The sequence below is a fragment of the Grampus griseus genome (assembly GCF_964374135.1).
Source record: "Grampus griseus genome assembly, chromosome: 8".
NCBI lineage: Eukaryota > Metazoa > Chordata > Mammalia > Artiodactyla > Delphinidae > Grampus > Grampus griseus.
Window position 1 is genome coordinate 5,599,730 of NC_139002.1, and position 137,500 is coordinate 5,737,229.

Below are 137,500 nucleotides of genomic sequence, written 5' to 3' on the forward strand. Positions count from 1 at the left end.
CCACCGAAATTAAATGAATTGGGAAAAATACCCTTTCCCACCACTGATTCACTATACTGTTTTCCATTCTTAGTTTTCACAAAAAAAAAAAACCTCCAGTTTTTGTCACCAAAATTTCTAGTTACTAAGCCAAAATTGACTTTCTTCTTTCTTACAATCAGAATTTTGACATTACTCAGGATGGCATGAATCTCCTGTAAAAGTACATTTCTCAATCTGTTCGGCAGCTGAAGCTTTATGTGACGGTTATTGTCTTTAAAATGAAAGCCAAAGTTACTGCGTAAGACTTTCCGTGATGTTCCTTAAAGAGAAATAACTCAGGGGCACTCACCATTGCCCCTCGTCCTTTCTTATTCCTCTCAGACTGTGGTCATGATGCCTGGGGAAGAGGGTAGAGTAGGTGCCACTTGGGTGCATGAAGATGGAGACAACATACGCTAAGGATGGCTTAAAGGAAAGATAAAAGGAAGCTGGGTCTCTGATGACGTTGTGGAGCTACCATAGCCACCCTGGACTCTGTTCCTCTAGGTGCTTTGTAACGTAAGAAAAAAATAAAACTTCTAATTTGTTCAACCACTGTTTTTTTCGGTGTTATCTATTACACGCTGTCAAACGCAAATCCTGATTGCCATTTGTCTTTGACAAACCGCTTCTCTGGAAGAATCTTGTCCTGGTTCAAAGGCAGCTTGGTAGGAAGAAAATCTGGTGTTTTTGGAGAGCCCAAAGTCTCTCCAGGTCAGACCCCTCGTGTCCACATATCATGCTGTGTACTCTGCCTCTTTCTTCCATCTCATGAACCTTCTGTAGGTGATATGGGATATCACCCAGTGGTTTAGACGTTTTCGGCATTCTCTTCCTTGCTGGTGGAGAATTCCTGCAAGGATAAAGCACTTTAGTTTCTTGCAGTGGTGGGGGGTGAGCATATGGCCTGCTTCTGTCCAAGGAGATCCAGAAGGGAAGGCAACTGGGAAGCTTCTCTCACAGAAAGGGACCCGTGAAAACAAATGTCCCTTCCCCTTCACTGGATATGTTGCTTAGGAATGCGGAATCATCTTGTGATTAGTGACTCCGTGAGGGGAGTGAAGACCTGGGTGGGAAACACTCAGGCCCTCGACCTATCTCCAGGTCACACCACCAATCCTGGACACGAACTGCCTTTGAACATCTGGTTAATTTTTTTTTCCACTTTCGGGTATATTCTGTTACTGGCACTTGAAAGAACTCTAAATGATACAGGGTTGTCAGAATAGGGCTGGCTGCCATCTTCACAATTTCTAGATCTGTTTCTTTGAATTAAGCTCCTCTGTTCCCTTGCCATGTAGATCCCTGAACTGCCTGGGTTGCTGGTCATCAGACAAACCCAGACAGGCCTGAATCTGCAAGGAGTGTAGTTCAGGCTTCATGCTGGGACTCTGCGTTACAAGCGCAATGTAATTCCTATTCTAATTCTTGACTTTTTTAGTATTGTAAATTTTAATACAACCACCACTGTGTGGTATGTTATTTTTTAAAATAGTAAAACAATTTGGATGCTTGATAAAAAGTCTTTACAAGGGAAACAGGATTGTGATAAAATATCAGAATTATATTTAAAAAAATCCACAAACAGGAATTAAAATATGTGGAGTCAAACTTTCATTACCTAATTGAAATGTTTGAAAATATTTTGCAGGTTTTTAGGAATAATTAATAGCCTTCAAACAAGATACCAAAGATAAATATTTTATTTGCTACAAATAAGTGTTGTCTTATTTCCGTGGGTACATCCTGATATATCTCCAGATGAGATATTTGCTGCTAGTTAACCCGGTGGTATTAATTTATGCTTTAAATCGAGTAGGGACTTGCAAGGTAGATAGGCTGAATATGTAACATTTCCGTTCGAATCGTCAAGATACATATAAATCTTACATCGTTCTTCAGTCTCTTTTCCCACAGTGGCAGGAGTGCTGTCTAGATGGTCAGTTCTAAACCGAGTCAGTCCAGCTCTGTCTACCTGCCCAGAACACTTGAGTGAAACGTGAAAATTTCAGTCAGTCATCTGATTAGTTTCAGACTCACAGGCAAAGCGTTGGAATGATTAAACCTCTCACTTTCCACAGAGATTTGGGCAAGTTAGTGATACAGTCTTTGTTTTTTTCCTGAAGAAGATACCACATGACCAAGAGGAAAGCTCTGACCTGTTATAATTAAGGAAAATAATCCTGTATCTCTGTGTATGACAACCACACATTGTTACCAAGAATGTTCAGCTTCCTGAATGTCGAAGTGGTATTCTGAGAGGAAAGACTGCTAGATAGAGATTTGGGAATTATCTTTTAGACGAGATTAACTAAATTAGTAAGGAAATAGGGGGTTAGCCTAGGATTCTGGGTCAGTCAGAAACCAACCCTGGTCTAAATAAAAATTAGATAAGTTCTTTGTGTAGCTATTACTAGAGGGCTTTGAGCCCTATTCAGACAACCCTTTGATTTTTATTCTACTGGCAAGAACCCCAGGGAGGGAGTGGGCGACTGGTGTCTCTAACCTAAACCCCAATAACCCTAAACTGCCAATATTAAGCTAGTTCAAGAGGTCCAGGAGAAAGGAGAGCTTTTGAGACTTGAGTGTGGTGTGCCTCCCTTGGGAATACTCAGCCCATGGGAGAGCATGTGACTGAAGCACTGTAGCCATGGAACCAGAGCAGCAAGTACTCTGAAGAGTCCAATCATCTTCATTTTCACAAATGAGAAAACGCATCCAGGCAGATTCTGGATGAAATCTCAGATCTCTTGCTTCATTTACTTCCACGTTCTTCCAGTACATCATTGGACCAAAAGACTATTAAGAGAGTAATGAAGGAAAAAAAAAAAAGGAGATGCTCCAGCTTTGGATATCAACGATGTATATGAATTACTCCGAAGAACACTGGGCAATAGAAAGGAATTTGCTATGGGTCTCAAAATCTACGAAAGGACTTCACCAAAAACGCCAAAATAGTGTCCCAAAGAACAGTCTCACTTGGGTGTGAACGACTACTACAAACGTCGTGATCACTGTAATAAAGTCGTTCACACCTCTCCACCTTCAGGGTCTGGCCAATAGTGTATAAAAACAAAGGACTGGGCTACACGGGAGTTGAAGCATAACATTATTAGGACTTTGGTGATGGCTAGATTGGAAATGGTGGGGCTGGGTGTAGAGGGAGCGGCAGGGGGGAGTCAGCTTGCTTGATGGAAGCAGGTCTGAGAGAGACAGAGAGATAAAGACAGAGACACAGGTGGGAGCAAGCAAGTATTTATTGCCCAAATTTCAAAGCAGGGACGGTTGGTGAAAATGGATGTCATACTCTCTCTAATCCCACCAAGGTAAGGCACTCTCCTCCTATTTATTATAGGTATTATTACCTATGATTATTTTTTTTAGAAGTCGTTTTATTATTTTAGTAGGTACGGAAAATTGCCCTTCCCTTGTTTTTGTTTTGTTTATTATTTTTCAAAATTTACCTAGTTACTGTTAAGATTATTCTTTCCATGACCTTTAGAATTTTCAGAAAAATCATCCAAATACTGGAAATAAGACAAAGGTGAGCAGCACATCTTTTGAACAGCGTATCACTTTAGAGCTGTAGAGAAATGTACTTAGTTCATTGTTTACTGTTGATTAAGGCCCCAGACTTAGTGAAATTACTTGCTAAATCCTAGATTTTTGTCTGGTGGAGATGCAAATAATTTCTGTCTTGTGAAACAGATCATCTCTAAGATTTACAGCCTGTTGGGAATTAATCAGTTTAAAAAAAAAAATCAGACTTGGCAACCTTGGGACTTCCCTGGTGGCACAGTGGATAAGACTCCGTGCTCCCAATGCAGGGGGCCCGAACCAGCGTTCGATCCCTGGTCAGGGAACTAGATCCCACATGCATGCCACAACTAAGGAGCCTGCCTGCCGCAACTAAGACCTGGTGCAACCAAATAAATAAACATATTTTTTTAAATCTCATTAAAAAAACCCAAAAGGGCTTCCCTGGTGGCGCAGTGGTTGGGAGTCCGCCTGCCGATGCGGGGGACGCGGGTTCGTGCCCCGGTCTGGGAGGATCCCACGTGCCGCGGAGCGGCTGGGCCCGTGGGCCGTGGCTGCTGAGCCTGCGCGTCCGGAGCCTGTGCTCCGTAACGGGAGAGGCCGCAGCGGTGAGAGGCCCGCGTACCGCAAAAAAAATTTAAAAAAAAATAAAAATAAAAATAAAAAATCTAAAAAACCCAAAAAACTTGGCAACCTTATCCTAACATTTCTTTGTTAAATTGATTATATATACTGAAGTTTTCAGATACTCTCTGAATCAATCATAACATCTTACTGGTTACCTCATTAATGAACTTTGACGTGTTCATTTTGTATTTGCTGGATGATTATGCTGTTACCTTTTGGAAAATTATCCTTTAACAGAATATTTTTTTCCTAGTATCCCTCCAAAAATATCTTGTTGAGCTTTTGAATGGAATTCATTTCATTTATAGATTCTTTTGGGGAGAATTGACATCCTTACGGTACTGAGATTTACTATCCAAGAACTAGCCTTTTTTTTACTTTGCTTAGTTTTCTTCATTTAGGTACTATACATTTTGTGTTCAGTTTATTCTTGGGTAATTTATGTTTTTGTTGTTAATGGGAGTTGTTTCCATTTTTATTTTCTAACTGGTTAATTTTTGGAATAAAAGAAAGTGTATGTGCAGGGTATGTTCTATAATTATGCCTTACTTTACTGAAAGTGAGCTATACTTTACAATAAAAAAGTTTTGTTTTTGTTTTTTTGCGGTACGCGGGCCTCTCACTGCTGTGGCCTCTCCCGTTGCGGAGCACAGGCTCCGGACGCGCAGGCTCAGCGGCCATGGCTCACGGGCCCAGCCGCTCCGCGGCATGTGGGATCCTCCCGGACCAGGGCACGAACCCATGTCCCCCGCATCCGCAAGTGGACTCTCAACTACTGCGCCACCAGGGAAGCCCCAATTAAAAGGTTTTTTAAGCCACCTGATCATGTAAATAGTCTAAATATGACAATTAAAAGACAAAAACTTTCTCATCACACACCAAAAAAAAAAAATTGCAACTATGTATGGTGATGGGTGTTAACTAGACTTATTGTGGTCAACATTTCACAATATATATAAATATCAGATCATTATTTTGTACATCTGAAACTAATGTTTTATGTCAATTATATCTCAATAAAATAATATCCATAATAAAAATGTGTATTTATTGGATAACCTCCCATCTTACTGAATTCTTATATTATTTCTAAAAGTTTTTTTTAGTTTTTTTAGATATACTATATTATAATCAAATCATGATAATTTTGCTGCTCCCTTGCCAATATTTGTAATTCTTATTTTCATAAAGCACATTTAGAACACTGTTGAATAATAAATGGAATAGTGGGCACCCTTGTTTTGTATAACATTATCATACTTAGTTTGAGGTGCCGTTTTTGAAGGCACTAGAGAGAAAGCGTGTTTTTAGGAAAGGTCTCCTTAAATAGCTCAATCTCTATTTTCACTTAGTTCTCTTCTCCTATTAATCATACCTCAAACATTGACTCCTCTGTGTGTTGAAGACAGGTCGGGAGCTCTGCTGATACTCACATGCTAACATACCAGCTTTATTATTGTTATATTAATCAACTCCATATAAGCAACTGTAACGCCCTCTAAATTTACCTGGCATCTCAAAAAAAAAAAAAAAATTGCTGCTTTTGGAGGTAAAAGAAGGTTTTTTTTCCTTTTTTTTTAAGGTTGGACGTGCACTTAGAGAAAGTGGTAGGAACAGGATGTACCATTCCTGCTGCTCTTTCTACCAGGGTACCCCATCCAGGTGAAGGGAAGGGGCCAAACAAACAGCTTTCCCATGTCTGCCAAATGGTCCTTGTCACCGCTGTGGCCTTGCCAAGGGCAGGGCCCCTGCTATAGACTCTGTGGAGCTAAAAGCTGAATGCAGAATACTTTCCCGTGCTTTTGGCCTGTGGAGCAGGCTTGTCTGGCCCAGATCACACTTGAATAGATGAAAAGAATCTGTTTTTGCCTTGGCCCTCGGCCTGCAGTGGAGGCCACAAAGGCTAGTTCAGACACACAGGAGTGGAAGGGCAGCTAAGAAAGGAGAGAGAATACTTAGGAGATTTTGAGACGAAATAAACAAACCCTCAAGGACATTTCCAGCTGATGTAGATTACGAGTCATTCAAATGGCCCCTTTCCTCTTATTTGGAGAAGAGATGAAAATTGCAAAGAAACTAGTTATAGCCTCCTGTGGTTTCACTGGAATCCAGTCTCCCAACCTCTTTAAGGAAACCTAGGTAAAAATAAAGTTACAGGCCTAAAGGTGGGACCCTGGGAGATGAGAAACATCATGAACAAGATGGATTTCTCGCCCCTCCCCGCCCCAGCTTGATTCAGGAGTGCAAGAGTTTAACCAAAGTAAGAGAAATGCCGGTTTCGTGCATGATAATGATGTTGGGAAAACTAGCAGTGGTTTTTATCAACGTGCTTTGTTTGGTGGGTAATTGTGAGAAGCAGTCCTTTTGTTTAAAAGCTGTCTTTGGAGTAGCTGAGAGCTTTCTACTCTGGTTAGAACCAATGATATGGGATTTTTCACATCTGAGCAGTGACTGTGCCTAATGTTGCCGCCTGCAGGGCTTTGAACACAGTCCCAGGGATGCACAGGGGGATCTGTCTGCAGCCCAAACCCAGGATGCAGCAAGGAAGTAGGGTCTGTGGGACATGAGGAAGCTCCATCCTTCTACTTACCAGGTTGGTTACTCTTGGTTATTTCCACATGATGGGAAACACGTGTTTTGGGAAAAAATAAGCAGACGATCAGGACTCGCAGAGACTATGAGGTGAAACCTCTTTACATTTTTTCCACCAATGTAGTTCCGCCCTTGTTGTCCGCATGCTTGTTCCTGGTCTTTGCTGCTGCGCGGGGTAGTATTTTGGTATGTCAGGCGTGGGGACTGGAGTCCCCATGTCAACACCCCCCGGGATGCACGGTAAAATGCAGACTCCCAGGCCCCACCCCGGAACTGTTGAGTCAGAATATCTGGGAGGGAGGAGGAACGTGCATTTTTAGTTATCTCAGGTTTGAGAAGAACTGGGGCTCTGATGACACGGGGATACGCCTTTAAACCATGGTGTTGCCGGGTATTATGTGGTCTTAGGCAAATTATTTAACCTCTGTCTCAGTTCTCTGGGCTGCAAAGCAGGGATCATGATACCTACTTGATATTGTCGTTGCAAATATTAATCACATTTTTAATGAATGTACACAGGATAGCGTGGAGCAGAGTAAGTGCTGATTCTACACCAGCGATTGTATTTGCTATCATCTCGATAAACATTGAAGGTCAGAGCCTCCTGAGGGGCTGCAGGTCAACTGGTTTACACCTTGCGTGTCTGTCCCCCTTCACCCTTTGGTACCCAGTCGTCCCCCCCCCCCCCGCCCCCACCACCTTCATGAGCCAAGAAAAGCCAGCTGATAGAAGCCTTGGTCCTGACCTCGGGTGGCCCCGGCCTGCAGCAGCTTGAAGCAGGGTTTCGGTTCCTGGCCAGAGACTGAGGTCGGGTCGTGGCAGTGAGAGCACCGAATCCTAGCCACTAGACCAGTGACCAGTGACAAGGCCCTGGCCCTTCAGCTTTGCAGAAAAGAATTCCCACAAAGATGGAAAGTAGTGAAACAAGTAAAGCGTTTATTAGGAGAAAACAAGAGTACAGCACGTGTGGTTAGACACACTGGCTGGCTCAGAGAGGGAGTCACGCCCTCATGGTAGTTTAAATCACCTATATGGGGCATTTCTTCCGGGTTTCCTTTGGCCAGTCATCTTGCTTTGCCTGGTTCAGAGTCCATATTTGGTATATCTCAGGGTCCTCCCCTGTGTGCGTGCACATCTCTCAGCCAAGATGGATTCCACTGAAGAGGCCTGTGGGTAGTTGACATCACTCCGCTTTTGACCTCCAAGGAGCTTTCTAGTTGGGAAGGTCTCCTTGACTTCGAGAATGAGAAATATGTGGTCTCTTATCTTCTATCTGGGCAGGGCCCAGTCCCCTCCCTCTATTGTCCTGCTATTCTCTTGGAGTATTGGTCCACAGGGAATAAATCTCCAACTGCTTACCCTGGGGGCGGGGGGGGGGGGGGCGCCCATCTACCTCCTGCCTCAGTCCCAAGGTCAGAACAGACTCTCTTTTAGCTGTCGACCCCACTGCTCCCTGTCTTGGTCCTCTTGTCTCTCTGCCCCTTGCTCTGGTCTCTGGCTTCCTCTTCAGGCTCCCTTGGCTGGCTTGTGATCCTTGCCTCTCTGTATCTGCATGCTGTCTCTGTTTGGCATTACTCACAATTCTCTGGGGAAGACTCCTTCATCCGTTCTCCTTCCTGTGGATCTACCAGTGGTGTGACTACATCCTCAATCCCTCGTCAGAGGAAGGGAATCCAGACCAACCACACTTTAAGCCCCAACTCTCTGTGAATTGACACAGACAGAACAGTAAAAAACAACTGGAGTATTTGCTTAAAAATACTGACCTTCTAGAGCTAGAGCCTTTGGTCCTTACTCCATATTATGAAAGCCTTTGTATTTCCTTTCAAACTCCATTCCACTCTTTTGCTTTTCAAAGCTGAAAAGTGGGTCTGTGCTGAGCCTTTTCAGGAAGGAGGGTAGGCTTGGTAGAGTGTGTGAGAACATTTAAAACAGCATTGTAAGCAAGACAGCTTCCAACCTAAGGAGGTGGTTATTAACTGCTCAAAGCTTGAAATGCCAACTATGTGTAGGTGGGTGGTGATGATCTCTTTCTCTTTTTCTTCTTATAATTGTGAAGCTTCAGCGACTGGGTACCCTTCCCAAGACAGCAGTATAGAAAAGAAACATCTCCAGCAAAGTTGTCCTTCCTCAATGGTTGAGTGAAAATCCAAACGATATAAAAGGAGCCTGAAATACTAACATCTTCATTGAATCTCAAAACCCCAACTGTAAATGAATTCATTCTTATGCCTTTGTGATGGAAGGAGTCAGAAAATATTACTGTCCTTGGTGTCCAGGTGTGAGATGGAAGGAATGGAAGCATTCAGTCATTTCCCCAAGGTTGCCCTGTGAGTCTCTGGTGGAAAGAGAACTTTAGTAACAGCAGCAATTAGCACTTAAGTACCTGGCAGGCCTTGACATTGCTGACCCTCAGTCTCTGGAGATGGACGCCACTTCTCATGAGAAATAGCTCTTTCTCTTTCTCACACACACACACACACACACACACACACACACACACACACTCGCTGACACACAAATACACACAGTTGCACAGAAACAGGAAACTTCACTTCTCCTTAGGCTCTGCCTTTTACAGAGTAACCAGTATATTCTGATCACACACCTCAGAGACACACTGATTGGGACATGTGAATAAGAAGAACTATACCATCTCCGTGGGGATCAGAATGCACCAGACCGGAATTCTGGAGATCACTGATCATAGTTATGCTGCTTGGAAGTGAAATAAAAAGCGAGGTCTCGGGTTAATTCACTGACTTTGCAGTAATGAAGACAGACTATAAGGTAAATAGATTTACATTTGCAGAAAACCAAAAAATGTACGATATAAGAAATATGAGAATAAAATTAATGAGTATCTGGATCAGGTATTAAGGGAATAAGCCAAGACTGAGTGCATTTCCTATACTAAACTACATTTAGGTAGCAATTAGTACCAGACGGTATTAACTGTGTTACCAACCGCTCAAGGATTTTAGTCAATTAAAAAGTACAACCTGAGTGGACTTTGGAACTTTTCTGGTTTGATCAGTCAAAACTTGGGGCTAAGGCCTGAGCCTGGAACCCAGCTTTGAGGTCCTTCTCAGGAATTCCCAAAGAGAGGTTTAAGTTGGAAAGTGTTTAAGAAGCACCTCTCCTGGCACTCTCACTTTTTTTTTTAATTGTATCTAAATTCTTTTTTTTTTAATTTATTTTTTAAATTTATTTTTTTGGCTGTGTTGGGTCTTCATTGCTGTGCATGGGCTTTCTCTAATTGCGGAGAGCGGGGGCTACTCTTCGTTGTGGTGCGAGGGCTTCTCATTGCAGTGGCTTCTCTTGTGGAGCACGGGCTGTAGGTGTGTGGGTTTCAGCAGTTGTGGCGTGAGGGCTCAGTAGTCATGACTCACAGGCTCTAGAGCACAGGCTCAGTAGTTGTGGCGTGTGGACGTAGTTGCTCCGTGGCATGTGGGATCTTCCCGGATCAGGGCTCGAACCTATGTCCCTAGCATTGCCAGGCAGATTCTTAACCACTGCGCCACCAGGGAAGCCCCAGTCTCACTTTTTAACTAGACAAAATCCTTAAGCCAATGGCAGAGGCACTGAGCATGGGATTCTAGGCATCAGCTAGTAGGTGAGGGAAGACTTCAGACTCTCATGGGTCCATGATGTGCACACACTTTTAACATCAAAGATGACCCATCAGCCACTGCCAGTTTAGAGCAAAGAATCACAACCCTAGAAATATCCAACAACAAGAGAATCTTCAGTAGTTGTGGCTCATGGGCTCAGTAGTTGTGTCTTGCGGGCTCTAGAGCTCAGGCTAAATAGTTGTGGCGCACAGGCTTAGTTGCTCCGCGGTGTGTGGGATCTTCCCAGACCAGGGCTTGAACCCGTGTCCCCTGCATTGGCAGGCAGATTCTTAACCACTGCACCACCAGGAGAGTCCCCTGTGTTTTTTTCTGCCATTCTAATTTTTAAACAATGAGTTTGTATTGTTTTATCTTTTTAAAAAATCTTTGTTTTTTCAAATATAGGACACTCCCCAGAATGTTCCTGAATAACAATACCATTTTAATTTAAAATAAGCACCAAGGCCCATACTTCCTTTCGCCTCCTCAAGTAAGGAGAGATTCATGGGCAGCTTGGTAATTTATCAATCATTCATGTCTCCATTCATGATCCAGGTGTCGAGTATAGGAATTCAGGCTAAATAAAGCTGTGCTGCATCCCGAGTTCCTGCCTAGAGAAGGCAGGAAATTTCCACGGTGTGGGCTAGCAGGCAGAGTCTCCAATGGCAGTAGGCTACGGTAGCTTCTTTAATTTCACCCCAGACACATCTAGAAGAGCAAGATATTCTTTGAGGTAGGACAGTTCAGGTCACCTCCTTGGGTTCCTGTTATTGCCCCACGAGGGTGGTCTCTGACTCTTTAAAGTGATTCCCTGACATAAACTCCTAGAAGCATAGTCTGCTATATAAAAGTAATTTCTGAGAAACAAAGTCACTTCAGTCTGAAGACCCGGTTTAGAGGCTGTGCATCAGCGGACGACAGTTACATAACAGTTTGTCTTTGTTCCTCCGGCCATCTGTGACCTCTCCACTCCTTCCTGCTGACACGATCCCCAACAGAAAAATAAAATCTGTGTAGCCTAATGTACCTCCTTCCCTCCTGAGCCTTCGCGGAGAATAATAACAGCAGCTGCATGACTTTTACTTAATGTAAATACTTTATTTACTTTTGTATTTAATTTATGCATCGGTCCAGTGTTTGCACAGCTGTTTGATGTCTGTGTGCCCATAGATTAGCCTTTGCTGATTTGATCCAGCTTAAACTCTAAGCATTGAGAAACGGAGAGGGCTCCCTGTTCACTTTTCTTTACCCAGCCTCCAGCATGATACCGTACAGATGAAAACTTAATTAAGAATTCCAAGATTTAGACATCTCCCTGAAGATATCTTTCTCCCTTGATAAAAAGAAAGACCAAAATTTCCTGATCTGCTCAGGGAGAACATGAAGGTTGACTTTGTTTTCCTTGTAAAAGGACACCATTGTCGTATCAAGGTGACATTGTGGAGGTCTTTTCTCTCCCCAAAAGTGTACCGAATGATTTGGGGAGGCGTGGGATGTGAGAGTCAGCCTGGATGCAGGGCTAGTAATTAAGGGATGGGTTGGGATGGAAAGATTGCTCCTACTGAGGTTTACTTGCCCATCAAAAAACCAAGAAAGGACTGGGTAGTGAAATGGCAATGGTTTGGTTAACCTATATATTGGAACTTAGTTTGCACCCCAGCACCTGATGGTGGATTTGTTTTTGATGCTGTCTTCTGGGAAGAGTGATGGTCAGCTGCACCAGGTATGGTTACCAGAGGCAGTGGTGGGAATGCAAGGGCAAGGACCCCCCAGTCTTCTCCCCTCTGGTAGGAGAGAGGAGGATAAAGGGTGGACAGGGGTTTTTCTGTTTGGCTGGGCTCTCTCTTGTAACGTACAGATAACATTATCCTTCAATAACATTTTTGTCAGTTTTATGTGACCTGGCCATCATCAACTGTTTATTTTAAAAAGAGGAATAATAAAGATCAAGTACAGGGACTTCCCTGGCGGTCCAGTGGTTAAGACTGCACGCTTCCACTTCCACTGCAGAGGGCACAGGTTCGATCCCTGGTCAGGGAATTAAGATCCTGCATGCTGCACGGCGTGGCCAAAAATAAGAGATCAAGTACAGGTTGAATTTTAGGCAGGGTTTGAATCTTTCTGTGCCTCAGTTTCTCTCAATGTTAATAGTGCCTCATACCTGTTGATAATACCTTAGATCTTTTACTAAAAGGTGAATCACAAAGCACAGAAAACTCTGAATTACCTAAAGTATAACTTTCTCAGCTGCTTGACCTTCTCTATCACTGTTGCAGTATTCTTTTTTTTTTTTTTTGGCTGCGTTGGGTCTCCATTGCTGTGGGCAGGCTTTCTCTCTAGTTGTGTTGATCGGGGGCTACTCTTCATTGCGCTGTGCGGGCTTCTCATTGCGGTGGCTTCTCTTGTCGTGGAGCACAGGCTCTAGGCGCGTGGGCTTCAGTGGTTGCAGCACGTGGGCTCAGTAGTTGTGGCTCGCAGGCTCTAGAGCGCAGGCTCAGAAGTTGCGGTGCACGGGCTTAGTTGCTCCGTGGCACGTGGGGTCTTCCCGGACCAGGGCTCGAACCCGTGTCCCCTGCATTGGCAGGCGGATCCTTAACCAGTGCATCACCAGGGAAGTCCCTGTAGTACTCCTTAACAAAGTATTTTTTTTTTTTTTTTTTGCCATGAGTAAGATGGTTGTCATTGCTTTTTTGTTAAAACTCATCAAGAACTAAAGAGAAATACTTTTAAAATTAGATCATGACTCAGGAAAGAAGGAGTGAACTGGTAAGTTTGAGTCTGTTATCAGCTTTGCTTGAGACTGGCCTTTTTTATCACTCTGAGGAGTAACGCTGTTTGTTTTCAGCATGAAATCCGTAAGAGAAAAAATTGAGATGGGAACAGGGAAATAATATTTTGATAGGGTAGTTTTATTGTTTTGTCTGATGTATTATGATCCCTAACCCCCAATGTATTTAGGGATGATTCATATTTAAATACAAAATACCTTCCAAAGCCAAGTGCAAGTGGTTTTAAAACAGTAAAATGGCATATTGGATTATTCCTCTCAAGTTGCCCAGGAAACTTAGCATTGACTGCATTAAGGTTCAGAAACATAGGTACATTCTCAGCCAACATGTATTTTGAATATAGCAGGGAAACACAGATGGTTTAGACCTTCTGAGATGCATTAAGTTCTGGAAACTGGAAGCCATAAAAGACAAAATCGTGGGAGGGGAATTGCAGGGAGCACCCTGGGGAAGAAGCAGCCCTGGAGTTGAATGACCTCCCTTTGAACTCTAGCTTTCCCAAGTCACTTTCCCATGCACTTCCTCAACACTGGCTTCAGTTCTTTAGATCTCACAAAAGCCTGTGGGCCTGGGAGCATCACCACACAGCTGAGAAGAGTGCTGATTCAGCCAGAGCTGGGAGGGAGGGCTGGAGCACGCGGTGTGTTTACAGTGAAATATTGTGTGAGCTTGAGTGACATGTGTGAGTGTGTGTGACTGTGTGTGCGTGCATGTGTGTGTGTGTTTTCTCATGAGGAGTAGCGACATCTCACCACTGTCACAGCCGCCAATGGGAGATTTAATTTCCTTCAAGTCACCTCAATTAAACATACATTTTAAATAAAGCAGCATGTTTGCTTGAGAGATGCAGCTTCAAAAGCTCCCCGAGACCTGATTCCCCTTCCAAACATTTCGCTGCCCCTTAAGGATCTCATATATAGAAATGTTTGAGTTGCTTCTTTGTTCATTCTTTCATGAGCCGCCACATAATTTTGCTTGATAAGAAGTGGAATTAATACTTCTACAAAAGCTTACATTTCAATGCAATTCCTTTCACTTCCTGGTCTAAGTTCACATCTGACTATAAAATGGATTCTGTAGAGCTCAGACAGTGGGTGATATACTCAGGTGACTGTATCTTGCTTTGCTACCTCAGAATGCTTTTTTTCTGATCAATTTAGAAATGTTGAGTGATTTTCATGAGTCTTTAGTTGTATTTTAAAAATACATTCATTTCTTCCTCATTTCAAAATATTAGACAAAGAAGTTTGGGAAACATAATAATCATGGATAATTTCCAAATTTCCTTTCTTCCAAAACTTTTCCATGATAATTAAATTATTCTACTTTTATGATACCCAACTAAAGAAGAAATCGAGTAGGCCCATTTTGCAGATGGAAAAAGAGATGTTAATTGACTTGTTCAAGGTTACATAGTGGGACAAGGTAAAAAATGAAAGGGACAACTAGCCTCTCCTTAAATTTACCACATTCCTTTTCAACATGGTGATTATTTCAGTTGGAAGTGAAAAGGCACTTCATTTAATTTGCCTTTGATTTTCTGTGCCTCTTGATATGTAACTTCTACATTTCACAACCTAATTGCAAGGTTAGACTATGATTTTGCCTTTTAGAAATTAGATTATGCATTAATGCCCCCTCCATTGAATCTTTATATAATCTTAGATTTCCAGTATAATTTGTTTTGATTTGATTTGCAGTGAATTGCAAATGATATAATTTTATAATTTGCGCTTGTTCCCACTTGTAATAAAGATACATCCATAGCAATAAAGAATGGCAGAAAATAAGTGAGGATACAGATCCTGTATTCTGACAGTACCATTTATTCATGTATTAGGCAACATGGATACAATGGTGAATAAACAAAGTCCTGCCCTGTGGGATGTTCATTTTAGTGAGAGAGGCAAATAATAAATAATCAATTTCAAAACACAATCATGGGGAATCTCCTGGTGGTGCAGTGGTTAAGAATCCGCCTGCCAATGCAGGGGACACGGGTTCGAGCCCTGGTCCGGGAAGTTCCCACATGCCACGGAGCAACAAAGCCCGTCCTCCACAACTACCGAGCCTGCACTCTAGAGCCTGTGCTCCACAACAAAGAGTAGCCCCCACTTGCTACAACTAGGGAAAGCCTGCACAAAGGAATGAAGACCCAACGCAGCCAAAAATAAATAAATAAATTTAAAAAAACAAACACAATCATTGATAAGTGCTGTTAAAAAAAAAATAGCAGAGGAAGGGGACAGAGAAGGCAGAACTATTTTAGAAAGTAGTTGAGAAGGTTAATTTAAAAGCCAGGAAGAGGGACTTCCCTGGTGGTCCAGTGGTTAAGACTCCATCGTTCCAATGCAGGTGGCCCGGGTTCGATCCCTGGTGGGGGAATAAGATCCTACGTGCTGCCGAGCTCAGCCAAAAGATTAAAAAAAAAAAAAAAAAAGGCCAGGAAGAGGTGGTTCTCCCTGGTTTAAAGACCACGTAGCTGGAACAGAGTGAATGGAGAGGTGAGTGTTGGCTGAAGGGATTTGCAAGGCTGGGGAAAGGACTTTGGATTTTATTGTAGTGTTATTAGAAGCACAGGGCACTGAAGAGTTTTGAGCGAAGAGAATGACTTCTTACTCATATTTTAAAAGAAATTCTCTGGTTGCTGAGTTGAGACTGGACCATGGATGGGTAAGAATAGAGGTAGGAGACCACTTAGTCACCCAGAGGAGAGATTGTAGGGGGCAGACGTGGGTGTTAGCAGTTAGGAGGGAGGGAAGAGATTGGATTCAGAATATGTTTTGAAGGTAGAAGTGGAAGGATTTCCTGCTAAAATGAATGTGGTGTTTGAGAGAAAGGGTTGTTTTTGTCCTGAGATGGGGAAGACTTGAAGGAAGCAATTTTGGGTGCTGGTTTTAATACAGAAAGTCCAGTGTTCTGCTTTGGACACATGAAGTTTGAGATATTCAAATAGAGAGGTCATGGAGGCAGCATGGAGCCCAGAGCGCTGGCGAGAGGTCAGGGTTAAAGATATACATCAGTGAATGGAGGCTATTTAAGGGCAAGGGCTGGGAGAGACTGCCTTGGGAGGGCGGTGGAAAGAGAAGAGGAAAGGCCCAAGGTCAGAGCCTTGGGGGTAGTGGACATTTAGAATTCTGGAAGTGGAGAAGGACTCAGTGGAGGAGAGAGCAGTAGAGCTAGTATCTGGCTAAACATTCAAAAGCAGATATTAGATAGGTACAGCTGGTGTTAAGGTTTAGCATCTGGAAGAAAAAAAAAACCTTTGTGGGAGAACAGCCAAAAGTTCTAAATTATTGTGATAGAGGTTAATGAACCAAAATGTGACCGGGAGAGGACAGAAGAGGGAAGTTTATCATTTTAATGACTGCCCTGGGGATTCAGCACTACTGACCACTTCCTAAGATGTTGCCCAATAGTAGTTTCTTGTGGTAAAGGGTTCAATGTTTAGAGAGGCTACTCCGTGTGCATCCAGCTTAGCTAGGAGGATGCTATACACAGACAACACACCTTTTTCAAAAATCTATTTTGTTGTCCTGTTTAATGGGGACACAACATGGAGCTGGCCCTTTGGCCAGGAAGAAAATAAATAAACAAGGCAATGTCAAATGTCACTTTGGGAAAATTCTCTCTTAAGCCTGGATGGCTTTCAGCAACTCATTTTTCTCAAGTCAGCTGTTGAGCCTTCAGTCTGGGGATGAGAATAAGCTTTCTCTCTCTCCCTTGCTCAAATTTCCAGGTTCTCTCTAAAACTCAAGGTTGGGCAAGCAATGCAGTTGTCTCTGTGGCAGCCCTCTCTGTGGCAGCCCTCTGTGCTGGCTCGACTTGTCTGAACCATGACGCGGCTTCAGTGCCTGGAGGGGACTGCAGTGCAACAGACCTGAGATGCCAGGAGGGAGCCCAGATGCTACTGTCAGGAAGACGACGGTGTCAAGGCCGAGAAAGGAGGCCAGGAGGAGGCCTCTGACGGCTTCAGAGACAGAGGGAATTTGCTTTCTCCCCGGCTCCCCCCGACCACTCACCTAGAGAATACTGAATCAAACTATAACAAATGCAGTTATTTACCGTTTTACATCCAGACAGGCTTTTTCTGTTTTTAGGGAATGTTGCAATTATTGGAATACATGTATTGAATCACTAAAGGTGTTATTAGGACAGAGGCAATTGGATACAGGCTCTGCAGCACCAAGTTCAGATGGCTGCAGAGTTGTCCAGAAATCACAGCCTTCTGTTTATCTGCAGGTATAGCAAGAATAACTACTTATCTGTAGGCTACCTGGATGCTTCTTTCCAAGGAGGGGAAGTGCTGGCTGAGAACGAGAGTAAGGAGCATAGCACCCTTGAGCTCGCTCCAACACCCTTGACATCTGGAATACACAGAAGGAATCCATTTCTTCTTTCTCTGAACTAGACAATACCAAAGGGGGGAAGTTATCAAGATGTTTTGAGACCCTGGAATAGAGTATTTGTGTCATTCAATGTATGTAGAGATTCCAGTTCCTGTAGGTATTATTCACCTTCTCCACCAGTTGAGCATAAACCATTTAAAATTCGGTCAGTACAGCTGAATTTGGCGGTGTGATGGCCAAACTCTGGGATGTGAAGTCTTTCTGAAAGAATACAGAATGTCATTATCTTAGCTGAGAGTAGCCAAGGGATGAAAGCCTTGGGCAAAACTCCATTCTCACGGTGACTTGGTTAAATGTCCCATCCTGACCTCCTTTGACATCACAGGAGATTTTATGTTTCATGCTCACCAATCCCTGGGAACAACACAAGTTATTAAATCCCTCTCTGCATACTCTTCTCTCTCTGGCAGAGATGGCTCTCTGTGGCCAAAAGGTGAACCCATGGAACCGCTGCAGTTTGGAGAAAGAGTAATTTTTAAACTATGTGTTTGTGTGAAGCTGCAGGTCTCTAGTTTTCTTCATTCACCTGGCTGTTTTTCCAGCACTTAGGAAGTACCCATTAAGACCATTACAGATCCTAAGCGTACCAGTTTCAAGTAGATGGCTACCATACCAGGATACATTTCTTTAAAGTACACGTCTTTAAATTTTCCCGTCCAACCCTGTGCTTCTATGGGAACCTCATTCAATCCCTTCCCTCCTTCTCTGCTAGAAAACATCTAGAATTTTGGTCTTTAGAAAAAGACCAAAATTATACTGGTTATACTGAAGTTGGCAAGAGTGAGATTATTATGCATGTTCACTCCCTAATTTCTCTCCAGGATGTGGTGAAATCCTGCTTCACGTCCATGCCCTTGAAATTCTGCTGTGGTCAAGGCCACGTTTTATATTCAGTGACGCCCACTGAAATGACTAAACGCTGAGTGGACCCGAGTCTCTGCAGTGACATTAGATGATGCAGTATTTGGCAAGGGTGGGTTTGGGTACTGGGTTAAATTATGTAGGTTAACCCCGTCCCCAACATTTAGATTCCAAAGGCGTCAGAAGGAGGGTAAGGTACAAATATAAAAGAAAAAGATCGAAACAGAAAAGGGAGAATGTCAAGATGTGTTCTGTTACACAGACGCTTGTTGCAGGTCGAAGTGCTGCGCAGCCTTCAGAGGCTGAACAAAAGGAGCAGGGGGAGAAGCAAGGGCAGTGCCATCTACGGGCAGGGGTTCACTTGTCTCCTGGCCATGCACCTTCGGGGGTTGCTGCTCTTTCACCCTTTCTTGTCCTTCCTCTCCCCCGCCAGGTCACTTCCAATCTTCTGGTCCATAACTCTGAATGAAGAAGACAACCAAAGGAACTTTTAGGCCCAGATTCCAAATAATAACCGATGCGAGTTGATTTTACACCAAAATGCTTAAGAGATGGAGAGACGAGGAGCTTCCCGACTTGCGGCAACGCCCCCTCTCCTCCGCCGCGCGGTGATAGTACCCAGGGGTCAGCTGGCAGTGGAGAGGAGTCACTGCCATAGTCTCGGAGGAAGTCTCTTCCTGCTGCTGCTGCTGCTGCTGCTGCTGCTGCTGCGGCAGGTTCTGTTTTTGCACCGCAGCACAGTGCAGAAGCCGAAGCTGCAGACCTCGCCCAAACCCCCGAACCGGCGTCCGGGCCGCGTTCCCGCGCCCCGCCGGCCCCAGAGCCTCGGGGTGGGGGGGTGGGCCGAGCCGCGCGCCTCTCGCAGCACCCCCGCCGCGCACGTGCGCTCCCGGGACAACGGCAGGCGAGGCCCGGGCGCGCCCCCGCCGGCCTCGGCCGCGCGCGCGCTCCGCCCGCCCTCCTCGCGCGTGCTCGTGCCCGCGACCGCGGCGGCGCGCCTCTTCTCCCCGCTGCGGGCGTCGCGGGCGCTGGAGGAGGCGGAGCGCGGGAGGCGGAGGCCGGGCCAGCATCGGGCCTCCGGCGGGCACGCGCGCCGCGAGCGGGGCGGGGGCGCTGCGGGGGCGGCCCGAAGGCGGCGGGCGAGGGGCCTGGAGCCGGAGGTCCGCGTCCCCGGGGCCGACTCGGCCGGGTGAGGGCGAGCGCGGTGCGTGTCGGAGGTGGGGACTCCGAGGCCGCGGCCCGGAGCCCGGCGTCCCCGCCCCCGAGCCTGACGGGGCGACGCGGCGGGATGAGGCGCTGGCGCGGGGGGCGCCCGGCCGAGCCCCCGCGGCTGCCCTGGGCGGCCAGGCGCTAGGCTCGGCGCGCGGGCGGTGCTCGGCAGCGGCGAGGACCGGGACGAGGAAGAGGACGAGGACGAGGAGGAGGAGGAGGAGGGCGTCGGGCCCGGCGCCCCGCAGGACAGACACGGAGCGGCGAGCGGGGCGCAGCGACGCCGCGGCAGCGCGGCGGGGCCGCGGGGCTCGGTAAGGCGGGGGCCGCGGGAGGGCCGGGGGCGCCGGTGACGTGGGCAGGCGCCGCAGGGGAAGGCTGCGGGGGCCTGAGTTTCCTTGTCGGGAGAAATTCTTTTTAAAGTAAAGGTTCGGGATCGAATGTTCTTAGAAGGCCATCTCGGGTTTCCCCGGTCCCCGCCGACTCCGTCTCTGGCCTCCCGAGGCGGACCGCGCTCGGGCCGCTGCCTCCCGCGCCTGCCGCTTCCCCGCGGCCTCGTCGGACCGGCCGGGCGGTTCCTGGCCTGCTGCGGCGCTCCGGACCCGAGGCGCGGGCAGCGGGCCTGGGGGGCTCCGGGGGCGTCCTCGCCGTGCCCGCCCCCTGCCGTGCTCGCCGGCTCACCCGTGGAGTTTTCCCTCTCATCTTTCTAATTGGCTGAAGTTGCCGCTGCACATTGGTCGGTGCTGGTGACTTAGTGCCCTTTTCCCCCGCCATCACCCCCCACGCCCCCTTCTTGCCTTTCTCGATTTGTTGACTTGAGTAAATATTCATATTAAAAAATTACCCAAACAGATGACGAGAAACGGTAGAGGGAGAAAGTCAAAGCTGATTTCTTAGCTGTAGTCTACTTTTGGACCCTTTATAACTCCACCTTCTGTTGCTGAAGCTTAAGGAAGGTGGGGGGGGGGAGGAGGAGACCCCCAGCAGGATGCTTGGGATGCAGTTTGATAGTTATCTTTTAGGAAATAGAATTTGGATCATTATAATTTTGATCCGCATGCAGAATTGCAGTCTGCTTTTAAACTGCTTGGGGCACTGCATGATGCTACATGGATAGCTGGCAGCTGGGCCACATTGCATTGTTGTCAGCATCTCTTTTATTTTCCATTCTTTCAGAGTTTTGTTTGGCACAGATTTAGACCTTTTAAGTCAGTCTGAATGGGAATAACTTCTGATACATTGGTTGCTTTTGTAAACGTTGTCTGTATTTGTATTTCTGTTGGAAGAAAAAAAGCATATGGTGCTAGAGTGCCGTGGCTCTTAGGGTCCAGAAAATGTGCTAGTTTGAATCAGTAATTGAATTTGTTGTAATATTTTTGGGTAGTGACGGTTGTGATTCATTAATATATTTTTCCTTATTGGGTAAATTGAAATCTAACTCGAAATCTTGACATTTGGTCCTTGAACTTGAGAGTGAAGGAAATAGAAGCTTTAATTGCTGCTACAACACAACCTCAAAGTTTTTCAAGCCCTCATTGGTGTGAATTATTTTTTAATAGGGCTGTGTGTGAAGATGGAATATTATGATGTTGTGATTACCATTTTCAGGAATATCTGGAGTCTACTTCATTCCTAAAATTGGATGTGTGACGCTTTATAGAATAAGTATTCTAGAACGGTGTGAGGTTGGAACTGTGCTCAAGCTGGTTATCTTCATACCATCGTCCCTATAGCCGTCCGTGGAATAAAGCAGCACTTTGGACAGAGACTTGTCCAGACCTAGCTGGGGTGGAAGCCCAGTTTTTTACTGTATGGTGATGCACACTGAGGTGGGTGATAGGGTGTAAGTGGGCCACAGAGGAAATGTTAGTTGGAAGAACCTTCGTTGGTTATATAACTTTTTGTTTTCTAGGGCGAGACCAAGAAGCAGACAGGCAGGCTCAACTGTCATTGGAGTCTTTGATGTTGGTTTGAATTCCAGTAGTTTCGTTCCTCTTATTTTCTTTTCCTAACCTCCACATTATTTTCTAATCACCAGAAGCTATTCCACAGTTGGGCCAAGATTTTAATGGCAGTTCATTCATCTCCATTTCTCTTTCTCTTATTCTCTGTTTAGATGACTTGTTCAGCAGTGTTTCCCCTTTCTAAGCTGGTCTGGGTGTATTGTCTGCACAGTACACATAGGTTCACTATTGACTGTAAATGCATTTAACAAATGTCGAGAATTAACAGCTGTTTTCTTCAGAAGACTGTGATAGCAGAATAAAAATCGAATGAAATGAGCTAAACGTTTTCATTGCATTTAAAGATTTTGACTAATATTCTTGAAAATCTTTAAGGTTTAACCCATTAATGTGAAATTTGATGTCCATGGAAGTAGTTAAGAGGCAGCAAGGACTTGAAATCAGGTCATAGTTGCAGTTATGCTGCTTAGTAGCTGTGTGGCCTTGTCCCTGCTTTGGGCAAGTTATTTACATTTCTGAGCCTGTTTTCCTTAGGTGTAAAATGGGGATGAGAAGGCTTGCACTATCTTCCTTACAGAGGAGGGGTCAGATGAGAGAAAGGTTGTGAAAATGCTTTGTAATACTTCTTATACGCGTAAGGTATTACTGTCATTACCTATAAACTTAGTATTGAGCTGTTTTAAATGTCTTACTATCAGTTTTAAAAAATGCACATAAGGAATTAGAATGTGTTAGATCTCTTTGAGTTCCAGAATCGTGTGATTCTATCTCATTCTTAGGAGATCCATATGTGGTGTCTGCAGTTTTGGACTCCAGAGTTTTGATTATTTTGGGACAGATGTCAAGTTTATTGAGACTTTGAGCTTCTTTAAAGTATCAGTTCAGAATATTAAAGGAGATTACAAGTTAGGAGTTATGAAAAGAGCTGTTTAGCAAAAAATATTTTATATTTGTCTGCATTATTTAGGACAGACATTGGCAAAATTCAGCATGTAGGCCAGATCTGGCCTGCAGCTTGTATTTTGTATGGCCTATGAACTAAGAATGAAAATTTTTTAAATGGTTGAAAAAAATAAAAAGAATATTTCATGATGTTCAAGTTACATGAAGTTCAGATGTCAGTGCTCATAAATAAAGTTTTATTGGGATACGGTCATACTTGTTTGTGTATTGTCTGTGGCTGCGTTGGCAGTACAGCAGCAGAGTTGATTTCTTGCAACAGAGACAGTATGGCCTGCATAGCCCCCAAATTTTATTAGCTGGCCCTTTCCAGAAAAAGTTTGCCAATCTTTGATGTAGGACTTAAAATTTTTGCTTTACTTAGCACAGAGTTATTTCCTATCATAACATCATAGGGGTTAAGACCCCTGGAAAGGTACTAATTTTTGCTTTGGAGTCAGATAGACTTGTATTTGAGTACCAGCTGTGATATAAACTTTGATCCTGGATAAACGAATTAACATCTTGGTGTTCAGGTACCTCCTTTGTAATCAGAGAATATAGAATCTGTCTTAGAAGGTTGTGGTGATGATTAAATGAAATGTTACATGTCAAAGCTTAATACGATTTAGGCATACAGTAAGTACTTACTGAGTTATACATGCCAGTGATCATAAATTCTAGTGTAAACAATAAGCCTAAAATATTGCACATCACCTTGCCCCAGTATTAGAGGATTGTTCTCCTGAGTGGTATGCTACTTGGTATGGAATTTTCTCCTTTACTGAAACAGTTTAGTTAACAACTGATAATTGGAATAGCTTGAGAAGTTTCCCATATGTTGTACTGTATTCTTATTAATCACTTGCTTATTTAGATGATTAAGAATGGGTGAAAAGGTAATTCTCTTTTTTTCAGAGATCCTGGTTCTTGATAATTTCTTGGTATTAATATATGTTTGAAAGCTGAATTTAAATACCAGTTCTATGTTGGTTTTGGTGTTTCCTGTTTTTTATTTATTAATTTTATTTATTAATTTTTTTTTTTGCTGTACGTGGGCCTCTCACTGCTGTGGCCTCGCCCGCTGCGGAGCACAGGCTCCGGATGCACAGGCCCAGCGGCCATGGCTCACGGGCCCAGCCGCTCCGCGGCATGTGGGATCCTCCCGGACCGGGTCACAAACCTGCGTCTCCTAGCATCAGCAGGCGGACTCCCAACCACTGCGCCACCAGGGAAGCCCTGTTTTTTATTTTTTTGAGACAGATATTTGAGAAACAACATTAAATAAGGCCAACGTTAGATAACTTTTTAAATGTATTTGACACTCTAAGTCTTCCTTATGATTTGCATTAGCATCTAATATCCTCTTCAGAATTGGAATAATAAAACTTAATTTTTTTCCCTAAAGATAAGACCTAGTGTACTATCTGGAAGCTTCAATGTTAAGCTGCTTTCTGAAGTATGTGGTTTAAATTATCTTACAATTGACAAATTGGATGTGCTTCCCAACTTCAAGTGCTGGTTTATTTAACATTAATCCTAAACTAAGAGTGAGCAAATAAACAGAGGCCATTGTTCTGACTGAGTCAAACAGAACAGAATTGGGGCCAGTGTGACTCTTGCCATCCTACAAATTGCGCAGTTTTACACCTCGGGTGTTGCTTACATGCAGTGGGATGATACAGGGGAGACATGGGAGGGCATTCATGCTGTCCTCATTCTGTCCTTGGTGGGGCAGGGGGCCTTTCATCAAACTGTAGAGCTGCAGCCCCTGGAAAACTACACTGCAGGGTTCTGATTGTAGCACCTCAAAAACAGTAGAGGCCTAAAGAAGACCCACCATCATGAGGAGACAGTATTCTCTTTTGAGGTTAAAACATATAAACAACAAAACCAACCAGAGACTTCCTCTTTGAAGAGATGCAGGTTGAGAGGGAATATTCCTCATGGCAGCAAAATGTAAAGATTTGGTAAAACAGATGTTCATAGTTTCATAGTATCCCTGGACAAGGGGACTTCCTTGTTATTTAAAGGAGATTGTTTTAGGAAGGTAAAAGGAGGTGAGAAACAAGGTGTTTGGTTTAATTTCTCATAAGAAATTTATGAATCAGAATGTTCAGAGTGGAAGTAGAATTCTGATTTTCGGGGAGATCCTTTTATTTGGCTTTTGATCATATATTCATTTACTACTTTATTTTATGCCATGGATCATAGTATACATTAGTATTGGAGGCTGTGGAGATGGAAAGCACTGAGAGGAAAAGCATACGTGACCCATGTGGTATATGATATGTTTACGTTGTCTCTGTTAGGAAAGATAGGCACCACATTCTGGGGAAGAATTCTAAAATAAATATTCCATTCATTTTCCCTTAAAATAGTAAAATTTTTATTATCTGGGGTTCAGCCTTGTGGTCTTGGGCAGGCCATTTGATTGCGTTGTTTTTGTTCCCTTGTGTGTAGGATGGAAACAGTAATTCCTTTTCCTCTTTTTATTGGAGAGGTATGTGGTAAAAGGACTCTTAAGATGAGTAGTATTTTCAACAGTTTTGAAGAACATATTATGTGTACTTTATAAATTACCTAGTATATTAAGGACAGACAAAGGAGATCTTTGTTTAACAGAGAAAGGAGATTTGAACTTGAAGTCAGGACCTGGGTTCTTGTCTTGGCTCTGCTGTAAATAATCTGTGACTTTGGATGAGTAATTCATTTCTCTAAACCTCATTTACCTTATATGTAAATTGAGGGGTCAGACTACAGGTTTCTAAGATCCTTTCTTGCTCCAAAATTCATGATTCTTTGATTTTTTTTTTTTTTTTTAAAGTAGGGACCATCCTCTTGCACTTGCCCAGTTTCCATTGACCTTCTACCTGAGGAGAACCTGAAATCCAGTGGTCTTCCGGATTCGGTAACAATCCTGGCTCCGGTAGGATGCAGGAAACCAAATCTCTTTTATCAGTGAGTTGAGAAGTATCTATTCAGTACAAGTGAGTATTTTGTACCATGCTAAATGCAGTGGAAGACAGATATGAAAGAAGGTGGCATTGAGTCTCTGCCCTTAGGAAGTGTTCATTCCACTGGGGAGATAAACTATATTATGAAAAAGAATATTTATAAAAGAGTAGACAAGGGGACAGTGGGATGATCCCTGATCTGGCGGTTCGAGGACTTGGGTGTACTATTGGAGAGGATACTTTGTGGCTTTGTGGCCATGTGGCCCTGAACATTTGTAACATGAGCTTTGTAGACTGTCTCCAGCTCTGAAATTTAGTCATATTCTCTTTGACAGAGAGGCAGCATCTTTGAATCAGCCTGTTAGGAGACAGCTCAAGTGAGAACTGGTCAATCCAGGCCAGATTTTTATGCTCATTTTGCATAATTGCTTGATTTACTGGATAGAAGGAAAGGGTTACTTTAATTTGCTGGAAATGCATTCAAGGGACAACTTTTCTTCTGGAAAAGTCAAGCATGTGAGAAGTGACAGGAGACCAAAGTGTCCCTGCTTCTGGGTCAGTAACTCTGAGCCCTGGATCTCATTCATTATTCCCTTCTTAAGGCTTTCACTCCTGCCATTATTTTTTTCCTTAAATTATTACTCTCTCCTTACTGGATCATCTCTGTTAATATGCAGACATGCCCTATATTACTCGCAGCAGTGATTAATTGTTCACCAAATGCCATTCTCTGCAACTTCATTTCAGTAATATGGCCCCAGGTTTTCTGTGGCACATGGATGCCCAACTAGACTACATTTCCTAGCCTCCCTCTTGCAGCTCGATGTGACCACATGATGAAGTTTGGGTAAATGGATATGACCAGAAGTGATGCGAGTGATTCCTGTGTCATGGCCTTAGAAAGGAAAGCAGGTTGCTTTCTGCTTCCTTTCTGCCAGGAGAATGTAGTGCTGGTACATGTTATTCAACCTCGCAGGTGAGAGCAGCACTTTAGGGGGAGATGGATCAGTAAGATGGATCCTTGGATGGTCTCGTGGAGCAGAGCCACCCTACTACTGCTCATTTATCTCTGGGTGGTTAAGTGAGAAAGGAATACAGTTTTGTCTTGTTGGAGCCCCTAATACCTTAACTGAATAAATCACCTCTGTCAAGCCACCCTCTCCTCCACCTTAATGTTTCCCTTCAACTATTGCCCAATTTCTTTGTTTCCTTTTGCAACAGGAGAGGTTTATGTTTGCTGTGTCTACTTCCTTACCACTGGCTCTCTCTTTAGCCTGATCCGTTTGAGCTCTTGTTTCTCCACTCACTGACATTGTTTTTAATCAAGGCTGCAATGACCTGTGTCTTGTCAAAGCCAGTGATCAGCAGTGTCTATGTCTTATTGACCTCTCATCAGCATTTCCCATTGGCCAACTACTTTCTCTGACCTCGTAGCTACTCATTCTCTATGTCTTTTTGCAGCTTATCTCTACCCACCCCCCACTCTAAAATTTGGAGTGTCCCTGGGCTCTCCTCGTGTGATTTCATCCATTTTCATGGTTTCAGATGCCATTTATATGCTGAAGGAGCTCAGATTCCTTTTTTTTCCCCCTTGAGCTCTAGACTCATCTAACGCCATTCCTCCACTTGGATGTCTAATAGACATCTCAAATGTAATGTGAACAAAGCAGAACTATGAATTTCTCTTTCTTTCATTTACTCTTCCCTCCACCTTTCCAAAGTCTTCATCTTCTCAAGTGAAGTGACACCACTGTCTACTAGTTGTGCAGGCCAAAACCCCTGGGGTTATCCTCCATTTTTTCCTTCTCATCTCATATTAAAGTCCCGTTAGCTCCACCTACAGAATACAAACTGGACGTGACTACGTTTTTTCATAGTTTTTTCACTGTTAACACCTAGGCTGGCAGCCTTTCTCCTCTGGAAAACTGCCAGCAGACTTCGCTGCCTCTACTCTTGCCCTTACTCTCCTCACCTGTCCTATAACAGGAGTCAAAAATAATGTTAAATGTTAATCAGATTGTATCACCTGTTTACTGGCTTTCCAGTACACTTAACACTAAAACTAAAACTTAAAGGTTTATTATGGAAACAAAATCTCCACTGTGGCCATTTAGGAGGCCCTGTATCAGCGGTTTTTAATTGGGGAAGATCTTGCCCTTAGGGGACAGTTGGCAGTGTCTGGAGTCATTTTTGGTTGTCAGGACTGGGGGATGGGTGGTGGGGGGAGTGTGCTGCTGGCACCTAGTGGGTAGAAGCCAGGGATGCGGAGCATCCTGCACTGCACAGGACAGCCCCAACCACGATGAAAAATGCCCAGAATGTCTGCAGTGCATGGTCTGGCTCCTTGCTTCCTCTCCAACCTCGTCTTTCTCTGTCTTCTCCTTTGTTCACGGGGCTGCAATCACAATGATGTGATTCTTCTTTTTTTTTCCTTAATAGATTTTTTTTTTTTTTTTTTTTTGAGCACCTTTAGGCTCACAGCAAAATCAAGCAGAGGGTACAGGTATTTCCCACATCCTGCCGGCCTCTTCCACTGTCAACGTTCCCCACCAGGGTGGGACGTTAGCCACAACTGATGAAGCTGTGACAGCACACCATTACCACCCAAAGTCCACAGTTTTATTAGGATTCATTCTTGGTGTTGTACATTCTGTGGGTTTGGACAAATGTGTAATGACATACATCCACCATTATAGTGTCATACAGAGTAGTTTTCACTGCCCTAAAAACCCCCTGTGCTCTGCCTATTCATCCCTCACCTCCCCCCACTCCCAACCCCTGGGTATCATGATCTGTTTAATGACTCCATAGTTTTGCCGTTTCCACAGTGTCTTATAGTTGGAATCGTACAGTATGTAGCTTTTTCAGATTGGCTGCTTTCACTTAGTAATGTGTATCTAAGTTTCTTCCGTGCCTTTTCATGGTTTGATAGCTCATTTCTTTTTAGCACTGAATAATATTCCATTGTCTGGATGTACCACAGTTTATCCATTCACCTGCTAAAGGACATGTTGGTTGCTTCCAAGTTTTGGCAGTTATGAATAAAATTGCTATAAACAATCCGTGTGCAGTTTTTTTGTGGACGTAAGTTTTCAGCTCCTTCGGGTAAGTACCGAGGACTGTGATTGTGGGATTGTATGGTAAACGTATGTTTTGTTTCATAAGAAACTGCCCAGCTGTTTTCCAAAGTGGCTGCGTTGCCACCAGCAGTGGACGAGTGTCCCTTTTGTCCCACATCCTTGCTGGCACTCGGTGGTGTGAGCGTTCTGGATTTAGGCCATTCTAATAGGTGTATAGTGGATGCTGCTCTTTTTTTATCCCTTGAAGAAGCTAAGCATGTACATTTTCAGGGATTTACAGTTGCTGTTCCTTTTGCTTGGAATGTACTTCCTTCAGATCTGTGTGTGACTGCCTTCTCCTACCCCAGAGAGGCCTTTGTGATTACTGTGTACATGCAGTACCCCAGTCTTTCTCTTCTATATTACCCCATTTTATTTTCTTCATTTTAGTTTATTTATTTGCTTACGTTTTACATTTATAATCCCTTGTTCTGCAGGCTGTTTGAGGGGCATGGGCTCTGTCTAGGTATGTACTGTATCCCTAGCTTTCCTATTGAAACGTATTTATTGATGCCAGAGTGGTGCCATCCACCGTGGGGATGGGAGGCAAGGTTTTCAGTGATAATGATGAATCAGAGCATCCTGAGAGCAGCAGGGAAGGTTATGCTTTTCTGGAGGATGGAAAAAAATCCCTTGAGACAAGGCTGCTTTAGTCTTAAGTAATTAATTTTGTAGGATGGAGGAATTTACCTCGATTTTTGTGAGGAGGCAAATGACAAGAGTAAGCTGACAGCAGGGAATTTTTAAGAGAGGAAGGTTACTTCAGGGTTTAACTTCCATTTTGCCTTGTGTCTCATACCACTTGTCTCTGCATATAGAGCTACACGTTCATACTGCAGTTACATAGGCCTCCCGGTTATACATAGTTTTACCTTCTCCCAGTATCAGAGTTTCTTCTACATTTTCCTTGGAAGAGAAGCACATACCCTCTGCCTCTGTATTTTCAGTGCCTGAAAACTCAGTTACTCACCTGGCAGCCCAGTTCTTTTTTTTTTCTAATTGAAGTATAGTTGATTTACAGTGTTGTGTTAATTACTGCTGTAGAGCAAAGTGGCTCAGTTATACATATATATACACATTCTTTTTCATATTCTTTTCCATTACGGTTTATCACAGGATACTGAATATAGTTCCCTGTGCTATGCAGTAGGACCTTGTTGTTGCCCAGTTCTTTTTAAAAGGAGTTCTTATTTTTAAAAATTCCTCATTATATTAGAGTGGAATGTACCTGCCTGCATTTCCAACACCACACAGATCTGCTCTGTTTTTCACATGATGGCCTTCAGCTGTCATGGAAAAATGGCTGGTTCTTTGATCTTCCCACCAACTTTTTCTCTTTCCAGGCTAAATGTACTTATTTTCTTCAACTGTTCCTCATATGCCTAAGATTTTTAGCTCCTGTTCCAGGAGCTATTTACAAGTTATTAATCAAGCTAACTGATACAGATGTTCCATTGCCTACCTTAACAAAGAAAACTTCATAATGACCTAACTCAGGGTCAGACAGGGAATTTTCAGGTTCCTCTGAGTTCTGCTCCAGAACATGGTAAAGGGCAAAGACCCAGCCTTCAACCCAAGATTCCATTCTCCCTCCAGGTTCCTTGCATGAGGGACTTTTTGCATGTGCACATATGTGGACTCTCGAATCCGTGCATCCCCGTTCACCTTTCAGACAGCAGCTCTTTGATCATCCCTTGGACCCAGCGATATAAATACCGATGGTGGGGTCATCTGCCGTTGGGAGGATCAACTCACTCAGAGAAGAGACCTGAGCAAAGCCTAGAAGTAGCCAGGAAATTCTGGGGTCCTTGCAAAATGAGGGCTGGGTGTGTAGGCTGCAGTTGGGCATACCTTTTAGGTCCTGAGATCAGCTGGCCCCATGCATGGTCAAGGGTGTGGTCAGAGGGAGGCCAGTGCATGGCCCTTCAAAGGTCCAGGCCTAGGACAGGGCTTTATTGCTTAGGTCCAAGGTATTACTGTTCTGTCATCGTCAGACTCTACTCTTGATTCTGTTTCCCAGAGCCGGTAATTGTAGAAAAAGTTAAATTCCCTTTTACAAGTGTTCCAAATTAGACATCGCATTTTAATTAGCGCTTCCTAACCAGTGTGCCAGACAGCACTCTGAATGTGTTACAGATAGGGCAGAAATACTGATGGCCTTGCTCCTCAGAGAGGATTATCAGTGACAGAGTGGAAGAGCTTCTGCTGATCACTGTTGGCCAACAGCGGCATGGCTTACTTACTGCTGTGTGCCTGTATCTGTACTGTCATTTTCTGTATGTGTCCTCAGTGCAAAAGGCTGAGAAACCCTGCTCTAGACTGCTGTGTGGTGACTAAGCAGGTCTCATGGTATAACGTGTTTACATACAGCTTTGAGAGCATTTTTAGCAACATTAATATTTGGTCTGCCTGATGATGTTGGAGGTGTCAAAGTAGGTTTGTGCCCTTCTTATTAATGAGGATATAGGTCCAGGTTAAGTGGCTTAATCTAGCTACACGTTCTCACTCAAGTAGGGCAGTCGAAACTAGAACTACATTCTTCTGACTCATTCTGGTATATTCTCTCTACTAACCCAAATTCTTTTTCTTGCACTTTTTTTTTTTTTGGACAGCCTATCACTTCTGGTTTATTTAGGGCATGCAGGCAATTACATTTTTTTAGGGTTTTTCTGTCCCAACTTCTGTTATGTTGTTTCCCTTTATTGTTACTTTTTGACCTGAAGACTCAGGTTGATATTTAATCTCTGTTAAATGGTATCATTTGTATCAGATTCAAACAATTCATCCAGTGTCTTGCAACTTAATTGTGTGTTATGCATTTTGATAGCTTTCTTCCCTAAATTAGTGTCCTATTTAGTTGTTACAGTGACGTTTGTCTGAAATGGTCACCCTGCATTGTTTATAAAAGGTTAGATTACATTAAAGCAGGAAAATGTGCAATACATTTTAGAAATCTTTCTTTCCTAAACCAGTTATGATTAAAAAAAGTTCTGGCATGTAAGTGTAAATTCACTTCCCTTTTTATTTAGTGCCCATTTTGTATTGATCTTTACAAAAGTTATTTTATTTAAACCTCAGTAACCTCACTTACTCATGTTACCTAAGTGCTGGATTGATTCATAATTCAAATCTAGGTCTGTTTAACCTCAAAGTACCTGTGCTTTTCCTCAGTACTAGTCTATAAATAATGTGAAATGATTTCTAAACATTTAACTTGAGCTGAGAAAGGGATGTTTCCCAGATTTATATTCTTACATTTGGAATAAGTAATTCTCTGTTACTCATGCACAGGACAGGCCCCCTCACCACACCCCCCGGCCCCCCCATTATCTGGTCTAAATGTCAGTAGTGCCAAGTTGAGAAACCCTGCTCTAAAGGTTTTAAGTAGTCAAGGTTTTACTTTGAATGTGTGTGTGTGTATTTAGCCAACAGCATCATGGTGATAGGTGCTAGAATGGATCAGAGATAGTTTCTCCTACTCCCTGCTTGGGAACAGGTTGTCAGTGACATTAGAACATGATTTTTTTTTTTTTTTTTTTTTTTTTGCGGTACGCAGGCCTCTCACTGTTGTGGCCTCTCCCGTTGCGGAGCACAGGCTCTGGACGCGCAGGCTCAGCGGCCATGGCTCACGGGCCCAGCCGCTCCACGGCATGTGGGATCTTCCCGGACGAGGGCACAAACCTGTGTCCTCTGCATCGGCAGGCAGACTCTCAACCACTGCGCCACCAGGGAAGCCCCTCTTTGTCCATGTTTAATTTTTATTTTTTTGGCTGCACCATGCGGCCTGTCGGATCTTAGTGCCCCGACCAGGGATCGAATGCCTCCTGCAGTGGAAGTGCAGAGTCTTAACCACCAGACCGCTAGGGAAGTCCCTGTCCATTTTTTTAAAATCAGGATTTTTGTTGTTGTTGACTTGTTGGAGTTCTTTATATATTCTGGATACCAATCTCTTACCAGATATGTGGTTTCAAATATTTTCTTCCATTCTGTGGGTGGCCTTTCACTCTGTCGATGGTGTCCTGTAATGCACAGCAGTGTTTAATTTTGATGAAGTCCAGCTTATCTATTTTGTCTTTTGTTGCCTTTGCTTTTGGTGTCATATCCAATAAATCATTGCCAAATCCAGTGTCCTGAGGTTTCTCCCTTACATTTTCTTATAAGAGTTTTATAGTTTTAGCTCTTTTATTTGGATCTTTACTCCAGTTTGAGTTAAATTTTCTGTATCTTATAAGGGTCCAGTTTTTTTTGTTTTTGCATGTGGATATCCAGTTTTCCCCAATACCATTGTTGAAAAGACTATCCTTTTTCAGTTGAATGGTCTTGGTACCCTTGTTGGAAATCATTTGCCTATATATGCAAGTACTCCTACTGATTTTATAGATGAGGTGATACTGAGATGTGACTGATAGATAATACTAATACATGAAAAAAAATGTTTACCGCAAAGTAATCTATATTTGGTACAGTAAGATGAAGGAGGTTTTTAGGGTTGTGAGGTCTCTTTTTGTGTTGTAGTCTTCTCCCAGGAGAATTAAGTGTCAGTAACCCAGTTACTGTGTTTGCATCCCAGTTCTGATAGGTTGCCAACTCCATGCACTAAGTCAGTGATTTTTTTCAAACTTTTCTAGCAACAAAACCCTTTCTTTTTTCCCCCTCAAACAAAATCATAGGTGGACCTCCAGGATTTTAATGATAATTAGTATTTTGTTATTATATATTCATCTAAAAAAATCAGTGTATAATATTTACCTATTTTTGCTAATTGATTATAGCACAAATTCATGAATTTGTGGTTTCCCCTGTGTTGAAAACATGTGCCTATTATGGTTTTAAAATTTCTGCCTGTTATCGTTTTAAGAATAGGTAATGATGTATGGGAACACCTTCAAATCAAATGTTTGCAAAACATCTGAAGCTCTTCCATGGCTGTCAGTGTGAAAAATACTAGCTTATTTAGGTATCTTTGAGGTTCAGCTTGTGATTATGGAGAACCATTTTTCTCTATGCAAAGTTGGCTAGAGAGTTAATATGAGAAAGTCTTGACTTCCTTAGTGCTGAGATGCGGGGCTAATTTAATAGCCTAACAGCTGGCTCAGACTGACTTTTCATTTTTATACTCAGGATCTAAGGGTTAGTGTCAAAAGATATCTCATTTTTCTGTGTGTCCTATGGTGGTTTAAACTTAAGGCCAATTTAGATCTTGTATTTTAAGATACTGACATTGATAAGGATACCAGAATTTGTGTAGCTAGTTGTAAGAATTTTATTCTTTGAGATTTGATTTTAAGTATGTCAGCAGCATTTGTTAAGTTTGGAAGATAGTAATTTTGGGTTTCAGCATTCTTATTAGATAAAGTAAGGTCTTCAAAAAACGAATCACTCTTTTTTTTAAAAAGTTCTTTTTCCTAATGGAGTGTCTCCCATGAATTAACTGTATGTATAATGAAATCTACTCTTTTCTAAAGCTGTAATCATTACTTAATTACTGTGCAATGGCATTAAGTAATTTTGCAAAGCCCAAGATGCTTGAAACTTGGTATAGCTGGTGATATTTTAAATTTAGCAACAATAAGAAATACTCCTGTTCGGGCTATATAATACAAGTGTTGCAAAAGGTTTTGTTTGATTTCTTGCATACTCTTTTTTTTAAAGCTTTCCCAGCTTTATTGAAATGTTGACATGTAACGTAAAAGTTTAAGATGTACAAGCTGATAATTTGATACAGTATATATTGCAAAATGATTACCACAATAAGATTAGTTAATATCTCCATCCCCACAGGCTATTACCATTTTTTTTTTTTTGGTGTGGTGATAACATTTAAGATCTACTCCCTTAATATCTTTCAAGTGTATAATACAGTATTGTTAAATGTAATCACCACGCTGTACATTAGATCCCCAGAAAACATACTCATTTTATAGCTGGGTGTTTGTACCTTTTGACCAACATCTCTCAGTTTCCTCCACCCCAGCCCCCGGCAACCACCATCCTACTCTCTATTTCTATGAATTCAGCTTTTTTTTGGTTCCACATAGAAGTGAGAACATACAGTGTTTGTCAAGGTCCATTCATATTGTTACATATTGTTTCCTTCTTTTTTTTTTCTTGGCTGAATAATCTTCTGCTGTATATATACCACATTTTCTTTATTCATTCATCCATTGATGCACACTTAGGTTCTTCCCATGTCTTGGCTATTGTGAATAGTGCTGCTCTTCAAGATAGTGATTTCATTTCCTTTGGATATATACCCAAGTGGGATGGCTGGATCAGGTGGGAGTTCTGTTTTTAACTTTTTGAGAAATCTCCATATTGTTTTCTATCGTGGCTGTACCAAATGACATTCCACCAACAGTGCACAAGGGCTCCTTTTTCTTTACATCTTTGCCAACACTCGTTGTCTCTTGTCTTTTTGAGGACAGCCATTCTAACAGGTGTGAGGTGATATTTCATTGTGGTTTTGATTTGCATTTTCCTAATGATTAGTGATATTGAGCACCTTTTCATGTACCTGTTGGCCACTTGTTTGTCTTCTTTGGAAAAATGTCTATTCAGTCCTCTGCCCATTTTTTAATCAGATTTAAAAAAATGCTCTTTTTCTTTTTTAGTGTATTTAAAAGGTAGTGTTTAAGAATTGACTTTGTTGTTGATACATTTGGGAAAACAAACAGGTTCCTGTATGCATGTTCAACTGTTCTGTCCTGTAGGGATACATTCTGACCTGATGTTTTAAAAACTTCCCTAAGTGTGTAAACTGTATTTTGAAATGGTTTTAAAATAGAAGGTTTAGCCAGATTTTACAGCTGTTTATTTGTAAATTTGGTTAAACTAATAACTCAGCATTCATTCAGTAGATATTTACTACCTATCTATTAGAAGTGGATTTGTAGGGGATTAAAAAGTAGGGATTTTCTTTTGCTATCTATATTGTTAGAAATTAAAAAAAATAAGACAGCTAGAATAATATTGAATATAGTACAGTATAAACTTTTTTTGAAATTGAAGAAAAATTAAAAGCTCAAAAAGTATATTTTAATTCTATTTAGTTTTCGTGGCATGCTCGATTTATTCTGTCATAAGTAAATATTGTTTGTGAACATTTTGTTAGATTTCCATATTTTCTCTTAATTTGTGTGTGAAAGGCAGACATTTCCCTCTTTCTTTTTTAAGTAAATAAATTTATTTATTTAGTTATTTTTGGCTGCATCTGGTCTTCGTTGCTGCTCACGGGCTTTCTCTAGTTGCGGTGAGCGGGGGCTGCTCTTCGTTGCGGTGCGCAGGCTTCTCATTGCAGTAGGTTCTCGTTGTGGAGCACGGGCTCTAGGTTCACGGGCTTCAGTAGTTGTGGCTCACGGGCTCAGTAGTTGTGGCTCACAGGCTGTAGAGCGCAGGCTCAGTAGTTGTGGCTCACAGGCTTAGCTGCTCCGTGGCATGTGGGATCTTCCCGGACCAGGGCTCAAACCATGTCCCCTGCATTGGAAGGCGGATTCTTAACCACTGCACCACCAGGGAAGTCCCCATTTCCCTGTTTATATGAAGCGCCATCTTCATTTATCATACGGTGATATGGCAACGGCTAGCCATAAACATCAATACGTTTAGTTATAAAAATCCTCAGAATTTGAATATTTTTTCTATAGGAATTTTTATATATCATTGCTAGTAGCATATTAATTTCCTGCTAAATAAGATTCTAATATAATCAGTTTTCCCTTTTTTTCTTTGCACCATTAATATTCTAGGAATCATTTTAGATTCCTAGACATGTTTAGAGTCTAAGTTACTTCAATAAACAGAACAAGTTGCTTATCAGCTCTTTGCTCCTCGTAGGAAGCAGTTTTCATACATTTATTTGCTTAAGAGTATGTCTTGAAAACTATTTGGTGAATTCCTCATTACCTGCTTGCTTAGCATAGGAAGAGGCGGAAACAGAAAAAAACGCTTGGTTTTTACTGGTTTTCTTTCTTTTAGCATTACTGTCTAATCAAAACAGGGGCCTGGGCTTCAGCATATCGAGAACTGAGTTCATGTAACTGGAGCTGATCTGTTTATATAGGCTAACCTCTTGGAAGGTAGAAAGGGAAGGTCTGAAACAGGAGAAGAGGTTTAGAAAATCCTTTAGCTTAGTCTTAGCTAGATTAGTGTTATGAAAAATATTATGATATTCTTAGTGTTTAGGATTAAGGACTTTAGTAGAAGTAGAAAAAAAGAAATGCTTGGTTAAATGAGCTGATAAAGGCCCTAGTGGTTTAGAAGTATTTCTGAGTTACTGAAGTTCATGCAACAAGATCTGGAATAACTTTTCCTTTACTTTAGACCCTCTTCCTTTGTTTAGCCCTGTCCAGAGCCACCTTATACTCCATCTCAACAATATTTCTGTATTTCTGTGATCTTTGTTATATGCATTTCGTTCTTTTTGCTTCTTTCAGCTGTATTCCTTTCCATTGCATGCTCATTAAAATTAAAAACATTGTGATCTTGGACCCATTTGCTCTGAGGAGTATGGTGTTTAGCACACTGTTGGAGGCTCAGTAAGTTTTCAGAAATATTTTCAGCCTTCCACAGTGTTTGCCTTAGTTAGAAACAGTTCTGGAAAGCTTTCTTTGTGGAGGAAACTGCCTCTTATCTTTGTACTGGCAGAGTCCTTGCAGCATCATGCTTCAGTTGATTTGTGTTCATTTAGCAGCTCTGCTGCTAAAACTTTTTTTTTTTCCCAAAGATGCTTATGTAATTCCTTTTTGGATTACTTACTGGTTAATTTTTTGGGTAATTATATTTTGATTAATTATTCAGCTATAATAAAAGTATTGTATGAGAATAGATTTTGGAGGTTGCTGTTAGCACATGAAAGTAGTAGGAATTTATTTAAAAATTGGTTTAAATGGAGAGTTTTAACAATTAAATTTTGACTTCTGTGCTTAAAGAGTTGTTAAAGTATATGCATAAAGGTAAAATTACTTGTATTCTAAATTATAATACTGTATTTATACTATTTTTCAAACATATATTCTTTAGACTCTTTTATTTTAAAATAAATTTTATAACTTTGAGATTTCTTATTTAGATATATTTATTGTCACATTTTAAGAGAGAACTTTTAGATTTATAACTCTGTATAAAAGCCCATAATAAATTTCTTTACTTTTTATCATGTGGGTATGATTTAAAATAGAGAAAGGCAACAAGGATGAGAAAAACCCTGAAAAAGTCTTTAACAAAAGCTTTACTAAATCATGTTATAGGAAGTGTGATAATTATGACAAGAAATTGTAAGACCATTACTGTCAGTGATGTTCTTTGTGTTTGGCTAGAATCAACATTCATTTATGCCCAGGTAAATACATTATTTTATTTCACAAAAGAGATGTAATAATTTATGGCTGAAGCGTAAATGAAATACTATGGCCCTTCAGTTAAGTAATGCACATGCAGGCCTCGGATGTAAAATTTCAGTCAGTGTAGTTGTTGCAGCCCATGTCATTGAAGGAATGGGGACAAAAGTTTGTTTGTAACTACCATGGGACTGAGTACAAAGACGCCAGTGACCTTTGAACTTCTGTGGCTGTGCATCTGAACAAGGAATTGTTTGAGGATGGGAAAAGCTGCCAGTAGACTTGGGATGTGCTTTTCCCTTGCTTTCTATGGAATTGTTGAGTGACCCTCCTCCAGAAAAACAAGCACAAACCCAAAAAACAAAAAGCTTAATTGGAAGAAATTCTTATTAGTCCCAGAGCAATCTCATGTCCGCACAGCTAAATCTAAGTAGATATTCATATCCCAAAGTGATAGTCTCTATAAAAATATTGTCTCCGCATACAAAAATGGCAGTGTTAATTACTACCGCTTTATGCATTGACTAATCTGGTAGATGCTCGTGGTTTCTTCCTCTGCAGTGCTTGTTATCTTCTTCGTAAAAGCTATCCTGCAGCTCTTCTGGTTGAAAAGTCCTTCTGTATCTGGGTCACACTAATTCCTTAGCTTGCTTTTTTACATCGTTTAAAGGTAGGGCATTATTCAGTCAGTGAAACCTATAAATATTTGTGAAATGAATGAGTGGGCACAGGAAAAGTGTTATTTTTTTGTGTGAGAAAGTAGGGATAATGGTATCTGCAGTAGTGTTTTTTTTCCTTTATCCCAAGGTGGTTAATAAAAATCTGGTAATATCTCTCAATATGAGAATACCATAAATGCAGCATCTCTTTTGCAAATATAGAGTAGCTCGGCCTTTGAGTCTTGGTTGCACTAGCCAGTGTTCAAACTGGGCTTAGATAACAAGGTTTTATTTCAAGTCTGTTGTCCTTGGAAAGACTAAGGAATCAATACTAGTATTACCATTTCGGTGAAAAGCTGCCTCTGGCTTATGTTGTTGCATATCTCTCACCCATGATTGATAAAGCAGGAAGTTTGTATTGGAAACTAATGCACTGATTCACCATTGAATAGTGCATGTGCTTTGAGGTAGTTCCTCTTTCCCATCAATAATGCATTTGTGTATTTCTTTTCGTATACTTTTGGGTAGTTCTCTTTCTGATCAGTGGTCAGCACCATGGTTTGGTTTATTGGTTATGATATATGTGGTCATATTGCTTAACCGGGGCCATTGGGATTGAGTCTCTGACTTTAGGAGGAGCTTTGTCTCTGTAAGTGGTAAGAGTTAAGGTGGGAAAAATGAGTATGGTAGTTATGATAACTCTTCAAATGTCTTTATGTATATATTAAAATCCTGATTTACCAGAAGTTTAACATAATTTCTTTTTTTTTTTTTTTTTTTTGCGGTACGCGGGCCTCTCACTGCCGCGGCCCCTCCCGCCGCGGAGCACAGGCTCCGGACGCGCAGGCCCAGCAGCCGTGGCTCACGGGCCCAGCCGCTCCGCGGCATGTGGGAGCCTCCCAGACCAGGGCACGAACCCGTGTCCCCTGCATCAGAAGGCGGACCCCCAACCACTGTGCCACCAGGGAAGCCCTAACATAAATTCTTATTGCTACTTGGAGAATTTTGTTCATCACACTCTTATGGAAAGTTACTTAGGAGGTTTAGCCTTGAGTCTTGATTTATCAGCTACTGTTATGAAATATAACAATTTTTAAAAATACATGTATTTGTTTTATTTATTTCTGGCTGCATTGGGTCTTCATTGCTGCGTGCGGGTTTTCTCTCGTTGCGGTGAGCGAGGGCTAGTCTTCATTGTGGTGCACGGGCCTCTCATTGCAGTGTCTTCTCTTGTTGTGGAGCATGGGCTCTAGGTGCATGGGCTTCAGTAGTTGTGGCACACGGACTCAGTAGTCGTGGCTCGCAGGCTCTAGAGCACAGACTCAGTAGTTGTGGCACAAGGGCTTAGTTGCTCTGCGGCATGTGGGATCTTCCCAGACCAGGGCTCGAACCCGTGTTCCTGGCATTGGCAGGCAGATTCTTAACCACTGCGCCACCAGGGAAGCCGGAAATATAACAGTTTGCTGCCAGAAGTTCTTCAGACTCTTGTTAGGACTGTTTAAATTGCCTAAGATGAGCACGGCCTCCAGATGTTTATCCTGGAGACCAGCTCCTCTGGAGGCAGAGATGTAGCACGGAGAAGACTGTGGCTGAGACCCAAAGGAGGGTAGGTGAAGAGTGGGTGCTAGGAGACGGGCGGGGCTGAAAAGAGAGCAGAGGAGGTACAGACAGCTGCAGGTAAGAGCCTCTCAGATCCCAGCTAAAGGAAATAGGAGAAACTGGAGGCATCCTGTAGAGGAGAAAATCCTTAAATGTTTCGAAGAGTACAAAAAATTAAATTCAACTTACTTGGGTTAATTGATGTATATCTTTTATTCAGTTTTGCTTTGTTTTAAAGTCTTTCCTGTGATATGTATTGAACTTAGTTTAAACTTTAATGTGATAGTTGTTTAAGAGAGAACAAGCAAACCTTTGCACAAAATAGAGAATATATTTGATAGACTGCTCGAAAATTGCAACGTAACATTTAGTGAATTGAATATTCCGCTTTAAAAATCCTCCAGTAAATGTATTGTTACTGATTTGGATGAAAATAATTTTTTGAATAGTCCACTTTATTTTATTAAAATGGATGGTTTATTCAGGGGAAGAATAAAGAGGAGGACTAAAGAATATGGGAAATACTGGTTGAATATAGCATTATTCACATCTGTTACATCGAGAGGAAATGTTTGTGTTCTGATAACTGTATTTCAGCAGAAAAGTGCCATGTTTATGAGATGACAGATGCTAATTAAAGTTAATTTGGTTGAATGGTGAATAATGGTTTAGGTCAGAAAAGGGCAGAATGAGAATTCACTGTTCATTCTGAAAAAAATTTGTCAGGAAATAAATACTCTCTTTAGAATTTAAGAAGTTCTGTTTTTTTTTTTTTTCGGATTCGTTATTACTACATCTAAGAACTGAGTATTTTAGAAAACGTCATTCAACTTTTTTGTAACTTCTGGTTTAAAAGATTAAAATTGAAATATGAAAGGAAAACAATCTGGACATTGATCTTTAGCTGCTAGCTGGAGAAATGGTGGGTGTGCCTGGCCTTGTGATGTTACAGGGCCTGAACTTTAAGATTTCTTCCTGTGGGAAATAGTATGAAAAATGCTTCGGAAAAAGAGTTGCCAGAGTTGTACCACAGAACATTGCCTCTAGTGCCATGAGCCACAAACTTGTAAATTGCTAGATTAAAAAAGTATATTCAGTATTAGTAAAAACATCAAGTACTCATCATAGCTATGGCAGAGATTCCTCATTGCCTATCTGATATCCATTTCCCCATGTTTCCTAATAGAACTTATAAAGTTTTGCTAGAAGTAGAAGTAGGCCTAGCTAAAAAAAGTATACATTTCTTGGCCTCCTTTCCAGCCCGAGCAGCCATGTAACATAGTTCTGGTCAGTGAGATGTAGGCAGAAATTTCTGGATAGGCAGAAATTTCTGGATGAAGTTCTTTAGAAAGCCCTTTTACCTGTTTTTTTTTCTCCTGCGTAGAAATCAGACACCATGCCTGGGGCTAGACCAGTATTCTAGAGGCCTTTAGAGGAAAGCCAGGAGATTTACAGAGATCTTCCCCCATGTATTCCTAAGCTGCCAAACCCGTGTCAGCAAGTGCCTCTGTGCACTTCCATTTGACGAGAAGAGTAAACCCCTGTCTTGCTTAAAACAGTATAATTTTAGGCTTCCTTTTACATGCATCAGAACATTATTCCTAACTGATATAATTATTTACATGCCCGTTATAATCTGCTTCCTGGAGATTTGAAATCGTCTCATTATAATTTAACAAGGGATTTTATCTAACTTCAAATCCGGAAGACCTTGGGAGTTTTGGAATTATTTCTGTCTTTTAGACTTGATTGGACCAGCTGGATATCCAGCTGGATGGATATTGGTTACCAAGGAGGTCTGAGGAAATGTGAGGAAGTAGTCATAAATAGTCCAGCATCACCCACTGTCACTTCATCCTCTCTTTCATTTTAGTTCCTGGCTTCATTTGGCTACATAATCTATAGTGAAACTACTGGAGCTCCCTCTGAATGGAGAGGATTTCAGGTAGTTATAGCACAGTCAGGAATCTGACTGATGACCTGATCTCCCTCCATACCAAGGTTAACTGTGGAGACCATTTCCCTTTAAAAAAAAAAAACTTATTCAGGTGTAATGTACATACAGGGAAAGTACACAGATCATACATTTACAGCCTTATGACTTTTCACAAACTGAACATATCTGTGTAACCAGCATCTTGATCAAGAAACAAAGAGGTTCCTCTATTGCCCTCGTGGATTATCAGTATCCTTCTAACAGCATACATTAGTTTTTGCCTGTATGTGTATTGTATATACATGGAATCATACAGAATGTACTCTTTTGTGTCTGGCTTCTTTTGCTCAGCATTTCTGTGAGATTTGTCCATATTGTTATATATAATTATAGGTCATTCATTCTCATTGCTGTGTAGCATCCCATTGTGTGACTATATTCCAGCTTATTTATCTCATCAACTGTTGGTGGGCATTTGGATTGTTTCCAGTCTTGACTTATGAATACTGCTGCTAAGAACATTCTTTTGGTAACCATATGTAAATATTCTGTTGGGTATGTACTTTGGAATGGATTTGCTGGATCATAGGGTATCAGTGCTGGAGAGTTTTAGCTCCTCTGCCTTCTCATCTGCACTTGATTTGTCATTGCTTTTAACCTAGTCATTCTGGTGAGTGTGTATTTTGTGAAGTGCCTGTTTGTCTTTTGCCCATGTTCTATTGAGTTGTAGGTCTTTTCTTACTGTTTGTGGGAGTCCTTTTTATATTCTGGATACTAGTCCTTTGTCAGATATTTGTATTGTGAATACCTTTTCCTCTTCTGTGATTTGCTCTTTCACTCTTTAATTGTCTTTTGAGGAATAGGTCTTTATATAATCCAATTTATCAGATTTTCTTTTATGGTTAGTGCTTTTTGGGTAATGTTAAAAAATATCTTTGCCTACTCCAGCGTCACAAAGATGATGATCTATATTTTCTTCTCAAAAACTTCATTATTTTACCTCTTATATGTAGATCTTCCCTCCATCTAGAATTGACTTTTGTCTAGATATGAGGAAGGGGGTCACAAAATATTTTTCTCCATATGGTTATGTAGTGGAGTCAGCACCATTTGTTAAAAAGATTATCCTTTCTCCTCCACTACAGCGTTAGGTTTGTCTTAAATCAGGTAACCAGATGTGTGGCTTGTTTCTGGACATGATTCTATTCTGTTCCATCAGTCAGTTTTTCTACCCTTGTGCAAGTAGCATACTGTTTTAATTATTATAGCTTTATAATGGGTTTTGTTAACTGTTAGTGTTAAGTTCTTCACCATCTTTGTTCTTCTTTAAGATGGCCTTAGCTAACTGGTGATTGTCAACCGGTTATATGGAGTTAATATTCATTCTGTATGCCTTCCACCCTCTACCATACACATCCCTCAACCAGCTGACTGAAATACTGGCTTAATCTACTTAGCTGTCAAGAGGACCCAGTTAGGACCTCTAACCTCTTAGTGGATTTTCAGATTTATTGAGTAAACAGAAAACAATTTCTTTTCTGTTTATTGAGTAAACAGAAAATGTGATGAATTAAATTATTCATCACATTTAAACTCAGTGCTCGCTTTTAGCATAAATCACTGCTGTGTGCAGTAATCAAATATTTAGTTCAAATGTGTATATTTAATTGCACTGAGGCTTAATTTTCTCATTTGTAAGTAATCAGCTGTTTTGTTTATTATGACCAACTCTGTAGATACTGTGTTTGGGATTTTTGAAGCAAAAAGATGAAACAGGAATAGTAAAATAAAAATAAGACGAATCCATCTGGAAGACTGAATCATCTGTGCCTGACATTTAAAGGCAGTAATCTTTGTTAGTCACAATGTGATATTGTCACAGTTGGAAGAAATTTCTCCTCAGTATCCTGCCTTCTTTCCCCCTTCCATTTCATGTTGAATCAATTGGGGGAAATCATAATTTTTTAAACTAAAATATTAGTTATTTTTCTTGAAAATGAGTCATTCATAACTTACTTTCTTTGGGGGTTGGAGAATGGGAAGGAGTCAGGGAAGTAGGGGCCTTCTGGTGACAGTGACTGTGCATTCCACATTCCCATATGACACACGTCATCATGTATGGTACATCAGAGTTGACCCTTGAACAGTGCAGGTGTGAACTGTGTGGGTCCACTTACATGTGGGTATTTTCCAGTAGTAATTACTACATCACTACGTGGTCTGTGATTGGTTGAATCTGCAGATGCGGGGGTGGGAGGCGCCTATAAATTATATGCTGATTAACCCTTGCATTGTTCAAGGTCCAACTGTATTTAAAATTGAGACTGTCTTGGGAAATTGAAAATATATGAATTATTACAGTACCTTTGGAGAACTTTCTTTCTAGTTTTTAAACTCGGGGGCCAGACGATCAGAGATCTATATACATGTGTGCTGCATGAGTTTTTAATTCCTCTCTCAATTAATAAATGGTGGGTTACAAGGGTTCATGTTTGCTTCAGAAGTTGGAATTGAACTGAATGTGAGTTAGGCACATAAGGCTCTAACCCCACCTATTTGCTTTTAATTACAAATAAAGAATATACCATTTCATTTATAATGTAATTTTAATATAATTAAGCTTGAATAGTTAAAAGTTGCATAATTATATCCTTCATGAGTTAGAATAACTAACCAACCCAAATCTGCTCAGATCCCTGGCAGCAGTCCATTTGTACAACCATGTGGTAGGCAGTTCACCTGTGTTAGCAGGTCTGATACAGATTTTTGCCTAAAGATCTCCGTGGCAGCATTTTTGAACAGGTACTTACTGAGTGCATATTGATTTTCAAATACTTTGTAAGCTCTGGCAATACAAAGATGAGCAAAATAGGTGTGTTACCTGCCATCACAGAAGTTTCCAGCTAGAGTTGTATAACTCTGGGTTATAATGTGGTGTGTTTGCCTACTGGTAAAAAGAAATAATTTTTTTCCAGCTTTATTGAGATATAATTGACATGTAATATTGTGTAAGTTTAATGTGATGATTTGACGCACATATACATTGCAAAATGTTTACCACGTAAGGTTAGTTAACACATCCTTTACCTCTCAAAATTACATGTTTGTTGTTGTTGTTATGGTGAGAATATTTAAGATCTACTCTCTTAGCAACTTGCAAGTGTACAGTGCGGTATTGTTGACTGGAGTCAGCATGCTGCACATTAGATCCTCAGAACTAACTCATCTTATAACTGGAAGTTTGTACTGTTTGAGTAACATCTCCCCATTTCCTCTACCCCCCAGCCCCTGGCAACCACCAATCTACTCTGTTTTTATGAGTAAGTGATTTTTGATTGCCCTGTGAGTTTTCAGGCCTTCTGCTCCAGTTAAGGATAAAGTTTCTAGAACAATAGATTAGTATCAGACTTTTACATATTGTGGGCCATTTTTCCTCAACATGTAATTAGTTAATAGTGTGTAACGTAGCTGGATTTAGCCGTTTGCACTCTGTGCAGAGCATATTCTGTCTGAAAATATTAAGGCTCTGTTTCTGAGTGCTCCTGGAAACAGGCACTCAAAATTAACGTGCACCGCACGTTCTTTATGTATCACGTTTCCTTATCTACTGCTCTTTTTGCTTGGATTGGGAAATAATGAGAATGTGTATAGTTACCTATCCATAGACTGTGGCCATATTTGGTATCAAGAGTATGTCCTTATTCATAGATAAGATCTGTCTCCATATATCACAAGTTCCTGTTTAAGAAGCAAAGTGAGGTAATGAACAGGGAGAGGGATGGATCCCTATCTGACAGAATTTAGGTGGCCACTCCCTAGGTGTCCAGGAGGAGGAGGGCAAGATTAGGACCAATCTTTTTCAGAGGTGTGTAGGTTTGGTGCCCCTTCCTTTCCTTGTTGTCTTCCTAAGATCCTCCCTCTGTCTTCTTAACTTACCCTCTGGCTCTCCAGTTCCTTCCTGCAAAGCACACCTGGATTTGATTTATCTGTGTAGTTCTACTTTTACACCTTTTAAACCAATGTCAAGTTTGTCTGCCTCTTGCCATCTCCACTGCTACATCTGATAGATATTCTCTTTCAGTTACTGCAGCAGCCTCCTTACTGCTCTCTCTACCTGAAACTTTTCCATTCCAGCTCATTCTTCCTTCATTTTGGAGCCAGAATAATTTTACTGAGATGCCCCTATGGGTATTCAGGGAGTTTCCCTAGGTGCTTTTCCCTGGTTGGGCTTAGAGTTTGGCCTAGCGAGAGGCTAAAGCATGCTGTGTAGAGGGAGTAGCATTTACAAAGCTTTGATGCTTTAACTGATGGCAGCATCATTACATCAAGGAGACAGCCTCCAAGAAAGACTGCAGTTCTTTCAGACCTGATAGTCATTTACCTCTAGGCATGCTGGCAAAGTCAGTTATATTACTTACTGGTGGTATATCCTTACTTTAATTCAAGCACAGATACACTTGAACCTTGTTTCTCTTACACAGTTGGATTTGGAAGACCTGTTCTGCCATTTATAATCTAAGAGCTTCTTCCTATTGTTTTCCTGGAGTATTTGATTCACTCTACTGTGTTTGTTTGGTTAAGAAGAATAACTAATTTGCAATGGTGATCAATATTTTGCCCAGTTCAGCAAACATCTTTGATGAGTTGGAATCTCCTGTCGAGGAGAGAAGTTGCCAGTTAAACTATTAATGGAAAGCAGTGTATTAGCATAGACAGCATCCTGAAAATGCACAGGTACCATCTACTAATTAGCTGACCATTGTTGCCTCTTAACCAGTTTGGTGACAGTATATCCTAGGGGAGTTTGTTGTTTTCCTCCATTGATAATCAAAGATTAGACATGACTACAGTTGAGAGTAAAGCTGTTAAGCTGGAAGTAGACCAATTAGTGTAAGTGATGGTAAAGGTGTTAGAGAAGATAAAAGTATACTGTAGTTGTAAAGGTAATGTCAGTTTAGAACTTCTCCTAAACTATAAATGATCTCCCTTTTCTGTGGTGGAGATAATACAAGGGTGAGGCATGTAATCACACTGGCATGTTTGAGGTAAATGTCCTTTGTTGTTGTCTTCAACCCTCCATATTTTTTGCTCTATTTCTTCCATAATATTTTAGCTATAAATATATGTAATTAATATATTGTTGATGTGTTTCATTCAGTAAGTTCCTGTCAAATATAATTTTAAAGTATAGTTGCATTTAAACATTGAGCTTAAGCAAATTAGATGTTTTCTGTGTTTTCATGAATACATTTACATGCATTCATATAGTCCACTTACTTTTAAAAGTTTACTGTTTTCTGCCATGTGTTTTTTACATTCAAAGGCACATTTTCCTCTTATTGAAACTGTTTCAAGGTGTTGTGATGTAGGCTGGTGGAAAAATGATTCATTTGACAGTATTGTATTCTACAGTCAGGGTTATTGGAGTACATCATATTTCATTAAGGGAGAAAAGCTTGAGAAAAGGAGAGTCTGTAAACCAGATAAAAGTAACAGTATCTGTTAACTTCATTATCTTATCACCATCACCTTGGGAGTTACTTAGTGGTGCCTCATCAAGATAGGACCAGTCTACTTATTGTCTACTGGTTTAGAATTCTCTTAACCAATATCTAAGAAATCACAACTTGCTGGTTCAAATTATAAAGTATTTTTTGGATCTAAGCCAAATTCGAAGATGGATTTTATAGCATTCAGTGTAATTTTTTTTTTTTTACACTTATTTATTTATTTATTTTTGGCTGTGTTGGGTCTTTGTTGCTATGCGCAGGCTTTCTCTAGCTGCGGCGAGCAGGGCCTACTCTTCATTGCAGTGCGCAGGCTTCTCGTTGCGGTGGCTTCTCTTTGTTGAGGAGCATGGGCTTTAGGCTCATGGGCTTCAGTATTTGTGGCTTGCGGGCTCTAGAGCGCAGGCTCAGTAGTTGTGGCGCATGGGCTTAGTTGCTCCGCGGGATGTGGGATCTTCCTGGACCAGGGCTTGAACCCGTGTCCCCTGCATCGGCAGGCAAATTCTTAACCACTGAACCACCAGGGAAGTCCCCAGTGTAATTTTGTTTTTGTTTTTGTTTTGCGATACGCGGGCCTCTCACCGCTGTGGCCTCTCCCGTTGCGGAGCACAGGCTCCGGACGTGCAGGCTCAGCGGCCATGGCTCACGGGCCCAGCCGCTCCGCAGCATGTGGGATCTTCCCAGACCGGGGCATGAACCCGTGTCCCCTGCATCGGCAGGCGGACTCTCAACCACTGCGCCACCAGGGAAGCCCCCCAGTGTAATTTTTAAACATCTGTTCCTTGAATAAATAATTCTTTAAAAGGCAAAAATAATGTAATGGAATTCATACCCTGCTGTGGATGTGCTAAATAGTGTGATTTTTCTGAAGGGCAATTTAGGAATATGTATCAAGAGCTTTGAAGTGTTACCTTTGACCTAGTAATTCCATTTCGAGGATCTTAAAGATTTAACCAAAGATACTCATTGTAGTATTATATCTAATGATGAAAATTTGGTAAATCATAATGTCCAACAAAATATAGTTATGATATATCCATATAGAAGAATGTTACTTAGCCATTATAAACTTTATTACTTAAGACTATTTAATAACAAGGGAAAATCATGATATAAAAGTGAAAAAGGTATGAAGAACTCTAAGAAGTTGAGCTCTATCAAACAAAAGCTAGCATTTAAAAGCATGAGTCAGGGGACTTCCCTGGTGGCGTAGTGGTTAAGAATCCACCTGCCAATTCAGGGGACATGGGTTCAAGCCCTGGTCTGGGAAGATCCCACGTGCCGCGGAGCAACTAAGCCCGTGTGCCACAACTACAGAGCCTGCGCTCTAGAGCCCACTAGCCGCAACTACTGAGCCTGTGTGCCACAGCTACTGAAGCCCGCACGCCTAGAGCCTGTGCTCTGCAACAAGAGAAGCCACGGCAATGAGAAGCCTGCGCACTGCAACGAAGAGTAGCCCGTGTTCGCCGCAACTAGAGAAAACCTGTGCACAGCAACGAAGACCCAACACAGCGAAAAAATAAATAAATAAATAAATTAAAAAGCATGAGTCAGCCCTGTATATAAAAGATCTGGAAAGATCATCAAGCCACATAAGATGCAAGAAAGCAAGGTATAGAATAATACACACACATACACAGAAAAATAAGATGTTTATGAAAATACACTAAATGAACCATTTTTAATTTGTATATAAGCATGTACAGGCATAAAGAAAAGTCTTTTTAGTAAAACTGTTAATAATGACTGGAACTGGAGATAATAAAAGGCTTACTTTGACTCCTACTTGACTTTTAACAATGAGAGTATATCTATATATTAATTTGTAATTTAACGTAATAATAAAAAAAACCCCTGCAACTTTTCTATTTTATAAAGAAAAAAATTCACTAAGATATAAGCATGGTAGGAGTTCAGATAGTTCTTAATATTCTTTGTATTTTTTTATAGTTCGCAGAATTTTGGCAGTGAACAGGTATTATTTTTATAATCTGAAAAAGCAGTAAGATTTTTTAAAAAGCTGAAATCACAGGTAATAGTGTGGTCTGGAGTAAGGATTGCTGTTATTCAGATCCTGGCTATAGCATTCTAGAGCCTTGTGACCTTGGGGCTGGGGTAGGGGGAGCTGTTTTACTTTTCTCACAGGATTTTTTGAAGAATTAATTAGGTATGACATATGTAGGTTAATTTTTATAGTGTCTGGCACGCATTTGGTGCTTAATGAACCTTTATTTCCTTCCTTCTTGTTTTTTTCTCATTAATGACATAATAAACTCTTCAAAAGAGATGGAAAATACCATAAAGCTATTAACAAAAACACAAATGTATTCAATAACTAGACAGTTGAAGAGCTTACAGTGTGATAGTTTCAGAAATAATCCTGCTACGGTATACAAAGTGAGAATATTCCTTAGAGCAAAACAAAGAACTATGGTATTTCACTTCTGATGATAGGAAGAGGTGAGTATCAATCCTCACTGTTCTGTATGAACCAGTTGTTAGTCAGCAGTAACATTGTTGTCTAAGTATAGTTTAGAAAATTCTCCACAGGTTCAACCTGAATAGTTTTTTTAAAGCTTTGTTATAGATAAATTGCTGTGTTGTTTTTTTTTTGTTTTTTTTGTTTTTGCGGTACACGGGCCTTTCACTGCTGTGGCCTCTCCCGTTGCGGAGCACAGGCTCCGACGCGCAGGCTTAGCGGCCATGGCTCACGGGCGCAGCCACTCTGCGGCATGTGGGATCTTCCCGGACCAGGGCACGAAGCCGTGTCCCCTATATTGGCAGGTGGACTCTCAACCACTGCGCCACCAGGGAAGCCCAAATTGCTGTTTTTATTCATCATAAATGTCAATATTAAGAAATAAAATTAGGATTTCAGGATAAGTCTTGTATTAGTAAATTAATATTTAAAATGAGATACCTTAATTTCAGAGGCTATATTTCAGTGACATAAGATAATTAGGGAAAATAGACATCAACGTAAAATTCTCAAAGCAGTTAATGATTGTATTCTTCTTACACATTTGTTAGACATACAATAGAAAATACAGACATCTGCTTTTCCCTGTTTTACAGAGGAGGTATCACAAGCTTAAAGAGGAAGATTGATTGATATCAGCTGGTGAGGTGGCAAAGTAGGGTCTCGCCCTAAATACATTGGACTTGAGAAGCACAAACATTGCTGTCTCTGGTAATGCTGCATCTGATGTTTTCATACAAGGAAGCAATTTTTAAAAACACAAATTCAAAAAGATACATGCACCGCAGTGTTCACAACAGCGTTATGTATAATAGTCAAGGTACGGAGGCAACCCAAGTGTCCATCAACAGATGATGAATGGATAAAGAAGCTGTGGTATGTATATACAATGGAATACTACTCAGCCATAAAAAACAATAAAATTCTGCCATTTGCAGCAACCCAGATGGACCTAGAGAGTATTATGCTTAGTGAAATAAGTCAGACAGAGAAAGACAGATACTATATGTTATCACTTATGTGTGGAATCTAACAAATAAATGAATGTCTATAACAAAACAAACAGACTCACAGGTATAGAAGACAAATTAGTGGTTACTGGTGGGGAGAGGGAAAAGGGGAGGGGCAAGATAGGGGTATGGGATTAAGAGGTACAAACTACTGTGTATAAAATAGATGAGCAACAAGGATAGATTGTACAGCACAAGGAAATATAGCCATTATTTTATAATAACTAGGTGGAGTATAATCTATAAAAATACTGAAACATGATGCTGTACACCTGAAACTAATATAATACTATAAATCAATTATACTTCAGTACAAAAAAAGGAAACAATTTCTTTAAAGGGCTGAGAGGTTTGGATAGGTATCAGGTGTTCCTGTTAGTTCATTTGTTTCCTTATTTAGTCATATTTCTCAAAGGAATACATTTGATATCATGTATAGCTGGCTATGTTTCTTATAGTCTTTCTCTTGAGTCGCAACCCTTCAAGAATGCCACATAGTGAAAAACAGTTTGGGATAGATTTTTGTGTGGTAGAAAATGAGTGTGCTTTGGGAAACCACTCTGCTCATGTGACTCTGAGTCAGCAGCAGGGTCTCAGCTGGGAGCCTGCACTTATGGTTTGGCATGAGCACCTCTTTTCTTATCTACTAGTAATGAAAATTTCAATATTAATGCCAATTCAGTGCTTTTTATAAATGTATGAAATCCTTTAAAATTAAGCCCTCTGAGTTCATTTCCACTCTGATATACATATTTTCCTTTATTCTATATGATCTTTTTTCTAAAAAGCTAAAAAAATATGTTGGAATATGTTGTTCTTTCATACCCGTATCCGATTTTTTACCTTGTAGATTGGTCAGTGGTCAGTGTTTTTTTTTTGTCTCAGTAGTGTCTTTATATTTTTAACCTTGTAGTTGTTTGACTTATTATAGGTTTTCTAGGAAATTTTTTGTTGTTTTAAATGAATTTCAGAATGGTTCTCTTTTGACTTTGTCCCTTATCTTAATGGCATCCTATTATTTTCCTTATCTAATTTAGTGTATTATTGTCATCCTTGCACTACAGCATTTGTTGTAAGAGGTAATCTGAGCGGCATTGTGTTACCGTATTCTCTTGGTTGGCTAAATGACTGTGAGAGAGGCAGTGGACTCCAGGCTCCAGGAGGGCAGAGACCATGTCAGCTTTACTCACTGTACACTATGTCTTGCCCAGCAGGTGGTACATAGTAGGCACACAGTACAGAAGTACACGAGGGTGTGTCTAAGCACAGATAGAGCAGAAGGAACCTTGGGGTCATAGGTCACTATAGCCTGAGTCATCAGCGTATTGTTTGGGGTGTGGAGCACAAGAAAAGGAGGAGAGGGAAGATTCAGCCAGGATTTTAGAAGTATGTGGAGAAACGAGTAATAGTGATAACAGTAATTTTTTTTCTTTTTTTTTTTTTAGCATTATAACCTTTTTTTTCTTAATTTTTAATTTATTTTTTTATACAGCAGGTTCTTATTAGTCATCAGTTTTGTACACATCTCAGTGTATACATGTCAATCCCAATCTCCCAATTCATTCCACCCCCACCTCCACCCCACGCCACTTTCCCCACTTGGTGTCCATACGTTTGTTCTTTACATCTGTGTCTCTACTTCTGCTCTGCAAACTGGTTCATCTGTACCATTTTTCTAGGTTCCACATACATGCGTTAATATACGATATTTGTTTATCTCTTTCTGACTTACTTCACTCTGTATGACAGTCTCTAGATCCATCCACGTCTCTACAAATGACCCAATTTCATTCTTTTTTACGGCTGAGTAACATTCCATTGTATATATGTACCATATCTTCTTTATCCATTTGTCTGTTGATGGACACTTAGGTTGCTTCCATGAACTGACTATTGTAAATAGCGCTGCAATGAACATTGGGGTGCATGTGTCTTTTTGAATTATGGTTTTCTCTGGGTATATGCCCAGTAGTGTGATTGCTGGATCATATGGTAATTCTATTTTTAGTTTTTTAAGAAACCTCCATACTGTTCTCCATAGTGGCTGTATCAATTTATATTCCCACCAACAGTGCAAGAGGGTTCCCTTTCCTCCACACCCTCTCGAGTACTTGTTGTTTGTAGATTTTCTATTGATACCCATTCTAACTGGTGTGAGGTGATACCTCATTGTAGTTTTGATTTGCATTTCTCTAATAATTAGTGATGTTGAGCATCTTTTCATGTGCTTCTTGGCCATTTGTGTGTCTTCTTTGGAGAAATGTCTATTTAGGTCTTCTGCCCATTTTTGGATTGGGTTGTTTTTTTTTTAATATTGAACTGCATGAGCTGTTTATATATTTTGGAGATTAATCCTTTGTCCGTTGATTCGTTTGAAAATATTTTCTCCCATTCTGAGGGTTGTCTTTTTGTCTTGTTTATGGTTTCCTTTGCTATGCAAAAGCTTTGAAGTTTCATTAGGTCCCATTTGTTTATTTTTGTTTTTATTTCCATTACTCTAGGAGGTGGGTCAAAAAGGATCTTGCTGTGATTTATGTCAGAGTGTTCTTCCTATGTTTTTCTGTAAGAGTTTTATAGTGTTTGGTCTTACATTTAGGTCTCGAATCCATTTTGAGTTTATTTTTGTGTATGGTGTTAGGGAGGGTTCTAATTTCATTCTTTTACATGTAGCTGTCCGGTTTTCCCAGCACCACTTATTGAAGAGACTGTCTTTTCTCTATTGTATATCCTTGCCTCCTTTGTCATAGATTAGTTGACCATAGGTGTGTGGGTTTATCTCTGGGCTTTCTATCCTGTTCCATTGATCTATGTTTCTGTTTTTGTGCCAGTTCCATATTGTCTTGATTACTGTAGCTTTGTAGTACAGTCTGAAGTCTGGGAGTCTGATTCTTCCAGCTCCATTTTTTTCCCTCAAGACTGCTTTGGCTATTTGGGGTCTTTTGTGTCTCCATATAAATTTTAAGATTTTTTGTTCTAGTTCTGTAAAAACTGCCATTGGTAATTTGATAGGGATTGCATTGAATCTGTAGATTGCTTTGGGTGGTATAGTCATTTTCACAATATTGATTCTTCCAATTCAGGAACATGGTATATCACTCCATCTGTTGATACCATCTTTAATTTCTTTCATCAGTGTCTTATAGTTTTCTGAGTACAGGTCTTTTACCTCCTTAGGTAGGTTTATTCCTAGGTATTTTATTCTTTTTGTTGCAGTGGTAAATGGGAGAGTTCCCTTAATTTCTTTTTCAGATTTTTCATCATTAGTGTATAGGAATGCAAGAGATTTCTGTGCATTAATTTTGTATCCTGCAACTTTACCAAATTCGTTGATTAGCTCTAGTAGTTTTCTGGTGGCATCTTTAGGATTCTGTTTTTTTTTTTTTTTTTTTTTTTTTTACGGTACGCGGGCCTTTCACTGCTGTGGTCTCTCCCGCTGCGGAGCACAGGCTCCGGACGCGCAGGCTCAGCGGCCATGGCTCACGGGCCCAGCTGCTCTGCAGCATGTGGACTCTTCCCGGACCAGGGCATGAACCCGTGTCCCCTGCATCGGCAGGCGGACTCTCAACCACTGTGCCACCAGGGAAGCCCAGGATTCTTTATGTATGGTATCATGTCATCTGCAAACAGTGAGAGTTTTACTTCTTCTTTTCCAATTTGTATTCCTCTTATTTCTTTTTCTTCTCTGATTGCCATGGCTAGGACTTCCAAAACTTCGTTGAATAGTAGTGGCTAGAGTGGACATCCTTGTCTTGTTCCTGATCTTAGAGGAAATGCTTTCAGTTTTTCACCATTGAGAATGATGTTTGCTGTGGGTTTGTTGTATATGGCCTTTATTATGTTGAGATAGGTTTCCTCTATGCCCACTTTCTGGAGAGTTTTTATCATAAATAGGTGTTGAATTTTGTCAAAAGCTTTTTCTGCATCTATTGAGATGATCATATGGTTTTTATTCTTCAGTTTGTTAATGTGGTGTATCACATTGATTGATCTGCATGTACTGAAGAATCCTTGCATCCCTGGGATAAATCCCACTTCATCATGGTGTATGATCCTTTTAATGTGTTGTTGGATTCCGTTTGCTAGTATTTTCTTCAGGATTTTTGCATCTATATTCATCAGTTATATTGGTCTGTAATTTTCTTTATTCTTTTTTTTTTTTTTTTTGTGGCACATGGACCTCTCACTGTTGTGGCCTCGCCTGTTGCAGAGCACAGGCTCTGGACTTGCAGGCTCAGCGGCCATGGCTCATGGGCCCAGATGCTCCGCGGCATGTGGGATATTCCCGGACCGGGGCACGAACCTGTGTCCCCCGCATCGGCAGGCGGACTCTCAACCACTGCGCCACCAGGGAAGCCCTGTAATTTTCTTTTTTTGTAGTATCTTTGTCTGGTTTTGGTATCAGGGTGATGGTGGCCTCATAGAATGAGTTTGGGAGTGTTCCTTCCTCTGCAATTTTTTGGAAGAGTTTGAGAAGGATGGTGTTAGCTCTTCTCTAAATGTTTGATACAGTTCACCTGTGAAGCCATCTGGTCCTGGACTTTTGTTTGTTGGAAGATTTTTAATCACAGTTTCAATTTCATTACTTGTGATTGGCGTGTTCATATTTTCTATTTCTTCCTGGTTCAGTCTTGGAAGGTCATACCTTTCTAAGAATTTGTCTGTTTCTTCCAGGTTGTCCATTTTATTGGCATAGAGTTGCTTGTAGTACTCTCTTAGGATGCTTTGTATTTCTGTGGTGTCTGTTGTAACTTCTCCTTTTTCATTTCTAATTTTATTGATTTGAGTCCTCTCCCTCTTTTTCTTGATGAGTCTGGCTAATGGTTTATCAATTTTGTTTATCTTCTCAAAGCACCAGCTTTTAATTGTATTGATCTTTGCTGTTGTTTTCATTGTTTCTATTTCATTTATTTCTGCTCTTTTTATGATTTCTTTCCTTCTGCTAACTTTAGGTTTTGTTTGTTCTTCCTTCTCTAGTTCCTTTAGGTGTAAGGTTAGATTGTTTATTGGAGATTTTTCTTGTTTCTTGAGGTAGGCTTGTATTGCTCTAAATTTCCCTCTTAGAACTGCTTTTGCTGCATCCCATAGGTTTTGGATTGTCGTGTGTTCATTGTCATTTGTCTCTACGTATTTTTTGATTTCCTCTTTGATTTCTAGAGTGAACTCTTGGTTGTTTAGTAACATATTGTTTAGCCTCCATGTGTTTGTGTTTCTTATGTTTTTTTCCCCTGTAATTCATTTCTAATCTCATAGTGTTGTGGTCAGAAGAGATGCTTGATATGATTTCACTTTTCTTAAATTTACTGATGCTTGATTTGTGACCCAAGATGTGATCTATCCTGGAGAATGTTCCGTGCACACTTGAGAAGAAAGTGTAATCTGCTGTTTTTGGATGGAACGTCGTATAAATATCAATTAAATCTCGCTGGTCTAGTGTATCCTTTAAAACTTGTGTTTTCTTATTAATTTGATGATGTGTCCATTGGTGTAAGTGAGGTGTTAAAGTCCCCCACTATTATTGTGTTACTGTCGATTTCGTGTTTTATAGCTGTTAGCAGTGTCCTTATGTATTGAGGTGCTTCTGTGTTGGGTGTATATATATTTATAATTGTTAAGTCTTCTTGGATTGATCCCTTGATCATTATGTAGTGTCATTCCTTGTCTCTTGTAACATTCTTTATTTTAAAGTTTATTTTATCTGTTATGAGTATTGCTACTCCAGCTTTCTTTTGATTTCCATTTGCATGGAATATCTTTTTCCATCCCCTCACTTTCAGTCTGTATGTGTCCCTAGGTCTGAAGTGGGTCTCTTATAGACAGCATATATATGGGTCTTTTTTTTGTATCCATTCAGCAAGCCTGTGTCTTTTGGTTGGAGCATTTAATCCCTTCACGTTTAAGGTAATTATCGATATGTATGTTCCTATGACCATTTTCTTAATTGTTTTGGGGTTTTTTTTTTTGTGGTATGCGGGCCTCTCACTGTTGTGGCCTCTTCTGTTGCGGAGCAACAGGCTCCAGACGCGCAGGCTCAGTGGCCATGGCTCACGGGCGCAGCCGCTCCGCGGCATGTGGGATCTTCCTGGACTGGGGCGCAAACCCGTGTCCCCTGCATTGGCAGGCGAACTCTCAACCACTGCGCCACCAGGGAAGCCCTGGGTTTGTTTTTGTAGGTCCTTTTCTTCTCTTGTGTTTCCCACTTAGAGAAGTTCCTTTAGCATTTGTTGTATAGCTGGTTTGGTGGTGCTGAATTCTCTTAGCTTTTGCTTGTCTGTAAAGCTTTTGATTTCTCCATCGAATCTGAATGAGATCCTTGCAGAGTAGAGTAATCTTGGTTGTAGGTTCTTCCCTTTATTCACTTTAAGTATATCATGCCACTCCCTTCTGGCTTGTAGAGTTTCTGCTGAGAAATCAGCTGTTAACCTTATGGGAGTTCCCTTGTATGTTATTTGTCGTTTTTCCCTTGCTGCTTTCAATAATTTTTCTTTGTCTTTAATTTTTACCAATTTGATTACTATGTGTCTCGGCGTGTTTCTCCTTGGGTTTATCCTGTATGCGACTCGCTGCGCATCCTGGACTTGCGTGGCTATTTCCTTTCCCATGTTAGGGAAGTTTTCGACTATAATCTCTTAAAATATTTTCTCAGGTCCTTTCTCTCTCTTTTCTCCTTCTGGGACCCCTATAATGTGAATATTGTTGCGTTTAATATTTTTCCAGAGGTCTCTTAGGCTGTCTTCATTTCTTTTCATTCTTTTTTCTTTATTCTGTTCCGCAGCAGTGAATTCCACCATTCCGTCTTCCAGGTCACTTATCTGTTCTTCTGCCTCAGTTATTCTGCCATTGATTCCTTCTAGTGTAGTTTTCATTTCAGTTATTGTATTGTTCATCTCTGTTTGTTTGTTCTTTAATTCTTCTAGGTCTTTGTTAAACATTTCTTGCATCTTCTCGATCTTTGCCTCCATTCTTTTTCCGAGGTCCTGCATCATCTTCACTATCATCATTCTGATTTCTTTTTCTGGAAGGTTGCCTGTCTCCACTTCATTTAGTTGTTTTTCTGGGGTTTTATCTTTTTCCTGCATCTGGTACATAGCCTTCTGCCTTTTCATCTTGTCTATCTTTCTGTGAATGTAGTTTTTGTTCCACAGGCTGCAGGATTGTAGTTCTTCTTGCTTCTGCTGTCTGCCCTCTGGTGGATAGGCTGTCTAAGAGGCTTGTGCAAGTTTCCTGATGGGAGAGGCTGGTGGTGGGTAGAGCTGGCTGTTGCTCTGGTGGGTAGAGCTCAGTAAAACTTTAATCCACTTGACTGTTGATGGGTGGGGCTGGGTCCCTCCCAGTTGGTTGTTTGGCCTGAGGCGACCCAACACTGGAGCCTAGCCGGGCTCTTTGGTGGAGCTAATGGCGGACTCTGGTAGGGCTCATGCCAAGGAGTACTTCCCAAAACTTCTGCTGCCAGTGTCCTTGTCCTCACAGCCACCCCTGCCTCTGCAGGAGACCCTCCCAACACTAGCAGGTATGTCTGGTTCAGTCTCGTATGGGGTCACTGCTCCTTCCCCTGGGTCCCGATGAGCACACTACTTTGTGTGTGCCCTCCAAGAGTGGAGTCTCTGTTTCCCCCAGTCCTGTCGAAGTCTTGCAGTCAAATCCTGCTAGCCTTCAAAGTGTGATTCTCTTGGAATTCCTCCTCTGTTTGCTGGACCCCCAGGTTGGGAAGCCTGACGTGGGGCTCAGAACCTTCACTCCAGTGGGTGGACTTCTGTGGTATAAGTGTTCTCCTGTTTTTGAGTCACCCACCCAGCAGTTATGGGATTTGATTTTATTGTGATTGCGCCCCTCCTCCCATCTCATTGTGGCTACTCCTTTGTCTTTGGATGTGGGGTATCTCTTTTGGTGAGTTCCAGTGTCTTCCTGTCGATGATTGTTCAGCAGTTAGTTGTGATTCCAGCGCTCTCACAAGAGGGAGTGAGAGCACGTCCTTCTACAGTGCCATCTTGAACTCTGTGTGAAATTTAGATACTTCCAGTTGGAATCAGTTCTAAAACTGACTTGAGAGCGACCCCTCTTTAAGTCAGTTTCTGATTCATGAACCAACTCACCCAAGCTCAAGTTACTTTGATGTTTAAAGAACTGTGATCCTTTTGAAGGTAGGGATTGTATTTTATTGATTTGACCAGGGACTAGTATCATACCTGATCCTGGTGAGCTGTCAATAAAGTTTTGTTGAATACATGAATGAATAGCATATTATCAAAGGTTTAAAGAATATTTGAATAGGTTCAGAGCTTGATTTCCTTTTGTCTATGTAAATATTATGAAATAATTCCCAGTAAATTATTCAGGCAGAGTATCTCTTAAAACATCATTTATGAGAATAGCAATAACTACCCCAAAACACTGGTCATAAGCCTTAAGAGTACTATTATTTAAGATAAGAATTATGCATGTCATCCTTTGCCAATTTGAACTAAGAGAGTGGGAAAATGATAGTGACATACTGGGCTGACAAGGAGGCAGTAAAATTGTTATCCTCATACATTGTTGGGGGTTTATAAAATGGTTAATCCTTTTAGAAAGCATTTAAAAGTATAAGAACCATCAAAACGTGTATACTTTTGACTCAGTGTTATAATTTTTAGAATCTAATGAAGTAGTCCAAAGTAAGGCACTAGCTATATATAGAAAGATGTTAATTGTAGAATTGTTTATCTAATTGAAGAATATTATAGTGTTAAACCTCAAGTAAGTTAATTATCTCTCTGCCTCAGTTTTCTTTTCTGTAAAATGGAGATAAAACAGTACCTTTCTCAAGTTGTTGTGAGAAATAAATGAAATTATATGTATATTAAAGTAGTATCTGGCATATATAAAGCACGCAAATTTAGCTGCTACTGCTGTTGTGTTTTATTATTATTGATGAGTAGTTCTCTCATTTCTTGGAGTCCTTTATGTCATTATGCTAGGCATTATGTTGGGTGAATGGGAGATAAGTAAATAAAAGTTGTGGTTCTTGTTTACAGGAAACTTAAAATTCATTTGGTGGTGAATGTAATATATTTATAAATATTTTAATTACAGATCAGTATGTGTTAAGTGACACAAGAAAGTTACAAAGTGCTGTGAGTGCTCTAATACAAGGAAGATTGCAGATTGCTTTGGGTTTGTTGCGATGGAGAAGTGACATTTTCACTGAGCTTTGAAGGATAAATAGGATTTTGAGAAGTAAAACTATGAGATGGTATTTCATGGGGTACATGAGCAAAGACAGAGATTGGAAAATAGATCATCTATGTGTGTAGTGGAATAGAATTTGGGGTAATAAAGCAGAGGAGAGAGGAAGAGTCCCCATGTTGGAATGGTTTGAATGCCAAGTTGAGTTTTTATTTTATTCATGTGACATTGCTAAGTGATGGCTTTTGTGACCTGATTAGAGCTATGTTTTAGGAAGATTGAATAACTGCAGAATGATTTGCTGGAGGAAGAAGAGATGGGAAGTGGGAAGACTATTTTTTCCTCCCTTCCCCTCCCCTCCCATCTCCTCCCCTCCCCCTCCCCTCTCTTCCCTTCCCTTCCCCTCCCTTCCCCTCCCCTCCCTCCTTCTTTCCTTCCTTCCATCAAAAAATATTTGTTGTTCACTCCTGTGCGGTGTTTTATGTTTTGTATTGAGGATAGTAAACTTTATCATCTTTATTGCTTGACCTGTGATTGTTAGTGGTGTTTCAGAATGTAGAGGATGAAGACTGTAACTAGTGTGGTGTTGTAGGAATGAAATATTAGATGTCAAATGCTTACAGAGGTGGCATGGCAGGCTTGATAATTTTGTATGTGGGGTAAGGGAGAGAGGTCCAAGTTAAAGACAACTTTTAGGTTTTAAACTTGAGTGACTTGGGGACTTATTGCACTTCTTGTTCCTAATGCACATTGGGAAATAAAGAGGGTGTGCTAGTGTATGTGGACAAGTGGGATTTTATATATGATTTATTTCGTTTGCATTGCCAGTGGAAAATTCAGTTGATTCCTTTTAGGAAGCAGTTAGCAATGGGGAACTGGGACTTGGCGAGTAGGGAATAGGGGTGGCCAGGCATGTTAAGAATATAGATTTGTAATCATGTCTACAGAAGTGGTAGATAAAGCCTGAAGTGAATGAAACTGTCATGGGAGAATGTGGGTTTGTGTGTGCTCTTAGTGGGGGTGGGTCTGGTGCTGAATACTCTTCATTTTAAAAGAGTCACTTTATTCCTTAAAAATATGATATATGCCCATTATAAAAAACCTGGTGGTATGGAGGGTATATCCAAAATCTTACTACTCAAAAGTAACTCATTAATATTCAGGAAGATCAGTCTAGACTTCTTTTTATACATATTTGTAGGTAGTTAGAAATAATTTTGGAAATTACTGTTTATTGAACAGTGTATTTTATTTCATACCATGACTGTCTTTAACAGTCCAAATCCCTCAGTTGTTTGTTTGTGATATTGAGTTCCTACCACTGTAGCCCTGTATAGGGCTGGGAGGAGGTACATTCTCGGTGTGTTGCAAGAGCTTGCCTTGAGGGGCAGTGATCAAGGGAGGTGACAGGAATGTGACACATGGTGGAACTAGTTGGCCTCAGGGTTCCAAGTAGAGCTGTGGTATGGTAGATTAAAAATGACTGCACATTCTTTGCTGCTCTTTAAAGGAGGCATTTAAATTATACTAAGAAAAAACGTTTTTCTGTCACATCATTAAAAACAGTTACTTCTGGTAGCACTTAGTGAATTTAAGTGGTATTTCAGGGTTAGTTTGTATTATTAATATTATAAAAGCTAGATTGCTACTATTGCAATTCCTGTCTTTAAGGTATATCACATAGATATATTTTCAAGAATATATTATTCATATATAGAAAATGTAAAATTAAAATCTGTAAAGAAATATTTTGTAAACTTAATGGTGTCCAGTTATTTCCACTTGTATCATGCTGTTATATGCTCCCTTTTGAGTAGGGAAGAGTTTGATCTTGTTGACTAGCTATAAATGGGGAGAATGTGCTTACAAGAATTAAACAACTTGGTTTAGGTATTGATATTTGATGGGGTTGGTTATCTGAAAGTCACATCTTAAGATGGTAATCTCAATTAGTATAACTGGCAAGTGGGACCTACATCTTTAAAAATTTAAGTTTTATGCCCAGAATTAATTCTACAAACATTTTATGTGCAGGTGATATGTAGGAAATGAAGATTATAAAAAACAGTCCCTGCCCTGGAATTTATATAGTCTGAGAGGTGAGAGAAGAAATTTGTATGAACAAGGTAGAATGATAGTTGCCTGAAAAACTACAAAATGCTGTGGGGTCTCCAAGAGGGAAAAATCTATTTAAAAAAAAATTGTGTGGGGGGCTTCCCTGGTGGCACAGTGGTTGAGAGTCTGCCTGACGATGCAGGGGACACGGGTTCGTGCCCCAGTCCGGGAAGATCCCACATGCCATGGAGCGGCTAGGTCCGTGAGCCATGGCCGCTGAGCCTGTGCGTCTGGAGCCTGTGCTCCGCAATGGGAGAGGCCACAACAGTGAGAGGCCCGTGTACCGCAAAAAAAAAAAAAAAAAAAAAAAATTGTGTGTGTATGTCTTGTAAGTTTTTTGGAAAAAAATTTCAGGAAGAGTGGCATTTGAGTTGGATTTTAGAGAGATGGCTTGGTGTCCGCAGACTGAGACTGGTTTGATGGATTAATGTGAGAACAACACAGGTGGAATAGTATGGAACGTATTTGGAAAATGGCCAGTAGTGTGTTTTGGCAGTAATGTGGGGAATGAGGAGGATTAATTGGAGATGATGTTAAGGCTGATGTGCTAAGGAGTTTGTACTCTATTTTGTAGGCGTTTGAAAACACTTGGAGGTATTTTATTTGAGCAGGAACTGATATCATTCAATTTGTATTTTAGGAAGGTTTCCTAGAGGGACTAAGAGATAATTAATGGTAGGTAGGAGCATGAACTGTGGAGTCTTCAGTACAGGGACACCTCCTGGCTCTGTCACTCTTGGTAATCTGGTCAATCATGGGTTTACTCATCTGCAAAGTGGTGGTAATGATAGTACTTAGAGAGCTGTTGTGAGGCATAAATGACATTTTGCAGTGGAGTGCTTACTACAGGTCTTAACACAGAGTAAATGCTCACAAAAAATATTTGCTACAGAAGAATATGATTTTGGAAAAGGGCAAAAGCTAGAGGTAGAAAGAACACACAGGAAAGAGGAAAGTCAGTCTGTACTAACCAACAAGGTAGTATAATATGCTGGGGCTTTTAAAAATTATGGAGATAACATTTTATTGCACTATTGAAAAGTCTTAATTGTGTTTGTTAGATATATGTGTGCATGTGTTTAAAATAAGTTCTCTGAAAAGGCAGCTGGTTATATTATATCTCGCCTGTCTTTGTATCAGAGTGACCTTAAGCCTGCATGAACGCACGGGTTAGTGACTTTTGTAGATACGTGGTGTTGGCGGAACAGGAGATGATTAGTAAACCCAGCTGCCTGGGAAGTCATTGATTGAAGAAAGACCATCGCTGAAGTTTTCACTCAGTGCTTCCTCACTGTGCAGCTTTTTTTCTTACTGGGTCATGAGAAATGAGAAGAGGGTAGAAAAGAAAGGACATGAAAGGGCAAAGGCTCCATTACTTGGCTTTGTTGTTAGGAGTTATTCCTGAGAGGGTATAAAAGTTAGAAGGAAGAATCCTTTAACATAAAGGTGCTCTGTGTCCTCAAAGGGACTGTGAATAAATTCCGTGATTGTTTGGCCTTAAGATGAGAGATTCAGGGTGAATTGATTTTACCTAAGCTTATGGGAAGAGTTAGGATTAGTCAGAACTGTGATTGAGAAAATTGAAAGTTACCTTGAAACATCAAAAGTCCTTGGGGTCAAATGCGACTCTGCTTTTTCTCCAGCTCATACCCACTATATCAGCAAACTCTGTTGTCCCTACCCTCAAAATAGATCTTGGCTTGGGGCATTTCTCACTTCCTCCATTGCTCCCACTCTAGCTCAAAATCACCATTTCCTCCTTGACTAGACCAAGGCAACAGCCCTAAACTGGTCTCCTTGTTTGATTTGTGTCCAGCTCAGAACTAGTCTTTATATAGCAGCTGGGTTAAACCTCTATAATATAAGCAAGGCCATATTCCTCTTTCACAGAAACCTTAGTAGATTCCTATTTCAGGTGTTCTTAGTACAACTTGGAAAGCCCTGCAAGGTCTGGCCCTATTTCTGGAGACTTTTCTCCTGTCACTCCACTGATACTCTATTGCACACCCTAGCCATCAAGCTGCTCTTGCCCCAGGGTCTTTGCACTTGTGGATCCCCCTGCCCAGATGGGCTTTCCACAGGTACCCACGTAATTCACTCAGTTTGTTCAGGTCTCTGTTCACAGGTCACCTCCTCACAGAGGCTTCTCTGGTTACCTACTGTAAAGCAGGCGTTCTCCGTTCCCTTTAACAGGCTTTATGCACTTATCACTACCCAACAAATACATCTTTTAAGAACATTTGTCTTCCCCATTAGGATATAAACTCCAAGAGAGCAGGGATTTTGTTTTTTGGAGTATTCCTACCAGCTAGGACTTAGCAAAATGGCCAGTAAATATTTGTTTAATGGATGAATGATTTGTAAGCAAAAGGGGATTTATATTTCTTTAAATCTGAAATTTACTATTTTCATCACCATTTACTTATTATCAGCTATGTACTGGAGCAGGCAAAATGAAAATGTGAAATATTTAAGAAAAGGAACAACTAGGGAACCATAGGATTATAATAGGATATCCAAGCAGCTTTTGCTTAAGATCATACTTGGTGGTATAGAGGATATAGTCTTTAGAAGTTTCTTTCCCTCTAGCTGTAAATTATCTTTCTTATGACATTGTCTATGCTAAACTTGAGGGCTGACAAAAATTGTTTGATTCTTACAAATTATTTAGTAGCTGACTGATTTTGTAACTCTCTGGTTAACAGTGTGGTCTTCATCGTGTGTGATTCTTTTCAGAAATGCAATTTTTTAGGTCTTATAGTATGTAGAAGTTTTCAATCTTAAAGTGAATTTCAGCTCTAGATCTTTTTGACAAAGTTTCAAACTCTCAGTTCCAAATATCAGAGAACTACGTTGAATTTAAATGGCTATTTAAATTCCATTTAAAGTGAGGGACTTCCCTGGTGGTGCAGTGGTTAAGAATCCATCTGCCAGTGCAGGGGACACGGGTTCGAGCCTTGGTCCGGGAAGATCCCACATGCCATGGAGCAACTAAGCCTGTGCGCCACAACTACTGAGCCTGTGCTCTAGAGCCCGCGAGCCACAACTACTGAGCCCACGTGCCACAACTACTGAAGCCCGCGTGCCTAGAGCCCATGCTCTGCGACAGGAGAAGCCCCCGCAATGAGAACTCTGCACACCACAACGAAGAGTAGCCCCCGTTCGCCGCAACTACAGAGAGGCTGTGCGCAGTAACAAAGACCCAGCGCAGCCAAAGATAATAAAATGCATAAACTTATAAAAAATAAATAAATAAAGGAATGAATGAATGGCTAAGTGAAAAACAAACGTTGCAAACACCAGAACGCTCTTTGAGATCATTAGGAAACCCAGCATGCCTTAGTGTATAAAACTAATGTAAGTCATACTTAAATTTGAATTCTTTCTTACTAGTATTATAATTTTGCACAAGTTTTTTAACCTTTCTTGAGCCTGTTTACCTAATGAGTAAAATGGGTATAAAATTATCTAGCTACCATACAGGGTTGATGTATGAATTAAGAAGATATTTGTATCATATAGTTTGTACATAATAAATGGTAGATAATATTATATAATAGTATATGCATGGGTTGCTGTGAGTGCATATGTTTTTGTATTTTGATAGTTGTGATGTTTCTAATTTTCCAAAGGTATTCGACAGTATTAACTAACATATTTTAAATCTATCCAGTTGTCATGAAATCCAGTCAGTTTGTTTTACGCTTTTTATTTTAAAAAGCAGGTGTATTTTGAATTAATGCTTTATTTAAAATAATATTAGGGAGGGTGGAAGAGAGATGCAAGAGGGAGTAGATATGGGGATATATGTATAGCTGATTCACTTTGTTATACAGCAGAAACTAACACACCATTGTAAAGCAATTAGATTCCAATAAAGATGTTAAAGAAAAATAAAAAATAATATAGTATTAGAAGTTATGAACATGAGAAAGTGACATAATTTCTGCTTTTAGAGATTAAAACATATTTAGGATCAATATTTTTGAAGCTCTGTAACTATTTTTTTTGTTTTTGTTTTTTTTAGTTTATTTATTTATTTATTTACTTGGCACAACCAATTCTGGTTCCAGGTCAGAAGAATATTGATCAACAGATTAAAACGCGGCCAAGAAAAATCAAGAAAGATGGAAAGGAAAGTGCTGAGGAAATAGACAGGCATGTTGAATGCAGGCGTTCAGGGCCTCCAAGGAGATCACTGAGTCCACGGAGGTCCCCAAGAAGATCCAGAAGTAGAAACCATCATCGGGAGGGCCATGGGTCTTCTAGTTTTGACCGAGAATTAGAAAGAGAGAAAGGACGCCGGCGACCAGAGCGTGAAGCCGAAGAAAGGGAAAAAGAAAGGCGAAGATCCCGAAATATTGATCGGGGGCTGGAAGGCAGGCACAGCAGGAGTAGGGAAAGACATAGAAGCCATAGTCGAAGTCGTGATAGGAAAGGGGATAGAAGGGACAGGATCGGGATCGGGAAAGAGAGAAAGAAAATGAGAGAGGTAGAAGATGAGATCGTGACTGTGATAAGGAAAGAGGTAATGACTGTGAAAAGGAGAGGTCAAGAGAGCGGTCCAAGGAACGGAGAAGTAGCGGTGAGGTAGAAGAAAAGAAATATAAAGAAGACAAAGCTGATAGGCGGCATAGAGATGACAAAAAAGGTTCCAAGAAAGAAAGCATACGAGTAGAAGTAGAAATGTGGGGAAACGAAGTAGAATCAGTAGCAAAGAGAAATCAAGTAAACATAAAAATGAAAGTAAAGAAAAATCAAACGGAGTAGAAGTGGCAGTCAAGGAAGAACTGACAGTGTTGAAAAATCAAGAAAACGGGAACATAGCCCCCGCGAAGAAAAATCTAGGAAGCGTAGCAGAAGCAAAGAACGTTCCCACAAACGAGATCACAGTGATAGTAAGGACCAGTCTGACAAACGTGGTCGCCGAAGGAGCCAAAGTACAGAACCAGAGAGCCAGGACAGCATCAAAGCAAAGAGGAGAGTGTGTGAAAATCTTTGGTAAAAGTGGATCACATTGAATCCTATAAATGTTGGATTAAATCTGCTTTTTTTTTCCTCCCAAGTTGAGATGGTGCAGTAGTTACACACTCTTCAAGCTCCCTGTAGGCTGCATTTTCATTTCCTCTTTTGTGTAGGGAAGTGCCTTTGTAATCCCATTTATTGCATTGATGTTTTCACCCAACTGTTGAGTTTGATACATGATGCACAGATTATTCTTGCATTTTATTGTTTAATTGTTTTTGAGATGTACAGTCTGTACATATGTCCTGAAAATGTTTTAATTCCTTTGGCATGGTTGCCATGTTGGTCAAATTTGTGTAAGGCAGTAAACTGCCACTAATTCTATTTTTGTTTTGTAGGTGTGGGATTATGGTTTGGGTATTGAAGTTAGCATGGCTGTGCTTTTCATAATAGAAGGCTAAAAACTTTGAAAATGGATCTTGGATGTCTATTATAGGAGAATTACATGCTTTCAGTGTACATGAAGGCAGCAGTTGTAGGATTCACATTCTTGTCCACTGTATATTATCTTGGAAGGCTCTTGTTAATATGTCAAACCTAATATTCTCCACAGTTAACTTTAGAGAGAATTTAGGAGAAGTTAGTTTCTGATGCAAAGGTTTCAGTTAGGCTGTGATTTGATCAAAAGTCCTTTTAGCATTCTACCTCAAAGGGACACTGTTAGTATGACTAAAATTTATTCACTAAGTTTTCCTTTTTTATTTGAAAAAATACATGACATGTAATCCTTTTCTTGAATTTTTCAGATTTTAAAGTACTTTATAAAAGGAAAAATTAATGTCTAAAGCCTAGCATTCTTGCAGCAACCCTATACTAACGTGAAATTGGGAGAGGGTGGGGCAGATGAGTAGAGAAATAGATGTAAGCCTCAAGCTTCCAAAGCATTTTTATAAATGGAAAACTTAAATTATGAAACAGCTTGATATAGTGTCCTTTTTTAAATTGAAAGCTTTTTTTATTGATAATGAAGATTGCTGTTTGAGGTTTTAAACTTAATCTAGAACAGAGAAGTATTTAAAGTAATGCTATGCTGCATTATTTAAGATTATCAGCAAATTATTTGATAGATTATTCTTACGACTTGTATTCTGATTACAGAGAAGGATCATGAGTGTGGAATAAATACTGGATTAAATCCTTTAAAAAAATAAAATTATACTATGGATGTACCTGGTCATCTCATTGATGTTAGTGTAGGACCAGTGCACAGTATGGCTCAGTAAAATAAAATTACATATTGAAGTTTTCAAGTAGCAGATTCCAGCTTTATTAGATAATCTTTTGATGCTTCTACAAGCTTTTTATGGTTAACATTTTGTGGTGTAGTTTTATTCCTTAGATGCTTTTTTAGCCTTCCATCTCTCAAGTGAGATAATTAGCTTCATTCCATGAAATACGGATTTTAATGAATAAGAAAAACATTATTTCTCCTGAGTCCTCTGAATATGAATTAAGAAGGCAATAAGATGTACCTAATAGACTTATAAAAACAGTGCTGCAGTAATGACTGATTTAAAAAAAATCCAGTTATATACAGTTCATTTGTTATAACAGTTATGGCAATATTCTGGTCATTACCTATAGAATATATTTGACTTAGAAACTCCCTCTGAGTCTTCATACACTACCCCCCTCTCCTCTCCAGCTGTGTAAAGAAATATAAAAATATACGGTTAATTAGAGTCAGTGGGTGAGAAAATGGCATAGACACTCAGGAATTAGGCAGTTAACTTGAAAGTTGCCTTAGAATAAGCTGAATGTGCTGTGTAGGAATTTTGCAAATTGTCATTAAGATTTGTGCAAATGTAAATGCAAATACTGGGTTCTTCTGATAGTTTGCTCTTTCAGGTACTGTACACGGGGGTATACTGCTGGAGGCTACTGCAACAGAAGTACCGTTTGAGCTATAGTCTTCTACAAAAATATAGAGAACTGGAGAGTAGTAGCAGGGAAAGCATTCCAGCAGGGAGCAACCAGTGTTTGCTTGGAGGAAGTCATTCGACAAAACTTGGCTAAAAAACAGGTTGCAACTGCAACATGCCTGCTTTATCTGTGTGAAATGATTTATCATTCTTTTATTTGATGTCTGCATATACAAATATAAAGGTGGTCGGTCACCAGTGGTCACCTGTTCTACATAGCAACTCACACATTGTGTGTGAATGTCAGCAGTTATTCACCAGGCGGCGGCATGAAAAGGCTGGACTCAAACGTGTCATCTTTAAAGGAACCTCAGGTAGTAAGCATGGAAACCTTGTCCATTATAGCAAATCAGCAAAAGGTTATATTATTATTTTCAATTTGTGCATTAATACCTGCTGAATATTACATACACTGTACTGTCAAGTACAATAAATAAATATGTCATCACCATTTAGTGGTAATTCAAACCTAGCAAGAACTGATAACCAAAATCAGGAATATTTTGAAATACACTAGCCATTTTAGTTGATCTGTTATCTTCACTACTTTCAAATTCAATGCAAATTTCTGGGAAAACAAAAAAGAATAAGGATCTTGTAAGTAGAACCCTATTTTATTATTTGTATACATTTTTACTGAACTGGAATAAAGCCAGCGATGGTAGGTTAGTAAGTCACAAACACTCTGTCGAGGTATAGCTGATGTCAGAGGTGAGTTAAGTAGCTCTAAATGTCTTTGAAATTTCATATCTGTCCTAAGAATCCACATGACTTTTACAATGCCCACACCATAATATATTTAAATTTATATAAATATAACAATGTTTAAAATTACCCTTCCCCCGAAGATGTGCCGTTTTAACTTTTTGTATTCCTTGGCACTTGTTATAGTACTTCCATTTTGAAAAGTAATGTGAAGATGGTAGGTTTTTGATTTAATTATCTGTTTTAAAATTTATTAGTTTGAAATGTCCCACACAAGGAAGTACAGTCACCATTTCACTTTTGAAGTCTGTGGTTGGGTGTACAGGCAGGTCATTTTAGATAAAAATACTCTTATCTAACACTAAAGAAAAACCCCACAATTCTTATCAAAAAAGCAAGTAAGGCCAGTTTTTAATTTCCAGTTAGAAAGGTGAACTATCTTACTAGGGATTCAAAAGATGGACATGAATTGATACTGGTTGTTGCTACACTTTTGGTAATAATAGATATAAATCTTTTTCAAGCAGAAGAAAATATAAATAAAAGGAGAAATAAGCCAATCTTATTTATATGTAGGTAAGATATATAGCATTCAGGGAATCTCCCTGGTGGCCCAGTGGCTAAGACTCTGCGTTCCCAGTGCCGGGGGCCTGGACTGGGATCCCTGGTTTGATCCCTGGTCAGGGAACTAGACCCCGCATGCTGCAACTAAAGGTCCCGCATGCTGCAACTAAAGGTCCCGCATGCCTCAACTGAGACCCGGTGCAGCCAAATAAATTAATAAATATTAAAAAAAAGATATATAGCATTCAGAACATGAAAAGAGTTGTTAAAAAACCTTCAAATAAGATCTGTCAGAACCACTGAACAGTGCACTCTTTGTGAACGATATTTTCATCATCCGGATTGCAAGTGTACACAGTTAAGATAAGAATAGTTATCTTGGAGTAGTTTCTCTTTGAAAAATGCCAGTGCTCTTCAGAATGTATTTGTTTTTCCATTATAGTCTTCTTCTGTGATTTTAAAATTTTAGAATTTATTTTTTGAATAGTAAATTCAGATGTTCAAAATTCAAAGGAAATACCAGAGTTTATAATATTCACTCCTGTGTCTCCATCTACAGATATTTTAAGCATCTGCAAGTATGAGTATAGTTATTTTACATGTATATGTTTTTCTTCTCCCTCCTTTAAGCAGAAATTCTAACCTACTGTATGTATTGTTCTGTACCTTGAAAACATTTTTTTGTTTTTTACATAATTCTGTATCATTATGTAAAGTGTCTCCCTCATGGTTCTTTTCTTAGGACTGCCTGGTATTTTCTTGAATGGCTGTATCCCATTTTTTTTAACCAGTGTCTGTTGTTATACTTTCAGATTGTTGCCTTATTGTCTTGACTCCATAAATATTTTAGTGTTGAAAATCATTTGTTTCATATTTTCAGGCAGAAATGTTTCGGAGTTATGAAAAGAATAAAGACTACTGGGAGCTGGGTGAGGAAGGGTGGTCCTCAGCTAGCTTTTGATTGTTAAAGAGTTCATTTAAGGACTTTTAAAATCTGCTTTCATTCATATCTGTATATAAATGATAGCATTCTACAGAAAGGGCTTAAAAAAAACTTGAACAGCCCCAGGCAACATTCAAGCATCCACTGGGAGAACCTTGTGTCATAGAGCCAGAGATCTGGGTTTTTATTTCCATTGAATTGGGACTGTGGGCAAGCCCAAAATAATGAACTGACTGTATCTTTTTTACTTTACTTTCTTTATATTATTTTGTAATAGTAATAACAATAAACCCCTAGTTGTAAACAGTTTAGGCAGTGGTTCCTATATTCATTCTCTTGCTTTCCTTTTAATATAGTTTTATTGCATCTATATATTCCTAAGAATATTTTATTTTTAAAAAACTAGTTTTAAATTTTATAAAAAGATTATGATGCTCTGTCTAATCTCTAGAATTTCTTCCACTTAATATTACATTGCTAAAATTCATCTATATTATTGTCTCTAAAATGTATCCATCTTATAATGTATGTATTCTATGTATTCTATGATTATGTATTCTATGATTATGACTACAATTTATTTATCCAGTTTTCTGTTTGTGGACATTTGAGTAGTTTCCCAGATTTTGTTATGGTGAACAGTGCTTCTAACAATATTTTTGTACTTGTTTTCTGTTGTACTTGTGCAAGAGTTTCTCTTAGGTATAGAAACTAGGTAGGTGAATAGCTAGGAAATTAGGAAATCCTCAGGTATGTACCTAGGGCATTAGTTGCTAGGCATATGTGAATGTTCCACTTCAGGAAGTAATGCCAGACTGTTTACCAAAGTGCTTGTACTGCATGCAACAATTAAGTTCCTATTTCTGAGTTGTGCGTACAAATTGGGTTCCTGCTCTCATGGGAATTATGTTCTAGTTAAATAAATACAAGAAGATAATTTCAGAATTGGTGCAATCTTATGCAAAGGATAGATAGTGTTGGGCGATGGATGGTCTTTAGCCAGTTTCTAATCATTAGGAGCAGAGAGTGATGGCAAGTGATTAGGAGGGTTTGTTTTAGTTATGGAAGGCCTGGGGTGGGGTGGTCATTTGAGGTGAGACCTGGATGAGGAGGCAGCTGGGTCCAAATCAGGGACCCCACGAGTAGAGAGCGCAGAGGCACTGGGGAAGGAACGAACAGGGTATGTAGCAGGTGCAAAAAAGCTACTCTGGTTGGAAAGCAGTGGACCAGGAGGGAAGTGAGAGGTCAGCAGGGCCGGAGCATGACAGGGCGGTGAAGAGCCATTAGAAATTTAAATAGATGAGTGATATGAGCTTATTTAGATTAAAAATATATATATTTATTTATATTTATTTTGACTGCTCCGGGTCTTAGTTGTGGCACACTGGATCTTTTAGTTGCGGCATGCAGACTTCTTGGTTGCAGCATATGAACTCTTATTTGTGGAATGCATGCGGGATCTAGTTCCCCAACCAGGGATCAAACCTGGACCCCCTGCATTGGGAGTGTGGAGTCTTACCCACTGGACCACCAGGGAAGTCCCACTTATTTATATTTTGAAAATATTACTCTCACTACCATTTTGGTAATGAATACCAGATCATGATATGCAGGAATGGAAAAAGGGAGATGGATTAGAAGCAACTGCTAGTCCAGTTGAAAGATGATGATGGCTTAGACTAAGGTAGCAGTGTAGAGGAGAGAAATAGTGAGATTCAGGATATGTCTTACAGATAAAATGACAGTATCTGCTGATAAATTAGTTTTGGATTTTTAGGGAGATATAAGCTTTTAATTTCTAAAACATGGTCTTTAAAACCAGTATGTTATTAATTTAGAAGCTTTGTCTCTGCTCTAAACATACTCCGTGATTTTAGTAGAGTTAATTGATTTTCACTCATCACTTGAATCTGTTTTCTGGGATGTTGCAAATGTTTGCTGCACAGATGTTAAAACTGGTTCCTGGGTCTAGCTCCAGACCTTTCCTGTACACGTCTATCACTGCAGTCCCTTTTATGGCCTCTATCTGGGGACATCTGTCCTTGTTCCACCAGCCATTTCTTGTTCTTTGTTCTGCATTCTTTTTTTTTTTAATTTTTTATTTATTTTTTATTTTTGGCTGTGTTGGGTCTTCGTTGCTGCGCCCAGGCTTTCTCGTTGCATCGAGCGGGGGCTGCTCTTTGTTCCGGTGTGTGGGCTTCTCATTGTGGTGGCTTCTCTTGTTGTGGAGCACGGGCTCTAGGTGCACGGGCTTCAGTAGTTGTGGCTCACAGGCTCTAGAGCGCAGTCTCAGTAGTTGTGGCTCATGGGCTTAGTTGCTCTGCGGCATGTAGGATCTTCCCAGACCAGGGCTCGAACCCATGTCCCCTGCATTGGCAGGCGGATTCTTAACCACTGCGCCACCAGGGAAGCCCCTGTTCTGCATTCTTGCTGTCACACTTACTTTGCAGGGATGTGCAGAAGCTGCATCATTTGGATTAGGGCCATGACATCCAAACCTGAAACTGTGGATGGTAGGTTGGGTCAGAACAGCCTGAGGCCTTGGAGATTTGGACTGAGGAAAGTAGTTGAGTCTTAACTGTCAGAATTTCTGCAGAATCCAATTACTTTTGTTTCTGTGAAATTAGAATTGATAAGATACAGCTGATTTATAAATTGATGTTAGGTTCAAACACATCTTTTAATGTAGCCTTTACATTTTAATCCGATTAGTTTTTGTAAATCACATCATGTTGTACTTATGCTCAGAAATTCTGTAATTGTCTGTGACTGGAGACTCTGTACTCCAATAATATCACTTATTCCTGCTTCTCTTTTTATATTACCACCACCCAGGGCTGGTTTTCTCTTATTTGAAGACCAAGTTCAATGGTACTTTTTACCCACACACCTGCATTTGTGTCCATGGTGCCCTGTCACTTTACCAGTCCTTTAATTCCAGCTGATAACAGCAAAAGTGGTACAGACCTACTTTTGCTACAGATGATGCAAGTTTCAGAATAGGTTATATATATCTACACATATAGCATCTAAGGGTAGGGGCTCAAGCAAGAGCTTGGGGAGGGGCACAGGAAATGTGGACTGAGATTCTACAGAGCAAGGATAAGTCATGGCAAGTACCATGTTGGGTAGCTAGTTGAATTGGTAGGGGAATGTCTGGAAGGGGGAGATTGTATTGGTGTCTGGTGGTTGCTGTAACAAATGACCACAAACCTGGTGGCTTAGAGCTGCAGAAATTTATTTCCTCACGGTTCTAGAGGGCAGAAGTCTGAAATCAAGGTGGCAACAGGGCCACACTCCCTCCACAGGTTGTAAGATCCTTTAGCTCTTCCAGGTTTTGGTAGCTCCAGGCTTCCTTGGCTTGTGGCCACATCACTCTTGTCACTGCCTCCATCTTTACATGGTCTTCTCCTTTGTGTCTTAATCTCCTCTTCTGTCTCAGAAGGATATTTACAACAGGATTTAGGACCCACTGGAAATACAAGATGATTTCATCTCAAGATCTTTAACTTCAAAGTTCTTTTTTCTAAATGATGCAACATTCACTGCATGTGACTATTAGGACATGAACATATCTTTTGGGGGACCACTGTTCAACCCACTACAGTGATCAAAACCTGTGAAGTCCTACTTTAAACCTAGAAAACTAAGGTAATGATCAAGTGGGGAATCAAAGATAGAAACAACTACCTTTGGGTTTTGTTTGTTTGTTTTTCCTAGAACACAGTTATCCTGACAGAGCCTCCCCTTTAAAGAAGCATAAAATTCATAAAGCATAAAGATCATATGCTGAGTAGTTCTCCCCATTCCATTCTGGAGAGGTGGTTTAGTTTGTATAAAAGTGGCCAGATTCGTTCAGGTAGAAGATTAAAAATAAATATTTTTCTTTTTTGAACAGCTAGTATGGAGATCTTTGGGAAGAATTTCCTAGAATGCTGTATGTGTATATATATGTATATACATATTATATATTTACCATTCTTTCTGCAGATATTTCAATTATATTTATTTTTCTCCACTTCGTAAAAGGTTTCAAAACATAAAGTACAGAGAATCACAGCACTTATGTGCCCATCATCTAAACTTAATAAAATTTTGCATTTTGCCATATTTACTTTGGATATATATTTTTAAGAAGAATAATGTAGATATAGTAGGCTATTCATCTTACATATGTATTTTATAATCTTAAAATTATTCGGTACAATGCTTTGACTACATTTTTGGGTTTAGTTATTCATAATTCATATTTTGTAGTATGTGTTATTAGTGTTGTCAGCAGGACTTCTTTTAAATCAGTATTTAACTGTGGGTATTTTGAAGTGAGATAGTTTATAGTTCTGAAATAGTATGTAATGTTTGAAATTGATTAAAATGATTCTTAAAAGAAAATCTTATTTGAAAACTTTAATGTTAGATAACTTGTCAGTTATCAAGTAGTAAACTCTCTTGAACTCTTGCAGTAGCTTTATAGTTTTTTGTTTCGTGTTTTCCAAAAATTTTGAAATGTTGTAAACAAACAGGAAAGAATAGAGAGAAGCATAAACCAACATACCAGCTTCATTAATTCCTTATATTTTACCAACTTGCTTGATATTTAAAAAAAATAAAAATAAAACATTACATATGTAGTTGAATCCCTGATGTTATTTTCCTTTCTTCTTACCTAGAAGTAACCGTTAACCTGAATTTGGTACACTATCATACTCATTCATGATACCCTTTCTATTAAGTACATACATCTAGCCATAAATAATATGTACCATTTCTTGGTACCTATTACAACTATATAACAAGTATCATATTTGTTACTCTGCAGCTTTTTTCTCATTTTTAAAATAAATTTATTTATTTATTTATTTTTGGCCGTGTTGGGTCTTCATTGCTGTGCACGGGCTTTCTCTAGTTGCAGTGAGCGGGAGCTACTCTTCCTTGCGGTGCATGGGCTTCTATTGCGGTGTCTTCTCTTGTTGTGGAGCACGGGCTCTAGGCACACGGGCTCAGTAGTTGTGGCTCGCGGGCTCTAGAGTGTAGGCTCAGTAGTTGTGGCGCCCGGGCTTCGTTGCTCTGCAGCATGTGGGATCTTCCTGGACCAAGGCTTGAACCCATGTCCCCTGCACTGGCAGGTGGATTCTTAACCACTGCACCACCAGGGAAGCCCCCTCATCATTTTTTGATAGTCATGCAGCTATATGAAGATACAATTCATTTTAACTATTGTGTATATTTTCACTGTGTGAGTATTCCACAATTACTTCATCCATTATCTCAGAGATATTTAGATTATTGCAAATTTTTTGCTAACTCCGCTGCGTGGAACAGCCTTTAACGTTTACTTGTGTGTGAGTTTGTTATGGTGTCCTAAAAGTGAGTTGCTGGGTTGAAGAGCGTGTGTAGCCTTAGGTTTAGAAGGTTTAAACAAATTGATCTCTAAAGAGGTTGTACCCATTTGTACTCAGACCAATTATGTATTAGCATTCCTGTTGTTTTGTATTCACTGCCAAGAATAGGTTAGTTCAAATATCTTTTTATTATGGGCATTTTCAAATACGTACAGAAGTAGAGAGTAAACATAATGAATTCTCACGGACCCCTCACCTAGCTTCAACAGTTTTTAATATATGACCAATTTTGCTTTATCCACAAAGCTGCTCCCACCACCCAGGATTGTTTAGAAGCAAATCTCTGCCATCGTATCATTTCATCAGTAACTATTTTCATACACAATGCTTGTCTTCAGAAGATAAGGACTCTTTTTAGTAGCATTGCTATTTATTTAGCATATATCTTTTTAGATTGAAGTATAACTTTTATATAGTAAAATGCATGTCTTAGGTGTACAGTTCTCTGTTTTGATAAATGGATATATTTGAGTAATTCATAGCCCAGTCCAGAGCAAGTCCATCCCTCCAGCTGGAAGAGATCTGTGCAGATCTGACCTCTGTGAGGGAGACAGAAGCAAAGGAAGGTGGGTAGGAAGAGCCCCAGACTGTGGCATAGTTTTCAGAGTTTTGGCAAAGCCAGTGGGGAACCATTGAGCCAAAGTTACCTGTTCCCAGGGACAGGCTTGCCTTTATATCCCTGTGGCACTCAGTCCTTGTCTGGGGGCAGCCCGTGAGAAGACTGGTGGACAGAATTCCAAAGACAGCCCCCAGGATTCCTGTCCCCTGGCTGTTCTGTCAAACACTGATCTAGATACTTTTGTGAGGGGATTTTTACAGATGTAATTAAAGTCCAAGTCAGTTGACTTTAAGTTATGGAAATGACATAGGCCCTTTAAAAGAGAGTTTTTCAGGTTGGTGACAGGAGGGGAAGTCAGAGAGATTTGAAGGAAAGAAGGATTAGGTGTGCCAATACCAGCCCAGATTAGGTGTGCCAGTGCCGGCCCAGAGGTAGAAGGCGCACAGGTGAGGAAGAATGTGAGTGTCCTCTAGAAGCTGAGGGTGACCCTTGGCTGACTGCCAGCAAGGAAGCAGGAACTTCAGTCCTGCAACTGCAAGGAACTGAATTTGACCAACAACCTGGATGAGCTTGGGAGCAAATTCTTCCTAGAGCTGACAGCTGAGAGTCAAGCCTGGCTGACACCTTGATTTTGGCCTTGTGAGAACATTTATTAATATTATCACTGATCTCATCAGAAAAGCTATCAAGCTCACAGTGTCAGATACAAATTTTTCCAAAAATCTAACTTGAAAGTTCAGATTTTATCATTTGCCACAAACACTGACAATTATTTTCCTTGAAGTGAGAGACTTGCTTCATTTCTGAGAAAATTCCTGACAAATATGGTTTGAGTAACTGTAATTGGTTCTTCTTTCAAATAAAAATGTCATTCAGTGAAAATGGAACTAGTTCATCCCTTATTTCAGTCAGTCGAGTGATTTCCTCAGACATCTCAGTCTGTTGTGTATTGAAGCCTGGAGTACTTTATGGGTACTTCCCATGTGTCATCACACAGAATATTAAAGAGATACATCGATTCAAGGGTCACAATTGAATACAATTAATAATTTTTGCTGCTTCAAATGTATTTTAAATGAAAGTAGATTTTGCTCTTTGGAATTTTGAGTGCATGTTAGTGAAAAATACGATGACTTGCTATAGTTTCTTACACTGCCTTTGTTCATGGTTACACCAATATTTTTATCTATCTGCTTTTATACCATCATGCAACACAGTGACAAGGTGATAAGTTATTATGAAAATAGTTTTACCGTGCCAGACCCCTGAAAGGATTTTGGGGATTCTTAGCTATACAGGTACACCTTGTTTTATGGTGCTTTGCTTTATTGTGCTTCACAGATAATGGGGTGTTTTCAAATTGAAGGTTTGTGGCAACCCTGTATCAAGCAAGTCCACTGGTACCAGTTTTCCAACAGGATTTGCCCACTTTGTGCTTCTGTGTCATATTTTGGTAATTCTCACAATATTTCAGACTTTTTTGTTATGGTGATCTGTGATCAATGATCTTTGATGTTGCTGTTGCAAAAAGATTATGACTTGCTGAAGGCTCAATTGATGGTTAGCATTTTTTAGCAACAAAATTGATATTAAATTGATCAAATATTAGTTAATTACATTTTTAAAGACATAATGCTATTGTGCTCTCAGTAGACTGCAGTTTAGCATAAACATAACTTTTATATGCACCAGGAAACAAAAAACGTTTGTGTGACTTGCTTTATTGTGAAATTCGCTCTACTGCAGTGGTCTGGAACTGAACCCGCAATATCTCTGAGGTGTGTCTGTATGTTGAGAAATGCTGCCCTACATCTTTTTGTCTTGTCAGTTCTTCAGTTTTAACCATCTAGTGGGTGTACAGTTGTATCTCGTTGTGGTTTTAATTTTTATTTCTTTCATGACTAATGAGCATTGAGTACCTTTTTATGTGCTTATTGGGCACTTGTATATCTTCTTTGTCGCGGGCCTGATGTCTTGGAAATGCCTCTTCTGGATCCTGTGATGGAGGTAGATAACCTTGGAAAGCCCGCTTTTAGACCCAGCACACTTAACATTTTTACTGGGCACCTGCAAGTGAATTAGGAAAAAAAATTCATTTATTCAGTACTGTGTAGTTTGTAATTTTTTTTTGTTTTTAAAACTTTTTATTGAAGTATAACATCAGTTCAGCAAGATGCTTTTCACATTTATTAATCTTTTGGTTTTTTAAGTTACTGATTTTCCATTTTCTATCTCATTTATTTTTGCTTATCTGCATTATTTCTTTCTACCTATTTCTTCCTAGGTTATGAATGGCAATTTAGATGATTGGTTTCAAGTCATCTTTTCTAATTTAAGCATTTAATGCTATAAATTTCCCTCTAACCACTGCTTTAACTGGATTTTACAAGTTTTGATGTAGTATATTTTCTGTATTGTTAAATTATGAAATATTTTTAATTTCCTTTTAATATCTTCTTTGACCCATTGGCTGTGTATATATGTTGCTTAATTTCCAAATACCAATATTTGAATCTTTTCCAGATATCTTATTACTGATTTCTAATTTAATTATGTTATCAGAAATTTTACTCTGTAAACTAAATCTTTTGAAATTTGAGCGCTGGTTTATAGCACAGCATGTGCTCCATCTCAGTGTTATGTTCCACGTGCATTTGAAAGAATATGTATTCTGTGTTTGAGTATAGTGTTCTATTAATGTCAATTAAAGCAAGTTGATTTAATAGTATATTATCCAATTTTTCTATATCCTTATTATTTTTTTGTCTAGGATTTTCTAGAGAGGAAGAGAGGTGTTAAATTTTCTAATTATGGTATGGATATCTGTTTTTCCCTTTATTTCTGCAGGCGTACCTCAGGTTTTGTGGGTTCGCTAGACCACCATAATAAAGCAAATATTACATAAAGTGAGTCACATGAAGTTTTTGGTTTCCCAGTGCATATAAAATTTATGTTGACACTAAACTGTAGTCTGTAAGTGTCTAATAGCATTATGTCTAAACAAACAATGTACAAACCTTCATTAAAAAATAATGCTGTTGAAAAAATGGCTCCGATATATCCACTTGCTCCATGCAGGGTTGCCACAAACCTTCAATTTGTTAAAAACACAGTATCTGCAAAGCACAATACAGGGAAGTGCAGTAAAATGAGGTATGCCCATATTGGTGTTTACTGCATGTATTTTGAAGTTTTGTTATTTGGAGCATACACATTTATGATTAAGTTTTCCTGATGAGTTGACTTTTCTTATATTATTTGCAAAAGTCCCATTTTACCTCTGCTAATACATTTTTTCTTGAAAAGTGATTATATTAATATAGTCAAGCCAGCTTATTATGTTGATGGTTTATCTTTTTCTGTTTTTATTCTCAACCTATCTTTGTCTTTATTTTTTATTGAAGAATAGTTGATTTACAATGTTGTGTTAATTTCTTCTGTATAGCAAAGTGACTCGGTTATACACATATATACATTCTTTTTTATATTCTTTCCAATTATGTCTTTATTTTTAAGGTGTATTGCTTGTCACTAGTATATAATTGGGCCTTGCTTTTTTATCCAGCCTGACAACCTCTGTATTTTAATTAGAATGTTTACTCTATTTATATTTAAACTACCTGCTAATTCCAATATCTCGGTCATTCCGTGGTTTGTTTCTGTTGACAGATTTTTCTCTTCACAACGGCCTAGTAATTTTTTGTTGCATCCTAATCATTATGGATGATTGTTGTAGAGAGTCTGTCTTTTCTGTTTTCTTTCTCTGAGTATCAGTTTGGTTTTAGTAGGCAGTAAAATTCCTGGGTGATCACATTGAACCTTTGGTACCTTAGTTTTGTAGTGTGCCAGGGTGGGCTCGTTTTGCCCTAGTTCAAGAGGACCCCTTTAATCCTGGGGCATAGCCTTTACTCTTCAGGAAAGAGCCTCAGTGTAAAGCCTGAGGTTTTTACCTAGCAGTTTCTAGGCTTGGCTGAAGTTCTGTTTCCTCTGGGGTGGCAGCAGCTGAGATGCTGTCTCAGCCTCTTTCAACCTTCCAGCTGTTGCTCTCCAGTGGGCTCCATGGAGTCTTTCTTGCACATGTGAGTTAATGGGTCAGCCACGAATTTGAAGTGAGCTTATTTTTAGAGTATGGGTTTCCTATGCAGCCCTCTCCTTTCTGGAATTTCTGCATTCAAATTTACACTCACTTTGGTGACCCCAAACTCTGTCGTTTGACACCTCCAGCAAATAAGACTGTGGCTTTCTGCTGGAATTTTGGTTACTCCCACACTGTGGGAACTGGGATGTGCTCTCGGGAAGAGCTTAGATATGTGGACCTTACCCATGAGTGTGGTTGTTTAAGTGGTTGAATCCCTGATAGTTTTGCTGGTGTTTGGTTGCTGTTGTAGGTTGGGTTCCTTTGGGAAGCAAACTCTGTGGGGCAGAGAGAGATGTGAAGGAAGTTTATTAGTATATTATTGGTATTGACAGCTGAGGAAAAAGGGGGAAGAGAAGGGAAGGAAGAAATGGGTAGAGGGAGAAGGTGGGCTGTGATGCATTTTTAGAAAGGCCGTAGCTGACTCTGTAGGGGGTTCTGAAATGGGATGGCCCTTCAGAGTTTATATCCATTCATTAGATGTTCTTCTTCTGTCTTTTCAAGTACTTGTCTTATATTTTGTTCACAGTTGATAGTCCTTAACCTGTTGGAGATAGACAACGTGGTGGAAAAATATAAGCTATTATACCATTACCAGAACCAGGATTTCCCTGGGTTTTAAAATTGAAAGTTATTTGATTTTCTGGTGGTGTATCATGCTTACATTTGACAGTGTGAAGACACTCCAGGTGGTTTTCATTTAGTTTGAAATACTTGCTTGTTAGTGTATTTAACTTAATTAGAAAATGCTACTCTACTGAGCTTTCATCTGTAATCAGAAAACATAATTGTTTGCCACATGTTTAATAGCTGTCAAAAATAGGGCAGTATTACTCAGCCATAAAAAGAAACGAAATTGAGTTATTTGTAGTGAGGTGGATGGACCTAGAGTCTGTCATACAGAGTGAAGTAAGTCAGAAAGAGAAAAACAAATACCGTATGCTAATACATATATATGGAATCTAAGAAAAAAAAAAAAAGGTCATGAAGAACCTAGGGGTAAGATGGGAATAAAGACACAGACCTACTAGAGAATGGACTTGAGGATATGGGGAGGGGGAAGGGTAAACTGGGACAAAGTGAGAGAGTGGCATGGACATATATACACTACCAAGCGTAAAATAGATAGCTAGTGGGAAGCAGCCGCATGGCACAGGGAGATCAACTCGGTGCTTTGTGACCACCTAGAGGGGTGGGATAGGGAGGGTGGGAGGGAGGGGGACACAAGAGGGAAGAGATATGGGGATATATGTATATGTATAACTGATTCACTTTGTTATAAAGCAGAAACTAACACACCATTGTAAAGCAGTTATACTTCAATAAAGATGTTAAAAAAAAATAGGGCAGGATTTCTTAACATAAAACAACATCAACAAAACAGAGTAGATATTTGTACAAGAACCATAAAGTATGTGCTATATAACTTTGAAAAGTTATTTTATATATTGAATACTATATGAAATTTTAGGCTCTTAATTGTTAGATTTTTACATTTTAAATGTTAGCCAATCATTGAATTGATTTGATGTGAAATCATTTAGTCCAAAGATATTTCAGCCTTATTTTAAAAAAAGTTTTACTGTCATTTCTCTAAGTTGTGAAATGTTACTTGTGAGAAATTTCATTTAAAAAGCATATTCTAGTTTAACGTGATGTCACAAATTTAGCCTGGAGAAGACAAAAATACCTGAACAGTTGTTTGCTTTCCTGCCGTATCCCAACAAAAATGCTTTACTTTAAGATGTTTTGTAACCAGATTAAAAAAAAAAAGTAAATCGAACAAACTAGTAAATATGTTATGGAGTACAGTTGCATCATTCATTATATGTTTTACTTGCATCCTCACTGTTAATTTAAATGAGAGAGATTAGGGACAGTGAAGATGAAAGCTCCTTGACCTTTGTCCGGGTCCAAAAAGAATGACTTTTTTCAGTAGCATCTGAAGCATTTCCTCAAAGATATGGATTGTGTATTTGTAAAAAAATTAAGTAGTTTCTTTTGAAGTATGTTTTATAAAAGAATCTGGATTGGCCAAGTAGTGTAATGTTAAACTTGAGGTTCATGTTCTTAGCCTGTGTTACCATTGTTACCATAATTATTTCTTTTACAAGAGTGCCACCTGACGTTCCAGTTCTTCAGTAGCAGCTAACTGCGTGTTTTCATTTAGCAGCTTAGACATAAGTTTGTTGCTTGCTGTCTGGCCATGTTATATATATATATATATATATATATATATATATATATAAAATTATGCAGACTTTGCCCCAGTTAAGGTGATAATTAAAATCCTTAAGTAACAATTTTAAAAATTGACTCATTTTAAGGGATTCAGTTATGTGATTCTTTTCCTGTGTTCCCAAACCTTGCTGAGCCTCTCCATATCTTACTTTTTGTTGCCCTTGCAACCTCTACAGACTTCCAACCCTCAGCTTGGTCCCTGAGTCATATCAAATAAAGATATCTGTACAAGTGGGGTATTCTAGGGAGGAACCAGGTAGGTCCCTATATTGAGAATTCCTTGGGAACGAAGCTTTCAAGCAGCTCCAAACCTCGGGTGTCTGCCAGGTTGCTGGTTTTCATGGGTTGTAGGTCATGGGTTTTCAAGGGTACTGTGGAAATGCGAGGCAGGGGTGGGATTAGGTCAAGTTAAAGCAACACAAAACTCACTCTTTCTACTGAGATTCAGTCATTTTTATTGGAAAAAAAAAATGCTCCCTGGATTGCTGCAAGCTTTTGGTTAATTTTCAGAATTTTTTAAAAACTGAGGAGAGGGACTCGTCTGGTGGCGCAGTGGTTGAGAGTCCGCCTGCCGATGCAGGGGACACGGGTTCGTGCCCCGGTCTGGGAAGATCCCACATGCCGCGGAGCGACTGGGCCTGTGGGCCATGGCCGCTGAGCCTGCGCGTCCAGAGCCTGTGCTCCGCAACGGGAGAGGCCACAACAGTGAGAGGCCCGCGTACCGCCAAAAAAAAAAAAAAAAAACCAGGAGAGAATTTTCAGAGGTTCTTTTTTCACCATTTTCACTGGTATAACTCTCTTGGCTGGTATTTAAACCTCAATAAATGTGGGTTCCTCTCTTTTACTCTCTTTGGTTTGAATTACTAAGTTTTTAATACATAACCATTCCGTTGTAGAGCTTTTGTAATCTGAATGCAGGGACTAGAGCCTTCTAAAAGTTTGAATCTCTTGCCACATCTTCTAATATAATTCTGAGAGTTCTGCAGTGATGGCAGGGTGTGGATGCTGTAGTCCCCAGTACGGTGGCACTGCCATCTGTTTGCCACTTTTCTTGTGGATGTAAAATTTCAGTTAGTGATAATAGTGCAATTGGTTCATCTGTTTTCTTGGTTGGCATTTTATTACTTCACCATCACCATGGAGCCTGTGAGCTCATCACCAGTATTCCAAATGAAGGCCAGTAAATGGACTTGGCGTCTTTTTATTTCTGCACAGAAATTTCTGGTATTGGCTTTTTTTATACTTACTTCAAGACAGTACCACAGTGTGATTTGGTTCAAGTGGCATATGTGTGGGCAGGTGTCCAGCTGATTTCTTTCTTTGCCTGAAACTTCAGTTCTGGTGGGTATGGTAGACCTTGTTTACTTAGTTCTTTAATTTTCTTTGGTTCTTTGTGGAATCCTGGCATATAGAAACTTGTTTTTGGAAAGTTGAATTTACTTTTCATTTTGTCGGCTTTTACTCCTTTCACTGTTTTTGAAATGAATGTTTCAAAATAAAGATATTTAAATCTTTATTTCAGATTTTAAAAAATGTCAGCAAAAAGTCTGAGTTCATAAAAGTAAGCAGATATCTTTTTCATTTTGTTTCCTGAATTATGCCAAGATTACATTTAAAAATACCATCAATTCTGCTTTTGCTATTAGCATTCCTGGTGTTACTGAGCCTTCCACCTTTTCTTTCCCTATAGTGTGAATATTTGACTAATTGTTATGTCCTTCCTGTGCTTTAGCACTCAGTCATGGATTGTCTGGCAGCCTGGGTAAAAGGAAAATGTAAAAAACAAACAAACAAAAAATAAACAATCTGCTATTCCGCTGATTCCACAGATTAATAGCTAAGCTTAGGTAGTTGGCTAATGAGAAATTTTCAAGCATTCAAACATGCTAAGCAAGCTAGAGGTACAGAGTAGCTAAAATTCAATAATATACTGGGTCTGTTCTGTTCAAAATATAGCCACTAGTCATTTGTGGTTATTGAGCTCTTGGGATGTGGCTGTTCTGAATTGACATGTGTACTGTAAGTGGAAAATTCATATGGAATTTCAAGGGCTTAGTATGACGAAAGAATGTAAAATAGATCATTAATTTTTAAATATTGAATACATGTTGAACTGATAATGGCTTAGATATATTAGAGTAAATAAAATATATTACGAAAATTAATTTTACCTGTTTTAAAAAGTTTTATTACTAGGCTATTAAGAAATTTAATATGTACGTCACTTACATTATTTGTATACGGGAACTCACCATTGCACTACACTCTTGCTCATGGATGTATCTGAAACGTCAGTGTTCTCAGTTTCTAGAAGTTATTTTTTCATTTTTAATTTCTGTACACCTTTTTTCCCCTAATCAGAATGTATAGCATTATCTGAGTCAGTGATTTTTAAACATGGCCTCACATCAGAATTACCTAGGAGACTTCTATTAAATACTGATGCCCTCACCTTATCCTTAGAGAATATGATTTAGTTGGTGGTTCTCAGGCTTTGGAAAGTATTAAAAAAGCTCCTTAGATAATTCTAATGTATCGTTAAGTTTGACAACTGTTGTACCATTTGGTTCAATTCTATTTGTTAAATAGTTTGTAGAAATGAATAGATATAACTTGGAGCAAAGCTATTATTACCATTATGGATTCTGCACCAAAACAATGACCAGGCTTTAACCTGTAAAGGGATTGCCTAGAGGTTGTTAACAATGCAGAGTTTTGAGTCGTGCTAACGGAATCGTTGCAGGGTTGATCCTGGAAATCTGCCTTTACGATGGCCTTGCAGGTGATCGTGATGCAGGTGGGTCACCCTCCGTTGAGTGAAGCCAGGCTGGATCCCAGTCAGAGGACATATGTTTACTGAGGAGTTGACGTTCCTTCATGTTGGGAAACCCTGACTCTGGCAAGGCAGACATTTAAGTGTGTGTTCTCCTCTCACCTTTTCTGTGTTGGGACAGCTTGTTTTTTTAATCTAGGTTGCTGAAGTGACTTCTGTTTATATTGATTATTAAAAAAACATGCAGCTGTTGGAGAAGTTGATGACATTTGTGCTGTTTGCATTAAAAAGGAGTGTGTATGAAAGATGTTGGCAGGGCTATGTTTTGGCCGTAATTCACAATTCCATTTTAATTGAATGTTCGCAGTATGCAGTAGGCTCATTTGGACTGGAGAGTAACTTTACTGCAGCTTTTGCCACATACCTGCTTTTGAAAATGACCCTCCAGCATTCTGCTGTAACACTCAATTTAAAGCCTTTATTGGGCATAAGATAAGTAGTAAGAGTAACATTTGGGCTTCCCTGTTCAGCAAGCTGTCTACATTTTTGAGTTAATAACCCCCTGATAAAAGTGGCATTTTTCTTTTTGTCCAGAAGTGAAAGGTGACCTTTGGTTTTCCGTTGTATTGTTGCACTAGGGCTAAAATAATTTCTTCCTTTCCCTCTTGCTCCCAAAGCTTATTCACATGTCTTTGTTGTTAGTCACAGTCTCTTTTACTCCAAGTCCTTTGCCATATACAAATCCTTTCTTTTGCCTTAAAATTCACCTCCAGTTTTAAAATCTTTTTTCCTTGTTTTGTCTATTCTGTGCTTTCCTGGACGCTCCAAATGGTGAATGAACATATTATAGGGACTTAAGCCACAGTATTTCAGTTAATGATACTCTGGTTTTAAAAAAGTTAATTCATTCTAGAGAATGTTCCAGTTAAAGGAAAAGCATATTCGTTGTTAAATGACCTGCTCTGCCTGATCCAGCTTTCTTAAGCAATTTATGCAAGTGCTGTCATATTAAAACCCCCATTTACCCCGAGTATAATTCCTTCTCATTGTTTGTCTGTGAGCTTTAGAAAAAAGAGATGTGTTTGGAAGTGGGATTGCCAGGATTTGTTTTTTTCATGACAAAGTGGTTATGGATCCCTCTGTTTGAGGCGGACTAAATTGTGTGGGATTGAGAATGAGCACTGTGTATGTGTGGATGGGTAGTTAATGTGAATAGTACTAATCTCTGGGTTTTAGATACTTTTTATTTGCAAGTAGGAGCACGTCTCTATCTTCCATTTTCAGTCTGGGGGAAAGAATATTATTAATTGTATGGCAGAAAAATAAAGTTGTGGTCTGACCTGAGAAGGTTTGAGGCAAGTCTTAGTAATTATCTTTACAAATAATGTTAATGTTTTTGAAATTATCAAAATATTAGAAAAGTTTGAAAATTACTGTAGAAATTATATTTCTGGGCCAGAAGAATAGAGATTTTGGCCAGCTAGTCTGAGAGACTGCCTAAGAACTTGTGTGAGATTGTAATTCTCTGCTCTCTTGTGCTTCCTAAGTAAAGCATAGTTTGCGTAACAGGCCTTAGAAACATTTAGCTGAAAAACAGGTTTAAGCTTTCTTGGGTATCACTTGGAGGAGAGGAATAATAGAAAAGTTACAGGAAAGGTTCCTCAGCCTGAACTCAATAAAACAATAGGAGCAGAAGGAAAAGATATGCTTTGTTTGTAAATCTTTAACCATTTTTATATTTGATAATTATAACTACCGAAACATTGTGGAAAAAGTACGAGAAAACAATTTTTGTATATGTATTCCTTATGTACACATAACTGAAATTTGCATTTTCTGGTAGGATAAAAGTACAGCTTTCAAAATAAAGCTATTTCTATTTGAACTAATGCCCCAACTAAGAGGTGAAAAGAATTTTGAAAATTCAGCCATCAAGTTCTCAAAGAGCATAATCTGAATTTGGAACCTAGCTGGTGTGTGTTTGTGAATTTAGCACCCCTTCCCAGTGTGGCCCAAAGACTGGTTGATATAGGATATAAAGGGCCCTCTTGCCCCTCCTCAGTTTTGGGGGCCATGTCAGTGCTCCCAGTGGGATTGGCGTTGACTGTCATTAGGTCTGCAGTGCAGGCCAGCTCCTCTCTTTGCTGACTGTTGCTTCTCCTCACCACAGGTATTGATCCCTCTGCTACTTCCTAATAGTCTACATGCTACCGTCACATGGAAATTAAAACTCTGTAAATAATTTTTGGATCAAAGAGGAAATTTTAAAATGTAGAAAATGACAAAATATATTAGACAAAATATATTAGAACCTATGGGATCTAGCTAAAACCATATTCTCATTTTATTGCACTTCACTTTATTGTGCTTTGCAGATACTGCATTTTTACAAATTGAAGGTTTGTGGCAACCCTGTGTTGTCAGATGATGGTTAGCATTATTTAGCAATAAGATATTTTAAAATTAAGGTATGTGCATTGCTTTTTTAAACATAATGCTATTGCACATTTAATAGACTGCAGTGTAGTGTAAACATAACTTTTATATGTACCAGGAAACCAAAAAATTCATGTGACTTAATAAGATATTTGCTTTGTTGCAGTGGTCTGGAACAGACCCCTAATATATCTAAGGTATGCTTGTGTAGGAAGATTATTTGTCTTAAATATGCATATAATAAGCAAGAAAGAATTAATGAATTATCCATCTAACTCAAGGAGAGAGAAAACATCATAAAAGAAATCCAAAGAGAGCAAAGGAAGAAATGAATAAAGACTGGTGGGCATGAATAATGGCCTCTTACATATGTCCCTGTCCAAACTCCAGAACTGTGAATGTGTTGCTTTACACGGTGTATTAGTTTAGCATGGCTGCTCCAACAAATTACCACCAACCTGGTAGCTAAAACAATGTAAAGCTGTTCTCTCAGTTTCGGAGGCCAGAAGGCTGAAATCAAGGTGTTGGCAGAGCCATGCTTCCTCCAGAGGCTGCAGGGGAGAATTGGTTCCTCACTTTTTCTTGCTTCTGGTGGCTGCTAGGATTACTGTGCTTGTGTGCTTCACTCCAGTCTCTGCCGCTGTCTTCACATCACTTTTCCCTCTTCTGTGTGTCTAATCTCCCATTGCCTCTTTCTTATAAGGATACTTGTGATGGCATTTAGGGACCACCTAGATAATCCAGGGTTATTTAATTATCTCAAGATCCTTAATCATATCTGCAAAAATCCTTTTTCTAGGCATTGGGACATGGACAAGTCTTTGGGACTCATACCAGATTACCACACATCGGCAAAAGGGACTTTGAGATGTGATTAAATTAAGAACTTTCGCATGGGGAGATTATCTTGGATATCTGGGTAGCCCAAGGGGTCTTAAAAGTGAGAAGCAGGAGAATCATTGTGAGTAGCAGAGGTGATGACGGGAGCAAAAGGTTGGAGTGATGTGTGGAAGGGCCGTGAGCCAAGGAGTACAAGTGGCGTCTAGAAGCTGTAAAAGGCGAGGAACAGATTCTCCTCTCTCCCCAGGGGACCAGTCCTGCTGACACTTGGACTTCAGCCCAGCGAGACTGATTTTGGACTTCTGATCTCCTGAACTTTAAGATAGTACATTTATGTTGTGTTAAGCCACTAAGTTTGGGGTGATTTGTTCCAGCAGCAGTTGAAAATGAATTCAAAGATGAAAGCAGAAATGAATACATAACAGAATGCATTGAGTGCTAGGGTGTGTTCTAGGCAATTTGCATATATGAGCTCATTTACTTCTCACAATAACCTTATGAAACAGGAACTTTTATTGATAAACCGAGGCACTGAAAAGTTACATAACATTTTCAGTAAGGTGATAGATCTATTTAGAGAAATTGAAGAACTGTTTTGTTTTAGAAAACAATGAAATAACTAATCTGTTAAGTTTCATTTGGAAATGAACATAGGTACAGTAGGAATTTAAAGAATCATTGGATTTGCTCAACTCTGATGAAACAAATATGAGAAACTGAATGAATTGGATGATTTTTCTATGAAAGTTGTTATAACAACCAAGCTTACCCTAGAAGATAGAGAAAATGGAAGCAGAGCAATTACCATAGAAGAAAGAGAAAAACTTGTTAAAGAGAAACCTTCCTTTTTCACATCCTAATCTACCAGACTTGGGTGACACTGGAGGGGAAATCTACCATAGCTTTATGAACTAGATAATACCAGTGCCGTTTAAACTGGTGGAGAGAAAAGAAAAAGAAGGAACAGTTTCAAAAATTTTAACAGATGCTAGCGAAACTTGGCAAAGATTGTACATTGGAAACTTGATCAATCTCACAAATGAATATCAGTGTAAAAATCCTATAAATATTAGCAGAATCAAAGCTCATTAAGGAGTAATACACCATGGTCAGATATGATTATTTACTAACCCCAGGAATGCGAAGATAGTTCCTTTTGTAAATCACCATATGAATAAATCAAATCAAAAGTCTGATTTCATCACTTATGTAGATTTTGAAAAAATATTTGTTAAAGGATAAAAGGAATAGATGGCTGTTGGCTCCAAAATGATTATCTGTGTGTGTGTGTGTGTGTGTCTGTATCCAAAAGCCAGCATCATGATTACTGAGCCAACACCGGAAATATTATCATTAACCAGAATAAAACAGTGATAATCAGTGGCAAGAAGGACTTCAAGAGGAAAGTGTTGCTTGAGGGATGAGTCATTGTTTACCAAGTGAATGAGTGAAAGCCTATTGAAAGGAAAGGGGCCAAGCAGAACAAACATAGTCGTGGCGATGTGAAAAAATTGGTGAGTTCAGGGAAGTAATTTTCAGATATGATTTGAGTGGAGCTGATAAAGGGAAGTAGTCATCCCTTTGTATCTGCGGGCTTGGCATTGGTGGATTCAACCAACTGCAGATCAAAAATATTCAAGAAAAAAAGTTACAGAAAGTTCCAAAAAGCAAAACTTGGATTTGTTGCAACTATTTACATAGCATTTACATTGTATTTACAACTATTTACATAGCACTTGTATTAGGTATAAGTAATCTACAGATGTTTTAAAGTAAATGGGTTGTATATGTTATATGCAAATACTCCATTTTATATAAGGGACTTGAGCATCCTTGGAATTTGGCATCCCTGGGGGGTCCTGGAACCGATCCCTCAAGGATACAGAAGGATGACTAATTTTATTTATTTATGGCTTCGTTGGGTCTTCGTTACTGTGCGCGGGCTTTCTCTAGTTGCGAGGTGGGGGGCGGCTACTCTTTGTTGTGGTGCGCGGGCTCCTCATTGCGGTGGCTTCTCTTGTTGCAGAGCACGGGCTCTAGGCGCGCACGCGGGCTCAGTAGTTGTGGCTCACGGGCTCTAGAGTGCAGGCTCAGTAGGTGTGGCTCATTGGCTTAGTTGCTCCACAGCATGTGGGATCTTCCCGGACCAGGGCTCGAACCTGTGTCCCCTGCATTGCATTGATAGGGGGATTCTTAACCACTTTGCCACCAGGGAAACCCAAGGATGACTAATTTTTAAAAAGCCTTTCATATTGATTTTAAAAATCAGTATATAGGGCTTCCCTGGTGGCGCAGTGGTTGAGAGTCCGCCTGCCGATGCAGGGGACACGCGTTCATGCCCCGGTCCGGGAAGATCCCACGTGCCGTGGAGCGGCTGGGCCCGTGAGCCATGGCCGCTGAGCCTGCGCATCCGGAGCCTGTGCTCCGCAACGGGAGAGGCCACAACAGTGAGAGGCCCGCGTACCGCAAGAAAAAAAAAAAGAAAAGTATCCTTGAAAACCCTTTAAATTTGCTATAAAGAGCAGAATAAAAACATATTGTCGTCACTAAATTCATTATAGTTTTTTCCCAGCAATGAAACAGGTTTGCTATTTTTCTTTTAATTCCGCACCAAGTGAAATATATTGTCAGATTTTTTAAGAAGCTCTGTTGTATTAAAAATGCATGTCTTTAAATTACTTGGAATCAAACCCAGTGCTGAATAGGTATTGTTGAGTTTGCATAAATTAATCACATGTCAAACTCTGCCACTCTAGCTCTTGTACATAGAGGTTGTACTAGATACTTGTTTTCTCCTCCCTCCCTCCCTCTCTCTCTCCCTCCCTCCCTCCCTCCCTCTCTCCCTCCCTCCCTCCCTCCCTCCCTCTCTCCCTCCCTCCCTCCCTCCCTCCCTTTCTCTCTTTCTCCCTCTCTCTACCTCCCTCCCTCCCTCTCTCCCTCCCACCTGCCTGCCCTTTATCTCTTCTCTCCCCCACAACCTCCCTCCCTCCCTCCCTTCCTCCTTCTCTCCCTCCCTCTCTCTCCCCCCTCCCCACCTTCCACCCTCCCTCCTCTCTCTCCCCCTCTCCCTCTCTCTCTTTCTCTGTCTCTTTCTCTCACTTGCTCACGCGCTGACTTTCTCACTCTTATTTTTGCAATAGCCCTTGATTTTGGTTTGGGAGTCCTTTCTTGCCCCAGTCTTGGTTCCTTAGGGACCAAGCAGGACTCCACCTTCCTGTTGCAATGATAAAGTCCGAGACTCAAGCCCAGGCCAGTCAGCAGAGTGTCTTTGCGACAAAGTGATCTGTTCAGAAGTGGGTAGGAAATCTTAAGATGGCCCAATTAAATGGACACTGTGGTGCTACCAGAGGAGGAGGTGGTGGTGGTGTGGGAGTGTGGCCCCCTGTGGTTAGGGCTGAGGAGGCTGGTCAGAAATCAGATGGAAGTGGTAGCAGCACACGTGGCTGGGCGCGGCTCCTTGTCTCAGGGAGTTGTGCGAGGTCTCTGTTCAGCTGGGTGCAGCTTTCTGCATTCGCTTAGTGCCTGGTTGCTTCAGTAAATAAATTGTATTGGAAAACATCCGTGCCCATTCATTTACTCTTGTCTACGGCTGCTTTTCTTCTACAAAGGTGGAGTTGAGTGACAGAGACCATATGGTTCACAAAACCTAAGATATTTATTATCTGGCCCTTTACAGAAGAAGTTTGCTGGCTCCTAACCTAGTGCTTCTGGCAGATGAAATCATGTATAAGCAAATGCAAAATTCATGCTGTGTGTAAATTGTTCCCTAATATAACAATAACTTTGGAACAAATTTGCCTTTTCAAAGCAAGTATTGTAGCAGAACTGTCTGTACATGAAACGTAAGACTGTAGCCAACATCTGGAGAGACACCTTCCTGACACCATTTGAACAACCTCTGAATGTCTCTGTACCTAAAGTGAGAGCAACCTTTAGGTATTTTCAGTCATATGATCCAACAAATTTCTTTTATGTTTAATCCAGTTTCAGTTGCATTTTCTATCCCTTATGATAGAGTTCTCTAGAAAAATATTCTTTTGGAGTAATTTTAGATTTACCAAAAAGTTGCAGATAGTATAGAGTTCCCATTTATCCCATTCCAATTTCTCCTTTTGTTAACATCTTACATTAGTATAGCACATTTGTCACATATAACAAACCAATACTGACACATAATTATTATCTAAGGTTCATATTTTATTTGAATCTTGGTTTCTACCTAATGTTCTTTTTCTGTTCCAGGATACCAGATACCTTTAGTCATCATTTCTTCTTGGGCTCTTCTTGGTTTCGACAGTTCTCAGACTTTCCGCAGTTTTGATGACCTTGACAGTTTTTTTTTGTTTGTTTTTGTTTTTTTGCGGTACGCAGACCTCTCACTGTTGTGGCCTCTCCCGTTGCGGAGCAGAGGCTCCGGACGCGCAGGCCCAGCGGCCATGGCTCACGGACCCAGCCGCTCCGCGGCATGTGGGCTCTTCCCGGACCGGGGCACGAACCCGCATCCTCTGCATCGGCAGGCAGACTCTCAACCACTGTGCCACCAGGGAAGCCCCGTGACAGTTTTCATTAGTACTGGTAGGTTATTTTGTAGAGTGTCCTCACTTTGAGTTTGTCTGACTTTTTCCTCATCGTTAGACTGGGGTTATGGGATTTTGGGGGGGAGTCCTACTGCAGTTCTCTTTTAAAAATTGCTTCTTGAGCAACAAGCATGGACAAGATAAGATAAATATGAGTTATTGTTCTTCCCTTCAAGATTTTTTAAATTTTTATTTTTTAAAAAAATATTTAAAACATACCTACCTTCCTCTTATAAAACTAGAGTGTGTAGAGTCTCCTTCCCTATCTTTTCCTGCCCTCATTTAATGCCTCATTTATCATTCCCGTAGCATCTTCATGTAAGATTTGTCATTTTGGCTATGCAAAGCACTGTGTCTATTTGAAGTAAATCTGTTTTTAAATGGCTTATGTAGGGTTATGAAAATGTTGCACTATTAAAATGTTATCTTTAACATAAAATTTTAATTCAAGATAAGGGAACCTGTCACATTTTTAGGAGTTTTGGTTTAATATTTATATTTACATAATGCAGAATTCACCTAATGCAGCTGAAATAGGGCACACTATTTTTGGCATGTCTCGCAGTACGTTACTTAATGTGGGTTACAGGGTACTGGGGTGATGTCTCAGGCTCTCACATCCGTCACTTTTCTCCATTACTGTTACCTGCTGCCAGTTGCAGGAAATTTCAGTGCATTATTAACCTTCTGTCATTTGCCTTTGGCAAGTAGTTCTGACAAATGGAAGATTAAAATTTAGCTGCTATAGGTTTAAACCACATCCTTTGTGTCAATAATACCCAATACCTCCTTGGATATTTTTCTGGTTTACCTGAAGCAGTGATTTTGTCTGTTTTTAATGAAATGGGAGTTTCATTGAGCTTAGCAGTGTGATCCTGCCTTGGGGACATCTCTTGATTACCCTGTATCTCAATTTACATCATTTAAATTTCAAATAGCAGCACTTCCAAAGTGAGTCAGAACATTTGAGGCTTAGACAAATGAAAACTCATTGATTTTTTTTTTTTTTAAAGATTTTAATTAAAAAAAAAGTTTTTAGTTTTTAGTTTTGGCTGTGTTGGGTCTTCGTTGTGGTGCGCAGGCTTCTCCTTGTCGGGACTTCTCTAGTTGCGGAGCACAGGCTCTATGCGTACGGGCTTCAGTAGTTGTGGCACGCGGGCTCAGTAATTGTGGCTCGCAGGCTCTAGAATGCAGCCTCAGTAGTTGTGGCACAAGGGCTTAGTTGCTCCGTGGCATGTGGGATCTTCCCGGACCAGGGATAGAACCCATGTCCCCTGCATTGGCAGGCGGATTCTTACCCACTGCACCACCAGGGAAGTCTCACTCATTGATTCTTTATACTATATTTTATTTGAAATGTACAGTTATGAAATATAAACCTTTGATGTGGTTTGGAGAATAAAATTCAGATATCATATATATTTTGGGGACAGCTAGGTAAAGGCCAGATAAAAATATAATTTGAGCTCCAGATCAGTCATGTTTGGTGGTCCAAATAAGGTTTGTTTATATATAAAATGAGCAATTTTTTTGCCCCCAAACTAAAACTTTTTGCCTTTTTGTAAGTATTCTGGATCACAAATATTCAACTACAATTACTTAAGTACATAACATGTTATGTAGTTTCCTGGAACATTGTATATAAGCATACTTTGCTCTAATTGCCATCTAGAATGTTGACAGTTGTACTACCTTATGTACTGTAGTAGCTGTAAGATTCTACCAACTGTGGTGGATTCATACGAGCATTTAAATAAGAAATATTAATGGAGAAACAGTGTACCTTATGTTGAGGCAAATTAAGCAGTATGGTTAGTAATGGTTAGTATGGTAGTATTGGTTAGCCTTAACGAGAATAATTTGCCTCAGTAGATAGAAGAACTCCAAAATAAAAAAGTCCAAAGGTTGTCAGAGCTCTGAGCCAAGACATGACAACTTCCTACCTGTCATATATTACAAATACCATGTTTTTCCTTCCATTTCCCACAATGAGGGACTTATTTGTATATCAGGCAACTGGTTAGAGGGTATAGTTGATAGTTATGTTACTATTTCACTCATTTTCCAGCCTCTCAGTAACCACATACATCTCATGAACAACCCTTCATATTTGAATTGATAAATTCTGAGTTACAGGATTAAAAAGTGGTATTCGTACAGTTTTAATACTCTTCATTTAGGAATGCTGTTTCTTTCACTTGGATTATTGACCATTTCAGAAAGTAAAAGCATATCATTTGGGGGGCTTAATTTTTGTTCTTATTGCTCTCTTATGTGAATACCTGATCGTTATACAGCTGGGCTGTCGGATAAATAGAATCAACTGAAGAACTTCAAATGCAAATTCTAGAATTTGGTCTCTGGAAATACAGTAGGTCTGTGTGTGTGTGTAGGGAAACCTGTCTTTTTTAAAGCTACTCATGTAATTCTGATGCCTAGTGGTACATGTTTGTGTAGTTCTCTTACGTACCTTCTGAGGAGCGCCTGCATTTGGTTTATATGGAAGGCACTGAGATGGGTAGGGAATGAATAACTGTTCTGTTGTGTTAGGTGTCCAGTAGTTGTGACGGTAGCAGTTTTATTTTGTAGTAAAACTCTAATGGGCCATAACGGAGTATGTAGTAAATATTGATACTTTTTTTTTTTTTTTTGCGGTACGCGGGCCTCTCACTGTTGTGGCCTCTCCCATTGCGGAGCACAGGCTCCGGACGCACAGGCTCAGCGGCCATGGCTCACGGGCCCAGCCGCTCTGCGGCATGTGGGATCCTCCCGGACCAGGGCACGAACCCGTGTCCCCTGCATTGGCAGGCGGACTCAACCACTGCGCCACCAGGGAAGCCCTGATTCCGTTTTTAAAACATTATTTTTTATACAGTTGTTTTTGCAGTAATGTGTAAAAATATGGTTGCACAAATCACTCAAAGTCTATACAGCTTTATATCCAGAGCACTAATAGAAGCAATAACGATCCTAATAATAAAACAGTTAAGAAGATATGTCAAATTTTGAATAGGTAAAGAAATATTACAGTTAAGTTAGGATTTTACCTTTTGATTAATTAAAAAAATTTTTTGAGCTGTGCCATGTGGCATCTTAGTTCCCCAACCAGGGTTCCAACCTATGCCCTCTGCAGTGGAATCGTGGAGTCCTAACCAGTGGACCACCAGGGAAGTCCTAGGATTTTACCTTTTAAATAGGGTGATGGTTGCTTGATAGAAAGTGGTGGAATGAAGGGTTGAGACTGCTGATAACAGAGACAAAGGCCAAGTACACCAAAAGGAGGAAGCACCGTGCAGAAAGCCCAAGACATAGGATGGGACCAAATTGAACCAGCAACAAAGTGGTACGAGTGGGCATCGTGTGCAGTCCACTGATCCCTGTATTTTACCGCCACATTCACCCGTGTAGAGAACTTTGTGTTAAACTGAACGTACCTGGCCGAAAACATAATGTGTGGGAAAAATTGTCACATGTAATCTGAGTTATGTTGACACATTCCCCTACTTACCAACCTCATAGGAACTAATTCGTGTTACAGAAATGTGTTGTAGCAGAAGAGATCATACTTGGTGACCATTTTGGGGGCATGACTTCGTGGTTAAGTGCATAATCTCAGGCTCCCTCCACCCTGGTGTCCCTTGGGCAAATCACTTTACCTCTTTATGTCTGTTTCTCTTGTATTTTTAAAGTATTTTGCAAGTGTTTTTGCAAGTGTTATGGGAAAGCAGAAAGAATACTTTGGACTGGGAAATAATTTGAAATTTCTTGGTGGAGGAGATGTTTTACCTCTTCCTTCTCAAATAACCCAAGAGGTTAATACCACTTATAAATTGCTTGACTTTGGGCAAGCCTCAGTTTCCTCATATGTAATTCAGAGACAGTGTTCTGATCACACCATCTCATCAGAATTAATATGAGATACTATGTGAAAATTTACCGTATAGAAAGGTAGAAAAAGGAAACATGCATTTCTGGAGTTAACTTTACTGACTGACTTCAGAGTAGATGGTCTTCAAGATTTCTTCTAGCTTTGAAAATACTGGAATCTCTGAAACTTCTTTAAGTTCTAATAGTTGTTTCCAGTTCTCTGTGTTCTCTGACACAAATGTTTCTCTGGCCCTTCATCCTTTTCAGCCTTAAGTAGCCACTGGCCAAATTCTTCTTTACTATCATGTCATAGACTAGACATTTGCACCAGATACTCATTCAGGCGAATGTTCCTAATTTCAGAGAAGATTGCCTAAGAAAAATATCAATAACAGCATAAGAATTACCCGCATATTGATTCACAACCTGTGTCCATACGGTTGAGCATTCTGTCACTTTGGTGTCATTTGCAGAATGTTTTGAGGAAGGGTATTGATACCCTTACTGATAGCCCCAGATATTCTGGTTAATGATTTACATCTATTTCATCCGTTAATTTTTAAGGGATTACGACAGAGTTTACTTTTTGCCTTCCTCCTTTTTCCCCTCATATTGCCTTAGCTGATCAGAGATTTCATTTCATCCAGCTCTTCCTCCCTCCCTCCCCCTCTTTAAAACTAATTTTTGTGTGTGTGTTGCTGATTTCAACTAAATTAAGTTCTCATTAAAATAATTTTCACCTTAAGGTTTGAATGCTCAACAAGCTTGACCCTCTCAAAGATAATTTGCTTTTCAAATGGTTGTTCATCAAAATAAATCTCTAAATAGTTTATGAGTCATTGTTCCTAATGAGTGTGTGCATATCCTTGAACTGTTTTGGGGCAGAAAAAAGGATTGAGAATCCTCTGTTTTAAAGCCACACTTGGAGAAATAGCCTCAGTTTTTTCCTTGGAAAACAATGCTGTTAAGTGACCATACTTTACTGTTTGTTTATTTCCTGTGTTACACCTGTTGTTATTAAGCTCTTTAATGTTAGACTGTATAGTTATTGAAAGATTATAATAAATTCACTTCTCAGTGCTTTTTCTTATAAATTTGGTCTTCTAAAATCTGTTATTTCAGATGTAAAATTCCCACCCTTCACTTGGTTTAGTTTCTTTTAGTCACTTGTTATTTGCTTTGAAATATGTCAGAGTGCTTTGAAAACAGTAAACTACTGTAATAGTCTAAGGTGGTATTTTCGTTTTGCTGGTATCTACTTTGTATTTTATATTTGAAAATGACAGAATGGGTGATGATACTCACTGGCTGGTTGTTCAACTGGCAGAAAAACCAGTGCATGGTGAATTGTCTTTTCCATTTGTTCACTTAAGAATGCCTTGTTACTTTGTGGATATAGTTGCTATTTGTAGAATCTTTCACTGTTTTAGTAGTTCTTTGACTTGGAGATTCTGATAGACTGGCCAGATAGTTAACAATGTTTTCTTGGGTAGCAGGGAATGGGGAGGAGATTTGTCTAGTTCTCCTTGGCAAACCTGTGTTACTTGATACTAACAGGTTGGATTTCCAAGCTCATGAAGGTTTATTAATGTTTACCCCTCTGTGTTAATTATATCATGAATCCATGTTTTCTCAGATACGCAGCCTGTTATAGATATATCTTTGATCTCTTGATTCCTGCTCATCATTTAATATCAAATGTTTGAGTTGATGAACTAGGTTTAATATACTAGAGTAGGATAAGTCCTGCATTTCACCTGTTTTCACGTAATTGATCATTTATTCCAGTATATCAGTTGTTCCTTTTCCTGCTCAAAGAGGGAGTGATTATGTTTCTGTCCTTTAAGAATATTTCATAGTTCACACAGCTTTTGTGTTGTCCTAAAATATAGAAACTAATTAGTGACAGACATACTGGGTAAAGTCTTGGTATTAGTCATAGATTGTTCAGGTGTGTGCAGGTATTGCCATTGTCCTTAGCAGATTGTGTAGGAGGACATAAAAATGTCATAGATGATAGTAGAGGATGCAAGAGCCCTTTGAGGTTAGAAGTTAAACAACAGTTGAAACTTCTTAATATGCTGTACCTTGGATAGCTACCCCACTATGCCTGGTTAAGTCATGCAAGAATATATTATCTATGGCCCTTTGGTTACTTTTGTCTTTGCATTTTGTATCATTTTACCATTTTGCTGTTCATTTGATTAATGTTTATTTTAGAAGGCTGGTAGGTAAGGCAAAAAACATGAAACTAAAGCATTCAATGTAGCTTTTAGGAATTAATGCCTGTAAAGGAAATAAGAGAGCTAGAGGAACCGGTAGAACAGCACTGTTGGGATAGATATAATCAACAGGGCCTGGAATGCTAGGGGTTATACAGGACCAGATTTCTTCAACAAATATGTGACAAAAAAAGGAGGAGAGGAAGCCCTTAAATCTCAAGATTATTAACTAAATTATTAACTAAAAACTTATTAACTAAAATGTCATGTGTGGGCTTTCTGATTCAAACAAACCAACTGTTTAAAAAACAGGTTTGTAACAATTGGAAAACTTTGTACACTGCATTGGGTATTTGTGATATTTCTTCAGGTGAGACAGTGATATTTTAGTAATTTATAAAGGAGCCCTTATGAGAATTTTGATTTCTGTTCTGAAGGAGTTTAACATATTTTTAGTAGATCCTAAACCTAGATTCATGAAACATCTTTCTTTTAAGTATACCTTCCATTTTTTTAGCATCTTTTATTTACACATGTTGTGTTCCATAGGTGCTTTATGTATACTGTTTTATCTAATCACTTTGATTGCAGTATGATTGGGCATGTTTATTTTGTTCAGATGAGGAAATTGCACTTCAGAGATCTTAAGTAAATTGCCCAAGTTCATATGGGTAATAAGTGGCACGGGGGGAATTTGAATTATCTGAGCTTCATTAAATTAAAAAAATCCAACTTTATTTCTAAAATGGAAACCATGGACTCAAAAGTAGTACTGTTGTTTTCAGTTGCTTTGTATATTTAACTTGAATACTACTTGTAATAGTGAAACAGTAGGTTAATGAATTGTATATCAGTAAGCACCAAGTTAATTGAGTTTCTAAACATACTTATCTTACCACAAAGGTATAGTGATATAATTTGAGGATTCTGAATTGACACTTAAAAACAGCTTTATTGGGCTTCCCTGGTGACGCAGTGGTTGAGAATCTGCCTGCCAATGCAGGGGACATGGGTTCGAGCCCTGGTCCAGGAAGATCCCACATGCCGCGGAGCAACTAAGCCCGTGCGTCACAACTACTGAGCCTGCGCGCCTAGAGCCCATGCTCCGCAAAACAGAAGCCACCGCAATGAGAGGCCCGCGCACCGCAACGAAGAGTGGCCCCTGCTCGCCACAACTAGAGAAAGCCTGCACGCAGCAACAAAGACCCAGTGCAACCAAAAATAAATAAATAAATGCATTAAAAAAAATTAAAAAGAAACTTTATTATTTTGCATACTGTCTCATTTTATGAGACATCATAAAATGTACTTTGTATTCATTATATCTTTTGAAAATATCATGTGAAAAGCACCACAGATTATAATGTTAATGTCTGGTGCTAGCAAAAACAGAAGAAATAGGCAAATAGTCAAGTCTTAATGTGTCATTCAAATTTAAACATAAATCTGTATCTTTTAAAGAACTACCTATATTAAGTTCATTTTGCTTTTCTATTATATTTTACTCTTTAAGAGATTCACTTTAGTGTTATTTTGCAATTTCTAAAATTTAGCAGGACAAATTTCTATAACAAAGGATAATGGGAAAAATGCCTGTTTCCTGAAATAAATTTAAATGAGCAGGTAGGAACTTAGTTCTCCTTTCTAGGAAAATATAGTTGAAGAATTATTGATATCTGATCTGATTTATTTAAAATCAGAGTAATGTACCTCAGATTAATATTTAGAAATGTGGGTTTAACATCTATTACTTGAGGATAGGATGATTGTGACGAGCAAAAGGCTTATCATTTTATAAGCAGTTAAATGTTCTGTAATACTCGTCATTGTTGACTCCACCCACCTTTATTCTTGCCACCCTCTCTGGGTGATAGCACTGGAGAAGGCAGAATAAGATAAGTAGCAGGCTGCTAAAATTACTTGTCTCATATCAGCATATAGTAGAGTGATCTGTTCAGGTTAGAATACCAGGAGGTAAACAGTAGATTGAAGATACTTGATTTGTTGGCATTTTTTCAATGTAGTTTGGTGGGAGAATCTCTAATAAGTTAATGCAATACCCTGAGCTATGCAAGTGTGCAGGCTTAGTGTAACTCTTTTCTTGGGGGGTGGGTATAGCCCTAATTTTTCCCCCTAGTGATTTTATCCTAGTACCTTCTAGACTTCCCCAGACCTTCCTTGGAGATGGAGGTCATTTGCTTTCTCCCCTGATTATTATTCATTAAATGTACATTTAGCACTTTTCTTTTTGCAGTATTGTTGACATTAGGAGGAAGTCTAGTTAAGCAGTAACCAGACGTATTGTACAGACAGTTTTTTTGCCAAGACCACAATTTTCTAGAGCCCTAAATTTGTAAAAGTGATATGGCCTTCTTGTTCTGTATCTCGCTGACTATGGCATATTCAGTAAAAATTCTAGCTCAAGAAATATTTCCTTTAATTCACCATTATGTTAAAGAATACGAAACTTTCATTATCTTTACAAGACCTTTTTACCAAATCAGTTGTGGCATAATTAATCCTTAATCCATAATTAATCCTATACTGTTACGTGAATTAACTGTGGTCCACTTCCTTCCTTTAGTCCTATAGATTTTCTCAGATGGAAATACTGTTTTACTATCCAGTGGTCATTTAAAAAGATGATGGATTCTGTTAAGTTTAGTTACTTTTAACCAGTATATTCCTTTAAGCGTTACATGAATTTGTTGTATTTTAGTGACCTTTAGCTTGTTGCTAGAAGAAGTAAACCTTGTTTCAGACTTCATTGTTAACAATTATAGTTTTGATTTATTTTATCTGTAGATTGAAAAAAAAAAATGAGTAGTCCCTCAGACCAGTGAGATGGTTGCTTAGCCAGTGAGGATTTCCTGACATCCTTAGCTTTTAACATGTCTCATAAAGCACGTGTTTTGTTATTTATTGAGTCAGCCAGTGGAATGCTTAAGTTTAGTGCAGCTTGCTTGTTCTGTGTGCCAGTGTCAAGGTAGATGCAGAGTTCTCTGCAGCCTCTGACTACTTTAATTTCACTTGCTAGAATATGTTAATGATGCTACCATGGCTTTTTTTTTTTTCTTTGAGCAAGAGCACCTGGAGCTCTTGAGTACTGGAACAAGGTATTCCTGGGTTGGATTTTGTGAATTTTTGAAAAGGGAAACGAAGTGGTTTATGAATTTGATACAGTCTTTACACTTATAGTATGGGCATTAGATTTCTTTGATGGGGTGCAAGTACCATGGATTTTGGTTCTTCATAGGTTGGGATAGGAAATATATTTATACAGGAGGGATTAAATTTATATTAACTCCTGATGTGTAGGTTTATTTCATGATTCTCAGATCCTGATATGTAAAGAATGTCTGTTTAATATTCTTAGTTATTTAGGCCAGATACTTGTTTTTGCTTTTCTCCTTTGCTATTTTTCTTGCTTTCATTCTCCACTTCAGATTTATCTTGGTTTGTATAACAGTGTTGCCTTATTTATGCACATTGCCTTTGTATTCCCTATGCTAAGGACCTAAACTTTTCAGTCATTCACTCATATGTATTTATTCATTTAACATCATTGATTTCTATGGTATATTGAGATGGAAACTTAGCATTCAGCTATTCAAGGGAAGAAACTGGATTAGATCTTTTAATTCATGAAGTTAATTTCTTTAAAACTAAAAAATGAAATAGCGAATACATTTTTATATTAAAAATTAAAAATTGTGGATAAATTTAAAGATGAAAGTAAGAATTGCCCACAAAGTTTTTTTTTTTTTTTTTTTTTTGCGGTACACGGGCCTCTCACTGTTGTGACCTCTCCCCTTGCGGAGTACAGGCTCCGGACGCGCAGGCTCAGCGGCCATGGCTCACGGGCCCAGCCGCTCCGCGGCATGTGGGATCTTCCCAGACCGGGGCACGAACCCATGTCCCCTGCATCGGCAGGTGGACTCTCAACCACTGCTCCACCAGGGAAGCCCCTAGTTCTAATTTTTGATTTTGCATCCTTCACATTCATAAAAGGGATTCAAGTAATTAGAAAACAGCCTCTTAATTTAGTTGAGATTGGTTTCTTTTTATTTATTAAATTACTACTCTCTTCTGAATAATGGTAAAAATTACAGAGTGATAAGCCAAACATTTGCAGATTAAAATATTTTATTCCTCAGTTTTTATATAATCACAACAACAAAAACATTTTATGGCTTCAGTGATGAAGATGAGGATGATGGCTGTCATTTCTGGGAGGGTCTCATCTATACTGTGCAATATGATAATTACATGCGTCATTTCTAATCCGTGCACTAACCTTACAAGGTTGTTATTCCTCTTTTAGAGATTACCAAACTGAGATGCAATTTAAGTTACTTGCCCCAAACCATACTATCTATAAACAGTATAGTTGAGATTTGAGCCCATGTCTGTTTGACTTCAAAATACTTGCACTTCTATTGAAAACTGTTTTTCCCCCAGGTTTTATACACAGCTTTTTGAAACGGAACTTTTTATTTCATGAATATATTCTTGTGATAGGGATGACATATTCAAATAGCCATTTTGGGGGGAAATTTTATTTAGTTCTTTGAACAGTTCAGAGTTAGAGCTGTCCTTGAATACAAGTTTCTAATGAAGCAAAGTCTTCTCTAACATCGAATGTTCCATTTTCTAACCAAGTAGACCAAGCTTGTCCACAGAATGCTTCACAGCTATGACTCTACACATAGATATACCAAATGGACTCTTAAGAAAATTATGTATTCTAAACATGAATAGTGTGTGTCTGAGTATAATGTATCCATGTGTATCAAATAATTGTATAAGAAAAATTAGGCAAGAATCCTTCTAAAATATTTCCAGTGACTGAAGATTTTCCTCTAATGTTCAAATGCCATCCATCATTAACCATTCTTACACTATGTATTCATTCTAAATTTTAGTGGATTTATATCTTTAAATTGTTTTTCTCTTGGAAAAAAAATGCATTCTACTTTGGGACTCTTCAACTGTTGCTAAGAATGCTTTTCCTGCAGGGATTAGGAACTTCTCTTTCCCTCAGCTTCCTTACCTCTTGGTCAGTAGAAGATGAAGAATCAACTGGTTCTAAACTACTGATGATGACTCCCCGGGTTTAGGTCAGAGACTTGTGCTCTAAGAAGCTTGTTGTGGAAGTGGAGTCTGGTCAGGTTTTAAGCCAATCAGGAAAAAGGGTTAAAGCCACCCTGTGGTCTGCAGGAACGGCCAGTCCCTCACTCAGCTTCTGGTGACCTTGGGACTGACTCTGCTTGGTTCCTGTCCTGCCTCCCTGCTATTCATTATCTTTTGTTTTTTCTACATTTTCATAAGCTATCAAAGAAGGGAACAGAAAAAACACATGTTGATTCTGAAGTTAAAAACATTTTTTTTTAAACTTCTAATAGCACAGTCAAAACTGTGAGAACAAGTGTTGAGAGGTCTGCTTGGTGTATAAGTCAGGTTGGGAGGGGAGGAGGCTCTCGCTGCAGCAGGGGTGCAGGACAGGGAGGTAGGGTTCTGATGTGGCAGCAGAACTAGAAGAGGCTTCCTGACTGATCTGACGTTAGTCAGGCTGCCCATAGTGTGCTGTGTACAAATTCTGCTTACAGGTCACTTTTTCCTGTTTGAAAGGGCTTGAGGAAGGGAGGTAATCAACCATGAGAGTGAAAGAGCAAAAGAAATGATTAAAAAGAAAGGTAAGTAGGATTCATGAAAACACAGGATTTTTTTTGCCAGATTGCCCTACATAGAGGTTATACCAATGTGTATTTCCACCAACAGTGTATATTTATTTTCCCACATCTTCGAAACAGCTTGTTAAAACTTTTAAAAATCTTTGCCTGGTAGATAAAAAAAACATCTTGTTTTTTTGCATTTTTATTATGAGTGAAGTTAAATACTTTTTTTTATATTTTAAGATTCTTTCATATTTTTCTATTATTATTCTGTTTATGCCCTTTGCCTAGTTATCTTTTGGGTTGTTGGGTTTTAAAGAGTTATAGGCACTTTTTTAATATATTAAGGAAATTAACCCATTGTGATATGTTCCAAATATCTTTTCTTAATTAATTACATTTTACTTTATTCACAATTAAAACCTTTTTTTTTGGTTAGGGAAGATTTTAAAATTTGTATGTAGTAAAGTGTATCAGTCTTTTGTGGTTTCAGGGCTTCTTAAAATTATACTTAGAAAGGACTTCCTCGCTGTGAGGTGATAAAAGCTTTCCCATGATTTTCTTTTATGGTTTTCTCTTTACATTTAAATCTTTGATCCATTGGGAATTTATTTCAATGGATGGAATGAGGAAGGGATTAAATTTAATTTCATCTCTTTGGAATCTTTGGAAAATGATAGGGGATTTATGGTATAGAGAGATCTCAATAATCCTTTAATTTTTTTTTATAGTTATTCAGGCCAAAATTTCTCTGGATTTGTCTTGAGTGAAAATCATTAGACTAGTTTGCAAGATATCTCTGTATAAATTGTTCAGGAGTTGTTCCAGTGTAGCTGCTCTCAAGAACAGTTTGTTTTCCAGATTTGTTCCCAGACCTGATAGCAAATTTCAGTTTCTAGCAGGAATACATGTAATGACCACATAGTCCATGGATTAAAACTGTATAATTTTTGAAGCAACAAGATTAAAACAGTAACACATAAAGTAAATTGTAGTTTTGTAGAAAGGAAAAAGTATCATATAAACAAAGTCAGCTAGAGGGTTAATTTTGCTTATTTTCAAATATGAAAATTCAAGGGTATCCCAGTGGATGCCTTTTAAAATTTCATCTGGTCAGGTTTAATGTAAAACCAGGCTCAGCAGTGTTTGGCTGCTCGGTAAAGGGCAGACGGCCATGCATGGGTGACATGTCAGTGGTTGGTACCAGCATGCCTGTTTTTTAAGTAACAGTTATGTTGTTGCCGGTGTTGTAGATGCTATACTTTTCACTCATTTCCCAGCGAGTCATTTTATTGCTGCTCTAGGCATCTGCAGTTTAGCATCTGCAGTTTAAGTTGTGTGTAAAAATGTTGCATGCTTTTATTTGCCGTAATTGTCAGCATCTGTTAACTTACGATAGTTACTTCTTTTTTCTTTAGAAAGCTATGGACAAGCCTGGCTGCTGTGTCCCGCTTTGGATACTTGAGCAAAGGTGTATGTGGCAGTTATTATTGTGGGGAAGGAAAGATGGATGTAATACTAGAAGGCATGAGGTTGGGCAGGTCCCTAGACCATGCTTGTCTTCTCTATAAATTGTGATCCTCCCTACCTCTGAGATCTGTAACTGTTCCTCCCATTGTGCTTGGCCCAGGAGACCTTTTCATGCAGTGTTATCCTTTCTAGTTTTTAGTTGACCTTTCTTAAATCTGAGATAGAGCTTTTAAGTTTCACTAGGTCCCATTTGTTTATTTTTGTTTTTATTTTGATTACTCTAGGAGACGGATCTAAAAAGATGTTGCTGTGATTTATGCCAGAGAGTGTTCTGCCTATGTTTTCCTCTAAGGGTTTTATAGTATCTGGTCTTACATTTCGGTCTTTAATGCATTTTGAGTTTATTTTTGTATGTGGTATTAGAGAATGTTCTAATTTCATTCTTTACATGTAGCTGTCCAGTTTTCCTAGTACCATTTATTGAAGAGACTGTATTTTCTCCATTGTATATTCTTGTCTCCTTTGAGGAAATCGTAAACAAAACAAAAAGACAACCTACAGAATAGGAGAAAATATTTGCAAATGATGCATCCGGCAAGGGATTAATTTCCAAAATATACAAATAGCTCATACAGCTCAATATCAAACAACAAAAAAAACCCAATAAAAAAATGGGCAGAAGACCTAAATAGACATTTCTCTGAAGAAAACATACAGATGGCCAACAGGCAAATGAAAAAAATGCTCAACATCACTAATTATTAGAGAAATACAAATCAAAACTACAATGAGTTGTCACCTCACTCTGGTCAGAATGGCCATCATCAGAAAGTCTACAAATAATAAATGCTGGAGACGATGTGGAGAAAAAGGAACCCTGCTGCACTGTTGGTGGGAATGTAAATTGGTGCAGTCACTGTGGAGAACAGTATGGAGGTTCCTTAAAAAATCAAAACCAGAGTTACCGTATGATCCTGTAGTTCCACCTCTGGGCATATATCTGGAGAAAACTATAATTCGAAAAGGAATTATAGAAAACTGTAATTTGAAAAGATACATGCACCCAGTGTTCAGAGCAGTACTATTTACAATAGCCAAGACATAGAGGCAACCTAAATGTCCATCGACAGATGAATGGATAAAGATGTGGTACATATATACAATGGAATATTACTCAGCCATTAAAAAAGAACAAAATAATGCCATTTGCAGCAACATGGATGGACCTAGAGATTGTCATGCTGAGTGAAGTAAGTCAGACAGAGACAAATATCATATGATGTCCCTTATATGTGGAATCTAAAAAAAAAAAAAGGATACAAACGAACTTATTTACAAAAGAGAAATAGACCCACAGACATAGAAAACAAATTTATGGTTACCAAAGGGGAAGGAGCAGGGGGAGGGATAAATTAGGAGGTTGGGATTAACATATACACACTATTACATATAAAATAGATAACCAACAAGGACCTACTGTGTAGCACCGGGAACTATTCTCAATAATTTTGTAATAACCTATAAGAGAAAAGAATCTGAAAAAGACTATACACACACACACACACACACACACACACACATATAACTGAATCACTGTGCTGTATACCTGAAACTAACACAACATTGTAACTCAACTATACTTCAATAAAAAAAGTCTGAGAGAAAAAAGGATATAAGTAAGAGAAGTCTGCATCTTGGAAACTTCTGTTTTTTAACTTATTAGTTGGAAAGTTTGAGAAGAGAGGAATAGTTATTAAATGAATAATAAGTAGTGAAAACTCACCTTCATTTGGGTGCTGCATTTGGTTATGTAGGTCACAGAGCCTAAGGCAGTGGGAGGGGTCTGGTGTCACAGGTGTAGCAGTCTGACACAGTGAGGGTGCTTCATGGGATTTCCTGTCTTTGCCTCACCTGCAATTAACCTAGCACATAATAAACTTCGGCCCAGCATGATCACATATCACTGGTGCCTCAGCTGCACACCTGTGTGTACAGCAGTAGAGCTGAACAGCCTGAAAACTGCTGTTCTTTAGTCCATGGCTTGAGGTTTAAATTTTTGAAGTACAAGATGGAAACAGAAAGTGAGGGTAGCCCTTCAGGAGATGACAGTGTCTTTTTTTTGGATTCAGAAGTTATAACCCAGGTGACTGACGATGAAGAGGGAGAAAGAGAAGAACATTTCAGGTAATTATGGAATTTGCTGTCAGTTCTCCCTCTCTCACCTTTGTCCCTCTGTCCACGTCCTTCACTTGTGCTACCCAGCCCTCCCATCCTCTTTGTTTTAATCTCTTTTCCAGTAAGACTTCTTTTCTCTGGGGGAAGGTTTGGAGCTGAAGAGGACAGGTTTCTATTTGTACATAGCACTCTTCATTCCACAACTTGTCCTGAGCTTGTAAAAGGCATTTTAAATGACTTGTTAGAACACCAGGAAGAGAAGGTGTTAGACAGGTTTTGTAGTAGCATTTCAGGAATTTCAGGTAGAGACTGAACTACTACCCCTTCGTATATCTGATTTGTACCTAACAGATGTGATTTGGATTTGAATCTAATAGATTTTTCTTCTTCTTTTTCTTGGAATATGTTCCTCTGTGTGTGTGTGTGTGTGTGTGTGTGTATGCGTGTATGTATGTATGGCTGCTTTTGTTGCCTTATTCATGTGTATGAAACATTTTGATTAAGTACGAATTAATTGTTTCATGAATCAAAGCCTTCTGACCTTATATCTCACTCCCCTTATAGCTCCCCTGCCCCCCGCCCTGGCAAATTTCTCTTGGTTTGATCTCTAGCTGTAACTTCAAAATTGAAGTGTTTGAGAATGCCTCCTGATTAAGCAGCTCTCCAAGTTTCTTTCATTGGTGAAGAAAGAGGTCTCACCCAACTTGTAGACACAGTGCCATTTGTGTATTAATTGTGTTGTGCTGTTACAAATTTTAGGAGACTTTATTCTGGCTTTTCTTTCTCAACAGGGTTAGCAAATTAATTCTTTTGGAGGTATTAAAAAAAAACTCTAGAAGTTTGTACTGCATATTATCACTGTCAGCCACATGGACAATTAAACATATTTTACAGTCTGATCTATGAGTAATTGGGTAGGAGAACAGATCATTATTTTCATCAGATCTTGTCTTTATGTTTAGTGTTCAAAGAGTCTTTCCTTTCTCAAGTTAAAGGATTTCTTTATCTACAGATTTTATTTTTAAAGTCTAGGTTAAATGACAGAAGAGATTGAATATTAGGAACTCTTGATAACCCACACTAATTTGTTAATCAGTGGTTAAAATGAATAAGAAGTATGTTTTACATTTTAAAGAATAATTCAGTGTTCAAAGTATGAAAATGAACTATTTTATTAGCATATGAAATTCTTTTTTTTGTGTCAGCCTTCTCATTCTCTCCATAGTTTTATTTTAACCTTTCTTTTTTTTTTAATATTTATTTATTTGGCTGCTCCAGGTCTTAGTTGCGGCACACGGGATCTTTTAGTTGCAGCATGCAGGCTCTTAGTTGTGGCATGCTGGATCTAGTTCCCTGACCGGGGATTGAACCTGGGCCTTCTGCATTGGGAGCTCAGAGTCTTAACTGCTGGACCATGAGGGAAGTCCCTAGCCTTTCTTATTTGAGTAAGCTACTTCTCTCCCAAGGTGTGCTGATGCGTCACATATTGCATAGTTTTAAATATGGTCAGTGTGTCATGAACAATTAGTAGGAATGAGGTATTTATTATGTTTGTGTTAAAACTGGCCTGGTGTTAAAATTGTGGAAGTTATTTTGACGTATTTGTCAAAGGAAGAAACAACCTGGACTTTGTTTTTGTGATAGATTTGGTACTGTGATCCTCCATTTACTTGTGAGGCAACAGGAGGCTGTCTGGGATTTTTGTTTGTTTGTTTGTTTTGTTTTTTTGCGGTACGCGGGCCTCTCACTGCTGTGGCCTCTCCCCTTGCGGAGCACAGGCTCCGGACGCGCAGGCTCAGCGGCCATGGCTCACGGGCCCAGCCGCTCCGCGGCATGTGGGATCTTCCCGGACCGGGGCACGAACCCGTGTCCCCTGCATCGGCAGGTGGACTCTCAACCACTGCGCCACCAGGGAAGCCCTGGGATTTTCTTTTGACATTTCAGTTTAAAAGCAAATCTGTGTAAGATTGAGCTTTTCTTTTCCTTCGGACTATGTGGCCATGTTTTCATCCTGAGAAACTGAGCTGGTGTGTGCATTGTTTCAGGAAACTGTGGTACTTTAGAGCATTTGTCTGTTTACAGTATTATTTCAGAGCTGAATGTCACCACGACTCTCCCAAACCAAATATGTCTTTGAGATTTGATCTTATTTTATTTATAAGTGCAACAAAGAGATCAAGGTAAGGCCACATTCCATGTAGTGTTTCTCACCTCTTCAGCAGTCAGACATAAGGAAATGTGGCAGCAGAGTGCTTGCACAATGTTCACAGTGGCTTTCCAGCTGAAACGCCTTGCAGAAAAAAGTGTGTGTGGGTGTCGAAGGTGGTGAGGGGCGGATAGTGGGAGTTGCAGCTGTAACCTTGGGAGAATCAGTTATAGATTCAGTGCTGTATATGAGAGTTGTTTCTGTAAAGTCAATTTGATAGTTAAAAATATATATAGAAAAGTTTTATGTGTTTCTTTAAAATCTGTGCTAATACACATTAACCAAACTGTCATTATGGTTACATACTCATTAATTTCCATGCATGCACACACACAGAATAAGGGCAGAAGATTGAGTGCTCTTCTTGTTCTCTGAATAGCTTCTGAGCTGGGTTTTAAATTCATTCTTAAAAGAATAGCACTGTGTCATTTGAGGCACCATGGCTAAGAGGGTAAAGTCATAGCTACCTGAAGTGTAGGTTTCTGGTGCTGCCAGTCATCGTCTGCTTTAGGAGGAGGTACTCACAGAGGAGCACTATGTCCAGTAGCTTTTGGAATAACTTTTATTTTTGGACTTGGTTGGAGTAAGGGGTAACTTTTCTTACGTTATAGCTCTGTGGGAAGTTGGTCAGTCTCCCTTCATGGCAGTAGTTCTAACCTGCCTACCCCTGACTCACAAATCTCTCATTTTCTGATTTCTCATTTTGTAAAGTTAATATCAATCATACCATTACGGTAAAAGAGTTCTTAGACTAGAATATTTCAAGATCCCCAGAGTCCTTAGAGTAGAATAGTCCTTAGGGATCATTAGAAGAATGCTGCTGTAAATATGAAAGGGGAATATAAGGCAGAAAGGAAAAACAAAAATGTTTTAATTCTTTTAAGAGAGAAAAATTTATTTAGGAGTTCTATGCAGTGTACTAAGCCAAATATGATATAGTACATCAGCTACATGTTTATTAATCCTGTAAAGTAGGTATTATTATTTTCTATGTTCCAGATGCAGAAATTGTAGCTCAGAAAGCCACATACACCATGTTGTCAGTATATGGTAGAGCAAAATCTTGAACCCCAGTGTAACTGATGTTAAAAGTAAAAGACTTCAGTTTTATAAAAAATTTTGATGTATCTGCTGCTAAATGTTATTTTCTAGTAAGTAATAACTTTTAAGAGGCTACAGCTTATTTCTCAGTTCTGAAATTCCTTCTCTGAGGAGTTTTTGAGCACCAGTGATGTATAAATTATGCAGCCAACATAAAAGTGAAGTAGTGCATACAGTAATGTGACCTTGTAAAAATATGACCTTGAGGACACCTGGGAATTATTACTAACTCACAATCATGAGAGGTTCTAGTTCTTTGGCATTTGAGAGTAGAAATGTTTATCGTATGATCTTGTTTAATGTTCTCTGGTATCTCATTGTTGGCAGATTCATAGCCTAGTATGTATGACAAACAATGACATATAGTTTGAAATGTTTACGGAGATAGTGCATAATTAAACCACATTTCTAGAACTTGTATACCTTTAAAATTAAGAGTCTACAGATGCCCAGATCTCTCAGTCAGATCTTCACTTGTATCTCCATTATAAGACAATTGATTTTAAGTGAGAAGAGAAGCTTCTGATTTTAGTTAAACCAGATAATTTGGTGTACATATTTTAATTTTTCTGCAATGTATTTATTAGTTTATAGCATCATAGAACTAATGATAATGGCTCATGCATTTGATTGGTTGGTTGGTTGCTTGCTTTATTCATTCTCTGCCTTATTTGAAATGAGGCCATGAGTTAGAAGATACTGCAGCAGTCCCAATAGGTAACAAGGGCTTGGAATATGGTATTTCTTCTAGGTTCTTGCATTTCTTTCAGATCTAGGATGGCTATTTTAATGGCTAAATTCCTCTGGAAGCCCATAAAGCTATTTCACAATTCTCTGCTTTTAATACCCTGACTGTTATTTTGTCTTCTATAGAAATTCCTCATTTTAGGATTCCCAGGATACAGAGGTAGCATTAACAGCTTACCAGTGACAGATATATCAGTATCACACCCAGGCCTATTTTATACTCTGTGACTTTTCATAGTCATCACACCCTTAATTATCTGTTATGTACAATACCAAAAAGATGTGTATTTTGCATTATAAAAAAAAGATATTTCTATTACTGTGTAACTTTGGTTGTGTGATCTGGAGTATAGTTTAGCCCCTAAAATATTCTTTCAATATGAAATATAACTATCACCCAATATACTCTCATTAGTGTTACAAAAATAATAAATTTAATGATAATCAGCAGAGTCTGATGTGAACATTGCTTAATCTCAGAAAATTTTATTCAGTATTGGAGTCTAGCCATTAGGCTGTCTTTGTAATTAACCGTGAAGCATGCTCCTACAAGACTTTCTTGGTATTTCACTAATTAAACTCTTTGGGATGGAATCCAAGGTATGTTTGTCTGTGTGAGTTTTATGATGTACAAGAAGGGCCTTAAAGCACAGAAACTGTATAAAACTATGTAGAAGTTCCTGGTTATTAAGTTGTTTATTTAAAGTTAAAATTTTAACTTTCTTTCTATTTCTCCTTAAGCTTTGGATTCAACTTAACATTAAACCCTTGTAAACATTCAATTGCATGTTCAAATTTAGTAAATGAAAATCCCTGAAACACTTAAAGCTCTGTTTATAAATGTAATATAGTCAATTTCATTTTTTAAAAAAAATACATAAAGTGACAAACCTGCGAAGATTACAATCAGAACAAGCAAAACCTTTCTAGATAACTTAATTTTAGAAGTTCTGCTATGCTTTTACTTCCCATTAGTGATTAGCTTCCCTTTTCCATGCTCTCATATGCAGATATGCATTTTCTCTATTATAATTTGCAAATCAAACAGTTTCTTTAACTTAGGTAGGCTGTTTCTTCCCCTCTTGGTGCTCTCTTTTCTTCCCTATTTCCCTTCCTTTTAAGGTAAGGTCTTTAGATACTTCTTTCAGTCCCCTTCTCTCTGGATAAGACTTTTGGTACTCTTCTGTTTAACACCATTCTCCCCTCACCCCCAGGCCTAGTGTTTTGCTGTAATGGTTTACTTTTTTTTTTTTTTTTGCGGTACGCGGGCTTCTCACTGTTGTGGCCTCTCCCACTGCGGAGCTCAGCGGCCATGGCTCACGGGCCCAGCCGCTCCGCGGCATGTGGGATCTTCCCGGACCGGGGCACGAACCCGTGTCCCCTGCATCGGCAGGCGGACTCTCAACCACTGTGCCACCAGGGAAGCCCAATGTTGTTTTTCTTCTTTTCCTTTGTGGGCAACTTATTCTTTCTGAATGCTTGTAGGATTTTTTTTTTTATTTGTAGTTGTGTGTATTTTGTCATCCAGTCTTCAGCTTGGAGCTCAGTGACTTTCAATCTACAGATTCAAGTCTTCATATTAGGAAAGATTTTTTAATGTTATCTATTATTAATTATTACCTCTTTTATCTGTAATAATTTTCTCCTTGTGGAATCTATTTATTGCACATTTGGTCTCCTTAATCTTTTTTTCATGATGTATTTATCTTTACATTTTGATTTTGTGATTTGAGGTATTTCTTGTACTTGTTCTTTAGGCCAGGGGTCCCCAACCCCCAGGCCGTGGACCGTTAGGTACTGGTCCGTGGCTTGTGAGGAACCGGGCCGCACCGCAGGAGGTGAGCATGCTAGTGCGTGAATGAGCGAAGCTTCATCTGTCGCTCCCCACTGTTCGCATTACGGCCTGAACCATCCCCCCCGCCCCCTCCGCCTGCCCCGTCCCCACCCGTGGAAAAATTGTCTTCCATGAAACTGGTCCCTGGTGCCAAAAAGGTTGGGGACCGCTTCTTTAGACCACTGATTTCATCCTTTTCTTTAATCTTTCAGATTCAATTTGAGTAGAGAAGTAATTTCTAAGCATTCTTCTTCACGTATAGATATAACATATCCACTGACATAATATTTATACAGTGATAAATTTAGATTATTGTCTTTCTTCTTCAGCTTTGAAGCTTGATTCGTTCAATGTACGTGTTCTGTTTGTTCTGACTGAACAGAATTGAAGATTTTACTGCTAAGCTAAATACTGCCCTTCTTTGTTTCCTCCCCCTACAGTGTTTTCTCCAGCAGTCCCATGATGTGTATAGCTTCTGCCTTCTCTTAGGTGCAAACACCCACATTAGGAGCCCTAGTCCTTCTAATTGATTGTTACATTTATTTACAGAGTAATTTTCCAGTTTTTGCTAATTCCTTGGGGCCAAGTACCTCTTTTGTTGTGGAGAGAAGTGGGAGTGTAGCCCCCTTGACCCTCTGTTTTTCTCTGCCGGTTTACCAGTCAGTATGATCCCATTTGCTTTTTTGTCTTCCAGAAGTTGATCGAGATTTCTGGCCTGCTGATCCCACCCATATTAATCTCTTAAGGAGTTATTTCCTTTTATTTGGCTTACTGGCTTTTCAGAGACTTGGAGAAGGAGAGCTCTGTTTCTCAACATATATGCAGTCTTGAATTGGAAGTCCACTGGTAGTTATTTTCATGGCTTTTGAGAGGAAACTTCTGAAGGGGGCATTCAGTGAGGCAGAATCTTGGTGTCTGTCACCTAGTCTAGTGGGTCTCTAGAGGTGAGAATGGCTTGTTTTAGTGTCCTCTTCAGGCTGGGAAGTGGGAACTTCTAGGAGAAAATGGTCTATCTCATCTGGAGTGACTGAGGTGTACTAATATATTTCAGTTTTCCCATCTGCAAAATAAGGCTAATAACAGTGTATCAAACAGTAACCAGTTAAAAGATATAATGGAAGAAAAGGTGCCATTTTTAAGAGCACCAAAGAAGATAAAATACTCAGAAATAAACTTAATAAGGAACTCTAAAACCTATATGAAGAAAATTTAAAATATCACTGAAGGACATAAAAGACGTTTGGAACAATTGAAAAGATATACCTTGTTCATAACAAAATATTCAACATCATAAAGATGTCAGTTTATTATAAATTTAATGTGATAATAAGAATCCTTGTAAAAACCTAGGTAAATTGGTTTTGAAAGAAATTGACCTTGACCAAATAATTTAGCAAAGAAACTTTGGGGAAAAGAAAAAAGCAAGGATGTTGGATAGAGGATTAGTGTGAGCAGACATTGCTATAAAGTGTCAGTAGTTAAAAACTTGTGGTACTGGTATGAATAGAGGGCATAAGGGAGTAAAATGGAAAGCCTAGAAATACACCCTAATACATAGGAAGATATGGCAAAGATGGCTTCTCAAAAACCAACAGAGACATTATGTTTGTTTTTTTAAAATTAATTTACTTTTGGCTGCGTTGGGTCTTCATTGCTGTGTGTGGGCTTTCTGTAGTTGCGACAAGTGGGGGCTACTCTTCGTTGTGGTGCGTGGGCTTCTTGTTGTAGTGGCTTCTCTTGTTGCGAAGCATGGGCTCTAGGCGCATGGGCTTCAGTAGTTGTGGCACGTGGGCTAAGTAGTTGTGGCTCAGGGGCTTAGTTGCTCTGTGGCATGTAGGATCTTCCCAGAACAGGGCTCGAACCCGTGTCCCCTGCATTGGCAAGCAGATTCTTAACCACTGGGCCGCCAGCAAAGTATTGAGGAAAAACTTTGGGGGAAACTGCATATGCATCTGTGGAAAATAAAATTGGAGATCTGCCTCATACCAGGGATAATTTCCAAATGGTTGAAGATATAATATATTAAAGGAAACCATGAAATATTCAAAAGAAAACATGGAAAATTAAAAAAAAATTGTTTTAGATGAGGAAAGGCATTTTGAACTGACTTAAAATGCAAAACTCCCCATAGAGCTCCATCAGCTTCCGGTCCTTCAGGAAGTCTAAGCTCTGCTCTGAGCCTGACGTGGCCAACTGCAGGGAGCTTTGCAACCCGTTGGTACCAAACCACACCCCTCAAACATCTGTGTGCCTGACAGGGTCTTGATGCTCCGGCTGGGTGTCAGGCCTGAGCCTCTGAGGTGGGAGAACTGAGTTCAGGACGCTGGACCAACAAAGACCTCCTGGCCCCACGTAATATCAATTGGCGAGAGTTCTCCCAGAGATCTCCATCTCAACGCTAAGACCCAGCTCCACTCAACGACAAGCATGCTCCAGTGCTGGACACCCCATGCCAAACAACCAGCGAGACAGGAACACAACCCCACCCATTAACAGGCTGCCTAAAATCATAAGAAGTTCACAGACACCCCAAAAAACACCACCGGATGTGGTCCTGCCCACCAGAAAGACAAGATCGAGCCTCATCCACCAGAACACAGGCACCAGTCCCCTCCACCAGGAAGCCTACACAACCCACTGAAGCAACCTTACCCACCGGGGGCAGACACCAAAAACAGCGGGAACTACGAACCTGCAGCCTGTGAAAAGGAGACCCCAAACACAGTAAGATAAGCAAAATGAGAAGACAGAGAAATACAGAGCAGATGAAGGAGCAAGGTAAAAACCAACCAGACCAAACAAATAAAGAGGAAATAGGCAGTCTACCTGAAAAAGAATTCCGAGTAATGATAGTAAAGATCCAAAATCTTGGAAATAGAATGGAGAAAATTCAAGAAACGTTTAACAAGGACCTAGAAGAACTAAAGATCAAACAAACAATGATGAACAACACGGTAAGTGAAATTAAAAATTCTCTAGAAGGAATCAATAGCAGAATAACCGAGGCAGAAGAACGGGTAAGTGACCGGAAAGGTAAAATAGTGGAAATAACTACCACAGAGCAGAATAAAGAAAAAAGCATGAAAAGAATTGAGGACAGTCTCAGAGAGCTCTGGGACAGCAAAAAGTACCAACTTTCGAATTATAGGGGTCCCAGAAGAAGAAGAGAAAAAGAAAGGGACTGAGAAAATATTTGAAGAGATTATAGTTGGAAACATTCCTACTATGGGAAAGGAAATAATCAAGTCCAGGATGCGCAGAGAGTCCCATACAGGAGAAATCCAAGGAGAAACACGCCAAGACACGTATTAATCAAACTATCAAAAATTAAGTACAAAGAAAATATATTAAAAGCAACAAGGCAAAAGCAACAAATAACATACAAGGGAATCCCCATAAGGTTAACAGCTGATCTTTCAGCAGAAACTCTGCAAGCCAGAAGGGGGTGGCAGGACGTATTTAAAGTGATGAAAGGGAAGAACCTACAACCAAGATTACTCTACCCAGCAAGGATCTCATTCAGATTTGACAGAGAAATTTAAACCTTTAAAGACAAGCAAAAGCCAAGAGAATTCAGTGCCACCAAACCAGCTTTACAACAACTGCTAAAGGAGCTTCTCTAGGCAGGAAACACAAGAGAAGGAAAACACCTACAATAACAAACCCAAAACAATTAAGAAAATGGTAATAGGAATATACATATCGATAATTACCTTAAATGTAAATGGATTAAATTTACTCCAATCAAAAGACACAGACTGGCTGAACGGATACAAAACAAGACCCATATATATGCTGTCTACAGGAGACCCACTTCAGACCTAGGGACACATACAGTCTGAAAGTGAGGCGATGGAAAAAGATATTCCATGCAAATGGAAATTAAAAGAAAGGTGGAGTAGCAATTCTCATATCAGACAAAATAGACCTACAAAAAAGACTATTACAAGAGACAAAGAAGGACACTACATAATGTTCAAGGGATCAATCCAGGTAGAAGATAGAACAATTGTAAATATTTATGCACCCAGCATAGGAGCATCTCAACACATAAGGCAAATGCTAACAACCATAAAAGGGGATATCGACAGTAACACAATAATAGTAGGTGACTTTAACACCCCACGTTCACCAATGGACAGGTCATCAAAATGACAATAAATACGGAAACAAAAGGTTTAAATGACACGTTAAACAAGATGGTCTTAATTGATATTTATAGGGCATTCCATCCAAAAACAACACAATACACTTTCTTCTCAAGTGCTCATGGAACATTCTCCAGGATAGATCATATCGTGGGTCACAAGTCAGCCTTGGTAAATTTAAGAAAACTGAAATTGTATTTTTTTCCGACACAATGCTATGAGACTAGATCTCAATTACAGGAAAAAATTTGTAAAAAATACAAACACATTGAGGCTAAACAATACACTACTGAGTAACCAAGAGATCACTGAAGAAATCAAAGAGGAAATCAAAAAATACCTAGAAACAAATGACAGTGAAAACACAATGACCTAAAACCTATGGGATACAGCAAAAGCAGTTCTAAGAGGGAAGCTATAGCAATACAAACCTACCTCAAGAAACAAGAAACATCTCAAATAAACAACCTAACTTTACACTTAAATCAATTACACAAAGAAGAACAAAAATACCCAAAAGTTAGCAGAAGGAAAGAAATCATAAAAATCAGATTAGAAATAAATGAAAGAGAAATGAAGGAAACGATAGCAAAGATCAATAAAACTAAAAGCTTGTTCTCTGAGAAGATAAACAAAATTCATAAAGCAGTAGCCAGACTCATAAGACAAAAGGGAGAAGATTCAAATTAACAGAATTAGAAATGATAAAGCAGAAGTAACAAGTGACACTGCAGAAATACAAAGGATTATGAGAGATTACTACAAGCAACTATATGCCAATAAAATGGACAACCTGGAAGAAATGGACAAATTCTAAGAAAAGCACAACCTTCTGAGACTGAACCAGGAAGAAATAGAAAATACAAACAGTCACAAGCACTGAAATTGAAACTGTGATTAAAAATCTTCCAACAAACAAAAGCCCAGGACCAGATGGCTTCACAGACGAATTCTATTAAACATTTAGAGAAGGGCTAATCCCTATCCTTCTCAAACTCTTCCAAAATACAGCAGAGGGAGGAACACTCCCAAACTCATTCTACAAGGCTACCATCACCCTGATACCAAAACCAGACAAAGATGTCACAAAGAAAGAAAACTACAGGCGAATATCACTGATGAACATAGATTCAAAAATCGTCAACAAAATGCTAGCAAACAGAATCCAGCAGCACATTAAAAGGATCATACACCATGGTCAAGTGGGGTTTATCCCAGGAATGCAAGGATTCTTCACTATATGCAAATCAATCAATGTGATACACCATATTAACAAATTGAAGGATAAAAACCATATGATAATCTCAATAGATGCAGAAAAAACTTTCTACAAAATTCGACACCCATTTATGATAAAAACCCTCCAGGAAGTAGGCATAGAGGGAACTTTCCTCAACATAATAAAGGCCATATATGACAAACTCACAGCCAGCGTCGTTCTGAATGGTGAAAAACAAACCATTTCCACTAAGATCAGGAACAAGACAAGGTTTTCCACTCTCACTGCTATTGTTCAACATAGTTTTGGAAGTTTTAGCCCCAGCAATCAGAGACAAAAAAGAAATAAAAGGAATCCAAATTGGAAAATAAGAAGTAAAAGTGTCACTGTTTGTGCATGACATGATACTATACATAGAGAACCCTAAAGATGCTACCAGAAAACTACTAGAGCTAATCAATGAATTTGGTAAAGTAGCAGGATACAAAATTAATGCACAGAAATCGCTTGCATTCCTATACTCTAGTGATGAAAAATCTGAAAGAAACTAAGGAAACACTCCCATTTACCGTTGCAATGGAAAGAATAAAATACCTAGGAATAAACCTACCGAAGGAGATAAAAGACTTGTATGCAGAAAACTATAAGACACTGATGAAAGAAATTAAAAATGATACAGACAGATGGAGAGATATATCATGTTCTTGGATCAGAAGAATCAACATTGTGAAGATGACTATACTAAAAGCAATCTACAGATTCAGTGCAATCCCTATCAAACTACCAATGGCATTTTTCACAGAATTAAGCAAAAAATTTCACAATTTGTGAAAAAGACCCTGAATAGCCAAAGCAATCTTGAGAAAGGAAAATGGAGCTGGAGGAATCAGGCTCCCTGACTTCAGACTATACTACAAACCTACAGTAATCAAGACAGTATGTTACTGGCACAAAAACAGAAATATAGATAAATGGAAGAGGATAGAAAGCCCAGAGATAAACCCATGCATATATGGTCACCTTATCTTTGATAAAGGAGGCAAGAATATACAATGGAGAAAAGACAGCCTCCTTAATAAGTGGTGCTGGGAAAACTGGTCAGCTACATGTAAAAGAATGAAATTAGAACACTTCCTAAAGCCATACATAAAAATAAACTCAAAATGGATTAAAGACCTAAATGTAAGGCCAGACACTATAAAACTCTTAGAGGAAAACATAGGCAGAATACTCTATGACATAAACCACAGCAAGATCCTTTTTGACCCCCCTCCTAGGGAAATGGAAATAAAAACAAAGATAAACAAGTGGGACCTAATGGAACTTAAAAGCTTTTGCACAGCAAAGAAAACCATAAACAAGACCAAATGACAACCCTCAGCATGGGAGAAAATATTTGCAAAGGAATTAACGGACAAAGGATTAACCTCCAAAATATACAAGCATCTCATGCAGCTCAACATCAAAAAAACAATGCAATCCAAAAATGGGCAGAAGACCTAAATAGACATTTCTCCAAAGAAGTTATACAGATTGACAACAAACACATGAAAGAATGCTCAACATTAGTAATCATTAGAGAAATGCAAATCAAAACTACACTGAGGTATCACCTCACACTGGTCAGAATGGCCATCGTCAAAAAATCTACAAACAATAAATGCTGGAGAGGGTGTGGAGAAAAGAGGACCCTCCTGCACTGTTGGTGGCAATGTAAATTGATACAGCCACTATGGAGGTTCCTTGAAAAACTAAAAATAGAACTACCAAACGACCCAGCAATCCTACTACTGGGCATATACCCTGAGAAAACCATAATTCAAAAAGAGTCATGTACCACAGTGTTTATTGCAGCACTATTTACAATAGCCGGGACATGGAAGCAACCTACGTGTCTATCGACAGGTGAATGGATAAAGAAGATGTGGCACATATATACAATGGAATATTACTCAGCCATAAAAAGAAACAAAATTGAGTTATTTGTAGTGAGGTGGATGGACCTAATGACTGTCATACAGAGTGAAGTAAGTCAGAAAGAGAAAAACAAATACTGTATGCTAACATATATGTATGGAATCTAAAAAAAAAAAAAAAGGTTCTGAAGAACCTAGGGATAAGACAGGAATAAAGACGCAGACGTAGAGAATGGATTTGAGGACACAGGGAGCGGGAAGGGTAAGTTGGGATGAAGTGAGAGAGTGGCATGGACATATATACACTACCAAATGTAAAATAGCTAGTGGGAACAGCCACATAGCACAGGGAGATCAGCTTGGTGCTTTCTGTCCACCTAGAGGGGTGGAATAGGGAGGGTGTGAGGGAGACGCAAGAGGGAGGAGATGTGGGAATATATGAATATGTATGACTGATTCACTTTGTTATTCAGCAGCAGCTAGCACAACAGTGTAAAGCAATTATACTCCAATAAAGATGTTAAAAAAATGCAAAACTCCTAAAAGAAAGGGTTCTGAAATTCAACTACATAAAATATAAAACATCTGCATTATAGAAAACAATAAGCAAGGACCAATGACAGCCTTTAAAAAATACTTGGAATTCATAATACAAATGAAGAACTAATCTCTTTAGTATATAAAGAACTAAAAAGATATAAGAAAAAGACCAGGAACCGAACAGAAAAATGGGCTACTGTATAAAGAGAACTTTTTACACTGTGTTGTATTTGTCTTTCAGGTACACGTGAACATATATAAAAATGACATTTACAGATTTGTAGCATAGTTAGTAATAGCAAAAGATTGGAAATAATTCAAGAATTCATTAGTAGGGGATTGGTTCAGTAAATTATGGAATATCTACACAGTGGACTGTTACACAGTTATAAAAACAGTGAAGAAGCTCTTTATATACTGATATGGAAAGTTCCGCAGGAAATATTAGAGAACTGCACAAGGGTGTGCAAACATACTTTTTATGTAAAAAGTGGGGTGGAGTTGGAGGAATAAAACTGTTCTAATTTTTTGCGCAAAGAGTAGCATATTTACACATTGCTTTTTTACTTTGCTTTTTGTGGGTATATTCTTTAATATATATGCAAAAATTACATACATAAATATATATATTCTTAAAGTCTGGAAGAGTATATAAAGTGGGGAATTTAATGGGTAGGAATTGGGCAGACTGGAGACAGGGAAGGGAGGTAGATTTTTCGCTATATACCTTTTGATACTCTTTTGATTTTTGCATGATAAAGTTATACTTGCTAAGAATTATAGTATATCAGGCATTTCCAGTTGGAAATCACCAGAACTCGATTCCTCTGCCTTCAGTAATCCTCCATTCTGTTTTCACCACCAACATAGCTAACCCTGTTATTGTTAGAAGTTCAATTTCCTTATTTTCTGGGAATTCTAGGAATATTAGACATTTGTAAGCACTTAATAATCTGTATAAACGAACCGGAACAGAGCTCCAATATTTTAAGGTGCTTTGTAATCTAATTTATTAATATCCTCTGAAGGTAGGAAAATATATTACTCCCTATGATGACAGGTAATAACTCTTATCATTTACAGACACACACAGCCACCTTGTAGCTTCAGTTTTACAACGTAAACAGAGAACACCAAACTCACCAGTTTAGGTATATCTCAACGAGATGTTCTCTTCAGTAGAATTTAAATATATTCTTTCACAAACAGACAGACATAAATAGACTAAAACCCATTTCTCTGACAGAGAATAGGTGCCTTTCTCTATCTGTCAAATATCACCACATGGTCAGACCATAAGAAAACTTCCCAGTCATTCCCTATACCAATGGGGAGTAACTCACTGTCCATCAGTGTCACAGAACCATGCCCAGCTGGGCAAAGTACCAGAAATAAACAAAAAACAAAGATTGGGGGATAAAAGGAAAGAAGTTCTATTGCTGCTTGGAATTCACTCCGGGGATCAAGGGAAGATATCCCTGGGAGCAAGCAGTCCCTTAGGCGATGTGTCACTTGGACTTTTCTGTGGAACTTCAACTCCGTCAAGTATGATTTTTCATGTTATGAACAAGAAACTCATAAAATATAAAGTGAGTGTATGTCAGAGATTCAAATAATTTTTTAATTAGGGAAGCAGCAAGATGGTAAGGCTAGTTCCCACAATTTGAAGAAAGTGTTATTCTCTCTTCTTTTTCCTTTTGATTGAAAATATCCAGGTTCAAGTCTGGAGATGTTTTACACAAAACTTTTAAATATAGCATTAGATTCTTTAGGTTTTATGGTTAGTAATCTTAACACTTTGTCCTTTCTGTTAGATATGCAGCTATAATTAATCACTTTAAGGGTAAAATTTGTCTATAATTTTAAAAGCATAGAAGAAAATAGTCAATTAAATAGATACTAAGTTTTTGTGGAGTTGATTCATTGTTACATGACACAAAACGTATATAAACAATTTTTATACCTTTTACGATAATGTGTAACATTTGCCAATAATTTTTTTTTTTTAAAGAAGATGTTGGGGGTAGAAGTTTATTAATTAATTTATTTATTTTTGCTGTGTTGGGTCTTCGTTTCTGTGCGAGTGCTTTCTCTAGTTATGGCAAGCGGGGGCCACTCTTCATCGCGGTGTGTGGGCCTCTCACTATCACGGCCTCTCTTGTTGCGGAGCACAGGCTCCAGACGCGCAGGCTCAGTAGTTGTGGATCACGGGCCCAGTTGCTCCGCGGCATGTGGGATCCTCCCAGACCAGGGCTCGAACCCGTGTCCCCTGCATTAGCAGGCAGATTCTCAACCACTGCGCCACCAGGGAAGCCCCCTACCAATAAATTCTTATTTTATACTTTTTTAAGGTATAACTTGCATATAAATAAACTCCACAGATCAGAAGAATGGAGCTTGAAGAACTTACAGAAATGTATACATTCATATACTCACAACACAATCAAATATAAATTATTCTCAGGACCCTACAAGACCCTTGCCCCTCCTATTCAGTACCTCTCCCAAAGGTAACCATTCTGACTTCTGTCACAATAGATTAGTTTTGCCTGTGCTCTAATACTATTCTTCTGTGTAATATTATATGGAAGATAGTACAAATTATTTATCTATTGTATTTTTGGTGGGATTTTTTGGTCTTAATAAATAATTGTATGATACTGGTATATATAAACACGTTCTATTTTTGCATTTGACCTTATATTCTCTGATCTTGCTAAATTATTTTATTTATTAGGATTGTTTTTAGAGTCTGTTAGATTGTTTACATACTGTATCATTTTCAAATATGAGAATTTTATTTTTTCTGTTCTAATTTTTATACCTCTTATTTATTTTCCTTACCTTCTTAAATAAAACTGATTAAGAGGGACTTCCCTGGTGGCGCAGTCGTTAAGAATCCGCCTGCCAGTGCAGGGGACATGGGTTCGAGCCCTGGTCCGGGAAGATCCTACATTTCGTGGAGCAGCTAAGCCCGTGCGCCACAACTACTGAGCCTGTGCTCTAGAGCCTGTGACTCACAACTACTGTAGCCCACGTGCCTAGAGCTCGTGCTCCGCAACAAGAGAAGCCGCTGCAATGAGAAGCCTGCACACCGCAACAAAGATAGCCCCTGCTTGCCGCAACTATAGAAAACCTGCGCGAAGCAACAAAGACCCAACGCAGCCAAAAATAAATAAATAAATAAATAAAAACTGATTAAGATCTCAAGGACAATGTTGAATAGAAGACATTCTTGTCTTGTTCATGACCATTTTGACCATGCTTGTCAGCGGGAAAGCATCAGTTTTACCATTAAGTGTGATGCTAGGTGTGTGTGTTTGTGTGTGTTTGTGTGTGTTTTAATAATCCTCATCAAAACATACATGTATTTAAAAAATCATGAATAAGTATTAAATTTTACCTACTGAAATTATATGTTTTTATTCCTTTATTTTAATGATGTGGTCAGTTTATAGGGATTGATTTTAGAATATTAAAATAATTTGTAATTTGGACTGAAACTCACTTGTTCACTATCCATTTTGCTAATATTTTGTTTAGGAGTTCTGCAACTATGTTCATGATGTTGAACCATAATTTTTTTTTCTAGTAGTGTCTTTATCAGCTTGTTATGAAGGCTGTCCTGGCCTCATGGAACAGGTTGGTAGGTCTTCCTTTTACTTTTATGCTCTGGAAGAATGTATATAAGGTTGTTATTATTTATTCCTTAAATGTTTGAAAGAATTCGCCAATGAATCCATTTGGGCTTGCAGTTTTCTTACAGATTCATTTTCTTTAATAGCTATAAGACTATTTAAATCTTTTGTTTCTTGTTTCAGTTTTGATAAGTTGTGTTCTTCAGGGAATTTGTTCATTTAAACTAAATTCTCAATATATTGGAATAGAGTTGTCGGTAGTATCCTCAGAGTCTTTTATTTTTATTTTTTAAAGTATTTATTTATTTATTTGGCTGTGGTGGGTCTTAGTTGTGGCAGGCAGGATCTTCGTTACCACGTGCAGAATCATCTTTGCAGCGTGTGGGATCTTTAGTTACCCATGCAAACTCTTACTTGCGGCATGTTGGGACTAGTTCCCTGACCAGGGATTGAACCCTGGGCCCCCTGCATTGGGAGCGCAGTGTCTTAGCCACTGGAACACCAAGGAAGTCCCTCTCAGAATCTTTTTTAATGTCGGCAGTCTTCTAGTTATATCTCCATTTTCATTCTTTATATTTGTGTTCCTTGTTTTTTTCTCAATGTTTTTTCCTAGGCGTTGTCCATTTTATTAATCTTCCAAAGAATCAACTTTTGGCTTTGATTTCTTCTATTATACACCTGCTTTCTATTTCATTGATTTCTTTATTAATTTTTTTTCTTTCTACTTTTTTGAATTAATTTTCTGTTCTTTTTCTAGATTTTTATGATGGAAGCATAAATCATTTATTTTTCAACTTGTCTTATTTCAGATAATATACATTTAGAGGTGTGAATTTTGCTCCAGCTCAGTTTTATTCTACACATTTTAATGTGTTTATTTTTCAGATCAAAATATTTTCTAATTTCTGTTGTGATTTTGTGTATTTGACTCATGAGTTATTCAGAATTTTGTTTCTTAATTTCCAAACATTTGGGAGAATTTTTAGTTCTCTTTCAGTAACTGATTTTTTAAAAAAATAAATTTATTTTTGGTTGCATTGGGTCTTCGTTGCTGCACACGGGCTTTCTCTAGTTGGGGAGAGCAGGGGCTACTCTTCGTTGTGGTGTGCAGGCTTCTCATTATGGTGGCTTCTCTTGTTGTGGAGCATGGGCTCTAGGCACGCAGGCTTCAGTAGTTGTGGCACACAAGCTCAGTAGTTGTGGCTTATGGACTGTAGAGGGCAGGCTCAGTAGTTGTGGTGCACGGGCTTAGTTGCTCCATGGCATGTGGGATCTTCCTGGACCAGGGCTCAAACCCGTGTCCCCTGCATTGGCAGGCAGATTCTTAACCACTGCACCACCAGGGAAGTCCCTTTCAGTAATTGATTTTTAGTGTAATGCTCTGGTGGTCACAAAACACTTCGTTCATGATTTAAATTTTTTGTATTTGTTGAGACCACTTCATGGTCTAGCATATGGTCTTTTTGTAAATGTTTTGTATGCACTTGTAAAGAACGTATATTCTGTAGTTGTTGGGTTTAATGTTTTAGTTCAGGTTGGAAAATTGGGTTGTTCAATCTCCTATATACTTACATTTTTTTCTTTTCGCTTGCTTATTCTATCAGTTACAGAGAAATGTTTGTTAAAATCTACACCTGTAAGGTGGATATAGCTATTTTCCTTTTAGTTCTTTCAGATTTGGCCTTATGTATTTTGAAGCTGTGTTGTTTGTTGCATATGGATTTAATTATTATTTTACTCTGTTGATTTGACACTTTTATCATCATGAAATGTCCCCCTTTACCTATTTTTAATTAGAATTTTTAGTCCATTTACTTTTTTATTGAGATATAATTTATATGCCATAAAATTCATTCCTTTAAAGTATATGATTATGTGGTTGTTAGTGTATTTTCAAACTTACACAAACACCACCACTATCTAATTCTTGAACGTTTCAGAAAGAAATCTCTTATTCATTGGTAGCAACTCTCCATTTGGTCCTCCATCAAGCCCCTGGTAACCACCAGTATACTTCCTGTCTCTGTGAATTTGATTATTCTAGATATGTTGTATATATGGAATCATACAATCTGTGGTCTTTTGTGTGTGACTTCTTTCATTAAGCATAATGCTTTTACTTTTCATCCATGTGGTAACATGGATTAGCACTTCATTCTTTTTTTAATGGCCAAATATCATTTTATTGTATGAATCTGGTAAATTTTTTGGTTCATTTTTCAGTTGATGCTTGTTTCTACTTTTTGGCTATTACGAATACTATTGCTATGCATATTCATGTAAAGGTTCTTGGTGGACATATGCTTTTATTTCTCTTGGTTAAATACCTAGGAGTGGAATTGATGGCTCATACAGTTTTTCTATGTTTAACATCTTGAGAAACTGCCAAACTGTTTTCTCTAGTGACTGTACCATTTAAATTCCTACCAGTAATGAGTGAGGGTTACAGTTTCTACACATGCTTGCTAACTAGTCCAGTCGTCTTAAAAATTATTAATAATATCCTTGGACTGAAGTTTACCATCTTGATATTTATTTATTTGCCTTGTTTATTCTTTGTGCCTTTATTCTTCCTTTACTGCTTTCTTTGGGATTAATCAAGTATGTTTTATTTTTCAAAATTTTCTCCTCTATTAGCTTTTTAGTTGTACATTTATTATTCTTTTAGTGGTTACCATAGGAATTGTAACATATATCTTTGGAATGTTGCATTCTTCTCTAAAATAGGATTTATTTCACTTCCCAACCAATAGAGGATTCCTAAACTGTTTGGCTGCATGTACCCCTCCTATCCTTTGTGCTTTTTTATGTCTATTATGAACCTCGTAGGACATTATTTTTGTGTTTATATCTGCTTTTACATCAATATTTACTTATGTTTCCCCACTTTTTGTGCTCATCATGCATTTCTGTAGATCTGGATCAGTTTCTTTTGGTTGGAAGAACTCTACTATTTCTTTTATTGAAAGTCTTCTGATAATAAATTCTTTCAGCTTTTGTTTGAAAATAAATTATTTTACCTGATTTATTAGTGGATAGTTTTGTGAGGCAGAGGGTTCTATGTTGGCAATATTTTCCCTTTTACTATGCTGAAGATTTATGCTATTATCATTTCCATTGAAATGTCCTCACATTGTTATCATTGCTCCTTTGAAATCAATTTGTCTTTTATTTTCTGGCTGCTTTAAAGAATTTCTCTTAGTAATTTTTTTATAGCAGTTTGAGTGTAATATAGGTGTTTATTTTTTAAAATCCTGCTTGAGATTTGTAAGATTCGTTTGATCTGTAGTTTGATGACTGTCACCAGTTTTGAAAATTTTCAGCCTTTATTTTTACAACATTGCTTTTGTTTCTTTTTTAAATTCATGTGTCTTATCTCTGAGTTGTGAATTTAGACATAGATGAGGGCTTTTTTGCGTATTTTATGCTGTTTTATGTATTTCTGTCACTTTTTTCTTAATGTGCTTCCATGTGGATATTTTATACTGAACTGTCTTCCAGTTCACTAATCCTCTCTTTAGTCATGTTCATTGTTCTGTTAAACTGATCCAATGAGTTCTTAATTTCAGATATGGTATTTTTCAGTTTTAGGATGAACATTTTGTTGTTTTCCATAGATTCCAATTTTCTGTTGAAATTCTTCATCTTTTCATCTATTTCTTTCATTTTATTGAACATTAATGATAAATGTTTTTAGCAACTTGATAAAAATGTAGCTGAATATTTCTTATCAAGTTGTATATTACTCTTCTCCCTCTGCTTTGTCCTAGGCAAGTAATTGTTTGTAATTCATCTCATCTTGGAGATTCTTGTTTTACGTTAGAGTTTAGGCTAGTTGGTTGCCTGGAGACCTCAGTTTTCTGATGGATCCAAAAGAAGTCATGATTTCATAGATTATCTGCTTCTTCCTCTTGTTAGGCTGGGAGCGATGCTCTTTACAGCTTTCTGCATTGTAAACAGAAGCCAGAAATCCATGATAGCAATTTTAAAGTCCTTTTCTGATAATTCTAAAATCTGAATGAAATGTGAGTCTTTTTCTGTTTTGACAATTTATTCCCAATGTTTATTCATTTGTTCCTGTTTATTATTATTAATTTTGGGGGCATTCCTTGTCATGTTTATTGGATGCCACACAAGGTGGATGAGAAATTTGCAGAGGGTCTATAGGATGTTATTTTCCTCTGAGGACAGTTAATTTTTCTTCTGGCAGTTCTGATCATGTCAGGCCTTGATTTTAACCTCGGTTAGAGCTTGTTTATTGCTATTTTGACCTTACTCCCAAGGCATGACTGTTCTGGAGTCTCAGTTGAGAGCCCAGCGTTTTTCTTTTCAGTACTCCTCTATCTTGGCAGTGCTTGCCTGCCAACCTCCATCTCCTCAGCGTGGCTGGGCTGTTGAAATATCTGCTTGGCTTTTTGTTGCCCATCAACTAGCTGTTTTTTGATACGTTTTTTGGCATCTTGTCCTATATACTTATGTAAGCTTAGGAATCAGTTAACAATTTGAGGGGAATTTTCATGTAGATTTTTAGGCTCCTTCTATATATATCTTTTGGGGGACATTTTTCACTCTGGAGCCTCCTCTGCTTTGGCAGCCCCAGTCTCCAGGCTCTGCCTTCTCAGCCCAGTTAAGGTACAGCAGTGTGCTTGGGCTCTATTTGCCATGATTGGTCTAGAAAATCTCTTATACCAAAGAATGATTAAATGTGGAATTTGCTTCATGGGCTCCCCTGCTCTCCAAGGATGTAGCCCCAGAAATCCTACCTGTAAAGCTTGCTTTCCTGTGCTTTCAGGCAAGTAGTTTTATATGTTTTTTCCAGCATTCATAGTTGTTCTTCTTGAGAATGCTAGTGCAATACACTATGTTCCATAAATTGGAACCAGAAGTGCCGTATCTCTTTTCTCATTTTGCATGTTCACTAATGCTTAGCGGAGTTCTATAAATATTGATGACTGTTGCAAATCTTTTCAAGGTTCCAACTGTGTTGAACAGATAAAATCAGTCCTTATATAATAATTACCATAGAGTAAAGGATAACTAGTTATAAACCTCAGTTTTATCTCCTGGAATAAAAGCAGGTGTTGGTACATCAGGAAAGAGCTCTGAAAGCAGAGCAGAAATGGAGAGCCAATACTAGCCACTAAAACTCTTTTAACTGAACTTCAAATCTGGTATGATTATCTGTTCTTTGAATTGTCATTGGAAAGCTGTCCTAGAAACAGGAACTCTTATCACAGTCTTTCATGTTTTGATCTCTAGGAAGATGAAGTCCTCAGTACATTCTGAAGAGGATGATTTTGTTCCAGAACTACACAGAAACGTTCACCCTCGAGAGCGGCCTGATTGGGAAGAAACACTTAGTGCAATGGTAAATCAGTTTTATGCATATGTATGTATGTTTATTTTACTTACATAAAGAAAAGGAACTGAGGAAGCATTACTCACATAAAAAAATTTTTGTTGTTTGTTGCTTTGCTCATTTGTTCAGGAAATATCTGTTGAGAGAATTGTCTATTCAAGGCACTGTTTTAGACTCTCTGGGCAGAGCTGTGAATAAAACACACACATTTCCTGCCTTTGTAGCTTATATTTTAATGAGGTAGGAAGAGAAGCAAATAATTAAATATATAATATGTCATGTGGTGGTATGTGCCGTTGTAGAAAATTAATGCAGAGTGGTGGGGTTACAGAGTGGGAGAAGAGAGTGTGAAAGAATAGTTGCTAGTTATATAGGATGGACACAGATGGCCTCTGGGAGAAGTTGAGATTTGAGCAGACACCAGAGGGATGTGAGGGAGTGTGTTTATCTGGGAACAGATCATTTTAGGCAGTGGAAGAACAAGTTAAAGGCTGTAGCATAGAAATAAAAAGCAAGTTGGAAAAAAAACACAAGTAGGACATGTGGCTGAAACTGAGCTGGGAAAAGTAGAGGAGATGAGGTCAGAGAAGTGGTTTGTTGTACTCCATTATAAGGACTTTGGTTTTTTATGCTGAGTGAGCTGGGAAACCATTGGAGGATTTTTAGCCAAGAAGTGACATGATCTGGCTTAAAATTTTAAAGGAAGTCTCTGGTCTCTGTGAATAGGCTAAAGAGGGAGGCAAAAAGAGGACATAAGGAGACCAGTTAGAAGGTTATTATATTAGATGGACAGTGATGGTAGCTTGAACCAGGATGGTAGATGGGGAAAATGGTTCGATTCTGGATGTAGTTTTACAGATAAAGCCAAGCATTTTTACTCATGAATGGGACAGAGAGAGTAAGATAGAGATGTCAAGGATGAGTTCAAGTTCTTTGGCTGATCAGCCTGAAGAATGGAGTTTATGTTCACTGAGATACTGGAAAAGCAGTTCTTGTTTGTTGGGAGTTAGGTGGGAAAATCCTGTGCAGTGTAGTTTTTCCACATAAGTTTGAGATAGTCATTTAATCTATTATAACTTTTATAACTTTTTGTAATTCAGATCTGTTAATGAGAACAATTAAATTTGTTTTGCAGAGAATAACATTTTACTTAATTGGAGTTAAAAGTTAGTGATTCTTGTCAAAATTGGATGCAAATGTTCATTTGTCAATGCAGGTTTGTAATGAGATTTTACATATTTCATTTTTGAAAATGGCTTTTCCCTCAGGTACTGCCAGATATATCAATTTATGAGCATATGATTTTAATTGAGCATATTCGTTGCTTAGAAGGTGTTTATGGAATTCTGTTTCTTCTCTTGACATTTTCCTTTTAGCATAACATTACATTGCAAATTTCTACGCTGAGGAGATGTGAAATAGTCTCATCAAAGACAAACATGCCCCACACCCCTATTGAGTCAAGTAATCCCTGGAGGTGCCAGCATGCCACTGAAAGGATATTCAGTAAATCTTCTGCTTATTTAGAAACCTTTCACAGTTTTCCCGTGTATGTTGACAACCTGCAATAAGTCTACATTGAATTTATCAATGGGAAGAAAGGCGGTATTTGTCATGTGGTGGTTTGTTTACTCTGTATTAAAATGTCATATGACGCGTAACATAGAAAGTTACTGAATTTTGTTTTCTGGAGTTCACGTTGATTTGTTTATGGAAATTACCATTTGTATCATATGTTCTTAGCATCTTTTATTATTATATTGGTACTCTAATTTCTTTATTTGTAAACTTTTTTTTAAATTAATTAATTTTATTTTATTTATTTTATTTTTGGCTGTGTTGGGTCTTTGTTGCTGCACGCAGGCTTTTCTCTAGTTGCGGCAAGCGCGGGCTACTCTTCGTTGCGGTGCATGGGCTTCTCATTGCAGTGGCTTCTCTTGTTGTAGAACACGGGCTCTAGGCGCGTGGGCTTTAGTAGTTGTGGCACGTGGGCTCAGTAGTTGTGGCTCACAGGCTCTAGAGTGCAGGCTCAGTAGTTGTGGCGCACAGGCTTAGTTGCTCCACGGCATGTGGGATCTTCCCGGACCAGGGCTCGACCCCGTGTCCCCTGTATCGGCAGGCAGATTCTTAGCCACTGAGCCACCAGGGAAGCCCTGTGTGTAAACTTCTTGAAGGCACGTGCTATGATTCTATTTTTTGAAAAAATCATTACACTCAATAAATAGTACATTGCAAGGTTGCAAAAAGTGTACAGCGAATGATGAAAAGGATATAAATGAGATTAGAGCTGCTGTTTTACTACACTTTCTCTAGAAAATTATACTGATTTTAATGAGGAAGTAAGAGTAAAAGTTTGGGACCTTTTTCTCTTTCAATAATATATGTGAAATATTACGTTGAGAATGAAGTTTATTAAGAGAAACCCTTATAAGATGTTTTTCCGAAACAATTCCATTTATGTAATTTTTTAATAGTCTTCGAAATAAGAGGGCTTAAGTGTTGAACTTTTATCCATTTATGTGGTGTGGCCAGGCCAGAGTATTAGTTTTTTTTTTTTTGCGGTACGCGGGCCTCTCACTGCTGTGGCCTCTCCCGTCGCGGAGCAAGGCTCCGGATGCGCAGGCTCAGCGGCCATGGCTCACGGGCCCAGCCGCTCCACGGCATGTGGGATCTTCCCGAACCGGGGCACGAACCCGTGTCCCCTGCATCGGCAGGCGGACTCTCAACCACTGCGCCACCAGGGAAGCCCCAGAATATTAGTTTTTTAATACATATCTAAAAGAATGTCAGAAATTTCTGAATTGTTAAGAATTTTAAAAAGTTTGTAAACAGTCATTTTTAAATTGAGATATAATTGATATGTAACATTATATTAGTTTCAGATGTACAATATAATGTTTTGGTATATGTGTATATTGTGAAATGTTCACCACAGTAAGTCTAGGTAACATCCATTACCACACATAGCTGCAGATTTTTTTTCTTGTGATGAGAATTTCTAAAATTTACTCACTTAGCAACTTACAAATATACAACTCTGTAAATATTGTATATTTACTATAGTAACCATGCTGTACTTTATGTCCCAGGACTTAACTTATTTTATAGCTGGAAGTTTGTACTTTTTGACCACCTGAACCCATTTCGCTCACCCACCTTTGGCAACCACCAGTCTGTTCTCTGTATCTTTGAGTTCAATTTAATTAATTAACTAATTAATTATATATTTTTAAGGCTTCCACATATAAGTGAGATAATATGGTATTAGTCTTTCTGGTTTTCACTTATTTCACTTAGCATAATGCCCTCAAGGTCCATTTATATTGTAACAAATAGCAAGATTTCTTTCTTTTTTATGGCTGAATAATATTCCTTTGTTTATATATACCACATTTTCTTTATCCATTCATCAATCAATGAATACTTAGGTTGCTTTCATTTTTTGGCCAATGTAAATAATGCTGCAATTAACAAAGGGGTGCAGATTCTTTTTGAATTAGTGTGTTCATTTTCTTCAGATAAATACCCAGAAATGGAATTGCTGGATCATATGATAGCTCTGGTTTTCATTTTTTTGAGGAACCTCCATAATGTTTTCTGAAGTGGCTGCACCATTTATATTTACACTACCAGTGCACAAGGATACTATTTCTCTTTTCTCCACATCCTTGCTGTTACTTATTTTTTATCTTTTTGATAATAGCTATTCTAACAGGTATGAAGTGATAACCCATTGTGGGTTTGTTTTGCATTTCCCTGATGATTAGTGATGTTGAGCACCCTTTCATGTACATGTTAGCCATTTGTATGTCTTCTCTGGAAAAATGTCTATTCAGAGCCTCTGCTCAGTTTTTTAATCGGATTTTTTTTTTTTTTTTTGCTATTGAGTTGTGTGCGTTCTTTTATATTTTGAATATTAATCCCTTACTAGATATATGATTTGCAAAAATTTTCTCCCATTTTCTTTCCCTTTCTTCCTATGAAAGGTTACCTTTTCATTTGGTTGATGGTTTCCTTTGCTGTGTAGAACTTTTCAGTTTGATATAGTCTCACCTGTCTGTGTTTTGCTTTTGTTGCTTTTGCTTTTGTTGTCAAATGCAAAAAGTCATCTCCAGGACTGACGTCAAGGAGCATAACTACCTATGTTTCTTCCTAGGAGTTTAGTGGCTTCACGTTATTATGTTCAAGTCTTTAATCCTTTTTGAGTTAGTTTTTGTGTGTGGCGTAAGATAGTGGTTCAGTTTTGTTCTTTTGCATGTGGCTCTCCAGTTTTCCCAACACCATTTATGAAGAGACTGTCCTTTTCCCATTGTATATTCTTGGCTTCTTTGTCATAAATTTATTGACAGTATAGAAGTGGACTGATTTCTGGGCTGTCTGTTTCTATTCATCTATGTGTCTGTTTTTATGCCAGTATCATACTGTTTGGACTACTATAGCTTTGTAATATAGTTTGAAATCAGGAAGCATTATGCTTCCAGCTTTGTTCTTCTTTCTCAAGGTTACTTTGACTATTCCATGTCTTTTATGGTTCCATATAAATTTTAGAATTGTTTCATTTCTGTGAAAAACGCCATTGGAATGTTGGTAGGGATTGCATTGAATCTGCAGATTGCTTTGGGTAAAATGAGCATTTTAACAGTATTAATTATTCCAATCCATGATGGAACATCTTTCCATTTGTTTGTATCTTTTTTACTTTCTTTCATCAGCGTCTTATAGTTTTCAATGTTCAGGTCTTTCACTTCCATCGTTAAGTCAATTTCTGGGTATTTTATTCTTTTTATTCAATTTGTTGAATCTCAGTTGTAAATGAGATTG

General features: G+C 39.1%; 1 protein-coding gene and 2 pseudogenes across 4 annotated transcripts in view; 2 read left to right on the top strand and 1 right to left on the bottom strand.

Moving 5' to 3' along the window:
* LOC309825625 (membrane protein BRI3-like) overlaps nucleotides 1–2,805 on the bottom strand; it is an 8,119-nt pseudogene extending 5,314 nt beyond the window's left edge. The window contains exon 1 of the transcript in view: nucleotides 2,694–2,805. The product of the transcript in view is annotated as a membrane protein BRI3-like (transcript). The remainder of the gene's footprint in view (nucleotides 1–2,693) is intronic.
* Nucleotides 2,806–19,738: 16,933 nt separating this feature from the next.
* LOC309825626 lies at nucleotides 19,739–67,538 on the top strand (annotated as a pseudogene). Its single transcript, XR_014298539.1, has 3 exons — nucleotides 19,739–19,789; nucleotides 19,832–19,973; nucleotides 66,514–67,538. The product of XR_014298539.1 is annotated as an uncharacterized misc_RNA (transcript).
* A 42,326-nt stretch (nucleotides 67,539–109,864) lies between these two features.
* The window catches only part of ARHGAP32 (Rho GTPase activating protein 32), a gene marked incomplete at its 5' end in the record, with an annotated part of 173,975 nt that continues 146,339 nt past the window's right edge, over nucleotides 109,865–137,500 (top strand). For both annotated transcript variants that reach the window (XM_082661162.1, XM_082661163.1), the window contains 2 exons: nucleotides 109,865–109,980; nucleotides 132,580–132,688. In XM_082661162.1, coding sequence (XP_082517288.1) covers nucleotides 109,865–109,980; nucleotides 132,580–132,688 — 225 coding nt within the window. The remainder of the gene's footprint in view (nucleotides 109,981–132,579; nucleotides 132,689–137,500) is intronic.